This window comes from Eretmochelys imbricata, chromosome 10 (genome assembly GCF_965152235.1).
Source record: "Eretmochelys imbricata isolate rEreImb1 chromosome 10, rEreImb1.hap1, whole genome shotgun sequence".
NCBI lineage: Eukaryota > Metazoa > Chordata > Testudines > Cheloniidae > Eretmochelys > Eretmochelys imbricata.
The window spans coordinates 69,585,133-69,707,028 of record NC_135581.1 but is presented as its reverse complement, the minus strand read 5'-3'; the positions used below and the strand labels follow the sequence as shown (position 1 = coordinate 69,707,028).

Here is a 121,896-nt window from a genome sequence, read left to right as displayed (position 1 = left end):
ACAAACTCCCCTTTGTCTAAGGCCAGGAAGTATAGGGCACTAGCCAGCCTGACACAAGGCACTGCCCGGTTGGGGGGAGCTGGCGCCGAGTCAGGAGGAGGAGCTGGCATGGACTAGTCACAATATTGCACAACACGCAGCCCTTCCCCAGCTGCTGGAGGGAGCGGCTGGCCCCAAAGGCCCAGATGCTGCCTCCTCTGCCAGGACCATACACAGCACCACCCAGCCCTGTTTATAGGCCCGTGGAGAAGCTCTGCCCCAGCTTATGTCACGCTCTTTGGGCTGCAGCCACCCCCGGCCCCTGTCTGTGGCTGTGCCTTTGGGATCAGGTCTTTGGACCTGTGCCACCCAGGGTTGCAGGGACCAAGACAGTTGCAGTTTGATCCAGTTCAGTGGGGACGGCCCCAGTGGCACAATCTCACTCACCCGGAGGAAACGAGTATACCAGGCACTAGACAAGTGGGGAATGTTTATTATTGCAGTAAATAGAAGAGCCGGTTGCCCTGAGTGGGGGATGGGGAAACACACAGCTGGGAGGGGGATACAGCTCACCGTCCTGCAGGGAACCTACCCGGATACTGAGCTGCTCCTACAGGATAGGAAGAAAGGGGCTCCAAGAGCTCCCCCATGCCATAGACTGCATAACACATGCCTTGTTACTGACTCCACAAAGCCCTAACACCACATGGAGGGCCAAGGAGATGGCCTGGCTTCTGGGGAGCTCTCACCCATGGATCCTGCCATCCAGCAGGGATTTCTTCACTTGGGTCTCAAGTGACTTCTGCAGAGGAAGACTAGGCCAGAGGCAGGGTTGTCCTGCGTGGGATGAGGGTGGGAAGGAACGAGGATGGGAAGCCACGTTCCCCCCTCAGGCATTTATAAAACTGCTGTCTGATGGGAGGGGCTGGTCTGCAGCAGAACCCGGCTCCCCCAGCCTACAGTGCAAAGACAAGCCTCCGCCTCAGCTGCTGCCCACACAGGGTACATGTAAGATAAGCACTACTGAGCAAGGCCCAGCCCTAGGCAACATAGCCTCCCAGCTCCTGCCCTTTCCTGCAATCCTTTCCCTCTTCTCTGCTCCCTCTTCCCCCTCCTTCTCCTCTCCTCTGCTCCCTCACGGTAGAGCTGCTTCTTCCTTCATTTTCCTGCTTCCAGTCCTCACCTTCCCACTCAGGAAACTGCCTCTTACTGTGTCACTGCCATTCAACCCATCACACGCAAGAGGGGGCCAGCAATTGCCCCCCTACCCCCCGACCCACACTACAGCCGGCTTATTGCATCTACCTCACAAGGCAGTTTGGGGGAATAAAAGAAACCCAGAATGACACACATGGCAAGCCATGTAACTACAAGGACCAGTGAATCTGGTGGAGAAAGGCCATCTTTGCTAAGGATTCAGCACATTGTCCTTTCAACTGAGGGCTGAGAAGACTCCCAGGATAATGCAAAAGCCCCAGTGGCTCCACTGGTAAAACCAGCACAGACCAGCCCTGACATTCCTGATACAGCGCCTGCTGTAAAATACCAGCAGCATTTGGGATTGAGGACCCTCTGACCTCTCTCCAGAAAGAAGCCAACAGGGCACAACCCCATTTCTTTCTCTGTGGGGTCACCTTGGAGGGATGGGCAGTGACACAAACTGCAACCCTGCCCTCGTTTTCCCCCCATGGCCATTGTGATACTGCACAGCAGGCCTCCCCACTAAGCAGGGCCTCAAGTCAGTCTCAGTCTCCAGGCCAGCTCCCTTCTGGGCAGACACACAGAAACAGGCCTGAATGCACCCGGCCTGCTGGGAAAGGGAATGAGCTGGGACTGTCAAACTCATTTCACTCCTGGCCTCAAGCTGCAAGTGACCATGGTGCCAGAGGTGAAGGTAAGTCCCCGTCCCTGTCCCCTTATCTGTGCTGGGGCTGTACAGAGGTTTGAGATTAACTCCTGAGGGTCCTAATACTGAAACCAACAGCATGATGCTCGACAAGGGACTAAGCACAGCAGGTGCAGGCTGGCATGTGTGAAGCAGGGAGTGAACGAGCTCCAGCCCCCACCCCCGTTCAGTCCTTCTTGAAGGCCATGGTGTAGAGGTTGCTATAGTTGGCCCTGGTGTACACAGGCTCTGGGCTGTAGCGGTATGAATTTTTGCTCACCCTCCTGGTGCTGAGCCCCTCCCTATAGGGGGAGAAGGCAGATTTGCGGGTCATGGGGTGGTCGGGCTCGAAGGTTGGGCTCCGCTGTAGAGCCTGGCGCTGGAAGGAGCTCGGCTGCAGGAAGAAGGGATCCTCCAGCCCCAGGAAGGAGAGGGGATTGTGAGCTCGGTTGGCTCGCCAGTTTCCTCTCAGCTGGGATTTCTCCAGGGATGGGGAAGCCACAGGCCTGGAGCCCTCCTGACTTCGGTGTTGCTCAGGAGTGGGATCATTCTCATGCGCCGTCTCCTCTTTCTTTGCCAGCAGCCTGGGGAGCTGAACAGCAAGAGAACACGTGTTAACACCCTGCCTGCCTATGGGTGGCCTGAAGCACCGCCCTGCCCCTTGGCCAATGGCTGCCAGAGGGACATCTGAGTACGGAGGAAACTGCATTTAGCTCCTGTCTGCTCTGCACCATAACTAAAGGGGTCCTGACACTTACAAAAAGAGTTGCGGTTTGCCCCCGGGTCTGGCCAGAAACCACTGCCGCACTGTCCCCACCCCAGAGGTGGCTGCATTTTAATGGCTCGGCATGTGCAGAAAGATGCTATGGAAATAACCAGAGGAAGGGCATGTCTGGCCTTCCATCCTCTGCCCTAGGTCCCCATTGGCATTTGGCTGAACCCCCCTGTTCATTCCCAGAGAGGGGGAGGAAACCCACCCTGCTCCAGACCTGCCCTGTGAGGCCCAGCCTCCCCATGCCCTCAGTGGGTGCAGAGTGTGAGGGGGCTGCATGAGCCTCAGCCCAAAGAGGCCTCCATCTGGACCATTCTGCTCAGAGGGAATTAATCCCTTTAGCTAAATCCCCACGCGCTGGGCAGGGATGAGCAGGCTTCACTGCAGCTCTTACACACCGAGTTCAACCAAACCTGGCAGGAATAAAAGGGCTAGGAGGGGGCTGCAGAGCTAGCGCAGTGGCCTCGGGGGGTAAGGAATGCCAAGACTGCAAAGCATGGCCCCCACAGATGCCCTCCCTGGCCTTTAGCATCCTCCCTGCTTCCCCTGCAGGAGACGGGGCAGCAGGACCAGCCGCACCAAACTCATTCTCTGCTCAGTGGGGGACCCTGTGGGGTTAGCTTCCCCCCCACCATCCCACACATTTCTGCTTCAGACTGGAGCCAAGAAGCCTCCCTGCCCCCTCCCCACAAGTGACTGCTCCCAGATCTAGGAGGTCATGCTGTTCATCCTGGGACAGCATACCAAAGGGACAGTGGCGCACTGGCCAAAGGGCCCAGGCTGGCCCTCAGGACCAACTCAGGTCTGGAGATACTGCAGCGCTAGTAGGCCCAGACCTGCTGTCAGGCTCCAGGGGACCTTCAGCTGACCTACCCCTCCCCTTCAGGCTCCAGGGGACTCTTCTCTCCTTGGGCCGGAGGCTCCAGAGGACCAGACCTACTCCCCTACAGCCCTGCTCAATCACCAGGGGACAGGCTGCTGCAGAGGCTGGGAGATGCAGTGATCAGCTAGAGGAGCAGAGCTAGGTTCTCTAAACAGTTGATTCTGATTTGTCTCTCCAGCCATGTGGGCGCTGGACCCCGGGTTAGGGTCCCTTAGCTCGGGTTGTCTCTCACTGTCCAGATGAAGGATGTATTAGGTCAGGTTGTTCTGGTCTCGGCTGCTTCTGGGATTTTCACTGCAAGGCTTTTCCAAAGGCCTGCTGGCCTCAGGGGGCAGACCCCAGGGGGCTGAGGGTTCCCCACCTAGCTTGTGTGCTCAAAGACAGAGGGCCAACGCTGCCCAGGGATGGGGAGGTACACAAGTAAAGCCTCCCAAAGACAGGACCAGGTTGGCCCCTAGACCCAGCCCTACTCCATCCCCAGTCAGGATCCACCCTGCATGTAACATGCAAGGAGGGTGTCTGCTGCCTGGACTCCCAAGTGGAGTCTGGCCCAGGCACCAGACTGAGCCCCAGACACAGCAGGGTGATTGGTTCAATGCTGGGGCTGGTCCCCTTCGCCATCTTGGCTTCTTTGCTCCAAGCCAGGCTGCCGAGCTGCCCAGAAGGTGACCAGTCCCAGGACAGCGAGTGCTGCAGCCGTGGGAGCAGGGACCCAGAGCCAGGTGCCTCAGTGCGACAGGAAGAGTCAGGGTCAGATGCCCTGGGGAGCAGTGCTCAGGGGGGTGACATCAAGGCACTGAGGCTTTTCCTGACTGCTGAGCCAGCCCAAGGGGTCTGTCGACAGGGAGGCAGTTCTGGCTGGATTCCTAGGAGCTACTGGGACCGACGTAAGGAGGAGCCAGTGCTTTTGCTGGGCTGGTGTTTGAAAGAACCCACCTCCCCACCCCACCACTCTGCAAAGATGGCCCCTCCCTGCCAGGCACCTGCTCCCTTCACTCTGCAGAAAGAGCGCTAGGAGGAGACTGCAGAGCGTCCCCTGCCACCAGGCAAGGGCCTCTCCCCAATCCTCATCCCTCCCACCCTTTGAGGCAGTGGCATTTTGTGTCGTAAGTATAGTGCACACTGGAGAATGATGGGACCCCAGGCCCACACGGGAATGCCCCCCATTCCAGGGGACCCCTGCATGCAGGTGACTGCCTTGTCCATGGACTATTACTGACACAGTTATAAACACCGACCAGCTAAGTAGGTGCCAGACACCAGTCCTCCCAGTGGGGCTCTGCACCAGGAGCGGCTCGGGGGACCTCGAGTCTTTATTCACCACCACACTGATCTGACAATACTGCCTGCTCCTCAATGGGCCCCTCTCCCTGCCCCTCCCAATCTCTATCTTCTATCCCTCACAAAGCCCTGTATCCTCGAGGCTACTCAGACCTTACACCCACCACGGAGCTGGGGCTCCTGGCCATTCCTGCCGCACAAAGCGGAAAAGCCTGCAGCTGAAGCCAGCAGCTGAGAACTCAACTCCAGACAGATCCCCAGGGGTTGGGCAGTGGAGCCCAGTGGGCAGTCTGCATCTCCATGGATACATGATTAATGGGCTGAGAGCCCTGGCTCAGGCAGGGGGAGGGAGGGAGAGAGGGAGGCAGGAATCAGCTGGAGGGGAGGTGGGTCACTCCCTGAACTTTCACCTTGCCAGGAATTTCTGGTCACAGACCCAAACTCTCTCAGCTGGGATTTCCTAGGACAGTCCACGTGAGCAGCGCTCCAGGGGCCTGGCTGCATCAGTCTGGTGAATGGAAGGACAGACCCCACATGCAGTATGGGGCTTTTGGGACAGTCAATCTGAGAGGCCACGTTAGCTAAGGGGTGTGACTGAGCACTTGGCTGTGCATCTCACAGCTGACTGGCAGTAGCCCCTGCTTTGAGGCTCCAGACAACGGTCTCCAGGGACCCTCAATCATGACTTTGGCTTCACAGGAGGAAGGGGGCAAAGGACTGGACTGGCAGGGCGGCTGCAGGTCAGGACTGAAGGGCACTGGCACAGCTGGGTGTGAGGCGGCTAAGACTGGGGTACATCAACAGGGCACCCCTCTGCACCATGGCCCATGTAAGCAAAGCCAAGAGTCCATCGCTTCCCCAAGCCCAGGGAGTACCCCTTAGCCCCTTCCCCCGGACTGCCCCATTCTGAGCTGAAGGAGGCATCTCTAACATGGCCCAAAGGAACCCCAGACTGGCAGTGAGTCTGGTGCTGTAGGAGCCCTTGATAGGATTCCCAGCAGGGAGGGGCTCCAGCCAGAGGTGGAGGAAGATACAAGCCCCAGGCCAGAAGAGGCTGATCCTGGCCAAGCGTGTCTTGCCTTCACACTGCAGCGCAGGAAGGGAGCTCTCAGAGGAAGGGATAAACTCACCTGCACGTAGTGGGACAGGGTCTCCACCATGCTCCCGGTAACAGTGCGTAGGGCATCCCCCAGAGCACCCACCTTCTCTCTGGCTATGGAAGCTGCCTTGCGAGGGGTGAGTTGGAGCAGCTCCCCAGCTGTCCCCCAGGCAGCAGAGGGGACCCTCTTCACGTTGGAGACGGTGGAGAGATAGGCAGTTTGTAGGTTCTGGGCCATGCTGCCCAGGAGGCTTGGAGTCTTGGCAACCTCAGCCATCTGCAAAGAAAAATATGCCCAGCCCTTCTGGTAAGTGCCAGGCATGGCCCATGCTGGGGGGCAGCAGGCCCCATCTCTGTCCTGCAGCCCTGTCATTCCCTTTGAGTGCCCCAGCTCCCAGAAGCCCAAAGACTGAACAGATGATTCAGAGCCAGAGCCATTGGCCTTAGGCTGAGCAGCTTGCACTGGGGCTTTATCCTGTCCTCCCTCGCCCAACCCCCCAGGCCTCCAGAGACAAGACAAGCCTGCGCCGCCCCCCCCCCCCAGCTATTTGGTTCAAGGCTGTATTTCCGGCGGAAGTTTGTCCAACTCCCCTAGTTGTACTGAGAGTGGGGAGGGCAAAGGTGCAGGGCCCTCACTTCCCTTCTTCCTTGTCCCAGCAGACCTCCTACTAGAGGAAAGTTTCCACTCAGCCATTTCCAGCGCTTAATCTCTGGGCCAGGTTCTCGGTCCTGGTCCGGCAGCACAAAGCAGCTGTGAAGCCAGTGATTCTAGCCTCCCAAGGATTCCCCTGCAGAGTGACCTCATCCCTAGGTGTCAGAGCTTCACTAGTAGTGGCTCTATGCCACCCTCTGTGCCCAGTGCAAGGCCCTGGGCCCCCTTGGGCAAAGAGCGGCGTAGCAGGGCATCCCTACTCACCAGCTAGCCCTGGCTGCTGGAACTGCCCCCTAGGGCTGTGGGCCGAAAACTGGAAGTTTGTTGCAGTGAGGGGTGGGGAGCAGGGGAAGCTGCTCAAACACAGCTCAGCCAGGCCAGAGACTCCAGGCCTCTGCATCTGACAGGCCTGGAGGCTGCCAACTCCCTTTTCAAGGGTAGTGGCTGTAGGACAGGGGCCTCTTCAGAGTCTCGACCAATTGAGGGAGGCTAAAGACCATCACTTCCTGCCCCTCCGCCAGAGCTTCCAAACCCTCAGCTTGCAACAGCCATCTCCACACCTCCACCTGGGAAGGCACAAGCAGAGGGGACCCTCGAGAGCTGCCCAAGCCTGTTTCTTGGGAATAAAGACCAAGTGGCTGAGGGGCACAGGGAGCATGGCCCATTGGATCAGTGGCTTCTAAATAGAACTGTTTCCCTTCATGTGGCAGTGTTGTCTAGCAGTTATTGCAGGGGCCTGGAAGCCAGGACTCTGAGCTCTGCTACTGATTCCCTCTACAGCCTTGGGAGAATCACGCCTTTCCCTCCCTCACCTCCTCCTCTATACCTGATCCCTGACCGTAGTAAGGGCCACAACTGCTGCCTTGGCCACTGGACAGGACCTGCAGGGGGCTTTGTAAAGATTCCCTCGCTGACCCATCAGAGCAGGTGTGCTCGCTGCTCTGCCCCTCTCTGTACCTCACTTTCTTTGGTTTCTTCTTTCTCCAGCTCTTCCTTCTCTTGCTCCTGTTCTGGCTCCTTACTTTGCTCCTTGCTCAGCCAACCAACTGCTGCATTCTGCACATCACACAGGACCTGCTGGGCCTTGGCCGTGCTCTGCCTGGCCACGGCACCCTGCAGTGAGAGAGAGCAGAGAGCCCCTGCTCACAGGTCGGACCTCACCAGGGCCACCATGGAGCAGGGTGGCTGCTGCATTGTGGCTGCACTCGGGATTTCTTGACTGCATCCCTTGTGCTTGTCACTGGCTCCTGAATCCAGGTATTTCTGCAGCCCACCATGGCAATGCATGATGGCCAGCACAAGGCTGATAAGTCAGAGTTCACTGCCCCTTGCCAGGGCTCCAGATTCCCACAGCAAAGCGGAGTGTACACGGGGAGCCTGCGGGCCAGCATAAAGGGAGGGGGAGCTGCACTAACACACAGCACAGCACAGGACCTTTCCATGCGAGGGCCTAACTGTGCTTCATGCTGGGCAAGCCAGCCCCGATCCACACCTGTTCCAACCTGCGCATGGGGGACAGTGCTGCTGACCCAGCGCTGATGGAGCTGCGAGGCTAGGCCCGTTGATGCTTTGCAGGCTCAGGTACTACAGTGAGGAGATGAACGCTAAGGGGAAAGCCAAGCAATAAATCTGTTAAAATGCCAACATTTCCCCTGTCAGCCTCCCGCCCCCTAGAGCTGAGGGACACACAGGGAACCCTCACCCACCACTGACATGCTGCCTCATCTAGGTGCAAAGCAGCAGCTGTTTAACTGATCCATAACAAAGGTGCACACCAGTTTAGGACAGAAAGTAAAGAGAATTCCAGAGCCATTAAAAACCACAGGGGGGATTTGGCGAGCCGAGATGCAATTACCCTGGATAGAATTTGGCCAGAGCACAGGGGTCAAAACCCTAACTCTTTCCAAAAGTGACTTTAGATCTTTAATCACCACAAGTGGCCCAGACCTTGGAGTTAGGTACCCTCCGATTCTCTCCCCTCACATCACTCTGCGCAGCACAGCACCCCTCATGTCACACTGGAGCACTGTGGTCAAGAGAGTCCTCTAACGAGTCACTCACACCCCATCCCTTGCAGCAGCTCCATGGTCCTTGGTGGTCTCCCAGCCAACCAGGCCAGCTCTGTTTAGCTTGGGAGCTCTAATCGGAATGAGTGGTTCGCAGGATCCATTCTGCGTCAGTGCTGTAATTGTAATGGGATGTCCAAGGGTCAGAGAACAGAGACACACATGGGAAGAAATCCCAAAGGCAGCAGGGGACTGTGGGTTCTGGCGGGGCTGGGGGTGGTTTCCAACCCCAGGGGAGCAGAGTGGCGAGACGGTGGGTTGGAGGCGGGCTTTTTACTCCTGATTTTATCTGTGCCTCCACTGGGGCCTTTTGCTTTGGGAAGGATGTTATGTCAAGATCATTAATTAACCGTCTAAATTTAGAGCCAGTTAAAAATAATCCAGCCTGCTAGCTTGGTGGGGGCCTTGTGTGCGCTGATGCCACAGAAATTATAAGGGGCCAGGACCCTGCCTGCCTTGGAGGGAGAGTGAGCAGCTAGCAGCAAAGCATGAGCCAAAGAGCCACTTGGTTCTTCCCATGGAGCAAGTGAAGAGAAATATATTCACAACAGCAATACCCAATGTCCTGATCTCCACCAAGCGTGAGGCCCTGAAATGTACTGGCTTAGCTCCTAGACGGGGCAGTGGTGGATGGGCCTAAACAGTTAGAATAGGACGTTGGGTGGCAGGACGCCTGGGTTCTGTTCCTGACATGAACTTGCTGTGACCTTGGTGACTTGGGCCACTGTGTCTCAGTTTCTCCTCAGTGAAATGAGGATAAAACCCCGTTCTACCCTGCTGAGAGGCTTAACTGAGTAGGGTGTGTAAACCACTCGGAGAGCCTTAGAGACAGAAATAGACAGATGCCAAGATGAGAAGAGCATAGGATAATTTAGTATTACTACTTATGTTTACTTCCCTGTCTCTGTGCTAGCATCCTTCAGTACGGTTCAGGAGATGGGGATTGTGCAGTAACTGCTGCTACACCAGCAGGCGGCCCCAAAGCACTGATTCTGTCTAGGTCCTCCATTAAACATTGGCTGTCGTTCGTGTGGCTTGGGATCCAGACTTTCATAGGTCCAAGGGGCTATCAGCCCACGTTTTATGGCAGATCAGTCCTGGCACTAAGCTGCTGCCAGGGTCCCCAGGAGTTCCCCTTAGCTGTGCTGTGCAGGGGCACTCACCAAGCCTGGAAACCATGTGGTCAGCTCCTGCCCTCCGGCTTTAGTGCGCTGGATGGTTCTGGCTGACTGCTGGTAGGCGCGGTGGGAGATGGTGCTGGCCAAAGCACCGATCCTGGTGAAGATGCCAGGCTGTGGCTGGGAGGGCGTCACTTCAGATCCATGCACCCTTGTGGGCTCATGAGCTACAGGCAAAGAGGCAGAGCCAACTGGGAACGGGCATGAAACTAGTATGGGGAGAGGTGGGAACAGGACATGTGGCCTGGGATTCACCTGACTAGCTCTGCACCCTCTTTCCATGGGAGACTTGGCATGGAACTGCTCTCCTGGGATCTCTGGGGGTGGAATTCTAGTGGTGCACAGAAGCAGGTCTCTGCATTGGGACTGCCCTGCTACCCAGCTGTACAACAAAGCCCCATACAGCCCTGTTCAGCGCCTGGCACCCTAGGGCTTTCATTTCAGAAGCCTCTTTTTCAGCCCTCCATGCCTCCCCCTCAGCTCCAACGACCCAGCCAAGTGGTGCACCTTGCTGAGGAATAATCAGCCCCCTTCTCTCTTCTTTCGGGCTCCATCTGCAGGAGGCATCTGACCAGGGTGACAGCGCCACCTTGTGGAAAGCTCAGCAGCTGGCTCCCTGAGAACTGGTTGGTTGCAGGAGGCAGATCATACCTGTGTTTAAAGGGCCCATCATGTGGGGCCCCTCGCATAGGCAGAATTGCTGGGCCATTTACTGTGTCCGAGGACATAACAAGGAAGAAGGAACAATAACCTGAGAAGAAGGGTATTCACAGGGCCACCCCACCCTCCCTATTGCTACTCAGTACACGGCCAGGGGATCTCCCGAGCAGGCTAGGTGAGAGAGAGGAGGCTCTACCCAACCCCATAAATCCTCACACGTTCCCATGGAGGCATTCGCCAGGCGTGCGGGGAAGACAGCACAAAAGAGACATTCTCCCTTGGTCCTGGCCAGAACCAGCCGTAGTGTAGACAGAGGCTGGAAACGTTGCCAGTGCACCTCAGTCCTGAATGGCAGCAAACTCTGCTAACCTGGTGCTGGAGCCCTCACACTGACCTGCCCAAGCTCTGGACCTCAAACTCCCACCCCACCCCAGTCCTGCGCGTCTGAGCAGAGGCCTGACAAACTCACTGAACTGGGCAGTCTTCACTGTGCTGTGTCCCAGACAAAGGCCACCAGAGCCATTTTTGTGTGAATCAGATTTAAGACCAGGTCTCCCCAAAGGAAAGGCTTCTGGATTAGCACCAAGTGCCCCCCTCCCACTCGCGACGCCATTCATTGATGATTGAGGAGGCAGGATTACCTGGCTCATGCTCCTCTTCTGGCAGGAGAAACTCCACCAGCTTCTCTAGCTGTCCCAGGGCTCCATCTACCCTGGCAGCTGCCATCTGGCTAACCCGGCTGCTCCAGATATATTCTGCTGTGCTCTTGGTCAGCTCATAACCCTCAGCAGTCAGCCCCAAGACCCTGTCCAAGGTGCCAGCTATGGAGTTGCCAATGGTGCTCCTGGCAGTTTGAATGGGGGTGGAGATGGAGTCCTTCAGTTCGGATGCAATCTGCAGGAGAAGAGATGAAGAAGAGACATGCAACATGATTCAGTCACCCAGGTCTCACTGCATGAAGATACAGTGACCAATGGAACCCAAAGCATGGCTGTGTGTGGAGATGGCTCAGAGGCAACCCCACAGGAGAGGAGCATCAGCACCTAGATGGTCTCACTCTGGGTTGAAGGATGCTGAAGGGGATGGAGCACAGGGAGCAGACATGACCCCACTGGTCTGCATGTGTTTAGGAATGACCCTTGGGGGCCCCCCCAAACCCTCACCCCTAACAGTGGATGACTCTCTGGGGCCCCAGGGGAGACCAGTGGCTCCTAGCATGTTACCCTATTAGCCTCAGAAGAGCCCATCACCACCCAGTTATCACACACATGGAATCTGGGAATGAAGTCAATGCCCCCACTGTCCCATGAAAACAGAGCTCTCCCCTGGGAGATTCATGGGGTGGGCAACATCCAGGAATGGATGGGTCCCACGGGGGGGGGGGGGGTGGGAGAGAAGGGCAGGAATGGATGGGTCCCACATGGGTGTGGGTGGTGCCCAGGAATAGATGGGTCCCATAGGCTGATGGGGGAGAGGGGTTGGGTCCATTACTTACTTTCTCCACTGGGTACTGGAGGGCAGGGATCTTCTCCTCCAGGTGATCCAAGCCCCTACAGGCCAGGATGTTGGCAGCTGTGACTGAACCAGACAAAGCCTGGATATTAGCATGGTGGTAGAGGGCTCTGTGCTGCATGGAGGGGAGGTGGATGACTCAGTAGGGGGTTCCCTCTTCTTTGTCAGTGCAGATCCTGATACCCCACCACAAAGCTAGCAAGCACTGTGCTGCAGGGAGGGGTGTAGGTGGCACCGTAGAGGGCACCTTTGCTCTCTGAGTCAGTACTAAACACAACGCCCTAGAGCGGTGCTGAGGCTGGGGGGGGGGGGCGGGGGGTGGTGGGAAGGAGGAGGTACAACGCTTCAGAAGACGACTTAAGTGCAATGCCCTGGAGCCCTCCTCCCTGACACAGGCTGAATGAGTTCGTACTGTTTGTACAGCACTTGGAAGTGCTTGGATGGCGCAGGCAGGCAATATAGTAGAGCGAGTACTGATGGATTCTACCCTCCCTCTGCCGCGTCCCCTGGCGGCTGCATTAGCACCCTCCTGCTCCGCACCTAACCTGATGTGTCCTGGGGAAGTGCAGGAAACACGTGGGTCAGAGGGGACAATCAAAGGGGTGTGGCCAGGTCCCCAGACAGACAGACTACAGCTCCTGCCGGCCTGTGTCATGTTCCCCACTTAGTGCCGCGAGGGTGGGCATTGGGAAAGGTGCCTGGCTGTGTAGCTGAGCTCTGGCTGCAGATTGGATGCATCCAGGGATTTGCTGCACCCTGGCCCCGGCTTGGGCAGTTAGCATTGGGAAAGAGCTGGGAAGGAGCCAGCTGGATGGAGCACTCGGGCCTCGTGCTGAGCTGCTGACTTTGCACTTTCTTTTCCTCCCCTCCCCTGCAAGACTCTCCCCCTCCCCACCATGGGATGGAATCATGGTGATCTGGGAACTGCAGACAGACCTGGGCTTGACCCTTCACTGATTTTCCCACAATTCCTTTCTGGAGATGCTGCAGGGGCTTTTTCTTTGGGGGAGGGAGGCTGGGCTAGAGGGGTGGCCAGGCCCTACTAGCAGGTCTGCCAGGGGGAATCCACAGCTGCCAGGCCCAGACACACTGCTCTGAGGGCCAGGGTGGGTCCTGATGTTCCAGCTGTGTCCTAGGAAGGGACTCTGACTCTGTTGCTGTGTTATAGACACAGGTCTCCAACAGCTTAAACCAGCCCAGGCAAAGCTTGAAGCCCAACCACCTACCTAAGTCTACGTGGGAAATGTTTAGCACATGTACGGGCACTGTTCTCCCTTCATTAACTCAGCACAGGGAGGGCTGACAGAGTCACAAGTGCAAACTGAGGCAGGGTAGTTACGAAACTTGCCCCAGGCAATGGAGTGAGTTGGTGGCAGGGCCAGGCCTAGAACAAGGTGTTCTCAACTCCCAGGCCTGTGCTTTGGCTGCTAGTCAGAATCTCTCCGCTGCAGCCTTCTTTTCTGGCTGCTCCCATGTGCTGACAGTCCCTGGTTCCCACATTCTCCCCGTGCCCCACTCCCCCGCAGCTGGGAAGAATCCAGACTCACACTGAGGCTCCAGTCTGCGCACCACAGGCTCCATGCTCCACACAGCCAACGAGCTGGCCCCCTTGACTCCTCTCTCATAGGCCTCACACACCGATGTCACGAGTGGGTGTACCTCTTTGGTGCTGGTGTATGTCCTCTGAAGGCTTTCGCAGGTTGCGTTCACCACCGGCAGCTGCAAGACCCTCTGCAGCACATTCTCCTGTGCTCAGCAAGAAGGGGACAAATTGGGGGACTGTGTACAAGAGAGAGAGCCCTGTAGGAAACACTTGCTAATACAGGAGCAGGAATCTCAGTGACACCATTTACGTAACAACGGCCACACAGGTCTCCCCCGTCAACTACAACAGTCAGTGTCTCAGCTGCTGCTGCAGCTGTAAGAGGGAACCTGGGGGCTTGTCTTTTGTTTCTTTGCAGCAATCAGGGTTTGGGAGAGGGGAGGAAGATAGGAGAGACGTGTTTATTTAACCTTCCTCTCCTTGCACCCACTGACACTTAACCTTGGGCTCTAGCACATCCTGTCACCATAGTGGTGGGTGAGGTATAAGACCCCGAATAGAACAGAATGGAGGTGAGTGGGACAATCTGTAAAGACACAGTACAGCCCCCTTTAAGGGGCAGCGCTCTCTGCAGAAGAGCCCTTCGACATGCAGCTCACAGGCAGCATGTTGGAAGGCTGGGCACTGCATGCCTCCGTCCATGACCTTGTTTGCACGGGCTCTGCAGTGTGGGGGGTAATAATGCTAATTCCCAGCCAAGAGTCAGTAAGACATTACAGCTGGACAGAGCACTCTGAACTGAAAGCACTGTTAGAACATTGTGTTCATACAAAGCAAGCACTAAAAATCAAGACCTTCCTAGTTAAGTGAAAACACCTTGGCTCTGCCCCTTTATCCCTGGCCCCCATCACCCAGTGCAGTACATGAGTCTGATCAGGACATTAGGAAGTGGAGAGGTTCTCCAATACAACCTCAGTGTGGGAGGAGGAATGGGATAGAGATTGGGCTAATCAAGGCTTGGCAAATGGTGGCTATGAGGCAAGTGCTGCTTCTGGAATGTATGTTGCAGAGTAAGAGGAGATGTTGGAGTTTCCAGTGATCTCCAGGTGGGTGTGGGGGAGGCGAGGAGAGTTTCTGTATTTGGATTGGTGCCCACATATGTCCTGAGCTGACTATAGGTCTGTTCATATAAGAAATATGGTAGTTGATGGCATTTCCAGGGCTAGCAATCACATAACTCTTACACTAAGGCCATCTGAATGGCTCTGGTTCTTTACATTTGTACTGTATTCTCAGCATGGTAGCAGGTTTGTGGTCCATACTGCAAAAGTGGGTAAGGTCAGTCACTGTGCACAGAGATTATTGATATATAGGCAGTTAAACTGTCAAAATTAAGGTTGCTTCTGGACTCTGAACTACTGAGTTTCTAGACTTTAATTTTTTGGGCTTCTTTGGTTTTTTTTGGGGGGAGATGAGGAAGCTGGAGTTTTTAATAACTACAATTTTCTAACCATGTTTAATTTAAACTGATATTTACAATATTGATTGAATCAAAGATTTTGTCTGAGAATTTCTTAATTTTTTTTTTAAGAGAAAGCATTTAAAAACACAGATCTTGCTAAAGATTATCATTGTTTTCTTCCAGCAGACACTGTATATTGCTCTAGTTACAGATCTGTTGCACAGACAATGCAGCCTTGCTCAACGGAACACAATACAGCATAATATTTGAATTAAATACTCCGCTGGCAGCATTAGCAACCCCCTACTCCTCAAGCCAGTCTGATGTTGCTCATACACAGCAGTCTTTGCCTCTCTACCTCTTGCCCACACTCACCTTTGTGCTTCCATTCTGCATTTTCTGGCTCCTGTTTGCTGCCATCATGATACATCAGTCTGCAAAGCAAAGTTCAGAGCCTAGTCAAGGAGCTCCCTGGGCAAACAATGCTGGAAATGGTCTGAGCACTGGTCTGTAGTCAACCCAGTGGCTCTGATGGAGTCTCAAGCTATATGGTATATTATGACGTTTTGCATCCTAGACTGGCAAGGGCAGAGAGCTATGCTGAGGCAGCAAGTGCCTTGGGTGGGTGAGACCTGGTATTGCTTAACAGCAAGCCATCTATCCAATTAAGCAGCAGAATTGGGGATTCCAAGAAGAGTCCCAAATGACCTTCCTCAGCTAAAGAAAGCATCTGCAACACAGGGACTCAAAGATGAGGTTGAGACGCATCAGCAAAGCTGCGGAGTCCAAAATTGCAGTAACGGTCCTGTGAGCCAGGGCTCGTGCATTGAAGAGCTTGGGGGGGGGGGACGACTCAGGATATGAATAGCGGGGGTGCTGAGTCATGATTGAGGTGCAGCAGTACAGCTGTGCAGGGTTGAGGTAGAGGACTGGGTGGGGACTGCAGCAGCATTAGCAGAACTGCGCAAAGAGCCCAGGATAAGAGTAGCAAGAGGTGCAGCAGGTCAGGATTGAGGCACACTGGCAAAGCTGAGGATAATGGTCAGGGCTAGATTAGATGGTGCCATGGTGGGTCAGGATGAAGGAGCATTGGCAGAGCTCAAGAAGGAAAGAGCACAATGCATTCACGCTGTGCCAGCTCTGGAGAACACAGAAAGCAGACACACTCCACCTACTCAGGAGCACAGCCCAGTGCTAGTTCAGATACAGATTCCAAGACACCTCAATGCCACGTCTAATGCATTGCAACAGCACAATGCATGCTCCACCCACTGTGGCCAATGCATCCCAAAGCCATCTCAGGAAGGAGCCTATTTCAATCTCCAAAACCCTAATGCCACCTCAGGGGCATCCCTTCGGACACCCCTTATTGCCACTTCCAGCACAGATTCCTTCTTTCCCAGCCCAATTAAATGCAGAACCATTAAGCAGAACTGCTTCGCTAGCTGTCCCCTGCCCCTTCCCTCCCCAGCATTAGAGAGACTGTACACTAGGCATATGCCTGCTGTTGGGTACTCACAGAGCAGCAGTCAGATGCTGTCCTCAGCAGGGTGCCAGGAGCTGAGAGCGTCTGGTCATGCTATCCCCAGAGCAGATCCTCTGACTAAGATGCAGCTTACCCCAGACGGTACCACCTCAAAGCCCCACCTCCTAGCCGCACAGGCCAAGGAGTCTGCAAGTTGCCGTGGTAACATGACAAATGGCTCCCTCGGCCATACCAAATTCAAAACAGATGATTGCATGACCAGTCTGGAAAACGCCCCTGCCCAGTCTCATTGCAGATCCTAGGAACTGAGACACAGGACCTGTATCTAACCCGACTCTATCAAAATAATGTAACAAACAGGGAGAGAAAAATCCCTTGACATTAACACTCAATGGAACCATGAGCAATAGGCAGCCTCGGGGCAGTCAGGAAGAATAAGTCTTGTTTGCCAGCCCAGGTGGCTCTCACTGGCAGAGTGACGATGTTGGTGGATGGATGGAGTGCAATAGGGCTCGCATATTTAGGACTGAGACTGTAGCTCAAAAATCTTACTTGAAAACTTAGTTCATTGGACAAAGACACTGCTGTGTGGACTGAAAACAGGCTGTAAAGGAGAAAGGTAAAAGGGATGTATTAAGTTGGGAGAGGGGTATAGTGGGGAGTACAGAGATTGCAGTTACGATTGGATTTATTTAACTTCAGTTGGAAGTGTCACATCAGCACCATTCAGAGAGACCGAGATGGAAGGAGTGGTGAATGCCAGAGGACAGAGAAATAATGCAAAGGGCCCTCGTGAGGTGAGAAGCCCAGAGGTACTTAACGGGAGGGAGGAATCCAGGGGTCGGTAATGGCTGAAAGACACTGGTTGTTTGCAGACATGATACTAGGGTGTCTTGAAACAGCCAGCAGCAGATGGGCAGGGGAAGCACCTTGCCACCATAGTAGAAAGCCCTCTACTTGCTGAGTGGCTGCTTCATGCTTCCAGCTCCCCCAGCCCAGCAGATGGGGAATGACAGTGCAGGTCCTTGAATACCCAGAGCTTCACAGCCTCCCTCAAAATGGATAATGAGGGAGGTTTGAATCAGACACACACAGAAACCCTGCTGACCCACTCACCCTCCCACCTTGCTTTGGTGGTATGGGGAGCAAGTTCCTAGCAAAAATATTCCCAGGCAGACAGGGGCATGGGGGACTCAGAGGTTGAGCCTTGAGGAAGACATATTCCCCATACCAAAGAAGGTAGAGCGCACAGGGAGCAACCTGCCCCCCAGCCCCACACGCACACCTCAAGCTGCATGAGGCTGGCACTTCTACCTTCCTGGTTAAGCTCCTCATGCCATGGAGGTGAAAAGGGAAAGGCAGCATAACCCTGTATAAACTTTCCAGGCCATCCCTGTGATGAGTCACTGCTCTCCAGACAGCAGGGCAAAGGACAGCAGCTGCTCCAGAGCTGCAGAGCATGTATTTGGCAATGGGCTTCCTGCTGGATCTTGCTAGCCTTAAGTAAAAGAATAACTGACCTGAACAGGACGGGGAAGCGTGTGGCTGAGTCTCCCTCCCTGTTGGCCTTAGCTGGGAATTAAGACACAACACAACCTCTGCCCTGCTAAATGTCTTCATTTCATATCCCTCTCTGTCCTAGTGCAGGGAAAAGGCCACTCCAGCACTGTCCTGGCCCTCTGTCCATCCCAGCCCTGCTGCAGCACAAAGGCCTCATCAAAACTTCCCCACTACTATCTGTTCTCAGACCACTGCCCCTCTCCAGCTAGCCAGGCATGGCACAGGAAACATCTCTACTTCTGTAGACAATGGCTAAAGCTCACATAACTGACTAGGATCAGCAACCTGGAGCCTTTAGGAGCTTAGCGTCTCCAAGTCTGCTACACACCCACTAATAGTGCAGGGGGAAAGGGTTGAGCCAGATCTCAGGGGACACTGGGATTACGGATATTGTAAAATTTCTCAAGGATCACCTGGCTGCTGGTGATTCAGTAGTGGAGGAACCTCTCTTTCTAAATCAGCACTGAACTCAATTCCTTGCATTTTGTTCAAGGGCACCATGCTGCTGGAGGTGCCATTTTCAAGCTGTGTGTGACTCCTTGTGTTAGCAGCCAGGGCTCACTTAAGGCCCACTTATTACACTGTGCCCCATCTCCCATTGCAATTGGCAAAGTTATTCTTCATTCCTGGTCCTAAACGGTTGTGTGTTATTAAACAGCTGCTGCAGTTCCCCCTAGAACTCTGGGACCCTTCTGGGTGAAGGGCAGCATATACACAGAAGATACTAAGCACCTACTGATGACAGTAGAGCTGCCTGTGTTGGACAGAAGGCCTCCAGCCCTCAGGACCTGCTCAGTGGCAGTAGGTCAGATCTATTTCAATTTCACATAGACCATCTCACAGAATTTGCCTTGGTGCATTTCGTTATCCAAGATGTCAAGCACCTGGAGCATATTTGCTCCCCCAACTCCTTTCCAAATGAAATCATGCTCATTTCAATCCTGAGGAGTGTGGCTGACCTTCCCCCTTCCCAGTGCTCCGAAGAGGAAAGGTCTGTAATCCAGCTGCACGCATAGGCAGCACATCTCTGCTGATTCAACCTTCAGCCACCTCCTTTGCACATAACCCTGAAACAGACACAGATTCAAACTCGCTTCAGTTTATTAGTTGTGTTTCCCTAGACAATGTACAGCAGCAGCAGCCCTTATTCCAGAAGCCTGGAGGAGGCTGACCTAAAGAATTCTCTCCTTTTGGTTAATTCTCCAGCTTTCGTTATATTAAGCTAAATTAAATACATTAAACCCATAGATTCCTGCTTGCTGGGGGAACCACAAGTATTAGCTTCTAAAATCCACTGACCTGCTTAAGGAAAGGACTAAGACAGGCCTGTTGGAATCCCACAGCAGTGAGCCTGGAAGCCCGAGCATCCTTGTCAGAACCAGGTGGTGGTGTTACAGGTCAGCCCCTGGTGGGGAAAGGCTTTGAGGAGGCAAGCCAGCCTGAAAACCTTTCCTCACTTATCCCCCTTCTCTGTGCAGGAGAGCTTTTTCACTCTTAGGCTGTCTCACCTGGAGTCAGTGTGACTAGGCTGGCCCTTCGACAGTCCCTCTGTACCAGAAAACTGCTGGGAAAGGTCGTAAACTCGCCACCCTGCCCTCCCAGCTGCAGGGAGGAGTGAAGTCTCTGCATTGGTGGGAAGCAGAGATCACAGAACAGGCTCAGACACAGAGAAGGGATCATTTTAGCTCTTGCATCACAAGTAGATTCTACAGGAGCTGAGCCACAGATGCTAATGAAACGGGGATTTCTGTAAAGTCAGTCCCCCTCACCCAAAAGGATGTCAAACAACGTACATCATACACTTTAGAAAACTAGACAGTATTTTCTCCCGGAACCTGTGTAATAATTCAAAGCAACATTCCACCTAGATGACTGGGAGAATGAAAGGGACATTAGAGTGGTAGAACCCACACAAACAGAGAGGTGACATATGAGAAAAATCACTTGTCCTTATCCAAGCAGGTGGCCATGATGGGGTAGACTCTAGAGAGGGTCAGATAAAAGGATTCTCTTCTTGCAGGTGCTTATCAAAGGATTTTGGCATCAGCAAGCCCATCCCAGTCCAAGAGTGTAAGTTCCCTTTTCTGACAACATCCCCTGGCAGTGTCATTCCAGCTCACTCACCAGCAGCCCTGGGGCAGGTTTCTCTCAATAGCATAAGGATTTAAAATTGATATTTGAAAACTTTCAGCAAAACTAAAGCGATATCAGTTCAAAAGCTGCTTCAGAGAGTACAGAAATCACCACCTTCCTGGGATTACAAGGGTTTGGTGTGTGTATCTGGCGGAAGCCTAGTGCTGGTGAATGGTGCCAGATCAGCACCATGGATTTCATGGAGACTGAAATCCTTTGCTTATCCCTGCATGAGCAGCACTGAAGTAAGCTACCTACATACACTGGAAAAAGAGTGTACCTAACCATGACCTGGAAGAACCCTTCTAGAGAGGAATTCAGATTCCATGGCCCAAGCAATCCTTGGCCTTGTATTCTCAACAAGGAGGGCAGATGGAGTGGTGGTTTCTGGGATATAGACATCTATTCACTAGCAACTGGATCCAGTCCCACCAATACATATTCAATGGTGACCACTATATCACCAAACAGGAGCACTCTTCAGTTACTATAAGCCTGGGCTGGATTTGAACCACTGCCTAGAGATGAAAAGCTCCCTATATCCAATTAACAGTCCCCGGGCATCATCCAGTTCCCTCACAGAATTCATGTTTTAATCCAGGCCATTTGAACTACAGTTCCCAAAGCCTTTCTGGTACCAACATGCTTGAATGTATTCAAAAAAGACGAATGATTGTATGAACCCCCGTTGGTGAATTCTGCCTTTCCAGTGTCAGCACCACTCCTTATGGCTTTTTATATAATTTTAGTTGCCTATGCAGCTATTCCACATCTCTATTCAAATACAGGAGACAGCAACATGTCCTTAACTAGCAGCAATTTGTAAAAAGTCTTGATTTCCATGGTTCACAATATTCTTCAGGAATGTTTTGCTCAGTCCTTACACAGCCTCTTCACCATTCTCCTTCATCATGTAGGATGTCACAACACAGGGCAGCTCCTCACCTGAGAGGATATCAGGAAGTAGGAAGAAGTAAAGCTGACTCCTCCAGAAAAAAACACATATGAAGAGCGATTATCAAATGTGTTCATTTTTAAAATACCATCCTGGAATGAAAACGGTCAGAGAAGCAAATCTGCCAGCTCACCGTATGTGATGCTCTCAGATCAGTGCTTCAACTTCATATGTGGACTTGCCACTGTGAGGATCCCCACCAGGGATGAGAGGAGGCCACAGAGCCCAATAACTCCTGGGTTGGTTTTGTAGATTCCCAGCTGGTTCAAAGGACTAGAGAGATCGCAAAGGTTCTTCACTGTGTCTAGCAACAAGGGAGGGTGTTTCCTCAGTGTGCAGTACAGCAGGAGGAGAAAGGGCTGCAACCCATCTGCATGGAAACTGAACAGGTCCTGATCTTGTTTGTCACATTGAGAAGAGTTCTCCTTCCTTGCCTTCTTCCTTTGAGCCTCCTGTTCCATCTGCCAGGAGATCTCATACAAATCCCTGGTCAAATTCATCAGCAGTGAATAGTAATAGCATTTGGTAGCCCAATTCCGCCACTTCTGCTTGTCAATGTCAGGGACGAGTCCAACACTCTTCACCCACAGGACTGTGTCACAGATGAAATACAGGACACGGCTGAGGTTGGAGGCTGTCAGGCAGAGACGGGGCACCAGGTCTGGTAGCTGAGTAGTTCTCCTGGCTGCTACCATGGCATGCACCATGTTCCCCAGTCTGAACACTGCAAGAGAACCCAGAGAAGTTAGCGTGGCTCACTCCCTGTAGGCTGCCATCCAGTTCTGCTTTTCAACAACTAATTGGTCTTCTGGGCCTCGTATATTTAAATATTGTCTTTTCATTTGAGGGTAACTTTGTATTTGCAGAAGCAAGAGGCTGGCAATAGTAGAGCCATGTATAGTAGACAGATACAATACAAGCTTCCCCCATATAGTTTGGTTGATGCACCTCAATACTCACTGGCAGCATCCCCTGCCATTCTAGTCTGGGACATCCACACAGCTCTGCCAATGCCCGCCTGTCTGTCGTGACCTAGAACACCCTCCACTACTCCAGTCCCATTCTGAGGTCTCTTCTGAACGGGTACTACCGATCATGCTAAGTTCTACGGTGTAAGTGAAAGAGCGATACAGACAGACACTCTGCTGTAACCTGAAGAGGATGTAACCCAGCTTCTTGGAAGGAAGGTGCCAGTGTACCAATCCCATTGCACCCCTGAGCTACACCCTTTCTAAATTAGTCTTGAGGGCTAATGATTCACAGTCTGACCAACTTAGAACAACACCTTTCCTCAGGCGCACATTTTTAGGGGAATTATGCTACAGCTAGTTCCCAGCCCACAGGTATCATATATTTCAGTTCACAGCATGGATTACAACAAGCTGGCTTTCACTTACTCCACAGCATTGGCTCTGCCATGTATATTTTGAGCAGTGCTAACCATACAACACAGCAGGTAATAAAGTGAGTGCAAATGCGGTGGGGGAAGGGTGTATCTACTATTCCATGAGTATGCAAAATGAGGTCCTATGATCCGAGGCTGCATGGTAAGTTAACTACTTAAGAGCCGGCACAACTGGCATCTGCTTAGCTGGAGTAAGCAATACGAAGTGGGACCATCCGTCCGGATATGGGGTACTTACATTTGCGGCCAGAGCGCATGCTAGATTCCAACTCCTTGAGCTTCATTATCACCGTCTCTTTGTCAGCCTTATGCTTTAATAAATAGCTAAGCAACATGCATGTGTGTTGAATGGCTCTGGAATGGAAAAAATGAGGAAAATGGTTCACAGGACACAAGGACCAATCACGGGGCTGTGGGGGGGGGGGAGAAGAGAAAGGAACAATTTCTTCCCAAGTTAGGGACTCCCCATGGACCATACCCATGCGACAGCACCGCGAGGTATAAAAATCACATGATATTACTTGTTAGGGTCAGCACTCTACAGCATGCAATGTGAGAAGCAACGCAAATACAGTGTGAACATGACAACGGGAGACCATGCAGCTGAGCAGCAAGCAGCCAATAAAGGGTTTTGTTGGGCACATTCGGTGGCAAGGTAAACGAATACTGCCTGAAATATCCACAGGCAAATAGTGCAAAAATGCTAGCTTGCAGCAAGGCTCTGGGTCTATGAAGGGGCAAAGCCAGTGTCCCTGATGGAACAAGATGCAGATCAGTAGAATTTTTTTTTTCCAGAGTCTGTTATTTGTATTGTGGCCCCAGCAATCATTAAGCAGCAATAGATATCCACGGCAGTAGGTAGAATATGGAGAGATCCCATGGAAGGGGTAAGCTTCATAAATCACCTAACCCACTGCTGAAACCCAGCCAACTCTGGAGTGGAACACAGGAGTTGTATGAGCACACACTAACATTGCACAATTTGGAACTGGAAGTAAAAATCAATGCCTCCAACTGAATCTGGTAGCTTACAAAGGAGAAAGACACAACTGAGTAAAGGAACTGAATTGAAACTGGGGGAAGTTTACAGAAGAACAATCAAGTAACTGGAGATGGATGGTGGCAGGCCGTTGGGGCAAACACCCCTTCATTTGGGGAAAGTACCCAGAGATCAGTAATAGCCACAGGCAGCAAGGACCTGACTTTTACTTTTCATCCAAAGGCTGGTAGCTCCTTGCAGTACAGCACCCCAGCACCGCACTGGGGTTTTGGGTCAGCACTGACTAGGGGGAGCTTGGCTCCTACTGAGCCCCCACACAGCACCCCGGCACCGCGTGGGGTCAGCACTGAGTGGGGAGCAGGCCCCATACTGAGCCCCGCAGCACAGCACCCCCTGGCACTGCGCTGGGGTCAGCACTGAGTGGGGGGAGTGTGCCCCATACTGAATCCACACCCCACAGCACCCCCTGGCACCGCGCTGGGGTCAGCACTGAGTGGGGAGCGTGCCCAATACTGAGCCCCGCACCACACAGCACCCCCTGGCACCGCACTGGGGTCAGCACTGAGTGGGGGGAGCGTGCCTCATATGAGTCCGCACCCCACAGCACCCCCTGGCACCGCGCTGGGGTCAGCACTGAGTGGGGAGCAGGCCCCATACTGAGCCCCGCAGCACAGCACCCCCTGGCACTGCGCTGGGGTCAGCACTGAGTGTGGGGAGAGTGCCCCATAGTGAGCCCCGCACCCCACAGCACCCCCTGGCACCGCACTGGGGTCAGCACTGAGTGGGGGGAGTGTGCCTCATACTGAGTCCGCACCCCACAGCACCCCCTGGCACCGCGCTGGGGTCAGCACTGAGTGGGGGGAGTGTGCCTCATACTGAGTCCGCACCCCACAGCACCCCCTGGCACCGCGCTGGGGTCAGCACTGAGTGGGGGGAGCGTGCCTCATATGAGTCCGCACCCCACAGCACCCCCTGGCACCGCGCTGGGGTCAGCACTGAGTGGGGGGAGCGTGCCTCATATGAGTCCGCACCCCACAGCACCCCCTGGCACCGCGCTGCGGTCAGCACTGAGTGGGGGGAGCGTGCCCCATAGTGAGCCCCGCACCACACAGGACCCCCTGGCACCGCGCTGGGGTCAGCACTGAGTGGGGGGAGCGTGCCCCATAGTGAGCCCCGCACCCCCCAGCACCCCCTGGCACCGCACTGGGGTCAGCACTGAGTGTGGGGAGCGTGCCTCATACTGAGTCCGCACCCCCCAGCACCCCCTGGCACCGCGCTGGGGTCAGCATTGAGTGGGGAGCGTGCCCCATACTGAGCCCCGCACCCCACAGCACCCCCGGCACCGTGCTGGGGTCAGCACTGAGTATGGGGAGAGTGCCCCATAGTGAGCCCTGCACCCCCCAGCACCCCCTGGCACCGCACTGGGGTCAGCACTGAGTGTGGGGAGCGTGCCTCATACTGAGTCCGCACCCCCCAGCACCCCCTGGCACCGCGCTGGGGTCAGCATTGAGTGGGGAGCGTGCCCCATACTGAGCCCCGCACCCCACAGCACCCCCGGCACCGTGCTGGGGTCAGCACTGAGTATGGGGAGAGTGCCCCATAGTGAGCCCCGCACCCCCCAGCACCCCCTGGCACCGCGCTGGGGTCAGCACTGAGTGGGGGAGCGTGCCCCATAGCGAGCCCCGCACCCCCCAGCACCCCCTGGCACCGCGCTGGGGTCAGCATTGAGTGGGGAGCGTGCCTCATACTGAGCCCCGCACCCCACAGCACCCCCGGCACCGTGCTGGGGTCAGCACTGAGTATGGGGAGAGTGCCCCATAGTGAGCCCCGCACCCCCCAGCACCCCCTGGCACCGCGCTGGGGTCAGCACTGAGTATGGGGAGAGTGCCCCATAGTGAGCCCCGCACCCCCCAGCACCCCCTGGCACCGCGCTGGGGTCAGCACTGAGTGGGGGAGCGTGCCCCATAGCGAGCCCCGCACCCCACAGCACCCCCTGGCACCGCGCTGGGGTACTGAGGTCAGGCGCCGGGTCAGGGCTGGCTGCGCGGAGGCCCCGGCAGTGGCTCCCAGCACCGCAGAGCAATCCCCCCTCCCAGCGCTGTCAAGGGAGGCTCGGGTAAACCGCCCGCCCGGCTCGGGGCTGCAGGCGGGACCAGGCAGAGCTGCCGACACACCCCAGCCGCGGCAAGGGCCAAGTTCAGCCCGAGCCCCCGGCCCCGCTCACCGGAAGAGCCGGTCCCGGCCCTGGGTCTGGTTGGTGAAGTTCACAAACGCCTCCATGCTGCCGCGGGGCGGAAGAGAAGCGAAGCCCCCGCAGCCTCCGGCCGTACTCGGGCTACCGAGGCCGCTTCTTACCCCGCCCGCCGCCCGGGACACACAGACAGGCTCCGCCCCATGGAGCTGGGCCCGGAACCCTCCGCCGTGGGGCCTTGTCTCCACCCGGACCTAGCTCCGACTGGACCTAGCGCAGCAGTTACCACAGCAACCGATCAACGGTCGATTACAGGTGAGTGAGGAGGAGGGGACTAATCACGGGGACGTGTCCTCAGCAAGCCTCCCTCCCTTCCCAGGAATGGGGACCCCCCCTCAGCAGCACCTCCCAGGGAATGGTTATCCCTAACATGGGAATGGGGATCCCCTCAGCAACACCCTCCCCAGAAGTGGGGATCTCCTCAGCAATAGCCCATCCCCAGGAACAGGGCGAATTAATTCCAGGAGACCCCCTGAAAATCCAGTGGCTGGGTCTCCCAGCTTTGAAAATTAAACCTTGCAGTAAGACTCAGCACTTACCCCAGAATCACCTGGTCTTCAGGGTCACATCAAAGCCTGCCTCTCATTTATCTGTCTCCCCCACTCTCTATCCCTTGACATGCCCTTCATTGTAGAAGACATCATGGATCCTGATTTGTACCTAAGCAGTTCTAGTTGTTTTGTCTAGGGCCTACTATCTGCTCCCAGGCTTGTTTGTGGGGTGGTAAATGGCAACCCTGCAGTTGCCAGCTCACACACACTGGCCGCTCACCCCACTTTCTCTGTATGAGTGGTTGAGTCAAGAAGGCCTGCAGCCCTGAGCCAAATAAACCTACACAGCACTCGTTTATCTGTGGACATTTTAGAGCTCCTCTAGCATCATCACTGCCTGCGGCAGAGTGGAAAAAGCTTGCGTAACTTAGGGCGTGGTCTCTCAGCCTGTAGGTATTTGGCTAAGGTAGCAGCAAAGCACATGCAAGCTCAACGGGGTCTGTGCTCATTTATTAAAAACAAACAGCTCTTAGGCCTTGTCTTCACTGCTAAAAAGGTGCATTTTTTACCATAAAAATGGGGTACTAACATCCGTGAACTGTCCTGAGGTAAAAACACAGTGAAGATCAGGCACTTCAGTTTTGCTGTGAGGTAAACTCACTGAGGTCAGCACTACATCTCATCTAGTGTGCCTTGTGTTAAAACTAAAGTGCCTTGTCTTCACTGTGTTTTTACCTTGCAATAGATAGATCATGCACATTAATTACCCTGAAGGAAAAACATCTGCTTTAGCAGTGAAGACAAGGCCATAGAAGAAAACACGAGCATGCCCAAGGTGTTTGGGTTTGATTAAAGTCCATGTATTATGATCCCATAGTACTGTGCTAGCAGCCTTCAGTTTACAGGGGAGGAAACTCTTCCATTTGCAACATCTGTGTACAGCTCTCTGTAACTTTGCAGGACAATGACTCTTTTGTGCTGGATTTTTTTACGCTTTTTTTTCAGCCCAAAGGGGAAATTTTGGTACAGTTCCATTTGGCCCTTTCTGAGTTGTGTCAGTAGGAAATGTTTTGTTTTCCAAGTGTCATTTTAGACGATATTTCTGTGCTCTGATCATTGTGGTAAAGTCCCAAAGCCACCCATCAGGTCTGGAGCTTCATTGTACTAGGCACTGTACAAACATCTAGGAAGTCACAGGCCCTGTCAGTTAATTTAAGAGCTTCTAACTTGCCATAAGCTTAGTTCACATTGACACAGGCCTTTGACTAGTGCGAAGAAACATGGTTTAGAAATAAATAAAGTTTTAAGCAGTTTGAAAAGTTTTCCTTTGAAACAAATCATATCTTTGACTTTCTCTAGGCTGGGTCAGCAGGGAGACAGGCAAAAACCAGTCTACCTGTATCCTAACTGATCTGTAACACCACACCTAAAACTTGTATAACTAGCTGTGCATTTTAGATGTCTAATCACCTGTGTACTTAACCTGCATATATCCACGTGGATGGTATTCACATGGCACAGCACTGAGCTGTAGAGGAGACCATGGGAAGACAATGAGGAAAGCAGAAGTGAGTCCTACAAAATAGGTATAGTCATTTCTCCATATAAAGATAGGAAGCTTCCTTCTTTGTTATAGCTAGTTCCTAAGTTTTATCATCTGTTTCCTCCCATTATCTCAAGGATCTATTTACTGTAGGATTTCCTGGGTCTCTCCATCTACTGTGACTACTGTGTAGGGCACCTGTGTTGTCATCACACCAGGGAAGACAGAAAGATGCCAGTATATATCCGGAAACATCCCCTGGAGATCCCTCCACCTTCTGAAAAGGACTGGATTAAGAAGGATGAGGAAGAAAATTTCTTCCTGCAGGATCCCGATCAAATCTTTGATTCATTGCCTCAGCCTTTCCGGATGATCAATAAATTGGTGACCCTAGTATTCGAGCAGGCCTGGGAAATCATTGAGAAAAAGGAGGCACTTCGAGAGGCACAGACACTGAAGGTCCAGCCCAAGTTGTACCTGCCCACAGCTGAATTCCAGGTACGGAGACCCTTCATAGCACAGCTGCCACCTGTCATTGCAACAGTTTGTCGAGGCACTGTCAGTTCAGTTCCTTTTGCTTTCTTCTTCCATTGTCACCCCTCTGCCCATTTAAACTCCCGAGACGCCATTAGCATTTCCCTCGCTTTCAGTTTCATTCCACAAGGCTACAGCTCTAAGCTTGCTCATCTGAGAAGTACAGGACATGGCCCATTTCAAAGCCCATCTCACCCTCCTGAAAGAGGCGAGGTGGTATTAAATCATGTCAGGCTCACCCTCTGCTTTTCTACGCCAGACTGACCCTAGCCCCTGCTTATTCTGGAGAAGTTGATGAGTCTGTTGCTATCATATGGACAAACTCAACTGCATTTTAAAAATAATACTTTAGAAATGGTGCAGAGCAACACTGAATGCAGCTGCATGGTGCCCAGGGACTGTGTGGGCTTCCTGAGGAGAATGTCTGCACTTGTTCCGCTTTCCCTGTGGGAGTAGTGGGGTGTGGGAAAGCTCTAGTGTTACTGAACAGTGCCTGGAGATTGAAGGCTTCTGTTTATCCCTAGCACTGGCGGTGACAGGGCAAGCTTCCCTTGAAGAAGTTCCTCATCCTTGATATTGGTGGGATCTTTCTGAAATTGGAGCTAGACTTCATGCCCTAGTGAAGGTCATAGGATTTCGCCGGCAAATGGCTGGTGTAGCTGATCAGTCACCCTGTCAGGGGGTGGCGGGGCAGGGTCATGTTCTCTTCTGCTTTGTTTTTCATCTCTGCAGGTGATGGGAAGAGCCAACTGCCTTGCAGCCTCTGGACAGCATGTCTTTGTTGGGCTCTCCACAGGGCTTGTAGTTTTCAGCATGCCCAACTGTAAGCGGGTCTGTGCTTGGGAGTCAGCCAGGCTAGAGATTTGTGCCATCCGTACCTCCAACCTTGGCAATGAGACCCACCTTCTCGTTACTGTGGATGAGATGGGTAGGTGCCCCATGAGCTTCCTCAAGTCCCACCTGGGGAGAACTTTGAGAACAAGTTTGCACCATGATGGAATGGAGGTGGTGGGGGAAGTGGCATCTACTCAGTAGAAAAGAGCTAAAGCAGGATGGAAGTAAGCATGAGTAACACATTTCTGAGAGGGTCCTGCAAATAATGGGGACTAGTCAACAGACTTCAGAGAGGGGGTGGCCCCATAGCTAGTGCCCTCCCTGTTGCGCAACAGAGGTTGATTACATGGGGGAAGCAGCACACTCAGTGCCTCTCACATTCTGTAGCAATACCCTGAGCCAGTCAAGGAGTAATGTTGCTGGGCTTCAAGGCGGAGGCTTTCATCCAGCCCTTCCACTTCAGGGACAGTCAGTGTGCTGCAGTGTGGAGGTTAGGCTGAGGAGAAAAGATGTCAGCTCCATATTGAGTCCAGTGGCCTTACCATGATACTAGTGTATGCAGCAGTCCCAGAAGGGTCCATTGGCTTCTGGTTGAGTCCAACACTAATGAAGTTGGCTTTAGTTCTCTTTCCATTAGAGAGAAGAAAGTTGGATCTGAGCAAATCCCCTTGGAGCACAGGCCATCTCCATGCTGGACTTGTGGCTAATGTGGCCACCCTAGGGTGTGCGTGGGGGGGGAGGACGTGTGAAATCCCATGTCCTGGCTGCTGGTGTAACACCCCTAGCAAGACAGATGCATAGATGCTTTCCAAGTTCTGAGCATTGCTGCACTGACTCCAATAGCTGAAAAGTGCATGAAAATGCCTGGGGCTCCCACCCACCTCCCCCTTTCCCATTTGAAGCTCTGTTTTCTTGGGGAGGAGGGCTGGATGCAGGTCTCTCTGCTTATGTCTACACTGCAGCTAGCAGCAAGCCTCCCAGTAAGCAGACAGACCTCACGCTAGTGGGGCTCAAGCTAGCACTGTAAAAATAGCAGTGTGGATGAGGCAGCAAGAGTAGCAGCTCAGACTAGCCACCCGAGCTTAGAGCCAGGGGGTCAGGCAGGCTTGGACTTGGCCAAGTTGCCAATTGCCATCTATGCCACAACGTCCACACTGCTATTTTTAGCATGGTAGCCGAAGTGGAGCTAGCATAAGTCTGTCTGCCCAGGCTGCAGCACTCCCACTGCAGCGTCTGTATTCCCTCTGGCTGGGGCCATCAGCACTGCTCTGTGTGTCACTAGACAGCAAGCTGTGGCTGAGTCTTCTGAGAGCCACAGAAGGCACCTAGTCCTAGTGCCATTACTGCACCCTCCAAAGGAGCTGAGCTGCGCCCCTCACTCTCTTCCCACCCACTTCTTGCCTCTGTTTTTCTCTTCCAGGACTTGCCCGTCTCTTTTATTTTTACAAAGACAGCCTGCTGCTCATTAAAGTCCTAAATGAAGTGGTAAGTCCTCTGTGTGTGTCATGGGCACTGAGGCGAAAGTCTCTGTGTAATAAATAATCGTGGTTACTAACAGCACTCAGGAAACATGTGGCTAAGGGCAGCAGCTGGAATGGAGATCAGAGGTCCTGGTAACTGGGTCAGTGGTGCATAACTCACCTGTAATCCCCTTTGAACCCGCATTATCCCTGGTGCAGACCCCAGGTTATGCCCAGAATCTCCTCTGAGATGTCAAAATCCCAGAGGTGCATCAGCATTCAGCAACAAACTAACTCAACACTAAAGAAGCCTGTCTTCAAAAATGTGGAGTCTGACTCTGGCGGACTGGGCCAGAGCGACTCAGGCACGGGGGGGGGCGGGCTCTGGGCTGAAGGGGCTCAGGCAGAGGGGCTCTGGGCTGGGGGGGCTTGGGCCAAGGGGTGGGGAAGCTGGGGGGCTCGGGCAGAGGGGTGGGGAAGCTGGGGGGCCTCTGGGCTGGAGGGGGGGGTGCTGGGCTGGAGGGAGCTCTAGGCTGGGGCACAATTTGTACTTGTTTCCCCTCTTTAGCTTGTTGAAAAGCTTCTCGGCCCTCCCAAGCCACTCACAGGGGGCTGGGCCTCGGGCTATAGCTGCATGTCAAGACTTTGGGGACTCTGGCCACCTGGCAGGTTCCGGCCCCCCTCCCCTTCTGTGCATTGCACACCTCCTTTGTGACAAACCCCACAGGGCGGCAGGGTGTCCCATTGTTGCCATCCCTGGCTTCAGAGAATCCCTCAGGCTGGGCAACAGGCACACGGATCCTGCAGGCATGCTCTCTGCAAACACCCCCACTGCCCAAGGCCAGCCTTACATTGATCACAGACAACCTGGACGCCCCATGGCCAAAGGAATGAACCTTTGCTCAGGCTTTGGGAAGAGCCTCTCAGGGCTGAAGGCTCCCCACTGAGGGCCAAAACCATAGGTGGCTGTAGAGATTCCTGTCCCAGTCTTCAAGGCCCTGCCCCGTCTACCCCCTGCCAGTCTGTGCTCTTAGCTCTCTCTGCCTTTATCACCTTTACTTTGCCCATGCCACTGCTTCCTTCTTGCCTTTCTCCCACACTCCTCCCCCTGCGGAAGATACATTCTGCATCTGCTGGTGCTCGTGAGTGGCTTTCAAGGGTAGCCCAATGCAGAGCCCGCTGCACTAAGCCAGTGGAGGCCTGACTCTGATGAGGTGTGGAGCTGAAGAAAATGGACACAACAGTTTAGCCCAATGCGCACAGAAAAAGGCACCTCTGGCCTCCAGCCCTACCTGAGAATCCTGGAGCACTGTGAGGTGCAGGAGCAAACCCCCAAGAACAAGGGCATCTTCTCCTCCCCTCCTGCTCCTACACCAACCCTCTGCGCATGGAACGTTCTTCCCAGACCTGTTCCCGGGGCGCCTGCCTCTTTTCAGTCAAATTCCTGGGTCCATTAGCAATAAGGGCACACCACAGCAAGCATCACTGTCCCTTTTCAGCAGCCCCAGCCTTTTCTGATGCTGGCATGCCTTTCTTTGGCAGGAAGAGATCAGCAAGAGAAACACCTGTGTGGAGGCGGAGCTCTCCCAGAGGGGCGATTATGCAGGCATCCTGCTGCAAGGCAAGTCCTGTTGGGACCCAGGAAGTGTATCAGATGCTGGCTGTCCTGCATCAATGGGTGGGGCCTGCAGTTCATGGAGCTTTGTAAAACTTACTCACCAGTCTAGGGAGCATCCTCTGGGATTCCCCAGTGCCCTCCTCAGTCACCCCAACGTGTCCCTCCAGCCAAGGAGGGCTGACACTTCTCCCTTTCATCTGCCAAAGGCCCAGCAGGGACCCAGCCCGTGCGGCCAGCTAATCCTGGAAGGCAGCTCGCTCTGGGGCTGGTCAGTGGTGCCTCTGGGTCTGCCAGACAGGCCATTCAAAGCAAAGCAGACTCCCTCCTCCTGCTCTGATCACCAACCCCAGCTCCTCAACCCTGTCCCCAGGCCCCGCATTTACACTGGGAGCATATGGGCCTGTATACTGAGAGGCTCTCTGCTCTGACACAGGCTGGAGAACTGCACAGAGAGGCTCTTCCTGAACCTGCTGCAGTAAACAACCCTCGCCAAATCACAGGGGTTTCCTCGTCACAATTCTTGTCTCAGAGCAGTGAGAGCCAAGTGAATGCCCTCTTCTGCCCCAGCAGGGTCTTTGTGCCCACAAAGGGGCTCTGGTGGAACCTTGAGGGCTAGAAAAGCAGATGTGACACCCCACAGGCAGCCAATAGGAGACCACTTTGCAACATGACCCAGTGAGTATAGCTCCAGTCCCTAGATCAGCATCCCCGACACAGGGCTTTGTGGGGATATGAGCTCGAGGATCCTACATTTGAAAGGGAATCCTAATCCCATTCATGAGGGTACATAACAGCAGCGTCCTCTTGCCTGAGAGACCTTTTCTCCTCCTTTCCAATTGCTCAATGCAGTTTCCCAATGCAGGCAGCACAGAGGCTTGGCTGGAGATCTACCGATTGCCTAAGGATTCCTGGCTGAAGGAGACAGACCATGCCCAGGCAGCTGCAGTAGTGTCATCTTTCAGAGAGAGGAGGTTCAGCCAGGCGTCGACGGTGCAAAATGTTTTTCTTTCCTACCGAGATATCTTCTGTCTTGCCCTTTCACCTCCATCTCTTTCCATAGCCCTTGTTTTCACAGCTCCACCAGGCTGAGCGGGTTTGTCAGCACACTGATGGGGAAGAAAGTGAGGACATTGTCACCCAACCCACATTTCACAAACCCCTCGTATTGTTGGGCCACTATTGTCACCCACAGGTCAAGTTTTCCAAGGAGGTTCCTCGAGATCAGAGGCCAGAATCCAATGTGCTCCCCTCCCCATAAGTATTGCCCCCAACTGGGGAGGCATCCAGTGCAGGGTGGTTTCTCAGGCAGCCATTTCTACCCCCTGAAATGCCCTTCATACTGGCAGAATGGCCAAAAAGGGCCTTAGTGTAACTGAGAATTGGGTGAGGTATCTCCAAGTATGAGTCAGGGAAGCTGATCCTCCAGTCTGGGCTTCTTTGAATTGGCTTCATTTTTCAGTCCCATGCCAAAGAGAAGACCTGGCTGTGTGTCAGAGCCCCACTTGCTCAGGTGGAGAAGGGGATGCTCTGGATTACCATGGTCAGCTTGTATGAACTAACCACAGCCTCTTTCATTTTCCTTGGCAGAAAAGTCTGGAACTGCCAGGAGAGGGCTCTGCAGAAACGGTAACCAAGGCCTGAGTGAGAACTTACCAAGCTCTCCAGGAAGATTATGGATGTTGAGTTGGTGGCTGCATTTTGAACCCCCTGCATCCCACCTTTTGGGGAGGAGCACCAGGAATCTGGGTCACACTCTTTGTTCTAAGCATCCAGTAGATCCATTCCAGTGTTCACCTGGGCTAGTCCCCGCCAGACCCGAGATCAGCAGAGGCTGGCCTTGCCATTTAACAGGAGTTGCTCTTCAGCACTGACAGGCCAGCTCCCCGCCCCCAATGACTCAGACCCAAGGCAAATGAACACCTAACATTCCCTTCTCTACTGCTCCAAGTACTCATGTCAAGAACTCCCCTTCGCCCTTGCATTCACCTAGGTCCTCACTCTCACTAATCCCCATTCAGGTACCTAGCCACGTCTCTGTGCAAGGACTAGTGCTGAGGGCAGGAAGCTGATGCTGGCCTCCTGCTTGTGGCAAGTGTCCGATTCCCCATTCCCAACCAAGCAGAGGGGATTCTACCCCATCACAGGTCCCTTGAAGCCTACACTGGTTCTTGTACTCAGCAGCAATCTGAGTATCCCTCACCTCTGATCCACTCTCACTGGAGCCTGATCACATACTGTTCCCAGGACCATGCTGTATCTGGGGACCTTTGGGGAGGGATCTCTAATGGTAGTTAGAAAGGGTAGGGTATTTGGAGCACTGGGTGATGGGGCATCTGGGGAAGAGCTGAGGGTGGAGCGCTAATGCAAGCAGGATCCCATGGGGCTGTGCATGTTTCCCTTCAGATGGAAGCTCTGGCTCCCTCAGGCCCATGGGGCATGGCCTACATAGTGGACACAGGGACAGTGGGAGCAGCATGCTGGGAGGGGAACTCTGCAAACCCTTCCTGGGAGGAGGGTTTGATTCCCAGGGGAACAATTCTGCAGGTGTTCAGCTGTGACAACTTCGTTGTTGGTAGCATGAGGCAGCATAGGCCACAGAGCAGCTCCTGGAAGTGCCCGTGCTCAAGGTGACTGTCTCTTCCGTTGCAGGAATCACCTATGTCTGCAAACAGAGTTGAAACTAAGCTGAGTCCCCCAGTGCTGCTGCTGAAGGTTAGGTCGCCCAAACCTCTGACAGGTCAGGCCCCTTCTCTTGGGCCCTTTGTTTGTGGTGGGGAAGTGGGAATTTACTCAAGTCTGGTTAAATAATAATGGTTGTGTCTCTCTGCATATTTCTCTCTCTCTTTGGGTGCTTGTATGTGTCTGTCTTTTTGTGTTTCTCTCTGTGTGAGTGGCTGGATAGCAACATAAAGATCAAAACTTACAGTAAAATGCCCACTGGCTCCACCCTGCCCCTTGCCTGTGGCTCATCTCTGATCCTGGAGTGGGACTCGCTGCTTACTTAGCTGTTAGTATCCCAGCTGCATTAGTGATGCATCACCTCTATTAATGATTATTATGTATATTACAGTGGTGCCCAAAGGCCCCACCCGTGACCAAGGCTCTATGGTAGTGGGGTACGGCGCACACACATGCAGATACGATCCCTACCCCACGGAGCTTTGAATCTCGTCCTCTTGCTTACTGCCTGGTCTTCGTGGCCTTTCCTCTCCTCCACCCTTATTCTTACCAAAAGCAGTGCCAGGCCCAGCCTGGCTGTCTGAGCCCACATGATCCCTATCCAATACCAGCTATACAGGGGTAGAGCAGCTGATCAGAGAGTCGAGCACAGAGGGAGGCAGCCTGGGGTTTAGGCCCTTTCCCCAGGGAGAGGTGAGGCAGAAAGCAGCCACCATTGCTTTTGTAAAAGGAGCTGGCTCCTGGCCATGGACCTGGGCCTTATGCTAGGTCAAAGGCTTGTGAGAGGTGCTTCCACCCAAGGGAGGAGAATGGACTCAAGTCTCCCACCTCCATGATGGTATGACCCTACATGAAAGGGGAAGGGTTACCCCTCCCCCAAGAGCTTTCATAGATCTCAATGGATTCTGCTTCTTCTGGATCTCTTTCTCCCCCCTTGGTGTTCACGATCCAGGAAGCACTTTTAAAAGCCCTTTGGAGGCTTTGATGAAGATTGATGATGGCAGTGTGATCGGCTTGGGACAGAATCACGTGATCAAAGACTACCAATGGGAACAGCAGGACGCAATCTTTCGCAGCACCTTCCAAAAGCATCTGGAGAGAGAAAGTGAGCCTGACAGCAAGGAGGAGAAACCCAGGTGAGAGGGATGCAGGAGTGCACCTCCAACCCTTGCATGCTGGCATTTCAAACCAGGGATTCACAGGAGTTGCCATCACACACTGCCATCTCCAGGGCACTTCCCAACTGTTACTCTGAACCGGGGCCCAAGCCGTCAGGGTATGGCCACAGCCACTCCTGATCATGTTGAATTGCCCTGTTTATCAAGGTATTTCCATAGCATGTATTTATTATCCCTTCCTTTCTCAGCCATGCTGTGTTTCATTTTCTCCTGCCCGGCCGGATACTGCAGATCGGACCTGAAATCAAAGCACAGCCAGGTAATATAAAGCAGATAGACAGAATGCATCATTAACCTGTGGAACTTACTGCTGCAGGATATTGAGTTTCAAACTAGATCAGGCACTGTTATGACAAAGAATAGCATCTGCAAAGACACAAGCCCGGATGAAAATGATAAGGGCTATCAATCCTCATGCACTAGGCACATGTAAAATGCTAGCTGGGTTCATAAGAACTTGCCCCATGGTCTGTTACTGCACAAGAGAAGATTTATATCCTCCTCTGCAGCATCTGACATTGGTCACCCTGGGAGGGAGGATGCGGGACTAGAGGGATGATTGGCTACTTTCTTGTGGCCCTAACCAAAGCAGGGTGAAGTGGGCACTGCCATAGGCCAGGAAGTGCTGTGAGTGGGCCAAGGGCAACAAGTGTCATTGCTTACTGCCTTCCTCTGGTTCATGATTCAGCGGTGAAGCTCTCTGTCCGTGTCCAGCCGTCTCTTTGTTTATAATTTAGCAGCCACAGAAACTGCTGCAACAGATGTTCCCAATCGGTGATGCATGGAGAACTGGCTCTCTTTCTTCTTCCCAGATGAGAGAAACAGGGCGGGAGGGAGGAAGAGAAGAGCAGAAGGTGCCCATGAGGTTAATTGTCCCTTGTGAAGAAAAGTTCTTATTGCACTAAAGAAGCCCCAAATCCATAAATGCTTTCCCCCCGGTACTCTATCAGAGGGATGCTCTGGGTTTACGAATGACAGAGAGTCAGGGCCAGGCGATGGGGAATGGGAGGGGAGATCTCCTGAGACAATCTCCCTGTTAATATGTGGCTCCCACTGTGGACACATTTGAGCACGCCCCGTGCTCCTGACTGGCTGAGTCACTGTGGCAGCTTGGCTGCTGTGGATACAGTAAAAGAAACAGCCTTCCTCTTGCCGAACTAACTGGTGTCTCCAGCTTTTTAACCAGCAGTTCCCGTCCTCAGGCAGGCCAGCAAGTGGCACCAGCGCATTAGCCTGCCATCGTTGCGCCAACGTCTCATCACTCAAACCAGCTGTGTGGCCCAGACCCCAAGGAAGTTGTCATAGGTCAGGTGCCTGCTGCTCTCAATATATGCTGGCACTGGGGCTATTGAAGGTAGAGGGGCATAGTTCTCACACCATTGCACAGCAAATCTCTTTCTCCAAACACGTCTATGTCCCCAGGGAGTTTGGGTTGATTGGGCTTCCTGCTGCCTGGACCACCTCTTGTAATGGGGACTGCCAGGTGTGGGGGAGAAGCTGGTGGGGGAGGGGGTGACATAGGCAGTTAGAACAGACAGGCAGGGAAAGAAATATCACCAGGAATAAGAACTTTTGTTCTGTTTCAGGCTCTGAATGAGCAACTCCAAGGGATGCAGAGCCCAGACAACTTTCTCCAGTGTGCTGATGCAGCTGGCACAGGAGACTTCTCTGTGTAACTCAGATTCCCTCAACTCCTGGGACTGTTTTTAGGGGAAGCAACCCAGGCTTTCAAGCTGCCCACTCCCCTCTCCTCTCTCTGATCTCCCTCTTCCAGACGTGCCCACTGGAATCACTGTGCATTGGAATGGAAGCCACAATCTCTGCCTGTATTTACTCACCCGGCCATCAAAGGAGAAAATGGGTAAGAAGCGAAAGAATGGGGGGCAGGAGTGCAGGGTTCTTATTTTCAAACTTCTGCTGTAGATTTCAAAAGAAAGTGGTTTGTACAAAAAGGCTTTTCCCTTTAACCCTGCACTGGCAGGAGATCTTCTGACCTTTCCCAATAGGGCCCCCTTGTATCTTCCTGACCTGAAAAGGGCCCCCACGGTCAGGCTGACATTTCCCAGAGGGCACGGCCCCTGACTTTTTCCATACCTTTTGCCCTGGTAGGGCACCGTATGTTTGTCCCCATGGAGCTCAGTCTCCCACAGCCTCAGCATTTCTGATTCAGTCATTCATAGCAACCAGCAGTGAGCTCACAGCAGGGAGGGAAACTGGGTCTAACCTGAGAGTGCTTCCACCCTCCCCAGGTAGGAGGAAGAGGCTTAAGGGCTAAAAGTCTAATGACACTAGGAAGGGAATTGTTCTCCCAGACAAGCTGGGATGGGAACCCTGTAAAGGCAGCATCCTTAGCCCCATGGCTGGGGGGCAGGGAGTACTTCATTTCACTCTCGGTTGGCCAATGTTGAGAGAGGGTTGAGCCAGCTTTCATTAGCTAGAAGAAGTGAGACATAGGAGAGGAGAGGAACTGGCCCCATGGCTCACATTTCTCCATTAGGCCAGGGTGGCAGCTGGATGGTGAGGATTTCCAGATGGACAGTGTCCCAAGTGAGGCCACTGCAGCAGGCAGCTCCTGACCTGCACCCACTGTACTCAGCCCAAGAAGGCTGACACACACCAGGGGCTGATGTGGAGGGACGGGGACAGGGACTCCCCTTCTCCCTGAAGATGAGGCTCAGCTGTTCAGAGGCCATGCTTCTCCCTCCAGATGCTGAGCTAAAACCTGACACTGTCTGGCCATGTGCTGCTCCAATCACCTGCTCAGCTGTCACCTCCTGCTCCTCTTACATGGCTCTGGCATGTGAAGATGGGACGATAACGGTGTGGGACAGAAGTCTAGGTGAGCTCTCCCATTGCTGGAATTGTTGGGGACTTGGGGGTCTGGATGTGCAGGCTCTGGATCACAGAGGGGTTTTCAAGAACATTTTCCAAAAAAACCTGCAGGCTTGCTTGTTCCCTAGCCACAGGTGGCCAAACATCCCAGGTGGCCTTAGCTGAGTAGCAGAGTCTGTCATGTCACATGGCCCGAGTTTTCAGGGGCCAGGTCCAGTTCTGACAGAACTATCGCCTGTCCTGCAAGAGGACAGTGAAACCAAAATGCCTTTGGGGCTGGCCCACAGTTATGTTTGCAGCAGCTAAAGCTCCCAGTGCCCTGCTTGGATGGTTTCGGGACATTCCCCCATCTGGACGACGTAGCCTCATGCTATTTGTGGGGCTGAAGCAGTGTCACTACATCCTGACAGTCTGATTCCCGATGACAGGTTCACAGCATCACCAGGCTGTGATGCAATGACCCTCCCAGAGCAAAGTTCAAGAGCGTGCCCTATTCTGTACTTGGGCTGGTCCTTTGACTGCACCAGAGCAGGCCACAGTCCCACCCAAATCCATTGGTGATGCAGTGTGAGCAGGCTGTGATACTGCACCGCTACATGGCAACGTAAAGTTTGGGTTCCTTGGGCCAAAGCTGAGAAGGTGGCAACCCTGCCATGCTGCACCATAGCCAGGAGGACTGCAGGCAAAATGAGCCCAAAACAGAACCTGGCCCAGTTCCTAGCTAAGCCAATAAGACTGAGTCATGCTCAACTTCCCTCCCATACAAGTCACTACCTACCTATGGTACTAACAGAGGTGCCCATTAGTTCAGCATGGGTGGGGTGGAACCATGCTGCGCTTCCCTCACATGGAGGTCACCTCCTTGGAGCCAGGCTGTCTCTCTCTCAGGTGGAGGCCAGATTCAGTGCTGGCGCCTGTATCTCCAAACTGCTGTTTGTTCCTGACTGTTGGATGCTTGTGCCTTTCCCAGGGTTTCCACTAGCTGTGACTGCCCTTCCAGAGGGATGTCTCAGCCGCACCATCCACTTCCTGCAGACATCTACAGCCCCAACGGACCAGCTGCCTAGGCCCAAAGTGCAGCTTCTGGTGCTGTGTACGGATGGGTCTCTCCACCTGGTTATAATATCAGGGCCCAGAGAGTCCAGGACCGTGCTCCTGGCAGACAGGTGAGGTGGGTTCTGCTAGGCCCCAGGGAGGTTGGTCACAGGCTAGATAAATTGTCTCAGTGGCATGGTGGGGGTTCCCTTTGCTAGAAGAGAGTTGTAAACACTTTCCCTCCCCTTGGGAGACCTCACCACTGTCTTTGGCGAGGCAGGAAGCAACCCAGCAAACTCTCTCACCCCATTATCAGTACCAAACACTCAACCTTAGCAGCAACAGTCACTTTGTTTAGCAATACACAATCACAGTCCTTCAGGCATGGATCGGGGCATCTCCTTCCCTCTGAGCTCTGGCTGATGCTGATGCGCAGTGAGACACGAGCTCATGAGACCACAGGCTTGGGCTGCCCTTTGGCCTGTCCCTACAGCCCTGCCTGGAGCCATATCTCAGCAGGCATTGTCCCTGCAGTAGCCACCATGAGGTGTTGCTAGTGCCTGCTTGGCCTTCTTCCAGGAGAGCCTGGAACAGAAGTTGGGGTGGAATTCCCTGACTTGTGCCTGCCTAACTGCCGTTTGCTCATGCTCCTGCCAATCTGACCTTTGATGGTAGGGCCAGCTCCCAGTTTGCTGCTCTCAGAAGGGCAGCATTTGGCCTAAATCCCTTGTGAACCCCTGAGTCATGCACTGCAGCTCTCGCTCTCCTGGCTCCTCAAAGTGCTGCATCTGCACCCAAGCAGCATCCTAAGAGTGGGTTTACTTTACAGGTCCGAGGACCCAGATCAGACCATCAGTGCAGTAGCACCGATTCCAGCCTTACCTGGTGCAGTGAGTGTTGCAAGTCACCCCCTCTAGGGCCCGGTGTCCTCTGAAGTGCATGACTGTGCAGTAGGGCCTGGGGGCACAGCACTAGCAGCTGGCCTCAGTCACCAAGCACTGAGGTGAGGCCTGAGTGGCAGCACCCCCAGGAAATCCCAGAGGTGTGGAGAGGTCACAAGGCAAGTCCAGCCCAACCCAGTTATAAACTACAGGTGGAATGTGGAGCCCTGTGACCAGTAGAGATGGACAGCCATTTCCAAACAGGCACCAGGACCTTGTGGAAAATAAAGGGTTAAAAGCATCTGGCCGGAGCCAGCCCTAGTGCAGCAAGCGGTGCTCTGCTGTTGCACCTCAATCCTGACCCACAGCATTTTTGCTATTGCAGCCCTGGGTTCTCCACACAGCTCCGGCCCATGCTCCTCATTTCCGGTCTGCAGGGTTCCTGCATCCCGCTAAGGCTTTCAGGGCTCTCTCTCCTGCCCCAGCCCCAGCCCAGAGAAACGGGAATGGCCCTGCAAGTGCTCTCCATGCAGCTTCTGTGCCCTGCTGCTATTTCAGGTGCTGGTGTTCTCCTGGGATGGCACAGTGTGCCTCACAGACACTGCCGCGCCACGGCCTGTTTGCCACTTCATCACCCCACCCTCTCACACAGTAGCATCGCCCTGGCAACCGGTGTTTACCGTGGATACCACGAACCACGGCCTGCTCCTCCGAGGTAGGGAGTCTGGCACAGAAGGGAACGGGTGGAGGGAACTACCTGCTACCATGCACTCCTGTCACAGGTGGGAGGGGAAAGGGGGCCCTGAGTCTCCAGCTCCTGGAGTGGTTTCAAGCTAGCAAGTCCTAGGAGGCAGAAGGGTCAACTCACAATATGAAATGGGGGTGGGGTCTCCCCATGTGGCTGACAGATCTGCACAAGCTGCCCTGGACGCTAGGCCGACTAGCATTGTTGTGCAGCATCTGTGCACCGGTATCTGTCTGCACGCTGGCCCCCCTGAAAGCTGCTCACAAGTCGTACGCTGGCCTTTCAGTGCCTCCTACTGGTGAGAGGCAGCAGGACTTGCATGGAGCAGCAGGGTCTGAAAGCCTTGAACATCATTGCTGGGGCCATGGGGACTGCAGTGTGCGTCCCATGCTTCAATCGCTGTACAGGCTGAACTGGGCCAAGGTAACAGGCTGAGTAGACTGGCTGCCTCCCCTTTCCCTGAAGCTGGTCTCCTGGAAAAGAGGGTACTGGTGCTGCTAGGATGAAATTTTTGGTTGACTTTGAGTGCTTGTATCATTCCCCGTCAGCTGGTGCAGGAGTCCTCAGCCTTACTCATAGGGTGGGCAAGATGCTAGTTGAGGGAATGTTTTCTAGACATCTTCCGTCCTACTTGCCATCAGTTGGTTGCACCGCTCTTCCTGTTAGCCATCGCCTGGCCCCTCCTCCCTCCCATTTGTGATCTTAGCACATCCCTTCTGATAGTTTCTCAGGTAGCCCACTGCTGCAAGTAACACTGGGAAAGTATTGATGTATTAGTAGCTTCTCCAGGGTGATGTAGCAGCTGGGAACACTGGGGAGGAGGAGTGCATAGCCACGTACATAGCCATCTCTTTGCCAGCCCCATGTGCTGCACAGGCCATGATGCGAGAACATCCATGCTGGTGGATTTCTAGCAGAACCCACTCCAGACCTTGGCCTGTGTGGCCAGCTGGTGGCTCAGGACTATTTGGTCATTCGTGGTGATCGCTGCTCTAAATGAGGCCATTCGGGTCTTCCCCAGCTGAGTAGCTTGACATCAGAGCAGCCTTGAGAACAGTGTACGCAGATTGGTGCAGCCAGCTCCATGGTAGCCTTGGGTCACTCTTGGCCCCCTGTGATGGTTCTGCAGAATGTGCATCCTACATGTCCTCTCCTCTGGCACACAGGGGATGAGCAGCAGCAGCAGGCTGGTCCCCGGACACAGACCAAAGACAAGCAAAGCTCCATCTTCCTTTTTAATTTTGATTCCTACCTGTCCATGGAAGTTTTCCCAGCAGTACCGGAGCCTCCTCCTGAGTCCTTGCAGCACCTGCCATGGGTCGAGAGATGTGACATTTTCTTCCGTGACAGGTAAGCTTTTCCCACCAGGAAGTCTGCAGTGTTGGAAGCTGGGACTTGGCTCACACTCCTGGTAGGGCAGGTCCTGCCCTAGACCACAAAGGGCCCAGTGATGTTCCAGAATGGCCTGAGGCGGGATTGTGTGGATTGGTATGATTTGTTCTTACGTATCACTGGGGTGAGACTGGAGTAAACTGTGGGCTATACCGGGGGAGCTGGGTCTGTGCCAAAGAGCAGACAGACACTCCACCTCAAGCATCCAGCTCTGCCCCTGGGGACGCTGCTCTGGGCATAGCAAGGGAGAGACTGTGGATCTCTCCAGATGATTCTGTTTCCCCATGCACACAATTGCAGGGCAGACTCCTCCTTTACTGAACATACACAGTAGGTTTCTCTGCTTGAATAGGAGCTATTGCATCTTTGATTCAGGCTACATTAACTCCACCTGCTAGGCAGAGACTTTGCTATCTCATATTGTCACTAGATGGCAGTGTTACATCACTTACTGGATGACCTGTGTCTTGAGCTGTTACTTTTGGAAGACTGCCTGATCCAAGTCAATGGGAATCCTCCATTGACTTCAGCCTCTCAAACGTAAGGCCTGATCCAAAACCCACTGAAGCCTAGCAGTGGGGGTTGGGAGAAATGGCCTAGCAGGTTTCTGTTACCTAGCACCTTTCTCTCTTCTCCTTCTAGGCCTGAGCCAGGGGAGTGGCAGGCTAGCTCAGGGCACAGAGAACCTTTCATCCCTAGCACCAGCTCAGTAATGCCTCCCCTTTCCATAGATCTGTCCCAAGGAAAAGCCTTTCCAGCCTGCACCTTTCTACTATTTAAATTGGCGACCCCCTTAGCCCATTGCTCTGACAGAGCTCAAATCACCAACCACAGAAGAACAAGTTTGTAGCGGACCTTAGTTTAGTCCATGGCAGGTACACATGCAGCACCCTGATTTGTGCTCACACAGGCTATCGGATGAGACCACAAATGGGGGGGGCAGCTTGGCTGCTGACATTCTAGCAGCCCGTCTCAGTGTCCTGAATGGCACATGAAGAGGTGTCTGGCTGTTCTAGATCTCGATCTGCATTGGAGGTGGTGGTGGTCAATTCGCACGGATTTATTTGTAATTGGTTTGGTAGAGCCCAGAGAGCTCAGGAACAGGGAAAAAACAAAGTCTGAGCCCCTGCCTTCTCTTTCTTAGACTGCAGCGCCTGTCAGGACTCAGCCAGCAGGTACCCAAGTGCTGGAGCCAGCTGCGGAAGCATGCAGCCGCCCTGCAGAGGGAGAGCCGGAAGAAGTGATGGGGGCAGGAGGAGCTATAGTTAAGATCAACTTCACAGCCCTGGGTTGGCAGTAGGCCCACAAACCTGGCCTAGCATTAGCATTTTAACAGCAAACTATTTATTTTAACTGACTAATCTCCACCTCAAGGCAGCTCAGCCCACTGACTGACTTTCCCACCTCTTACCCAAGCCCACTGATCAGCCCATGCCAGCAGGGAGCAGAGCCTCCTCCCCTCATTCATCAAGGGTACTTGCACCATGTTGGGGGCATTCTGATAGCAGTGTCTGCTCATCACAGGGAGGAACCCAGCAGCCCAGACAGTTGAGCTAGAGAAGGTGCAGTGCAGCTTTGAGTCCCACATGGACGTGGAAAGTCCAAGCCTAAACAGCAGCTTCATGCATGCAGTTAGATCCGCATCCCTCCCTTTCAGTAAAGGCCTTCACACTGTCCGTCTGTCTGTCTGTCTGTGGTGCTTCAGAGGCTTGGCCCTGAAGTGGGATTGCTCTTCTATCCCATCAGCTTTGGGGCTCCCCACATGCTCATCCCCTTGCATTTTAACCAGCCTGGTGCCTGGGGATGGGAGAGAATAGGACAGTGAATGTAGATGGACAAAGGCACCATTGTCCCACATGGTATTGGTGGCCTTTAGCAGCAACAGGGAATCCAGATGTTCCCCTGAATCATAAGCTTTATTGACCAAGGATGGGCCAACACAGTGTTAGAGGCCTATGCTGGCACTGGCCATGCCTCTAGATGCTTCTTCCAGCCAGTATCACTTCTCTACCCAAACCCCATGTGAGGAAAGTGTTGCTCTCCATCTGGATCTTCAGTCAGCCCAATGAGATCTACCCATTTATCTAGGTCCTTGGCACTGTGGTATCTGGACCCCTGCCATGGGGAAGGGATGAGGAAGAACAGAAGAGAGCGGGAAGGCCTGAGAGAGATGGGAGGGAGAAGCAGAACAGTGCTGCGGGTTGGTTTGATTTCTAGTCTCGCCTACTTGCAGCCAAATTAATCCTGCCATCGAAGCTGGGAGCTACGCAGAGCAAAGTCATTATTCCCGGACAGGGAAAGGGGTGTCTGCAGCTCAGAGAGCTGCCTCTGTGACACTCCTGGGTCTGAGAGGGTGTAGGAGTAAGACACTAGACTTGAGTCCCATGTGATAATGGAGAAATACTGACCACCTCTGGTCAGGAAATTCAGACTCCGTTCCCAGCAGTCCATGGAGGTGCTAGTTATTGGTAGGACATATGGGGTTGGGCACTGCCCTCAAAAGCTACCTCCGCTGTTACTTTCTCAGGATTGTAACTTCTACACTAGGCCTTGCTGGATACCCAGAGCCAGGCAAACCTGGTGGTGCTCAGGATTTGTTCCTGTTTGATCACCAATTCTGCCTGGACCCAGCAGCTGTTCCTTGAGGAATCAATAAGAAGACTGAGTCATTCTGGACTGGAGAGGCTGCTAAAGGATTCCTGGGGGCTGCATGGGTCGGGGAGAGCTCGAACCACACTCACCCACCCTGCGGGTTGCTTAGAAGCAGATGTTAAGAGCAGCAGCATCAGGCTCAGTGTCTGTTAGATGACTCCACTGAGCAGCAGAGGGAGCTCAGAGAATGTGTTTTTGGTTTGAGCTGATCTATGGCCCAGGTCTGCATTCCTTGTGTACCTGCAACTCCAAATGACTTCAGCAGGCTTTGAATCAATCAGTCCTTAGTTCTGGGGGTGCGTTTGCCAAAAGGCTGAGGCCCAGCCTACGTAAGCTGGAGGCACAATGCCATCACTGGGGCACAAGGAACAAGCACAAACTGCAGCCGCCAAGGAGAGCTTGCCCCTCGGGAAAGTCAGCCCTTAATAATCTAGACAGTGCCACTGCTGCCTCCTTGTGGTCAACTGTTGTCACTAGAACAGTGGGCTGCAGACTGCTGAATGCTTTGACTTTCAGTAAGCAATCTTCCCCTTTGGAGGCAGGTGGCAGATCTGGGGAGAAGAGACCAACATCCTCCAGGGATATGCGACAGCAGGCAGGGCAGCAGTCACTGGCTTGCCTCCCACAGGCTTTCCTCAAGTATTTCGCCCTCTGACTTCAAAGTGGGGTGTTTTGCCCAAGTGAGGACCAAGCCATTTTGCCATGAACGTTTGTGGCCTTTGTGACCTATGGGAGTACCATGCAATGGCTAGTAGGGCCCATTTCATCTATGGGGAATTCCCCAGGAAGGTGGCAATAAAGCAGCACACTAATGGTTGACTTTTTAGGCCCAGCTTTGTCATAAATTACATCTGTGGCTGGTTCCCGGACTCTGCACAGAGATTGTGACTCAACAGCAGACATCCTTCTGCTCCTAGTGCTACTCAGCTTCCATATGCTTCTAGTTACAATGCATCTTAAGCATATGTGTCTCTTTACCAAAGACTTGAGCTCAGACCCTCAAGGGTATTTAGGCACCCACCTCCAACTGAAACCAAAAGTTTGTGCCTAAAAGCCTTTAAAATGTGGCCCTTGGGTCTGATCTTTTAAACACCACCAAAATGTGATTCTCATGACCACGGTAGTCCTGTTGGCTTCCAGGAGTCAGCAGCAAAGGGTGGTGCCTCAGATCATTATACAGAAGCGAGGAGAGAAGCCCAGCCTCGACAGAACTGGCCAAGACAGCAGAATGCTCTTGCAAATGCAGGAATATAAACCCTAGCCCCGTATAGAACTCTTCCCTGTGAATCTCCCCTATATTAGCAGCTTGTAACTGTTCGCATGGTAGGCTGCCTCTAGTGGCTAATTTAATGCCCCCAGATATTAGTTTTCCAAACCTCAAAGGCTCAGCATAGAATAAGCGATGGTCACATAAACACCACCTTATACTGGAAACCTACTGACTGCTATGCCTATCTACATGCCTCCAGCTTTCATCCAGACCACACCACACGATCCATTGTTGACAGCCAAGCTCTACGATACAACCGCATTTGCTCCAACCCCTCAGACAGAGACAAACACCTACAAGATCTCTATCAAGCATTCTTAAAACTACAATACCCACCTGCTGAAGTGAAGAAACAGATTGACAGAGCCAGAAGAGTACCCAGAAGTTACCTACTACAGGACAGGACCAACAAAGAAAATAACAGAACACCACTAGCCATCACCTTCAACCCCCAACTAAAACCTCTCCAACGCATCATCAAGGATCTACAACCTATCCTGAAGGATGACCCATCACTCTCACAGATCTTGGGAGACAGGCCAGTCCTTGCTTACAGACAGCCCCCCAACCTGAAGCAAATGCTCACCAGCAACCACACACCACACAACAGAACCACTAACCCAGGAACCTATCCTTGCAACAAAGCCCCTTGCCAACTCTGTCCACATATCTATTCAGGGGACACCATCATAGGGCCTAATCACATCAGCCACACTATCAGAGGCTCGTTCACCTGCACATCTACTCATGTGATATATGCCATCATGTGCCAGCAATGCCCCTCTGCCATGTACATTGGTCAAACTGGACAGTCTCTACGTAAAAGAATACATGGACACAAATCAGACGTCAAGAATTATAAAAACCAGTCGGAGAACGCTTCAATCTCTTTGGTCACTCGATTACAGACCTAAAAGTGGCAATTCTTCAACAAAAAAACTTCAAAAACAGACTTCAACGAGAGACTGCTGAATTGGAATTAATTTGCAAACTGGATACAATTAACTTAGGCTTGAATAAAGACTGGGAATGGATGGGTCATTACACAAAGTAAAACTATCTCCCCATGTTTATTTCCCCCCCCGGCCTGTTCCTCAGATGGTCTTGTCAACTGCTGGAAATGGCCCACCTTGATTATCACTACAAAAGGTTCTCTCCCTCTTCCTTCCACCCCCCCCCCGCTCCCCTACTGGTAACAGTTCACCTTACCTGATCACTCTCCTTACAGTGTGTATGGTAACACCCATTGTTTCATGTTCTCTTTGTACATAAATCTCCCCACTGTATTTTCCACTGAATGCATCCGATGAAGTGAGCTGTAGCTCACGAAAGCTTACGCTCAAATAAATTTGTTAGTCTCTAAGGTGCCACAAGTCCTCCTTTTCTTTTTTCATAGAATTTTTGTGGCTCCCCAGTAACACCAGCCCACTTTGGGAGATGCCCATTTTCACTGCAAGGCCCCTGTCTCTCCCGTGTTCAGGCACTTATCACTTGCCCAACAGGACTCTGTTTTGGCCTAAGTTTTCATGGGTGGTTTCAGCAGTTTTTTTTTTTTTGGGGGGGGGCGGGGAGTGTAAAGAAAACCCATTCAGCTAGCAAAGCATAAGGCACGAGTAGGAAAGAAAACGATCCTTTTCACACTTAAAGAGAGGTTCAGATGTTTGTTTTGCCTTTCAAAACTCATTTAGCTTTAATCATTCAAAGCTGCCACCCTCGCTGAGAGGTGTGTGTTACTAAGTGTTGGAAATAATATTATTTGAAATTAATATTGTTATGGGAAACCAAAAACTAATTTAACTATAAATTCCTTTATTAAATCCAAAGGCCAAATGGTATTTATACAATTGCTGTAAATGTACCTACAAAGCCTAAATAATCCGCAATTTACTATACTCAATACAGAAACAAAAAGTATTCATAAGCATGTGATCAGTATACTTACAAATAGGCCAGCCTTAGGGATGACAGTCGCACCCTGGCATACTCCAGCATGATAGTAGGGTCTGACAAAGAACCTTCAAATTCATAACTTTCATACCCTGCAACAAACAAACGTCAGAGCCAATTACCACATTCAAATCACTTGTAAACTAGACAACTCATCCTAATTTTGATCCAAATAAGATTTACAAGCTCCTTCTACCCCCCCGCCCCCACTCCCTCCTGCACCAGGTCTCTCCTCCTTAATCTCTTCCCCTCCTTCCTGCTGGCCAACTTTTCATTGCAGCTGGGTTCACACAGGCTGGAGTTAACACTGGTCTGTGGGGTGGGAAGTTCCACATTGGCTCTGTTTAAGAGAAATTCTTATTGAAAACCATCTGCAGTCACCCCTATCAGTCAGAGGCCTTCTTAGAAGCTTCCCCTTATTCAATTAGTTGTGCTTTGAACCAGACATCCTTCCTACTGCATTCCCTTTGGGCCTTATAACTCATTTTCAAGGCCATCCTTCTACCTCCTAGTCAGGGCCTCTCTTTACAACACCCAGATATTTCCTTAATCAAAACTTAAGCAAACTCTCATTATTTTTTTTTTTATCCTACACTAAGTTAGAGTAAGGGAGTGTGGGGGAAGGCAAGAAATAAAGAGCTTGACTCTGCAGCTGAGCGTTGTGTTTCCTTTGTGCAAGATTCGCCATCCCCACTTTGCTTCCTGGGCTGCAGAATGGCAGCAGAGAGGATATGTGGCCACTACAACAGCATGAAGGCTAGATCGACCCTCCTGCCATACACACACTGACAAGGATCCATGGCTGGGAAATCCACACGCCCGGATGCTGTCCCCCAAAGAGCAACTGTGCCTTCACGGCAATCATCCCTGGAAGAGGAGGCATGATATGGGGGCAGATGTATTCACCTTTTCAATAGGTGGTCAGTTTGGTTGAATGTATTTATCCCCAGACGTGCTTATTAACAAACAAAGAACTGTAATGGATAAAGCCCCACTAATGTATCTGACCAAGATAACTAGGGGTGGGGAGACACCATGCAGAACAGAAAGGAATAACCAATTGCAGGATGCTGATGAAGTGTCTTCATTTTTAGTCATGACTTTAATGCAGGCCAATTGTCTCCCCTTTCCCCGAAGGCCTACAGAATTGTTGGTATGATCAGCTATTTAAAATGTACATTGTGCTTTGGAGCGCAGTAAACAGCTCTATAAACATTCTGGAGAGGATCCTAGGCAGCTAATCTTCCACTATTGAGGGGCACTCCTTCCACTCCCACTGCCTCAAAGTACTTGAGCCAAGCAGCTAGGTTAACTGCAGAGCTGGGCACATGATCCTGCTGCCGCCACTGGGAGCTAATGAAAAGCCTTGTAAATATCACTATAAAGTAGAGAGAGAAATCCATCAGGGGTTTGATTGCTCTTTTTGGAGGGGCTGAAATCTGTCCTCAGTGAAGTCAAAGGAGCTTCATGGGTTTCACTGAGTGAGGAACTTAGCCGTCTATGATCTTTTAAAGAAAAAAAAAAAAACGTAGTGAACTCAAAGGATTATGCAAGCACAAGAACAATCCACATGGGGGAGCTCAAGCAGCACAATTTGGAGAGAGCGGATTGTTACAAGGAGTGATTCCATGGAGTGAATGCTTTTATGGGAGATAGTTTTCTGCTTTAATGTCACTAAATTGTCTGCTACACCTTTTGAGAAGCCAAACACACATCCTGCCCGTTTCCTCACTCAGCTTTGCTGCAGCGATGGGGAATCTGAGACTGATCCAGTTCGGATTATGTTCACTTCTGAACAAAGGGGCAGCCAAGGAAATATTTACCAGCCAAGGAAAAGGTGGGTTCCCCAATACCTCTGTGGTGAGTGTTGCAAACACAGGTGAGGAGGGAAAACTAATACGGACAGCTGGAAGGGGTGGCACTCCTCATATCGTGGGGGCCAGGAGGAGGCCAGGACCATTCAGCTGGAGGCTTCCACACCTCCGGCCCACAGTGGTGCTCCTGTTGTCCCTGGCAGCATTTCTCCACTGGAAATATTCATGGATTCCAAGGCCAGAAGGGACCACTGTGATCATCTAGTCTTACCTCCTGTCTAACCTCGGCAACAGAACTTTAGAACATAACATCCCTACTGGGTCAGACCAATGGTCCATCTAGCTCAGTATCCTGTCTTTGGACGGCGGCCAATACCAGGTGCTTCAAAGGTAATTAACAGACCAGAGTAATCAAAGTTATGCCCCTGTCATCCAGTCCCAGCATCTGGCAGTCAGAGCCTAGGGACACCAAGAGCATGGGGTTGCATCCCTGACCATCTTGCTACGAACCATTGATGGACCTAACTTCCATGAACTTATCTAATTCTTTTTTTAACCCAGTTATAGTTTTGACCTTCACAACAGCCCCTGGCAACGAGTTCCACAAGTTGACTGTGTTGTGTGAAGAAGTACTTCCTTTTGTTTCTTTTAAACCTGCTGCCTGTTAATTTCATTGGGTGACCCCTGGTTCTTGTGTTTTGGGAAGGGGTAAATAACACTTCCTTAGTCACTTTCTCCGTCCCAGTTATGATTTTGTAGACCTCTATCACATCCCCCCTTCGTCATCTCTTTTCCAAACTGAGCAGTCCCAGTCTTTTTAATCTCTCCTCATAGGGAAGCTCTTCCATTCCATTAATCATTTTTGGTGCCTTTCTCTGTATCTTTTCCAGTGCTAATATAGCTTCACATTAGCTATCCGCCAGTCATCTGGTACAGAAACTGATTTACGTGATAGGTACATACCATGGTTTCTAGTTCTGCAATTTCATATTTGAGTTCCTTCAGAACTCTTGGGTGAAAACCATCTGGTCCTGGTGACTTATTACTGTTTAATTTATCAGTTTGTTCTAAAACCTCCTCTACTGACACCTCAGTCTGGACAGCTCCTCCGATCTGTCACCTAAAAAGAATGGCTCAGGTGTGGGAATCTCCCTCACACCTTCTGCAGTGAAGACTGATGCAAAGAATTCATTTAGCGTCTCTGCAATGGCCTTATCTTCCTTGAGTGCTCCTTTAGAGCCTCGATCGTTCAGTGGCCCCACTGATTGTTTGGCAGGTTTCTTGCTTCTGATGTACTTACATCTTTTGCTGTTAGTTTGAGTCTTTTGCTAGTTGCTCTTCAAAATTCTTTGCTCCCCCCAAAAATTCCCTTTGAACTACCCCATATCCTTTAGAAAGAGCCATCTAATCTTGATTTAAAGATTTCCAGTGATGGAGAATCCACCACCATCCCTCTTCACTTGTTCCAATGCTTAATTGCCCTCACTGTGAATATGCTATCAGAGCATCCCCTGGCCACAATTGCCTCAGAAAACGCCCCCTTCAAAGGCGCTCCACAGCTGAGGAGGTACAGCAGAAAGGGTAATACAACCCCAGGCTTTGCTATCTTTCCCTTGAGGTACACAAGGGGGCTGACGAGGAAATCACTCTGTAGGCAGGAGGGGAAATGAGAGCCAACATGGAAAATTACATGAAGCTCTTTGGGGGCAGGGACGCTCTTGGTTCTGTGTTTGTATAGCGCCTGGCACAAAAGGGGCCTAGTTCATGTGGTAATATAGATAATAATTAAGCCAGATCATCTAAGACAAAGCCAGTCAATGGGGAAGCAGACTGGGGGATAGTGAAGGACAGATCGGTTTTGCTTTAGCGATGCAGTGCAATGCAGCAGCAAAAAAGCCCAGACCAGATTTGGGCCGCACATAGAGAGCATCCAGATCTCATCATGGAGCAGAGAGGTGAGAGCTCCTCCCTATGGGCCCAGTTCTACTCCCCTCACTCACCACAAGTAGCCCCACTGCTATGACAGAATCACAGGAGATGGAAGAGGCCTGAGTTCATGTAGCCCATCACATTCCCCGTGGCTTTGAACCAAAGGTCCATCCAGCCCAGCATCCTGTCTGCTGACAGTGGCCAATGCCAGGTGCCCCAGAGGGAGTGAACCGAACAGGTAATGATCAAGTGATCTCTCTCCTGCCATCCTTCTCCACCCTCTGACAACCAGAGGCTAGGGACACCATTCCTTACCCATCCTGGCTAATAGCCATTAATGGACTTAACCTCCATGAATTTATCCAGTTCTCTTTTAAACCCTGTTATAGTCCTAACCTTCACAACCTCCTCAAGCAAGGAGTTCCATAGGTTTACTGTGCACTGTGTGAAGAAGAACTTCCTTTTATTTGTTTTAAACCTGCTGCCCATATGTGCAAAAAAGCACCCTTGAAAATCATCAGTGAAAAGGGCAGTTTAAAATTTTAGATGTCTTTCCAAAACAGACCTACTCCTGACCTGAAGATAGATCAATTTCAGAGTCCTCCATACAGATTTTAAATGTACCATCCAGCCTAAACTATGGATTCAGGAAGCACTCCAGCTATTGTTTTCCTAAGGGTGAACGGTTCTTGAATAAAGTTTCCAAAGCATTACTCAGGCAGGTTCTCTTAACACCAGGCATTTGCCTTTCATATCATCCACCTGTTTTAAAATAATTGTTTCAGCAAGTCTACTTATTTATTAGCATACAAGAGTGTCTAGCAATATCTGGAGTTTCAAGTTAACATGAGCCTTTAGTTAATACATGTGGGTACAGCGGGTGGAAAATGGTTAAGTATTCTTCACTGAATGTTTTGAAAAGGTTTATTTTAAAAAAAAACAAAACAATTCCTTCTAAGTTTTCCCAGGTTTTCAAAGAACCCCTCCAAATTTTTCATTCCCCATTCTTTTTTGCCACTGAGATAAAGTTTGGGAAAAAGCATCTCTTTCCCCACTCCTCACCCCTACCCCCAGTTTTGGGGTTTTCCCATTAAAAAACCTGGAAAATTTCACCAAAACATGAAAATTTTCAGCAAGATTTTTATTTTAAAAATGCTTCCCCCCCTTGAAATAGATTTTTTAGACAAAAAAGTCAAACCAGCTCTAGGCATAGGGGTATTATTAAAGGCAAAGAACTAGGGTCATGATTTTCAGAAGTTACTAGTGATTTTTGGGCGCCCAACTTGAGACACATTCAAAGGGACTGAGTTTTCAGGAAGTGCTGAGTTTCCTTCCCAACTTCTTAAAACCAGGAACCCTTAAGGTGTTTTGGATTGGATATGTAAAATATTGGCCTTGATGCTTTGAGTACATAAAGCTTAGCTAGCGATGTGCCTGGTAACAACTAACACTCTAAAGGAGTGTGGCAAGGGCATGTTCCACTCCTGCCTCTTTCCAGACAAACTATTCAGAGACCTTCTTCAGCTAGAACACCCAGTGATTGATATACAAAGTTCATTCCCACCATCGTTACAGATCGTGTACCAGCCCTAACAGTATTCTGGGACTCGAAGGCTCCTGAGCCCAGCAGGGGAGACTCTACCAGCCTACAGCTCTCTCACTTTCTCTCTTCCCCCTTTTGCACTTCCTTCTTATGCCTTTGTACCTTCTGAGTTCATGAGATGGTTAGGCTGGAGAGAGAGTTACAAGCTATAATCAGTCTACCAATATGGCACAGTTCCCATTTTCAGGCGTGCACAGGTAACTAATTGAAGTTGCAGTGATCAGAATGCTAGATCAGCTGCCTAGTCTAGTTTACTCCCAGCATGCTCTACATTTGCACTGAGAGGATTCTTTAAGGGCTACTTTGGCTTAGGTTATTCCAAAGTCCTGTTTGGGAACAAAGAATAGGCTTTCCCATGGCATTACAAAAGGGAAAACACTGTCACAGGTTGCTGCATTGTTGCCAGTCATGAGATATAGGGCCATCTTTTCAAAACAGCCTCTAAAAATGTACACGCAGTCCAATTGATCATTTAGATATTCATATGCACATGCAGTTACATATTCTTATTCTACAAAATGTGTGGTTTTGCACATTCCAATGTGTGAGCTGACAAAGTTTGTGAATGCATTTTTCAGCACCTGCATTCAAAGTTTGGCTAAAGTCTTCAGTTGGAGGGAAGTTTGCATGGGTTACTACATATTATGGGCTAGATCCTCAGCCGGTGTAAATTGGCAGAGCTCCATTGAAATCAATGGAATATATATCTATTTCAGTGAAGAATGCCTTTTCCCACACTAGAGACCTTCTGAACACACAACGGGTCAGTGCATGGAGAGGCATTTCAGAATGTTCCACAGCAATCAGGAGTCATCTTTAAGACAGTTGTCTAAGACAATTACTTTTAAAACCCCCAAGATTTGGCAAGTTAAATATTTTGAAAATAGGGATATTGTAGGTACATTTGGAAGGTGTTTTGTTGACAAAGGTACAACACAGAGAGCATTATGGTGCACTTCAGGCAATTCTGCTCTGTTGTTCTCACAACCTCAATACAAATAATAGCTTTGAAAGCACCGGCTCTTAGATCCTACTGTGCTAGTGAATACATAAATGGGCCAAGGTAAAATGAGCAAAGATAAAGATACTAAGCGGAAACCATTCTTGATGTGACTGCACTGACTTCACGGCAGTGGCACCATGGATAATTATGTCTCATTCAACCCCCTGGACTGCCTTCACTTATCTCCAGCCATAGTGTGGGTTTGTAAGAGAAGGCAAAGTTTATTGAAAAAGCACTGTGCTCCTAGCTGTTATGGATGGTTGTCACTAATACAGCTGCTAAAAGATTCTTCAGCCATTGTGGTCCATCAGTGTAGTAAGCTGCTTAGCCATAACAGCAAATTTTGCTTCATATAATGCCACAGAGCTCATTAGTAACGGTGGGACCTAATGAATGGCCAGTAAAGTGGGTTTTTTAGTAGCGCAGTCAAGCTACGCCCCATATCAAAGCAGATCAGAGCAAGCAGTGTGACTGTGCTCCCAAACCTCCACAGGGGACACTCCAACAAAGTTAAAATTTGAGGGCCCAAATATTTGCTGCAGATACATTGAATGGAGTCTGGGGCCAGAGATCAGAAGATTTTGCCATAACTTTGGCTGACCACACAGGCAGCTCCTCCTGCAGTTGCTCCCCCTGCAAACTCATCTGAGAGGTGTGTGAGAGAGACAGACAGAAAGACAGGTCTATGTCACAACTGGCCCCTGTTAAACAGACTCGGCAGAAGCCAAGGATTGACTGGATCATGCAGACTGAACACACACTCACACTTAGTAGGGGCAAGCCAGCCAGACAAGGCAGTGACTGATCAGCTGGGGAGGATGGAAGGCCTGCTTAGGGCCCATGGCTAAAAGCTAAAGCTGCCCTCCCCTTATGGAGCCCTTAGGGGAGGGGTCTGGTGGGAAGGCTGCCTGCCCTCTCAGGAGCGAATGCCTTCGCCCAGGATTTCTTTCCCCATGGCCTTTTAGTGATCATTTGAATCCTCCTCTTGGTTGAAGATCCCACCCTGTCTAGGCTAGGCTGGGCTGATTATTTGCGTTAGCGTCCTAATCTCTGGTGAACAATATTGCTACTATATTTAATGGGAGATAGGGTTATTACAAGATGATCTGGAATGGGCACTGCACCATTATGGTTTGCTCTGTACCTCAGAGCTAACATTTAATTAAAACTGCCAATAACTTTCCAGGCCTTTGACATCCTGGGCTAAACAAAGGCATGGGGGCACCCAGGCGGTTTGGTTTTTATTTTAATAACTGTCCGTCAACAGCAGGGGGTGGGGAATCAGGTAACAGAGATGGACTCCCCAGCATCCCTACCCCATGGGGATTGCTAGATGACCCCCTGCACACGCAGGCATGCAGACAGGGCCGTGGCTTTGCTCTGCAGCCTGCAGCAGGAGGAGATGTTAAGCTATGCTATTGGTGAGGCTGCTTCCTTCCAGAGCCATCCGTTGGGAGTTTGGTTTGTACCAACCCCTTCTGCAAACTTGTGTCTTGCCCGTCATCTCCTGTGGGCAAACAGGCAGGCAGGTGCAGTGAGCCCATTGTACCATAAACAAGCAAACAAACAACAGCTGGCCCTTGAACACTGAATCACCATAGGCCAAGTTCTGATATTCATCTTGAATAACTAACACGTTGAGCAGTCCACTGACTTCAAGGGGACCCATTCAGTGGATCCAGTATTATTCAACTCGAGGAAGATTATCCAAAAGCTTTATCCCCTTGGGTCTTCTCTTCAGCTTCAATAGACCGGAGCTTCAGGTCTCCAACCCGTTATACTAGACTACAGTTGCATGTTTCCCTTTATTCATAGGATCTGCTCATGTCTCTGAAGAGCCACACAGGTGCAATAGTGAATGACTGAAATGAGCACGCACTTTAGAGACAGAAAAACGTTTCGAACAGGAAATGCTTTGAGACACCAATTCGCCCACCCACCCTGACTCCTCCTCTGCACCTGCCTATGCACTACGAAGCAGCACTACAAATATCAGGTTTTGAGAGTCATACAATAGATCGGGCTAATCTGTTTTTATCCAGTACCTGAAAGTTGGTGTAAGCTCCGTGATCTTCTTTACTTGTACCTGTGCCTATGACCTAAGCAATCAATACACGCACCTTGCAGAGGTGATCTCAGGAGTGCTACTGCCATTCAGTGTGGTTTTCAGTATAATATTGATCAAGTTCTTGGCTCTAGGTGACCCGCATTTACCATGCTGCTTCTGAAGCAACCTCCTTTGTGAGAAAGGTTATTCTAGAGATTATGAAAACAGAGCAGTGTGTGATCTATGGGAAGCTGATAAGAGAGGCTCACATGTAACATGACTCATAGGACCATTTGCCCAAGGAGAGTACCTTATTGAATGGTCCAAGCTGTCAGCTTTATTCTTCCCAAGATGAAAACCAAGTCACATAAGGAAACAAGAAATGCTGAATTAGTTTTTCTTCCCAGAGGCCACGCCAGGCACTGCACTGTGCTGCCAAACAAAAAAATAAATCATTCTTTGAGCCCTGATTTTGGTCCTTCACTCTTGTGAGCAGTGGGGCCTAGACACACTGGACAGGGAATGCCTTGTATCAGTCACACCACCCTGCTCCGGCTGACTCACTAGCAGTCTTGACTTGCTCAGGAGTGGGGGGTGGGGGTGGGATGTATCAAGCCCAGACTAAATTCCTACCTCTCCTGCCTCCTGGGAGTTTTGAGAGGGCAGTGACTGAGTCCCAAGTCACCGTGCATACAGATCTCTTCTCTCTGAGTAGACATGTCACAGGAATCTGATGACAGACTTGCACACAGAAAGGGCTCAGTCCATAGTGTCTGCGGCTCTCAGGTCCATACACACCCTACCAACCCCACAAAGCATATGCACACTGCAAGAAGCTCCTACTAGCTGCCACAGCAGTGACCATTGCTAACTCGTGTGAGCCTGGGGGACAATGCAATGCTCTCCTTCCTTCGGTGTGGGAGATTCTGCAAGACGGGCCAGTCCCATCAATGCCCGCAGCCGAGGCTCAAGTCAGCCAGAGCAAGCAAAGAATCACGTCCGAGACCTCCCCTGTGAATACAGTCTTCACAAACTGGCCTTCGAGCACGGCATTACTCAGCCAGTTGTATTTGTTCCCCCCTCCTCCCCAATCGGAGACATGTTAATCTAGGTTCCTGTGGCGCAGCATGGTAGCATTTCGTAAGATGAGATCCTGGAACTCATGCAGAACCTGTAATAAAATCATTCCATTTTGCTCATGAATGCAGGGGGGAAAAAAACAAACAGTTTTCAAGAAAACTAGCTGCTGGGCTCATTCTATCCCTATTCCCACAGCAGGTGGATGGAAATGCTCACCGTCAGCTCACACAGATGTCTTTTTCCTAGTGCATTAATACCTAAAGCTCGTACACAGACACAAGCCCTCTAACTGGATCAGAAATACCAGCGGAGTTACGTCACAGATTAAATTTGACGCACTGGGAAGGACTCTCCCTCCTCCTAAGCCATAGAGGGGCTATAAAAGCTTTTTAGTTAGCTGGGGAATCTCCCGTGGGGATGCATGGCATAGGACAGGCCATAGGATGCCTTGGGCAGGCCCCTTACAAGCCCCATTATAGTGGGGGGACAGGGATGTAGTGCAAAGTGCTAGAGAGATTCTGGGGAACCTCTGGCTTGGGCAGCCACCTGAAGGCAGCCCTGGGGAAGCTGCGGTAACTCAAAGCAGTGCCCAAGTTAGGCCCAGGAATCATTTTGGCCATTCACCAGCTCAGAAAGGGAGGTGGTAAAGGTGGATTAAAGTCATTTTTGCCCCTCACCCTATGTGCACTCACCTCTTGGAGACACGTTACACAGTGCCACTCATTACATGTAAGGATTTTAGACCATCAGATGATCTGCAGTGCTATTCCTCCCTCCCCTGCCCCCAGGAGGGATCAACGGGAGGACCGAATCCCTGCTTCCTAGAGATAATCGATATAAAATTATATCCTTCCCACACCCACACCTACCTAGAATCACAGAAGCATTGGAATGGAAGGGACTTGGAGAAACCATCTAGTCCAGCGCCCTGTGCTGAGGGAGGACCATGTGTTTGTCTAATGTGTTCGTAAAAACCCTCCAATGACAAGGATTCCATAACTTCTCTTGGAAGCTTAATTAAGCACAGGACTATCTTTACAGTTAGGAAAAGCTTTCTAATATCTAACCTAATTTCCCGCTACCTGATTAATGCTCTGACCATTACCGTCTCTGAACGGAACAATCAGTGCACATATGCATATGCACTAGCTTTGTATGTAGTTTCCGAGTGATCCCTTTCACGCACAGAATTCAGGAGAGTAACATCCAGTTTTAATGATCTGGAACTCTACCAACTCACTCCATTGCTGCAATGATGCGATTACAAGCCTTTGTAAATGCCCATGTGTACTTTGGCTTTATTGTGCCATCTACAACGATTTTAACTGGATAGACGTTAATCCTGCCTCAGCGCAGGGGGATGGAGTAGGTGACCTCTTGAGGTCCTTTTCAGCCCTACGTTTCCAAGTTAGCACAATAATAGAAGGAAACAGACAGCATATATTGTTTGCTACCTGCCCCCATCCCCCCTGAAAGTATTTGAGTGAAGACCATTTACAACTGTCACAGAACCATTTATATGCACTGCAAAACTTTACCCTTGATTTTGATTGCTGACCCATTTTGTTCTCTGTTTTCCCCCCTTAAAAATCATTTCCAAGCTCTTTCAAAAGCAGGTGATTTTGACTCCTGTTGGGAGGCTCCACTGGTTGATTTGTGTTGTTCGATTCGTTAAACCCCCCCTCTGACCCAAAGTCACTGCCAGCGCAGATTGAAATTAAAAAAAGGTGGCAGAATATGCCCCAGTCTCACCTCAATCAATACTAGGCTAAATCACTGCAAACCTGGACCCATGGTGCATGTAATACATCATTTGATAACCCCATAAATTGCTTTCAGCCACTCTTTATCTAAGATCAAGAGTACCACCATGCTCTGCCTGGGATTGTCGCGGACCCTGATATTGGGTGACCTCAGCTGAGCCTCTTTTCTTTCTCTAACTACTAGATCCTAGCAGTTTATAAATTGCTTTGAGTTGCCTCCCTTTTGCAAGTTACTATTACATCAAAAGGCCTAGCACTTTCTGGCCATGGATCTCAAAGTGGTGCATAAGAATTAATGCCTAGCAACATCCCTGGAAGTATGGATGTATTATTATTCGTCTTTTAAAGAGGAGGGAAGTGAAGCAGAGAGAAATGAAGTAACTTACACAAACATCACACAGTAAAGCAGTGTCAGAGCCCTCCCAGGTTACACAACTCCCAGTCCCCTGCTCTAACCCTTAGGGAACACGGCCCCCAGTTACCATTCATTCACATGGAGCTAGCTTAGCTTTGAAGCAGGTGCAACAGCCCAACCTCTTACCTGGATATTTGACTAACCTGTGCCATGATGGATGACTATTACCATGCGCTGGCCTAGCTAAAGCAAGCGGAGCACTTGTGTCTGTTCCCACTAGTGAGGCGTCTACATTGCAAAAGCCACTAACACTGCTGCCATTAACTAGCACCGTTGACAATCTCAGCTGAGAGTCCAAAATCTGAATGGGCACAAAAGCTGGAGTTCCTTCTAAACCCTCCTTAAACCTCACTCCTTCCATCAACTCTTCCCATAATAATCCACCCAGATAGGTTAAAATCAGGCATATTTTTAGACAGAAGCTATTCCAGCGTACTAGAGAACAGGCCATGATCTCCTCTCTGCAGTGAAACTACACTCCTGGGAACAGGAGCCCTTTACTGTGGTATCTTCTCTCCCACTCCCCACATTGGTTGGGAGAGCTCCCCTCCCCCCAGATCTCAGAGGTTACTGATGAGTCACAGAAGGAAATTAAATAGGAAGGGTGAAGGTGTCTAGGCATGATTAAACCCCATCTCTTCAGGGCTACTCCCAACAGATGGAGTGCAACTCTTGGAACAGGTTCACTTATTAAATGCAGACCCACAAGACGCAGTGGAATTGCCCTAAGGGCGAGAGGTTGATATGGCAAGGCAGTATTAGAACAAGTATAGCGTGGTCACTGGGAGACTCAGGCCCCCCGACTTGCTAAGGGGATCACAGTGAGTCACAGAAGGAAATTGCAGCCTAAATCCCTGCTGTGGAGGGAGAGGCACAAGAGTTCCTGCCCCAAGAGGAGTGAAGGCTGGAGCCCTGAGAGGGGATGCCATGAAGGGATCAGAAAGGCACTTATGCCAGAACTGAGACAATCATGTCTGTTCTCTTTGCAAATGGGTGACATTTGTAGACTGACTTGTTATAAGTTAGCTGCTCAACTTCATCTTTTACATACAGCCTAATAGTGGAAAGCACCGCATTGAAGCAGTGTGGTTTCTATCAGCTTCCCCAGAGAGGCCAGCTTCCCTTTAATGTGCTCCTCCTCATTCTGGAGCCACAGCTCCACCACGGCATGAACCATTTAACTACCAGCAGCTTGTATTTCTCTCCCCCAAGTTAAGAAGCCACTGAAAAGAAAGCTATAGAATAATGTACTCTCTGGATACAAGGCTCTAAGGTATGTATGGACAATGCTGCACCTTAGGCATCTACCTCTTCTCTCTTAGGAGAAGGCTTCTGACACACGCAGGTCAGATCTGGTGTAAACTGGCATAGCTCTAATGGAAGCATTGGAGCTACACTGATTTCCATCCACTAGCAATCCATCCCCTAATCCAGATGCACCCCAGAAGGATCACAGCAGTTAGCTGAATGTAAGTACTGTAGCTCTCTTGTTCGCTATTTCTAAGCACATGTCTGTCTCCCCCCTTCAGTGGCTTTTCCTACAATTAGAGATTCAGCCTCAACATGCGGCAGCTGTTCTGAACACAAACGAAGCAAGAGTGGTTACCCTAGTGACCTACATCTAAGCACCTCGAACAGCTGTTCTCCTTGCAGCCACCGAAAACAGAAGCATCTGATTGGAGCCAGAAATTCAGCTGTCCCTGTCACCCTCCATAGGGGAGCCCTGAACCCTATGGGGATCAGGAGCTAATGCCTCAGGTCCATGTTTCTCCCTGGAATACTCTGCCCCTGATGGGCTCCCAGCAGATGAGGCACAAGACCTTTTCTAACTTGGATTACAGCTAATTAGCTTCACCAGCCTGAGTCCACAGAATAGTCCTGTTTCTCCATGCAAGGGCTAAACCTCCACAGATGGGCACTTGGCGGAGAAGAGAAATGGACATTTGAGGATAAGTTTGAGTGTGGGCAGGTATAAGAAACAATTAAAACAAACCCAATGTTTTTATCAAACTGTCCTCAAAAGGCTTGAACCTGTAAGATGCCCCAGTCCCTCGAAGTCAAGGGCATTGTGGTTGCTCAACTGCACCTCACAAAATTAGTCAACACCTGGCAGGATCACACCCATAGGTGCCACAAGCACACAACCTTTCCATTTCAAAGCCCCATATACAAGAAAACTAAGGCAATCTCAGACATCACATTGCCATGACCACTGTCCTAGAAACACAGGGATTGCCATCTCACGTGAGGATACAGCTATCCAGGAGCCTGTCTTCCACGGTGGTTTTAAATGAAGGGACTAAATTCTTGCAGTGGCAAATGTCCTTATAGGAAGTTCTCCCTAACCCCTGTGAGATGGCAGCAACAGCAGCTAGCTCTTATGCAGTACTTTTCATCAGTACATCTCAAAGCACGTTACAAAAGGAAGCCTCTCTCATTATCCTCATTTAACAGATGGAGGAACTGGGAATGGCTTATGCCCTGAAATAGGAGGGTTTGGAGAAAATTTTTCCTTGGGATGTCCCCTCCCTAGTGAGCACTATCCACTAGGCTTTGAGTTACCCATAAGTCCCCAGTGCACGAGCGGGTATGGCTGCTCTCTGCCACCTCAAGCTCCCTCCCTGGCACACTCTCCACCTTGGGGCATCTGCACCTCCATTTATTCTGTGCCCAAAGTCCTTTTAAAGAGAAGAGACCCAATCCCTTCTCGTAGGTGCCATTTTGCAAACATTTCTGCACCTGCTTAACTTTACTACTGTCAGCAGTCCTACTTAAATCAATGGGGCATTGACCATTCATGGTGGCAAAGTTACACACACACACACAAGTTTAAGGCCTTGCCTATACTACAGGATAAGGTTGACAGAAGCTGCCTTACGTCAACCTAGCTGTGGAATTTGGTTCCCACCAATGAAGTGCCTATCTGCGCTGATCTAGTAATACTACCTTCCTGAGTGGCGTGGAGTCATGGTTGATGTAATTAGGTCAATGTAGCGTCAGTGAAAACACTGCATTGTTTAAGTAGACTATTACTGGCTTTCAGGAGCCATCCCACAATGCCCCACCCTGACAATACAATTGAAACAAGCACTCCTGGTGAGGCCGCACACCACCGACACAAGGTGCCCAAGGTGAACACACACAAGCAATTTAATAACTGTGGTGGTTGTATGCCGACAAGTTAGGTCAATATAATTTTGTAGTGTAGACATGGCTGAAGTGTTCGTAGGATTGGTGCCCTAAATGAACCCCAGGGCAGGCTGTGGATGTGACCAGATTGCACTCTGCTACAATTATTCTCTGCTTCCCAAAACCCATATGTGGCAGTGAGGCAGAAGGCTGCTCTACCTTTCAAAAAGGGTAGCCAGGTGGGCACCTGGATGCCCCAGTTCATGGGGAGTGCAGAAGGGGCATAAAGCCATCATCTTCTCTATCCCAAGCACATGAACAGAGGAACTGTGAATTGGGACACTTTTAAAAATTAAGTCAAAGTCATCATTCACTCTATAAGTCTCTGCTAAGAGTGCTCCAGGGGCTAAAAAGACAGCTTTGCCAAAGCTATGTATACAAATACGGTGCTTTAGTGATAGTACAGATTTGGAATGGAACTCAGATCTCTCTATATACACACTATAGCTATGACCTGAATTTTAAAGTCTAACAAAAAACCCACCTCAATTATTTTAACCACTTACCCATTGTGTTCCAGTATTGATTTTGAAGCATACCAATTATTTAAATCAATTGCCTATTAAAATTCATTTTCAGTTAAAGGTCAGACCTACAGATTGAAACCAGATGCAGTACATAATTCCTATCAGTACTGTGATTTGCACACAGGTTCATTGCTATGTTTCTGCAGAAGTAATTTCTCTTGCCAAATCTGGCTCCATTTGCTAGCCTAGCTATTACACTCTCGATCAATTAAGGGAGCTTTTTATTACCATTATCAGAAAGTTTAAAATACTACATACAATCTTAGTTAAAAAGGCACTGCAGCTTAACTAACTATAGTACCTAATTCTTGTCATTGGAAGAGGAAGCGGAAAGGAATGGCGTTTAGAGCTGTGTGGGCATTTCATTTAATAATGAGTGGACCTGAGAAGCTTTGAAGTTGTGAAAAACAGTCTATATCCTTCAATATGGAGACGTTTTTATGAACTTCTTTGTTCTACATCTCTCATAAGGTGAAGCTACTTTTCTGGGCAATTTCGAATTTTGAATACTCCCTGGTATTGACTAGGATGGACTGGCCACAAGGACAGCATCTTGTGTGATACCTTGGAACTTCTGCTGCCAGCTGGTGCAGGGTACCATGGAAGTATAGGAACGCTGAAAACTGAAGGAGACAAACCGACATTGCTGACTCCCACACAATGTTGGAGTTTCTGCAAATTATTTCTTCTCTGGTGCCACAGAGAAAGAATGGCAGCAAAAGCCCAGCCTAGTCAGCCAGTTAGAAAGGCCAGATTTGAAGATTAAGATGTGGGTTTGCTGAGACTGCTGCCTATCATCCTCTTATTGCTTGCTTGTGCTCCCCCATCTGCCTGCATCCACCTGTTGCCTGATCTTATACTTGGATTGTAAGCAACCTTGGGCAAGGACAGTCTGTTCTGTATTTGTACAGCACCTAGCACAATGGGATCCTGGGCCATGACTGGGGCTACTAGGTGCTACAGTAAGATAATATTACTACTACTAAGATGCCTAAGCAGCAGTGTGGGTATCTGATATTTCTAATGACAGAGGATACCTAGAATACTAACCCAAGAATGACTTTTGAGGATTATATCACTGGCATGTAGGTCTTTCTAGCCAGCTAAATGCATTAGGGGGACTGGTGTAGAGGGTTGGAGCAGAGATAAGAAAGATAATCTGCACTATTCCCCTTACAAGATAGATGTGCTTTTAGGCAGAGTCCAAAGTAAGGGGTAGTGAGTAGGCATGTTATGCTGAAGGGGAGCTGGACATTGTGCCTCAGACAAAGCCTCCCAGGGCTCTTCTCTTGCACTGGGATGGGCAGTAGTTTCCTACACCCTTTTAGGGCATGCACCATATCACTCTCCTCCACCCCATGCATCCCACCAGCTCTGCTCACCAGTTCCTAGAAGGGCACAGCCACAGCTCTGTCTACTTCCAAACCCTCCACACTCGTGTGCTCCCCAGGGAAGTATCTACACTCCTCTGAACGTTGGGCATCAGAGTGTGGGTCACCCAAGCCTGTGTCATATAAGGGGAGAGAACCCATCCTCCCACCCTCTCCTCCCCAAAGCAGGCACATTAGGGAGAGGGACAGTCTAGCCCATGGCAGATACATCACAGTGGTATGATTAGAATAAATGACATCCTTTATTGGAGCACCCTGCCTGGCTCCGCAATCCAGCGGGTCTTTCCCATCTCCTGCTGCAACAGCAGTCCCCACACTTTTCAGGGTCATGCTCTCCTTACTCCTGTCTACACACAGCCCTGGTGCTGGGGTTGGGCGCAAGGCTGTGGCTCCTAGGGCAGGGGGAGTGCAGACAGGGGCAAGGGGACTGAGGCTGGGGCCGGGAAGCGCAGATGCAGAGCTGTGGCTAGGCCCAGGGCTGGGCCAGGAGGTGGGAACAGAGCAGGGCTGGGTGGCGCTCCCTCCACACCCCCCGTGGGGGCTGACCTGGGCCCCACCATGCCCCCCTGAATGTTCCTCCATGCCCTCCTAGGCGGGGCACGCCCCACAGTTTGGGGATTTCTGTGCTACCACAATGCCAACTACATTAACTAAGGGGAGCACTTATAAAGGGGGCCCAACTCTGCCACCCTTTATGGTAACCTGTACCTTACTCCAGGCTAGACTTGTTTACCCCTATTTCCCTGCTTCTCCCTCCCTGCCCCTCAAGACGTGGAGTGAAATACTTCATCCCTCTGGTGGGGCCGTTGTGTGCCCAGCCAGATACTCTGGCCAGAAAGCGGGGAGGAGGAAGGAAGCCAGGACCCCTCACCCTGGTCACCCTTGCCTGGGCCTTCCCAACCACTTGTTTGCTGTTAGACATATTGGCTGACTAGCCCCTACTTTCCTACCCCTTACTCTCCCCTCCTCCAGCCAAAGGGACAAGGGAGCTTTACCCGACAATCTAGCCTTTGTGAGCAACTCAATTAGCTTCAATCCAACACCTGTGAGTAAGATGCTACCTAGCCTATGGATGGCAGCATTGAGGCCATTAGAAAGGTGCAATTTTTTCTTTAAAGTTTAAGGAGACCAAGGGCCAGATTGTGATACCTGCTACTCATGCTAGGCAGCACCTTACTCCACCAGTAATCACACTCACATCAGTGGAATTATTTATGGAGCCAGCGGCTATTCAGCTCAGAATCCAGTCCCAAAGAAAGGAGATTTGCTTGGAGGCCTGCATGTCTCCTTTGGCCCGAAGTGAAGGGTTGATTAACAGGGTCACAACCTGGACTATTTCCATTGTATACACTCATGTACTTCCATTTCTTAGTTTAATTGTGTGCCACTGATGTGCCAAATGTAAAGAGCTTTAAAACAATGACAGGTCCCTTAATAAAAATGTTTGTTCAAGTCCTTTCTTTGAACATCTGTGAACTCTTGAGTATAACTGGCTGCAGGTGGTGCGTATAGTTTATGAAGAGACCGGGGAGTTACTAATTGGCTGCCTTACCACTGCCCAGGTGTCTTCCCCCCCCCTTTACAGCTTTATTTTATGCTAAGGGTACAAGGGATTTAGCTCCGTGGATGAACAATCTGCAGCAGAAAGGACTTGAACAAACATTTTTATTAAGGGACCTGTCATTGTTTTAAAGCTCTTTACATTTGGCACATCAGTGGCACACAATTGAACTAGGAAATGGAAGTACATGAGTGTATACAATGGAAATAATCCAGGTTGTGACCCTGTTAATCAACCCTTCACTGCGGGCCAAAGGAGACATGCAGGCCTCCAAGCAAATCTCCTTTCTTTGGGACTGGATTCTGAGCTGAATAGCTGCTGGCTCCATAAATAATTCCACTGATGTGAGTGTGATTACTGGTGGAGTAAGGTGCTGCCTAGCATGAGTAGCGGGTATCACAATCTGGCCCTTGGTCTCCTTAAACTTTAAAGAAAAAATTGCACCTTTCTAATGGCCTCAATGCTGCCATCCATAGGCTAGGTAGCATCTTACTCACAGGTGTTGGATTGAAGCTAATTGAGTTGCTCACAAAGGCTAGATTGTCGGGTAAAGCTCCCTTGACCCTTTGGCTGGAGGAGGGGAGAGTAAGGGGTAGGAAAGTAGGGGCTAGTCAGCCAATATGTCTAACAGCAAACAAGTGGTTGGGAAGGCCCAGGCAAGGGTGAGCATGTACATTGGTCAAACTGGACAGTCTCTACATAAAAGAATAAATGGACACAAATCAGATGTCAAGAATTATAACATTCATAAACCAATCGGAGAACACTTCAATCTCTCTGGTCACGCGATTACAGACATGAAAGTTGTGATATTACAACAAAAAAACTTCAAATCCAGACTCCAGCGAGAGACTGTTGAATTGGAATTCATTTGCAAATTGGATACAATTAAATTAGGCTTGAATAGAGACTGGGAGTGGTTAAGTCATTATGCAAGGTAACCTATTTCCCCTTGTTTTTTCCTACCCACCTCCCCCTCAGACGTTCTTGTTAAACCCTGGATTTGTGCTGGAAATGGCCCAACTTGATTATCATACACATTGTAAGAAGAGTGATCACTTTAGATAAGCTATTACCAGCAGGAGAGTGGGGTGGGAGGAGGTATTTTTTTATGCTTTGTGTGTATATAAAAAGATCTTCTACACTTCCCACAGTATGCATCCGATGAAGTGAGCTGTAGCTCACGAAAGCTTAGGCTCAAATAAATTGGTTAGTCTCTAAGGTGCCACAAGTACTCCTTTTCTTTTTGCGAATACAGACTAACACAGCTGTTACTCTGAAATCTGCAGCAGTGACATTTCCTGGAATACAGGAGCAAATATGGGGTTTCCATGCAGATATCATATGGAAATATAATGTATGCATGGGGTTGGTTGTTCTTTGAACAATAATAGAGCTGGTTGAAATTTTTACTCCAAAAGTTTTCCCATCAGAATAATTCAGTTTCACCCTAACTGAAATTTTTCCATGAGGAAGTATCAATTTTGATGAAAAAGTTTTGGGTTTTCTCCACAGACGAATTTTGAACAGATTCAAAATGGAAATTTTCATTTTGAAACACTTGAAGTTGAAGCTAAGTGAACATTTTCCTTCCAAGAGGTCAGTTGCAAACAAAATGCTTTCGTTCTGAATTGGTTAGAGGTTTCCTGTGGGAAAACTAATATTTTTCCTGCCAAAGAGAGTTGAAAAAAGATTTTTTTCCCCCTCCAAAATTTCAGCTTTGACCAGCTCTGGGCAACACATTTGAGAATGTTTGAGCTGCTCATGCTTTAGAGCATAGACTTCTACAAGATGTTCAGCCAAAACAAACCAACCTTAAAAGGTGTCCCCCAAGGCATTAATGGGAAATTTCAGTCTAATAAGCGAACACCTGGCCCCATGTGTACCAGCCAAGAGAGGGAAGCACTCTCAAGACTGAGTGTTGCCCATCTGCTCACACCAAGGCTGAATTTTAGTTATAGCTTTGCCCCCATAATACATAGCAAATCTTGGAGGAACTAACAAACAAAACAGAAAACACTAAAGAAAACCAAGCCCACCATCAAGTGTAGTGCCCAAGCCATATTGTGCCTGTGCGTTAATATTTGTTCAGGGTTCATCAGGCACTCACAGACCTCACAATTTATCCAGGCTAATCCTTTCTCTTAAAAGCTCCTATTATTATGTCATAAAATGTTTTTTCTTCAGGGCTCTATAAAATATTTTAAAGCTCTTTAAAATTTATACACCAAAGAGAGCACCTTTCCAATTCATGGCAATTGTCTGCCTGGACCTTTAAAGAAAAGCAGATCCAAACAAAATATAATAGGTAATTTGTTTTGTGTGTGGGTAGCTATAATTTTAGAATGCTTTCCCACCTGAATGGCTTATTCTTTTTGCTAGTATCAATCTCTCCCTGCTGACCAGCACTTTTCATTTTCTAGTGGCATTTATAACAGCAATGAAGTGGCAAAGTTTACATACAGGCAAAACAAATTCCCCTTTTCTGGAGATGCAGTACAATACATCCCCAGCACTCACATGACTTACCAGAGCAAATATTTGGGAAGGTTTTCAGCTGCATTCATTTTCCAAAATGAGAATTTTTGTTAAAAACAATGTATGCTCCAGTTTGCATGCTATGGGCCAGATCCTGAACTGTGTGCATTTGGAGCAAGCTGGGGTGGTGGAAAAGGTGTCTCTTGGCCATCTTTATGGCCCCCCAGTCCTGGAACCAGCTGTACTCAAAGCTGGTGCTTGCATCAATTAGATATTTCATGCTGACTGCCCACAGCCCTCAAGGACTTTTCTGGTAGCCAGGAATTACTTGGATACAGGGAGGTTTTAGTTGCACTCCCTTTCCCTGACCATACCCTAGTGCTAGGACACAGAATGGTATAGGGCAAATGCAGCAGCTCCTAAGCAGTGGGACCTATATAGGTTGAATCTGGTTGGTTTATGGCTGCTATATAGCGGTGGTCCAGTGCAAAGCAAACAAGAACCCAGGTCTATAATTTCTACTGCAGCTTTAATGCAGGACCTGTTTTAGATGCAGATGCTGAGCTGTACCACACTGGCAAAGCGGTTGGAGGCTTTCTACCAGTGGAGGGAGGAGGCAGACAGAATGGAGCAATGTCACAATGGGATAAATGCAGTTCTGTGAAGTTACTCTAATCTAGACTGACACCAATGTAACTGAGAGAATCAAATCCAAGGTCTCCAGGGGTGCACGTGACGTATTTCCGTGTGGGTTGTCAGCAGTGGGGATGGAATACATGGCCTTCTGGATCAAAAAGCATAACCCCCTGCTACTGGGCTACCCACCTCTGTTAACGTAAAGCAGGTAGCCCATTCAGACAGCTATGTGGTCCAGGCACTAAGGGGGACAGAGAGCCCTGCTGTAAGTATGGGTTACACACATTTAGGGTAGATCTACACTGCACACTCCTTATAGAAAACACACTGCATGCCCCCCGTAGCATGGGTATAAATAGCCATGTAGATGGCGAGGCACTGCTTAAGTGAGTAAAGACACACCTGAACCTTAGGGCACATGCTCTCCAGCGCTTTCTACGCACCCAAGCAGTGCCTCCCACATGCCTATTTTTAGCAGTGTAGCATCCTGCTGCAGGGACAGGCTCCGGCAGCTTTGGCATCTCCCTGCAGTGGGGAAAGGCTCCAGTTGTGGAGCTTTTTCCTGCTGCCTTCCTACTGCCAGAGCCTTTCACTGCAGCATGTAGCTACACATCCCCTACGTGCTGCCACCGGCATAGGAATAGCAAGCCCTTAGAAAATCTCTCGCCTCCGTTTAAAAGGCTTTGGGCAAGGTCCTCAACCACCCACTGGTGTCTTGGTGCCACTGAAGTGGCACAAAGGAATGTTAAACCAGCACCTGAGGATTCCCCTGGCTTTACTCTCCCTTGTGGAAACCTGTTGGGGGCAGAAGGAAGCACTGCTGTGACATGGGAATGGTCCCCAGGCAGTTTAAGGCAGAGCAGCTGTGAGGCTGAATTCCCCTCCTCTCACCGCAGGGTTGAGAACCAGAAAGGTGTCTTGGTGCCACTTCTCTGCCTCCCCACTCAGCAGTGCTGAGCTGTTTTGGATCTCGTCTACACTGGTTTTACTCTCCTGACTGCAATGGGGTAATGCTCAATTGACACTAGTGCAAGTCTGTGAGGGGATCCACTCACGTCACGTGAGCGCCTCCTGTTGGGTGTGCATGCTCTCACAGCTTTTGCGGTGCTCTCTAGGGAGAGTTTCTCTTTTTCAGGTGCGTTTTCAGTGACTCAGCCCACCATTGAGTCACATACAGTCCACAGGCAAAACAAAATAGACCCCTTCTGGGGTATACAGTCTAACAGGGCCTATCCCAGTACCCTGGTTGGTCTTCTGCATCCCCTCTAGGGCTAGTTCTCAAATAGTCCTTGCTCTGGAAGGTAGCAGTGTCCCTGGGCTTGCTCCCTGGAGACTCTTCATTCAATAGCAAGCCTCAATCAATCCCAGCTGAGTCGCTGTTGCAGTTCAGTTCATCCCCTTTTTGGAGTATAAAGTTCAATACACACTAATTCCTTTGGGGTCTTCAGCCTTTTTCCTGAGCCAATGTAAACTCCCTTCTCGGGGCACTCAGCCACTCCCCACCAGCCACAGGTGGAGATCAGGGCTCACCCACTATACCAAGTCCCAGCCCAGGGACCCTACAAATAACAGCCACCTGCTGCATGCCTTTAACTAACTCATTGCTGCTACTGTTCCCTGGGCCACTTACCCACAGCCCCAGCATGTTCAGCTTCACCATTACCTCAGGCTGAAGCCTTGCTTGAGTCCCAGTAGCCAGCCAGGAGCACTTTCCTTGCTCCCCTGGTCCCAGCTAGTGATGGCTCTGTCCAGATACTGGAACTGCTGCAGCCAGTCAGGAGCATCTTACTTACTCCTCTGACTCCAGCCAGCAACTGAATCTGCTCAGGCTCAGCAGCTCCGTTTATGAGCCTGCTGGGCTCTGACTGGCTGCTTCCCACACAGCCTCTCTAAGCAGCTTGGAGGACTCACTTCTTCTGCTCTTTTCTTAGGGCAGGCTTTGGTAGGCTCACAAGCCCTCCAGCAGGTAATGGTCAGGCCTGCTACACCCAGTCACAAAGTTGAAGTAGAATCATGCCTTAGAAGGGCACATATCAGCCTTTGCCCGGGAGCCAAGGGTAGAGAGGCATGACCCTGGCCACATCTCCAGCCCATCCAAACATACCTCCTGAGATATGGACAGCACCACTGCCCAAGATAGCCCTCTGTCACCACCTGCACCTATACTCAGGGCACCCTATTCACTTCTGCCCTGCCGCCACTTTACCTGGCTAAAGCGGCACAAAGGGGCTAAAAGGCAGGTATAAGACCTCCCTAGGTGATAGCCCAGGTACTGGGAACCCCTACACCCAGTTCCACCATCTCTGAACTGCCTCTCCAGGAGCCCCACACAGAGGTGGCACACTTGGGCAGGATGGAGGAGGAGGGCACAGGAGGGACATGGCCAGGATGCACCTTCACTCTGCCAATTCTGAGCTCCATTATGACCTTGAAGCAGGAGGGCAAGTTAGGGCAGCTCTAAGGGCTGCCTTAACCTGCACCAGGACCCACCTTGGCCACCAGCAGTATCTGAATAAGGGGGAGTACAAGCTGCCTCCTTTCTGTCTGCACTCGCCACAATAGGTGCTATTACAGGGAAGATTTCCCCAGAGATGGCAAATGTTGTTCTGGATTACATCAGCATTCCAGCATGGACTCCCTACCTCCGACACTAAGCCAGACAGAGTTCAGTCCTATGCAAATCCCATGCTGGAAGCTATCATTTGAAATACAAATTGTTAAAATTGATTAAGATCCCTGGAATCAGATTCCATCTCAGTTAAACAAGTGTAAATCCAGTGCAACACCACTGGATTAGCAACAGCTAGCTGAGAAGAGAATCTAACTAAATAAATGCATGCATACATAAACTACTGACATGTTTCCCCCCTGTTTTCATATGCTCTTGGTCTTGGAGAGTTGGATTCCATGGATGGACTGTGCAACATCAAACCATTATTTTCTGTTTTGACAAACACTTTTGATTTTTGTGACTAATAAGGGAAAGAAATGACTTTAAAACAGGCCAGGCAGGAGCTGATGAAAAGTGGGGAAATGCACACCACAGTTAATTTTAAAAGTTGTAAATTCTACTGGACAAAAGCAAAATTGTTTAGCTATATTTGCTGTCAAAATGGGATGGCTGCCCACTCAAATATTTTGTGATGCTTCTGTAAATACATTTCACAGGTATGATTGATATATCAGTCTATCCTGATGCCAAACAGCTGGTCCACTCAGTGACTGTAATTTGATCCTGATGTAAAATAACTTCTCTAATATTGTTTGCCCAGGATCTTCCCCCTTTGCAAAGAAAAAGAATCAGAGTCATGCAATGTGTAGCAATGCTCCTGGTTAATATATTGCCTAACAGACTCTTCTTTTGGGGTCACAGTTACAGAGTATGAGAAAAATTAATGCAGCAGGAGGACCATGGATGGATCTGATGGCTTTGAAAGAGCCTAAGGGAAATAATGACAGGTTTCAGAGTAACAGCTGTGTTAGTCTGTATTCGCAAAAAGAAAAGGAGTACTTGTGGCACCTTAGAGACTAACCAATTTATTTGAGCATGAGCTTTCGTGAGCTATAGCTCACTTCATCAGATGCATACCGTAGAAACTGCAGAAGACATTATATACACAGAGACCATGAAACAATACCTCCTCCCACCCCACTCTCCTGCTGGTAATAGCTTATCTAAAGTGATCGTCAAGTTGGGCCATTTCCAGCACAAATCCAGGTTTTCTCACCCTCCGACCCCCCCACCCCACACACAAACTCACTCTCCTGCTGGTAATAGCCCATCCAAAGTGACCACTCTCTTTAAAATGTATATGATAATCAAGGTGGGCCATTTCCAGCACAAATCCAGGTTTTCTCACTCCCCCAACCCCCTCCAAAAACCACACACACAAACTCACTCTCCTGCTGGTAATAGCTTTTCCAAAGCGACCACTCTCCCTACAATGTGCATGATAATCAAGGTGGGCCATTTCCAGCACAAATACAGGTTTTATCACCCCCCCCACACAAACTCACTCTCCTGCTGGCAATAGCTCATCCAAACTGACCACTGTCCTTACAATGTGCATGATAATCAAGGTGGGCCATTTCCAGCATAAATCCAAGTTTAACCAGAACGTTGGAGGGGGGGGTAAGAAAAAAACAAGGGGAAATAGGCTACCTTGCATAATGACTTAGCCACTCCCAGTCTCTATTTAAGCCTAAATTAATAGTATCCAATTTGCAAATGAATTCCAATTCAGCAGTTTCTCGCTGGAGTCTGGATTTGAAGTTTTTTTGTTGTAAGATAGCGACCTTCATGTCTGTGATTACGTGACCAGAGAGATTGAAGTGTTCTCCGACTGGTTTATGAATGTTAGAATTCTTGAAGTTTAGCATTTCCTATGCCAGAACCCAGCCAATCCTCCACAGTGTATCCATCTCAGGCTGCCTGGATAGGTCTGCCTTCCATGCCTGAAATCTGATAGGATTTAAGACTTACTGTGGAAAATGTCTCGGCATTTTTGAACAGGCTAGCAATGAAATCTCTCCCCAGGGGTGGAACTGACAGCCCGGTGAAAACTAATCATTATAGACCCCGGGACTGGTCTTGCAACCTTTTCTCACACAAGCAGTCCTAATTCATGTAAGCAATCCCATTGATTTTAATGGGCCTACTCTTATTCATGCAACCAATTCTCACACTCAAAAGGGTTGCAGCTTTAGGCTCCCTCTCGCTTATCTTTACAATGGAAATACTTAGTTAAGTTACTGTATATGTGAGCTTAGGTTTGCATAGTGCTTTGTGGAGAATGCATTTAATTCTGTTATCTTTCTGAAAGTGCACCGGTGCCTTGACAAAATTCAGTTTTTATTAAAAATGATTAATGGCTACGAATTTAATCAATGCATATTCACACAGCAGCAGCTTTACCCTAAGTTTGATTTTAAACAGCTTGTGTCCTGACACATGAGGTATATTATATCATTTGACAGCAGTGACATTTATATTTGTAATTACTATACGGTGACAATCCATTGGTAAGCTTGCCCCACTTCAGGAAACACAACAGATATAAGGGTGCCGCACCAAACTGTGCTAAGTGTCACAATAAATCAATGGATTAAAAGATTAAAGAGCAACTACAGTGTGACAACAGTCTCCGGATAACAAAAGCCTATGCACAAGAATTAAAGCAATTTATTTTGGAGTCCATATGATTTTCTTTCCTCTACTAGTGGGATACAGTTGCTGTTTTAGTTCAGCAGCTTCAGAGCAGCGGAGGTGTTGCACAGAAGAAATCACTGTGCTCTGGGGAGTTGATTATAGAATACTGAAAAATTGGTCAGTTCAAGACGGAATATAGAAGCACAAAAATAGGATATAAATTTTGATAAACTGTGCAGGAAAAATAAGGTACAAAGCAGGTTTTTTAAAGACACAGTGCATCAAATTTAGCAAGCACCTTCTACATGTTATCAGCTTACAAAATGCTATGTTGAAAGCAGTTTTAGACCATTTAACATGTGGCAGATACAAACCCTTCCACCTGCAAGATCAGAAACAGCATTTCAAACAGTGTAAAAGCAATTAGTGTCGGGGGGGAAAGAGGGGATATCTTCAGGTCTGTTGGTAATTAATGGCACTTATTATCTGTTGTTGAAGGAAGCTGTCAGATGAGATTTGCTACCCAGATTGTCCAGATGTAGTAAGCACATGGAACTTTAAACACAATCCATAATTTAGCATCCTATTATATTGGTTTATGCTATTTCTTGAATGTATAGTGATACTGGGACCCATTCATCCCTAGCCTAGCTCTATTAGAATTTGGGGAGTTACACCAGAGAAGAGATTCCTCTGACCTTTCCCATTTGTGGGTCCTATTGAAGTTAGTAGGCGTGTGAGGGTGTGTTTAAGTAAGGGGGTAGAATTCAGCCTGGGGGAAAAGACTGCCTGTTTTGGGCTAATAAAAGAAAAGTGTAACTTGCTGGAAATCAGAGCGAATTTTTTCTGAGTTTGTTTTTGAGAGAAGGTTTTAAATCAACCTGAATACCCAGTTTCAAACTCTTGCTGCTATGTCGGTTCGTTTAATCCTTGTAGGATTGGGACCTGTCATAGGGTAAGGCTGAGACTCAGCTGCACTGACATGAGTAGCTAGTCTCCCCAGATGAAAGAAATGAGTGGAGTCATATGACTGGCAGATCATGTGACTAAAGCCAAGGGTTCTCACCTTCATTGCACTGTGACCCCCTTCTGACAACAAAAATTACTACATGATCCCAGGAGGAGAAGCCGAAGCCCGAGCTCAGCCACCCAGGGGGCGGAGGGGAGAAGAGGCCCTAAGAAGGGGAGACAGCGTGGCTGAGGCTACTGGATGCAGACACTCAGCTGTGGTAGGGTTCCCAGGGCTGGGAAACCAATGGAAGAGCATGAGTATGGGTTCCTCTTATACTGTCACCTGGCTACTGGAAGCAGTGACCACAGACCAGAATGTTCTCCTTCTTACATCACACAAGGACAAGGGGCTCTTTAAGGGCTTCGTTTTACAGCAGGGTAGAGCTCATGTGCTTAGAAAACTGGCAAAACCACCTGCTGTTTCCCAAAACATCCATAATCACCTGCTTGCATGTGCAAAAAAGGTCACGGCACACAAAACAGTCTGTGCATTCAGATATCGATTCTGTGGAAACAAGGCTGAACTTCACCCTTGTGCTTGGGGCCCCTGGCAGATGCCTTATGAATAGGCTGAAGTTGATGGGCAAGATGGTTCCAAAGGAGTGATCATGCAGTTTTGGGCTCTTTTTCACAAGAGAGGGAGCCTCTAGTCCAGTGGCTCTCAACCTTTCCAGACTACTGCACCCCTTTCAAGAGTTTGATTTATCTTGTGTACCCCCAAGTTTCTCCTCACTTAAAAACTTTCAAAATCAGACATAAAAATACAAAAGTGTCCCACACGCTATTACTGAAAAATTGCTTACGTTCTCATTTTTGCCATATAAATTATAAAATAAATCAATTGGAATATAAATATACAATATCTAGGCGAGTTGATGTACCCCCGGAAGACTTCTGAGTACCCTCAGGGGTACATGGTTGAGGTCCACTGGTTGAGAACCACTGCTCTAGTCTGTAGCAGCCCTGCATAGGTTGGTGGGGTGGGCAGAGTTGAGGGAAGGGCTGGATCTGGGTCACAGGACCGGCCATTGAGTGGCCCTAACTCCACGTGCAGAGTCATTACATGGGCAGGAGCACTAGTGGCAAGCGCCAGGCTCCACCTCTGGCCTTAGGTTGGAGAGTATGGATTCGCCTTGCACGTCACCTGAAAGACACCCAAGTCCTCCTCAGCTGCATATGGAAGTCTATACATGTTCCATGAGCACATGCACATTTGAGGAGTGCATCCTTTTTGCCTTACTTTGAACATTCATGCACTGCACAAAACATTGTAAAGAGGAATTGCAGGTACACAGTATCTCTGGGGAAGAAGGAAAAAAATGCTAATCTTCTGTAAGTTCCTGTATGAAAATATTGCCCCAAAGCACTCCATTTTCAAGCCAATCAACTTATTGCAGCCGGGCACTGATATCAGGAAAAAATATACACGATGCATTGTATTGTGAAACTTGCGGGTATTTGAGATCAGGAATTTTACTCCAAGTGCAGACTGAAGTCATCTTTTCCACTTGATAGCTAGTAAATGAGAGTCCCTTTAGCGACAGTGCTGTAGCCACATTTTTATTATATACGTTATAGAAATAGCAACCAGCCATCCGGGGTGCTGGAACAATCTTAGAGTGGGGATACTGATGATGGAAACCATGTATTTGGTGTTTGTTATTAGTACTTTAAGCCAGAGGGTGCCAGAACACCTCTAGTTCCAGCACCACCGCCAGACATCAGCGTTCCTATCAAGAAGGTGTTTTCTGTAAATCTTTCTACTGTTATTGCACAAACAGGTCTCACTGAGACGTCCCCAAAATGAACTGTAAATAAAAGAATCTCTGATTTTCACAAGACAGTTTTGCATCTGGGTTTGTAGGTGATTATAATAGATTCCCGTACACAAGGATAGAGGTGGTTTTATCTGTTACTAACACTGTAATTTATACTGATTGAAGCCCAGCAGTCATGCATCTTGTCTGCCTCAGGGTTTCTCATACTCCCCAGTCTTCTGAAGCAAATGTTTATTGACAACTATCTCAATGAATTACAAAATACACGCTGTACGTGGAGCACTAAAATTCTGCAGAACAGCTAATCTCACACATATTCAGTGACTGTGACTAACAGTTCTATCCCAAGCAAATGTTTTATTACATGAAGCCAACAACTGCAAAAGTAGCACAAGACTCATATGATAACACTTTTAGTCAAAATAAATGTTCTATCAAACTTATTTAAATGACTCATCTGACATTACATAGATTCTTCAGTAGGTGACAAAGTTGTTCATTAGTTAACGCCTAAGTTTTCCCCGGTGTTTTTCATTTTCCTATCAAAATTATGCCATGCAGGAATGATTTATAAACTCTGATGCTATTTGTATAAAAAGAGGTTCATAATTCAAAGAAACGAAATGAAATATTTAGGGAAGATTAATCGTGAGTGCACCGCTACTCTAGCTGTCTAATCATTCATTTTATGACACAGCAATATTTGTTCGGCTAGTAACTCTTCCTTTGGGGAAAAATATCTAGTGGCTCATATGTTGCTTAATATATTCAATGGGAAAAAGCAAAGCAAATCTCATTAAGGGAACTGGAAAATAGTAGGAGCCTTTAAACTGACAATGCTTTAAAAAGCTAGCAAAATTTACATATTTACTACACTTTTGCATGTGTAGATACAAATAACTATTAATAATAACAATGAGGTATTATGCTAATATCTAGACCAGTGGTTCCCAAACTTGTTCTGCTGCTTGTGAAGGGAAAGCCCCTGGTGGGCCGGGCCGGTTTGTTTACCTGCCACATCCTCAGGTTCGGCTGATTGTGGCTCCCAGTGGCTGCAGTTCACTGCTCCAGGCCAATGGGAGCTGCTGGAAGCGGCGCGGGCCGAGGGACGTACTGGCCGCCGCTTCCAGCAGCTCCCATTGGCCTGGAGCAGCAAACCGCAGCCACCAGCAGCCGCGATCGGCCAAACCTGCGGACGTGGCAGGTAAACAAACAGGCCCGGCCCACCAGAGGCTTTCCCTGCACAAGCGGCAGAACAAGTTTGGGAACCACTGGTCTAGAGGTCCCAACCAAGACTGGAGCTCCAATGCATTAGGTGCTGTAAAAACACTTAGTAATTGGGCTCTGTGCAGGGGTAATAGTTAGATGAAATTCTCTGGCCTGTGTTATACAGGAGTTTAGAGTAGATGATCTAATGGTCCCTCTTCTGGCCCTAAAAGTCTCTCAATATATTAAAGAAACAATCCTTGCCCCAAAGATCTTGCAATCTAAGGCCCCAATCCTGCAAACACATATACATCACATTTTGGCAAAAAGTTGAAATAGGGGTGGGAATCCAGAGAAATTACAATAAATTTTCATGATTTCCCCCCCCCAAAATCAGTTAAGGAGTTGGTCAATTTTTAATTTAAAAAAAGCAGGATTTTTTTGGAAGACATTTTCCCTTTTTTCAAAGCAACTCTGTCCCTACATTAATTGTAACCATAATATACTAAGAACATTGTAGAAAAATCTAGAAAGTACAACCCTCCAAACAAGTCTCTTTGACTCTATGCATGGGCCAGTGCCACAAATGGGCATTAGACATCCAGCTTCCAGTTCACTGTCAATGGCAGTTAGATGCCCAATTGCCATTTGGGCCTTTGAAAAATTTCCCCAGAATTAACTAGCATTTGAAAGCTAGTACAAGACCTTAGGTGAAATCCAGAACCTGAGGATAACTTTAAGGAAAATTACTAGGGCTGTCATGAGATTAAGTGCTCATGGCTCTGTTGTAGCCAGCATCGCAAGATATTTATATGCCAGATGCACTAAAGATTCATATCTCCCTTCATGCTTCAACCACCATTCCAGAGGACATGCATCCAAGCTGATGACGGGTTCTGCTTAATAACAATCCAAAGCAGTGCGGACCGACATAGGTTTGTTTTCATTATCTGAGTCAGATGCCACCAGCAGAAGCTTGATTTTCTTTTTGGATGGGTCAGGTTCTGTAGTTTCCGCATTGGAGTGTTGCTCTTATAAGACTTCTGAAAGCATGCTCCGCACCTCATCCCTCTCAGATTTTGGAAGGCACTTCAGATTCTTAAATCTTGGGTCGAGTGCTGTAGCTATCTTTAGAAATCTCATATTGGTACCCTCTTTGTGTTTTGTCAAATCTGCAGTGACAGTGTTCTTAAAACGAACAGGTGCTGGGTCATCATCAGAGACTGCTATAACATGAAATATATGGCAGAATGCTGGTAAAACAGAGCAGGGGACACATAATTCTCCTTCAAGGAGTTCAGTCACAAATTTAATTAACACATTTTTTTTTAATGAGCGTCATCAGCATGGAAGCATGTCTTCTGGAATGGTGGCCGAAGCATGAAGGGCCATATGAATGTTCAGCATATCTGGCACATAAATGCCTAGCAGTGCCGGCTACAAAAGTGCCATGTAAATACCTGTTCTCATTTTCTGGTGACATTGTAAATAAGAAGAGGGCGGCATTATCTCCTGTAAGTGTAAACAAACTTGTTTCTCTTAGCGATTGGCTGAACAAGAAGAAGGACTGAGTGGACATGTAGGCTCTGAAGTTTTACATTGTTTTATTATTGAGTGCAGTTGTGTAACAACAACAAAAAAATCTCCATTTGTAAGTTGCACTTTTACGACAAAGAGATTGCACTACGTACTTGTATGAGGTGAACTGAAAAATACTATTTCTTTTGTTTATCATTTTTATAGTGCAAATATTTGTAATAAAAAATAATATACACTTTGATTTCAATTGCAACACAGAATACAATATATATGAAAATGTAGAAAAAAATCCAAAATATTTAATAAATTTCAATTGGTATTCTATTGTTTAACGGTGTGATTAAAACTAAGATTAATGGCAATTAATTTTTATAATTGTGATTAATTTTTTTGAGTTAATCGTGTGAGTTAACTGCGATTAATCGACAGCCCTAAAAATTCCCTTTCCACACCTGTTTAGTTACTTACCAAATATGATCTTCTCTCTCTCTCTCTCTCATACACACACTCTCTCTCTCTCTCACACACTGTCACACATACACACACACACACACACACACACACACACCTCCATAGAATCATAGAAATGTATGGCTGGGAGGGAGAACTGTCAACCACTGTTATCATTTTAACAACTTTTTACTTATCTGAAGAGCATGGTGTCCTCCCCATTCAGTTTTCTCTTCCTGAGACTAAACATGCACAATTCTTTCAACCTTTCCTCATAGGTCAGATTTTCTAAACCCTTTATCACTGTAGCAGCTCTCCTCTGGATTCTCCAATTTGTCCACATCTTTCTTACCGCATGGTGCCCAAAACTGGACACAGTATTCCAGTTGGGGCCTCACCAGTGCCAAGTACAGCAGAACTATTACCTCTCACATCTTATATATGACACTCCTGTTAATACACCCCCAGAATGACATCTGCCTTTTTCACAACAGCATCACACAGTTGAATCACATTCAACCTGTGATCTGCTAAAATGCCCAGATCCTTTTCTACAGTACTGCTGCCTAGTCAATTATTTCCCATTTTGTATTTGACCATTCCTTCCTAAGGGTAGTACTTTGCACTGGCCTTTATCGAATTTCATCTTCTTGATAAATTGGAAAATTGGTCTGAAATAAATATAATTTTGAATTCTAATCCTGTCCTTCAAAGTGCTTGCAACCACGGCCAATAGGTGTCCTCTGCAAATGTTATAAGCATGCTCTCCACTCCATCATCCAAATAGTTAATGAAAATATGCAATAGCATCATACACAGGACACATCCCTGCAGGACCCCACTTGACATCCATCCACAATAGTAGCTTGAAAAATAGATTTACAAAATGTGTATGAAGGGATATTGTGGGAAAGCCAAGTCAAAAAAATGGGTTTTGCATTTATAACCAAATGCAGGTCCCGTAAAAATCAACAGGAGTCTTTCCATTGGCTTCAGTGGGAGCTGGAGCAGGTCCCTAATTCTGAAAACTGTGAGGTTCACGGTCAGACCTCTTGTGGGAGTAAATTCCAGAGTCTGGAGGTCTGTCCACACAAACCGCTACAGCAGCACTGCAAAATGTGGCACTGTAGGGTGCCAGTGAAGACACTACATATGCCAACGGGAGGGATTCTCCCATTGGTGTGGGTACTCCACCTCCCCAAGAGGCAGTAGCTAGGTCGATGGGAGAATTCTCCCGTTGACCTAATGCTGTCTACACTGGGGGTTAGGTCAATTTATCTGTGTCGCTCGGGGTGTGGATTTTTCACACCCCTGAGTGATGGAATTATACCAACCTAATTTCCTAGTGTAGACCAGGCCTGAGCCAGCCTTCTGTGAAAGTTTTGTCTCTCACACTCACAGGTCTCCCCTACTGGTCAGCAGTTGTATCGTTCTAGTGGTAACTCAGGACAGTCCTCTGGAGGGCTTTGCACCTCAATACAGAGTCCCTGAGGTTTCTCTCTGTATGTGCTGCCAAGCCAGCAGAGAGACAAGGTAATTGTCTGATAGGAATTGAAAGCCAACTCTTCAGACCTTTAGCATAACTGATCTATATAAGATGACAAACTTAGAGTACTCTTAATCTATTTATTGCACAGGGTGAAATTGCACGGTGGCTCAAACATCATGCTAACTGCTTTACTTAATACACTCTTATTTAACAGTCCTAATATAAGATGTTATTTGGCCTATTTACCTACAGTACTTTCAGATTTCAATAGCCTGATCCTTTTGTGGTAACCTTGAACTTAAGTTGTTTCTATCCTTGCCAATAGCTCCAGCTACAATTATGCAACTGAACTGCTTAGGAATGCATAGCTTGTATCAATAAAGGAAACTAAATTAAAGAATTCCTTAAAACAAAGGAATGCATTGGCTGCTCCACAGTTTGGAGTGTCAGCCATTCCTTTTCTTATAAGCCTTTCATAGTTACGTTTTTTTAAACCATGTGACTGGAATGGCATTGTGGCAATAAATGTTTGCAGTTATCGATAGATGTCAAAGTCTGAGATTTACCAATGGAAAATTTGCTATATTTCAAGAGTTACTACTGTTAGAGTCTAGTAATCACAGTTTGAAATAAATTTGAAGAAACCTGGAATAAATAGATGGGACATCATAAGTGTTCATTGAGATTTAGTTTTCACAAGAATTAGCTAGTACCTAGATAACGTTCAGAGGGAACAACATTACACAGTGTACAAAACTCACCATCCCAGAGTGCTCCTCATGGTATAACGTGCTGTTGCACCCCCTCCACCTCATTCTCTTTCTCCAGGCCCCTTGTGGCCTGGGGTGGTGACTTGGCCCTCTGGCCAGGTCTCATTTATATTCTCATCCCGTCTAGCACAACAGAGTCTTAATCCAAGTCCAAAAACAGCACCAAAAGACTCTTCAGCTGCGCCTTCAGTCCCCTTCCTTGCAGGTAGGCCCTAGAAGCAATGGCTCGTCTTATTGCCTAACTGCTAGCTCCAATCAACCTGACAATCCTGGTAGGTCTGTCCTCCTACCAAGGTCCTCTGCCAGGCTGTAACCTTCAGATAATTTTTATCCTGAGTCAGGTTTTTTGCCCCACATAGGAACAGCCTGTCTGCTCTCTTCCCCAGTCAGCCTCCACAAGTCTTCCTCTTAAGTACAACACTTCCTACAGGTGTCAGGTGGTGGGGCTAACTGAACAGGGCTGACTAGCCCCAGGCCTCCTGGCCCTTAAAGTAACAGGGCAGCCTGCCCCACAGAGTTTATACACATTTGGATTTCCTCATCTCAGGCCATCCTAATTTTCCAAGATATAGCATAAAAAGATAAAAAAAGGAATGCCTTATCAGTTCCATCAGGCAAGGCAGTAGATTATCCCTTTTGCTGCCAGGAATCAGATGCAATTCTAGGAAGTATCCAGAAATTTAAATATTGATAAAAATCAATCATTTGTATAGTTCAGACTTGAAAACAGGGAGAAGACCAATGACTAACTTGTGTTCTCATCAGTAATGTTTGATCATTTCAAGTTTGTTATAATTGAGAGAATAAGTATTTGCCAGCTATAGTTGTAATATGAATTCAAGAAAAATAAATGTGTTAAAATAGCATTAGGTGTCTGACAATTTACACAGAAGGAATATTTCATATTTCAGGCTAATGTGAAAGGACATTTTCAGTCTTGTCTTATGCCACTGTGCAATAAAGGAAATGAGGCAGACAGCCATGTGCATGAAGACTGCACAGTACTTATATCTTTAACTGAGCTGGTCGATTTTAATAGCCCCAAAAGGAATTTTATGGCTCATCAAGTTAATTCATGGGCTTCGCATTGACAGTAACGTATATATAGGTATGGGGGAGGGGCTGAGGCTTGACCCCCTTTGTGGGTATAATCTGTACCCTTAAAATTTAATGCACCATCTTTGGATCTGCCACAATGAACTGCAGGCACAAACTTAGATGCTTAGACTCCAACTACTGGACTTGTATGGCTCAGATACTCAGAGAGGCAAGCACTCAGATGCGTCTGCATGGAAGGCGTTTACTCACCGCAGGGACCGCCTAATTGTCAAGGAGGGGCATGGCAGGCACTCTTTTTTTCTTGGCCCCCCCTGTGAATGGCCTATAACCCTGTAGTGGTCTGTCCGTTCTTTGACTCAGCCCTCCGGCCAGGACACTCATGTGTATCCGGTATATAAAGAGTCCAGCAATGGGGTAGTCCTCTGGGTTATGCAAGTGACTTCAGGCTTCCCCCCTTGGATCGGGATCTCCTGGTCCAGACTCTTGTGTCTGCAGAGCCTTCTTCCCTCAAGCAGATTCCTCACACCCAGAGTAGACTTCTGGCTTCAACACTCCCTAGGTGTTGATAAGAGAACCTGGGCCCAGCCTCTCCACCAGGTTCCATTCCGGGGCCCAGTGGTAAGCAGCTAAGTCCTGCACCCCAAAGTGCTATTCTGCTGCCTCCCTGGATCACTTCCTACCAGTCCCCCTCTCTTCCCAACAGATAAAGTCAAGTAATTAAATAACTGAACTCAGACAAAGTCTCAAACCTTCAAGGAGTCGCAAGTCCTTCCTTTGTGGCCTTGACCAAGTAAGTCACTCTAATCAAACCTCAGGCTCAAAGAGGAAGTCCTTTCATCTCCACTACCTGTCTACCTCCTAGTGAGCTGCTCCCTTTTAAGCTCTTTCTCCAGCCCAGCATGCTTTGCTAGTCTGATAGGGTGGGGCTGCCTGGCTCCAAAGTAGCTCTTTAACTGCTTCCTTTCCAGTGTGGGGGCTGTGCACCTTGTCACATTGCACAATTCCTTGTCAGGAGCAAAGATGCATGCATAAGTTTTGTGGCATGCAAAAGGGAAAATATTCTGAAAATCTCCTGAAAACATTCCCCATCATCTCTATAATCTGGCTAGAACCAGTCATAGCATGGGTAGGCAAGGAACAAGCTTCCCTGCAAAGATCTGGTAGCATAGTACACAGCTCCTCCCTGTTCAGTGCTGGATCTTGATTAGTTCCAGAGTGAGTGTTGGTTCTGTGTTACTGACAAATGTTGTCTGTGAACTACTGCAAACTACCCTTTAAACACTAACTCCAGAGGGTGAAGTTAATGCAGTAATTTGCTTCACCACCTCCTTCAGAGCTAACTTTTCCTTACACAATGCTTGCTACTTGCCCAGGAAACAGACAGTTCTATTATAACTTTGAATTTAAATTCATTGCACTGTGATATGTAAATCATACCTTCATCATTGCAAATGGGCTAGGTTCATATAGCAATAACAACTACAGTCTCACATTTTGCTTGGTATAACATATAATCTTCTGTTAAATTCCATGGGCAACGGAGCCATGGCATATCAAGTGTAAAGCAGTGCATATGAAATGAAGGGCATCTGTTTCCTCAAAGTCTTTCAGTATTTTAGCCTTTGGGGATATTACTTTCAATGCAGTAGTTTTCATCTCAGCTGTCTTGGTATAAATTTTTTTTCCTCAGGTCCCTTCCGACGTATCATAATGTTTGCTTTGACAATTGCACTGTGCTTTCCGGAGTCACACCCAAAATATGCTACGATTCCCTGATCAGAAGGTAAATGGGAGGTGAAAGAGAGCCCCCAGTGTAGTGATTTTATTAGTGAGTGTTTTACTGTGCATGTAAAAAAACAGCCCACCGCTTATGGAGCTGTGAAAAACATAAGTATTGTCAAATAATAAAATACCAATAGGTAGCAGTGTGACATTGAGCTCGGATTCATTAGTGGGTAAGTGGCAGATAGACGGAGGAGGGTAAGTATAGCGATGAGGCCCTTAGACTTGTCTAGGAGGGGTTGGTTAATGGTGACCGTGGCAACAGCAGAACAGGAAACAGGTTGGAGAGGGATCTAAGAGGGAATTGGAAGAGAGGAATTTGAGGCAGCAGGGGTAGCCTGCACAGGAGGAGCCTGGAGACATAAGGAAGTAGAGAAACAAGACGATAATAGGAGAGGCAAGTGGGGCTGAAGGAAAGTTTCATCAGAAGGGGGATATCATGGAAGTCTTAATCACAGCAGGAAAGGTGCCAGAGGGAGTGGGGGGGAGGGGAAGGGAATGATTGGAAGGGATAGAGCAAGGCGTCCTGTCAAAAGATTTATATATAGAAAATAAGGGACATACCTGAGAGTGAGACACTAAAGGAAAGCAGGTTTTGGGAGAAGGGAGAGGAGGGGAAACTGCAGGGAGTTTGTGAAAACGATGAACTACATAAATATTCCCCTGGCTGTCACTCAGTGTGACTTTGGGCAGAGACGGAAGCTAATTAGAGAATTGTTCTCCTGATAAATTACCAGCGAGGGATTCTTCCTCCAGCCCAGCCCCATACACTGCTCAGGCTCTTTCCTGTCACCCTCGTACATCCTCCCAGCTTCCAGCCTGGCTTTGCCATTCTCAGAATGCCCTTATGCCCGGCGTTCTTCAGGCCTCTGTCTAGGGAGGATTCCCTTATGAGGGGAATTCATTGCTGCTGCCTTTAGGCAGCTTTAAGTCTCCTTTGTACCACTAGTTCAGTGAGAAAGGGACTTATAAGTGGCTGAAGCTCTGATGGACTGAGACTCTACCCTTTCCAAATTTGGTTGGAGGTCATTTTACACCCATCTGCACTGATGTGACAGCACAAGGTGCAAGCAGGAGAATCGGTGAATTCATATGCACTGTGGTTCCTTCTTATGATTTATATGATCAGAAAGAACACTCCGATGCAAATACTTCTTGGGATGCAACTGCAGCCAGGAGGATGGAGGATAGGTCCATCAGTGGCTATTAGCCAAGAGGGTCAGGGATGCACCCCATGGTCTCAGTGTCCCTGGCCTCTGTTTGCCAGAAGCTGGTGGATCATTCAATGATTGCCTGTTCTATTCATTCTCTCTGAAGCACCTGGTACTGACCACTGGCAGAAGGCAGGATTCTGGGCTAGATGGACCATTGATCTGACCCAGTATGGCCATTCTTATGTACCACATTACTGCACTGTACTATTCAGCAAGCTTGTCCTATATCCTATGTCAAAATCCTTGGATGATGCAGGACTCCAGCATAGCAGACTAAAGATAAATTAAATATCTGAAGGTTTTATTGGATTAAACGTGAATCATAATCAGACTAGCACTGCTTGTGTTATGTGATTTAACATTAAATTTAATTTATTTTACTCTGCCCCTAAATTTTTGATTTTCAACATGCTGGAGATTTGGGTCCCCCTCTGCAGCAAATGCAGAAGTGTCTTGTGGAAATGTTCAAGGAGAAGAAACTAGTGTTTTTTTTGAGGCTGAGTATAGGGCAATTGGGGCTTTTGGCATCCTGAGGCAAGTGGGTGGCAATTTGTGATTGTGGGATAAATACAGTAGCTGGATGTTTCTGCAGAGAGCCCCAGTTCAGGGAAGAACTAGAGCACATGCTTGAATCCATCTCTATTCAGGACATCACTAAAGAATGTGCTTCACTGCTAGAGTGTGCTTAAATACTGTCCTAATAAGGGATGCTTTCCTGAATCAGGACCAAATGCTCAGCACTGAAATAGTTAATGCTGACATTTAAATAGCCATCATTAGGCTCTAGAGCTAACACTCAGTTGAAATGATAGCTATTGTTTCAGTCTGCATGCAGACTCCTAGGGACATGACTGCACTAGTTACATTTGTTTGGAAGACAATCTTTGCAGCAGTGAGTACTAGGAATATAAGGCCAGATTCACTGGTACACACTGGCTGTTTTGTGCCTCTCCAGCCATCCAAAACAGCAGTGTTCAGATGGGTATATGGATGCATGCTTGGTCAGAGAGGTGCAGTGCAGCTGGAATGTACCTGTCAATTTTACCCTTTAATTAATGCTAAAAATTGGAAGCATGATTCCAGGGCAATGCTTAGTTTCACAGCAAATGCCACAGCTACAGAATCACTGAGCGCATTTCCACTGAAGCCCTGAAGGCAGAAAGTATCATTTGCTTAAATATCTCAAGGGGTCATTTACTTAAATTCGATTCAGCTTCTTCTGCACCTGGTACTAGAAAGCAGCTGGGGTGGTTAGGCTACAAATGTATATAGTAATTAAATACATTAGTTTGAGTGTGACATCTACCACAATTAATTAGTCACTATGCACTGGATGCAGACCGTACCCTTAAAATGGTCTTCCTTCAGGAAATATATGTTACAACGTGTTCACATCCCTTTTCTGAACGGCTTGATCAAAAGTCCATTGGAGTCAATGGAAACCTTTCTGCTGACTTCACTGGAATATGGATCAGGCCCAAGTTGAGTAGCTACATAATTCCCCCTCCTCCATATTGCCACACCATGGCTATTGTCACGCTTACAATGTCAAATGAAAAGCATTTCAACTGAATGTGTTGAATTGTCTTTTTTAAGTCTATTGCTAATTCCAGGTATCCTTCCAAACATTCTGGTCAGGTTAAAATTGCAACTCAAATGCCTAATTCTGGTTTGTGACAGCTATTCACTGTCAATTGCAAACATCACACACACACACACACACACACACACACACCCTCTAGGACAACATCATGCACAAGGCATTGTCTCATTAATCATCAGGTCTATTCTAGATAAAGAAAAATTGTGGGTGCGGCCGGGTCATCTTCAACTGATTTGATAGCAACTGCATATTAAGAGGTCACTTCAACCTTAATAAACCGCAAATTAAAAAAAAGCAACTGTGAATTTTTCAGATGGCTACATGGATTCTTAATTAAAGACAAATTCTGTGAAAATTTTGTCATTGAAGAGAACTTCCAATCAATCAAGTTGTGGTGAGTGTGTTTACAAAGTGCTGCAATAAAGAAGGAGGAGGAAGATTGTCAAGTCGATGTGTCAGCCATGTGTGGTAGGCAGTTTAAAAGTTGGCTATCAGATGAATTGTTAATACTTATTTAAGACTGAGCAATACAGATGTGTTGAAGTATTGAGTGTTACCAGTACAAGAGGGACCATGGAAGAAATCTCTAGTACTCAGCAGCAAGAAATGCTAATTGATTCAGCTAAGGCAGGCATTTTCTGTATCTACAAAGTACCAGTTTTCCTTTTCTGGGGTTTATTGAGGGTTGTTTAGAAATCCTTAACCATTGTTTATGACCACACATATCTTATAACTCCTAGTTACAAAACAGATATTGTATATGACAGATGGAAATACACTAGCTTGCATTCTATAACCTTTGAAACGTTCCAAGGCCCAGAGTGTGCAATGACTTATGTGTATTCAGCTATATGCACTGTGAATAGTCTCATTTACTTTATTTGGGCTACTTGCAGTGTGTAAACTTTAAAGTTAAGGATGTGTGTAAGTCTTTGCTAGAGGGCAGGTCTATACGACCGCTTAAGTAGATCTAACTTACATTGCTCGAGGGGTGTGAAAAAGACCCCCCCTTGAGTGACGCAAGTTACAGTGACCTAAGCGCTGTCCACCCCAGTGCTATGTCTCGCAGAGGTGGAGTAATTATGCCTATGAGAGAGCACTCTCCTGTTGGCATAGAGCAGGGTGGGCAAACTTTTTGGCCCAAGGGCCACATCAGGTTGCGAAACGGTATGGAGGGCCGGGTAGGGAAGACTGTGCCTCCCGAAACTGCCTGGGCCCCGCCCCCTGACTGCCCCCCTCAGAACCCCCAACTCATCCAACCCTCCCTGCTCCTTGTCCCCTGACCACCCCCTCCCAGGACCCCCTGTCCCTAAACACCCCCCCAGGACCCCACCCCCTATCCAACCCCCCCTGCTCCCTGTCCCCTGATTGCCCCAACCCCTATCCACAGCCCCGCCCCCTGACAGGCCCCCTGGGACCTCCGACCCATCCATCCATCCCTCCCTCCCCCACTCCTTGTTCCCTGACCACCCCCTTCCAGGACCCCCATCCCTAACTGCCCCCTCAGAACCCCACCCCCATCCAATCTCCCCTGCTCCTTGTCTCCTGATCGCCCGCCCCAAACCTCCACCCCATCCGTCTGCCCCCTGTCCGCTGATTGCCGTCCAGGACCTCCTGCCCTCCCCCCATCTCCTTATCAGGCCACTCAGAGTGGCAGGACAGGCTTATTTGAAAGCCTGGGAGGTGGGCGTAACTCCAGGGGAGAGGGGGCAGCGGGGGAGGGGCCGGGGGCTAGCCTCCCCGGCCGGGAGCTCAGGGGCCGGGCAGGATGGTCCCATGGGCCAGATATGGCCTGCAGGCCGTAGTTTGCCCACCCCTGGCATAGAGAGTCTTCACCAGATGTGCTACAGCTTTTAGTGTAGACCTGCCGTTAAGTGTGACTGGATGAACATTAGCTAGTAGAAGTGCTGATGGCCTAAGTTTATATCCAGTGCTTACTTTTCATCCAAAGGTAGATTTGTTGGACTTGCTTTGCTTTTTCTTATTATTTGTCAATATAGGGATAATAGCTTAATATCTCCGAGATTGCCTCTCTCCTCATGTCCTACTCCAAGGAGGCAGGGTATTCTTGGTGGAGTATCTTCAACTAGTATTTGCTTCCCTAGTCAGTTCAAAAGGGACGGAATTCGTTGCTGTTCAGAACACAGTACATGGCTTATTTATTTCTGCAGGCTCTTGTCTCTGAATGGGAGCCTTTCCCTTCACTTCAATGGACTTTAGCTCAGGCCTTAAAGGAACAATTTATCCTAGAAGGAACTTAAACTTGACTCTTTCCCACTGTTTTCTTTTATGGAAGAGAGAGGTGAGTAGGAGGTGTTTGCAGGACCTTTTTCTCAGACACTACATACTTTCCACAGGCTTGGAGGGGAGTGCGTGTGTGTGGTGAGGGCTGGGATTTAAGAGAAGGAGGTGGTATTTTAAAAACATCTATTCTTTTGACATGAGGCATCAATTTTCTGGTCGGCTAATGTCGGTTCTGGAGTTGAGGTGAGGTGGCTGGTTTTCAGGATATTTGTAAGCACAGTGCTTTCTATATTTATCAAAGCCATTTACAACACTGGCTAGGAGGAATTCTTATTATTTGACATGTCAATCAAAATAACAAAATGAATGATGTGATTTTCTTTGGGTGTACACAGTGAGAGGTTTCCAACAGAGTTATTCTCTGAAACAGAAAATAAATGAGAAAAGATTGCAGACTGAATGCAGTGTGGCTGATTGGTCACTGAGAATATTATATTTTAAATTTCTATTAAAAATAGAAATTAGGCTAAAGGTATCTTTCTATCTCCTTTTCCTGCCAGGGTCCAAACCAAAGCTACTGGAACCAGTGGTCCATTGACCTCAATGCACTTCAGATCAGTCCTTTAATCTACATGGAAATGATTTCTGTGCTGTGAAATATAATCAGGGTGTTTAAAACCTAATTTGAGTATTGCTGACTAGCAATCACTTGCACTCCACAGAAACTAACTACCAGTGAATATGGTTAGAGCAGAGGTGGGCAAACTACAGCCCGCAGGACTGTCCTGCCCAGCCCTTGAGCTCCCAGCCAGGGAGGCTAGCCCCTGGCCCCTCCCCTGCTGTCCTCCCTCCCCTGCAGCCTCAGCTCGCTGTGCCGCCAGCACTCTGGGTGGCGGGGCTGCAAGCTCCTGCCGGGCAGCAGGGCTGTGAGAGCTGCTGGCCTGCCCCGATGCTCTAGACAGCGCGGTGGCGTGGCTGGCTCTGGCCGGGCAGCGCAGCTGCCAGTCCTGGTGCTCTGAGAGACATGGTAAGGGGGCGGGGTCCTGGGGAGCAGTCAGGGGACAGGGAGCAGGGGAGGTTAGATGGGGGTGGGGTCCCGGGGGGCAGTTAGGGGCAGGGGGTCCCGGCTGGGGGCAGGCAGGGGACAAGAAGCAGGGGGAGTTGGATGGGTCGGAGGTTCTGAGGAGGGGCAGTCAGGGGGTGGGAAGTGGGAGGGGGCGGGGGCCAGGCTGTTTGGGGAGGCACACCCTTCCCTACCCGGCCCTCCATGCAGTTTCGGAACCCCGATGTGCCCTCAGGCCAAAAAGTGCCTACCCCTGGGTTAGAGGGATAATCACTCAAGGTAGCTAGCAGTCTCATCTTCACTGATGACTGCTGGAGTTCAATGCTCTGGTTAGGACTTTGGGGAAAGTTTCATGCTATATGGGTTCTTATACAGCAGTCATCACTGTTGTACCTGAGCGCCTTCCAGGAGTTAGTCATGTTTCTTAATGCACATCTGTCAAACCGGGGAAATTCAGCCTTCACTGGCTTGGGGGAAAACATTTTCAAAGATTTTTCCTCCTCCCACACTTCTGTTCCTGTAGCTGTTAGCTGAACGCAGTTTTCCAGGTGTGAGAACCGATTTCCATTAGAGGAAATGGAACTTGTCCATCATCGTGAATAGGGAAGCTGAAGTCACTGGTGCACAGCCACATTGACTCATTCACTCAGACATGGAAGTGGAAGAATTCAGACTTCTGCTGCATTCTTTGTAATATGGATTTTTTTTTAAACTGGAGGACAGTAGACCAAAACCCCAGATCTGAAGAACTCCAAACTTTTGATCTAGATGTGAATTTTATGGCTTAACTTTAAGCACAGAAATGAGGCTCTCTCAGAATGCAGTACACGAAATAGACAAGAAAAAGAGAAAAAGTTATCTTGGCTTGCATGTGACTTTACAGAGTCTGATACTCTTACTCACACTGAAGGCAGTGCCTTATCTCTCAGGAAATCAAAGAGTTGCCAACTCTTACAACTTTATTGCAGGTCCTACTATATTTACTGTATTTCTTAAAGCCCCAGCTCCTGGAGTTATGAGACTATTTGAGAATCTGAGTTTTAAAAAACTAATAGTACATTTCTAGCCCTCATGCTGGCAGAGAAAAGCCTGAAAACATGAACTGAGTGCATCCTAAAGGTCCCCAAACCAGACGGCAAATGAAAATAACTCCAAATATCCCAAGATTTTTTAAAATCTGACTGGTTTGGGCCTTACTCATGATTTTTGAGCATTTGGGATTGGCAATACTAGGACTCCTCATAGAGCCGGGAAAGGGATAGCAGAGATGGCCCATTAAAACATTTTGGTTTCCTTAGTTTCTCTCAGTAAGTGATAGGGTACATTCAGTGCTGACTGCAGGTGAGCCAAAGTTTCCTAGGCCGGTCAGCAAATGCTGCTAGCTGGGCTCTGGTTAGATGGCAAGCTCATGACTGAAATGCTCAGCAGCTCATTCCAAGTACGGTGGCAGGCTGTGATCTTAGAGTTCTACAAATGCTAAGGGAAACGGCTATCACACCGATGTATGTTTTCAAAGGAAGGTGGATATCAGACTGACATCGAGGTTCTTCAAGGTCACATCTGCACAGACTCTGGTTCTACATTGTAATGGAGACGTATGGTCCCTGTTACTGCTCAAGAAGGTTCGTATCAGAAACCTCACCCCAGTGCCCAGAAACCTTCATTCCATTTTTAAGAGGGCTGTATGAGTGATACATGAGAGTCAAATTTCTGGCACTGTGCAGTTAATGATGGGGACTGCTGCTGCACACCAATTCATTTTGTTATGGGAAAAACTTAAAACAATAGGTCCTAGCTGTCAGGAGAGGACTAGGTAAGGGAGAAGGTACTATCAATGGGGTAGGAAGCTGTTCCTTTCTAGCAATCAGTATATACTTACTCTTTTTCAAGAACCTCTGAATAATAAATAATAACCACAACTGTTTAGCAGGCAAGTCAGCTTCCCTGTAGTCCGATAAATAAGCTCTGCAAGCTCTGTTGCCTCACTTCCTCAACTGGAATGCTGCTAGCCATTTGCCAGCTGTTTTCTCTGACCTAGAGTAACTGATGTATTTCAGAGCAACAACTCGGGATCGAGCAACAACCATGTAGTCAAAAGCATCACTCAAAGATCTATTAGACAAACCAAGCAAGGCAATGACTGCGGCTGAAAACAGCCTTACATTTCTGATCTTAACAGCGAGAGAGATGTTGAAGTCTAAATCTTAAAATTACATGAGAAATAAGAATCATAAGCCATCATGCATAGACATAGAATTAAAAAGAGAGTCTGTTGTACTGGTGTTGACTGGAATTATATGAACATTTAGCAAAGAAAACAAACCACAACTGGCCTTTTAAGTGCATTACTAATAGGAATAGCTGGACTCTGTGCATCTCGCAAGCCAAAATTTAAATATTGCCTCATTCCAATTTGTTTGATTACGGTTCCCAGCAGCCACTGCACACAAGAGCATGCAGCATTTTAATTCAGACAAGCACTGGCTCGGCAGAGAGGTGCTGACAACTGCTTGGCCCTGCCGTTTTACTAGCAGTCATTGGGAAGCTGTGGGAGAGCCTTAAAGGGGAAATAAAATGATGGTTATGGGAAGGTTGAGGCTGGGTGAAATTTTTCACGTCAAACTTTTTTTTTTTGTGGCAAAACAAGGCAGATTCCGCGACTCCAGAAAATTTTGCAAATTTTCGTCAATTTCACTTAGTTGGTCACTTAGGGGAAAAAACTAAAAAAGTTGTGTTTTTTTTTTAAAGAAATAAAAACTTTGTTTCGATATTTTGAAAATGAAATCTTTTGAGTTTGTTGTTTGAGACAATTTCAGTTCAAAATTTCCATTTTTAAAGTTTTAAAGTAAAATGGTGTGCAGTACTGTGTAGTTGCCTTTTCCCTATGCTGTCTGGGCCACACCAGCCAGGATTCAGAACCGGGAGGCCAAGAGCTGAGGTCAGGATACCAAGGGGAGTCAGATACCGAGAATCAGGAAACCGGGAGGTCAGGAGACAGTAGCGCTGGATGAGCAGTCCAAAGCAGGGTGGAGCCCGGTTATACAATCAACTTCCTGTTTCTCCTTCTGGCTTAAGAAGGGGGAGCAAGGCAGTCAGGAACTCCCGTATTCACCAATTGGGGCCCCTGGGTGGAGCAATCTATGTGAGCTGGGTTTCAGCTAGCCCGATCCTAACACATGCCAATGAGGATCACGTGGAGGTTGGATCGAGATGATGCCCAGGAACCCTGCAGATCCGGGTTTGAGATCTAGGAGTCATGACATATCCACTGTCCCAACGCAGTGTACACATGATGATCATGTTTATTCCACACTGGCTATTAGAGCCTATGGAATAATTCGACACAAGCTGCCTAAATATCCTGTAGTTAACAGCAAAGGCTACAGAAAGAACCCCCCCAAGATTTTACCTTGTTGTTGAAACCGTTACAGTAACAATTGTATTCGCTTTGATCAGGTGCTTCACCAAACCACCAGCAATTTTTATTGTTGCCTCCAGTAGAAATGTTCTTCGAAGCAAAATTACATTCCCAAAATGAAAAATAATTTTAGACCAGTGTTCACTAAAGGGAGAGATATTTTTGGGCAGAGATTCAGGTTCTCTCATTTTTACAATGGCTGCTCACTCCCTTTGACCAGCTGCTAAATCCACCCATGTGTTGTCACCATACATTCTCTAGCTTGCCTGAATACCACTTACATTGGATATAGTGAATAAAAACTAATACCATGGGTGGAGTAGTCCATTGTGAGCATCATTTAACAGTCAGATACTGCACAGTTCTGAGTCCCCTCTGCATCCACTTGCTTGAGGCCACAGGGCCCAATTCAGTTGTTCCACATGTTGGTTAGAAGAAAAACAATCCAGTGGGTAGGGCAGGAGATAGAGCCTATTCCCCACCCTGCTACTAACCTCCTGGGTATTCTTGGGCAAGCCAATTTGTGTCTCTGAGCCTCCATTTCCTCTCCCTCCCACCTCTTGTCTGTCCTGTCTATTTAGATTATAAAGTGTTTGGGGCAAGGATTGTCTATCACTATGCATTTGAATAGTAGCTAGCACAATGGGGCCTGATATCAGATGGGCCGTCTGGAAATTACCATAATCCAAACAATATACCAATGCAAAGTGAGTGCCCAAGAGTACCAAAACAGTAGTGTTGCACCTGCTTTGCACTAGTGTAAATGATGGCACAAGGTACAGAACAATGGTGAATCAGGCCCGATGTGTTTCCAGAGTGTGCAGTGCCCCCACACTATTCTGCCCTTCATTACTACCACTCATTACTGCCCTTCATCACTACCATGTTTAAACTGGTACTTTAAATGGGGCTGCTAAAGAGCAGGTTTTGTGGCTGTCCATTGTCAAGATGGCAGTGACCCTTTTTGGGTGGACTGGGCTGGAAGCTTGAGAATTGCTTGCTGCTGAGTGTAAGACAACTTGCTTACCATATCCTGATTTGGGACTTAATCCTGCCAGGTACTGAGTGCCTCCTGCACTGTGTCCAGCATCCTCAGTTCCCATGGGACTCAAGGCTGCACAGCACCCTGCAGAAGGCACCCTTTATGCCTTGGGTATGGCAATGACTTCAGACGGGATTCCTGTTCATTTTCAACATCTCTAGTGATATTGGGAAAAAAAATCCTAGGGAAACTGATCCATCAAGAATACAGGGAGGGATGAAAGATTCAAAATGTTCTTTCCAAAAGAGTCAGGTGCATGGACAGATCAAGGAGAAGCAGCACTTCTAACCATTTTAAAACTGATAAAAATTTAAACTATGTTCCAAAATTAACAGCATGCACAAATTGAATTAGCAATCAGGAAAGAGTGAAGACAAATGAAGGATGTAATTGCTTGGGAAGAAACCTAAATTACAGCAAAAACTGTCTAAGAAGCCTGATGATCTGGATGATGTAGTCTAGTAAGCGTTGGCCTAAGAGAGCACTATGCTCATGGGGAACCCAACAGGATTCTCAGTAAAGAGAATGAATTGCTACAAATATTGACTTAGCGTCAGAAAGAAAGCTAGATAAATACTACAAAATAATTACACACAACTGGTACTCTCCAATTTCAACTGAATTCACTTCAGCCTTGCTCAGAGCCCTCTGCTTTCTATGAATATTGGAGAAATCAATTTTTCCTGGCATGAGTATTAACAAATTTTAAACATGCACACTCAAGTATTTGTGCTGGAACTGCTTGTACATACATCAGATCAGGGAATAGAAATGATACCATGTAATTTACCTGACCAATCCCAGCTAAGCAACACTGTTTGATTTTCAAAGATTTACTGAACATTCACAGAAAACGTTGCCATGAATCTAAAGATGGATAAAGATAAATCAGTCATTCACTTAACAGTACCCAAATTACTCCCCACCAGATGGAGAGGGTCCATAGCAAACAGTAAGCTGCAAATTTCTCTTTCACTGACAGCATCAGCCATGCTCACACCTGCACCAAAGTACGCTATTTTTATAGTAGCAAAATTCCCCACCCATGATCAGGGTCCCAATTGTGCGAGGCACTTTACAAATGCCTAGTAAGAGACAATTCCTGTCCCAAAGAGCTTAGAACCAAATCCAGATTTCCTGAGTCCCAGTCCTGTGCCTTAGCCACAAAAATGCCCTTTCTCTCACTCGGCGTTCAGCTCTGGCCCAAGCCACCACCGCTGCTTCCTGTCTGGCTGGCGGTGAGAGGGAGGTGGGGCTGACAATGTGCTACAGTTAAGAGCCCTGGCCTGTACAAAGATTGCATAGTAGCCCTGAGATGCTGCAGAGCCAAATGGATCTCTCTTCTGGTTGCTGCAAACTTGAGACAGGCAGTGGTTTATTACTGTACTTGCTGTCATTATGCTCTTTGGTAAACTTTCTGATATTCCTTTTTTTGCTTTTGCTGTCCTCCTCCGATTGATTTTCAGGGAAAACTGATTATCTTTCACATCTCTGTTTCCCAGTTGTGTGCGCTTCTTTGATGGAAAAGTGATTATCCCCCAACACAGGACAACGAGATGCATGAAATTAAAAACTGCAATGAACCTTAAGAGCTAATTTATTACTATCTATTTAGATCAAACATTTCTGAGGTCATTTGGTCTTCCTTTGCTAGGCCCTTAATGATCTCAAGTTCAGTTACCTCCCTGTTTAAAGGAATAAACAACTGGGTCAGATATAATTATGTAGTTTGTATCTCGAGCACAATCACCTTTGTTTTCTCTCATATGTCTCTTTACTCATTTGATCAGATGCCTTTAACACCACTGCACTTTGTTATGCTGCCCTGGACTTTTTCCAGGGACCAAGTTTAAGGGTTAGATCCTTTACTGGGATAAATTGGCATAGTCCTTTAGATCTCAGTGGAGATCCATCAGTTTACATCAGCTGAGATTGTGGTGCCAATTACAGGTCTCCTTCTACACCTGTTACTTTGTTGACCTCAGTGGAGTTACACCATGGGGGGGAAAAGAAGTAAGTGAGAATAGGCCCAGACACATTCACACAGGGTGGAATCCTTGAAGGGACGTAGGACATCGCAATGCTGAGCATCACTGCACCTAACTTTTAGGCACCTAGATAAGTCACAGGAACAACACTGGGATCCACAAAGCCTGAGTTCCCCCTAAGGTTTCCTGTACAATGAATGGGGAGAGACAGGCACCTGAGAATGTGATCCACAAAAAACACTGTGCTAGGGAGGGAGTTGCCTAAACTAGCCAATGGGACATGTGGTCAAGAGGGGGTGTACTAAGCCCCTTCACTCTCTCAGAGATAGGCGCCTAAGTCCAGGCAACCGGCAGGCACCTATCTACAAATGAGAACCAACTGCCTGGAGTCACACAGGTTAGATGCCTAAGGTGTTCTTTGTGGGAATGAATTAGGTCCCTGCCTCTATACACACAAAATAGCTGGAGGAGGAGGAACTTGCCTTATAACATTTAGCCCAGTGATTAGAGAACTCACCTCGGATATGGGAGACCCAGGTTTGATTCCCCGTGCTCTGCCAGAGGGGGAGAAGGGGCATGGGAGACCTGAGTTCAAATCCTAAGTGAGTGTTCTGAACACTGGGATACAAGTTATAAACTGAGGGAAGCACCACCTCATCCTCATATCTTGCCATGGTCCCATTCAGACATAGTGAAGATCATATTGTTTCATAGTCAGGCCTTCTCTCCTGTATCACTAACTCCTCCCTCTTCTCTCTTGCACTTGGGCTACTGAGTATCTCCTCTGCAGTCGCACTGACCTCTTGTGCTCGCACTCCAGTCTTACTCCAAGTCATCTTCACTTCTGCAGAAGCAGGCAAGGCATATTATTTTAATCTGCAATTGCTTGTGCACATAGCCCTCCAGAAAGAGGCCCTTGGGTAACTGGTGCCTTATATAGAATGGTACATTATCACTATTATGCTACATAGAAAGGGCTGAGTTCTTGCGTATGCCAGTAGGGTTGCTATGCCCAAAGTCAGATTTACACTGAGTGGTGGGAAGCTGCCAGCGTGTGTGCCATGTCCCTACTCGAGTGATTAGAGTGCAGCTGGGGTTCCACAAGAACCCTCCTGGCCATTGCTCAGGTGGCTTGGTCAGGCCCTTTCCCTGGGCAGAACTACGCCCTTTCTGCTCTGCCCCAGCAGGCTGTGGGCCTCCAGATGGAGCAGTGGTTGGTGATGCTATCTGCCACGGCCACCTGCACTCTGGGCACTTCTGCTCCTGGTAACCTGGCGTTTGGGTTACCCTGGCAGACCCTCAGCTTTAACTGTTGTCTGGCCAACAAAGGCAAACCTCTGCCCTCTGTGACATTGCAGTAACCCCACTGAAGTCAACAGAGTGACCCTCAGCTGACCCTCAGTTAGGGCTGGTTTAAGGTGCTTTTCCGTTGCTCCAGGAGAGCAAAGGGACACTAGTGGGCGGCCAGGGTGTTACATCTCCACTAGTCGTGACTGACACTCTGCTAGCCCAAGTCCTTCCCTCTGAAGCAAAGGGCAGCAGCACGGACTTTCTAGAGCACCTGCCACCCAAGGACCATAGAGCATTTCACCTTCACAAACAACCTTAACCGAGCCTGACATCACCCCTGAGAGGCAGGTAAATGTAGCAGCCTTCTAGTCTATTGTATCATTTTATGGGACAGAACCTCAGTAATACCACATAATGGGGGAGTCACTGCCCCCATCTAAATGCACGGACGGATGAACCCGAGCTCCTTTGAGAGAATGATTGCGGTTGTAGTGATGATTTTCCTTCTGCTGCTGTACTGATTTTCTCTTTTCTGTTCTGTTTGGTCCAGATTTGTAGCCCAAGGCAGTGAGTTAAGAAGAGAGCTTCTTTGAGATACCACCAGAGCCTGTGGAAAACACCACTAGTAGGATAAATGGAAATGGTAGGGTGGTGTTTGTACCTTGCAGTGTGCTGCAATAAAATCTACATCTACTGTGTCAGGTGCACTCTCAGCAGTACTGCTGTGCTTGGCTGCTGTCTTAATCAGGCATCATTGCCAGAGCCCTGAAATATACAATAGGACCTCTCTGATCTGCCGTTTTCAGTTTGCACTTAACGAAGGTTTAAAGCAGAATGCTGTAATGACATTGAAAAACAAGATGCTGTAGTAAAATGCAAACTGTATTACAGCACACTTAATAGTACCCGATAAGCATTATACTAACTAACAACTACTAAGGGTCAGATTCTTCAGATTGACCAACCTTGTGTATCTTTACATTGTCACTAGCTGAAAAAGTCTATTCAATATGAGTGAGTGGATCCTCACTGAAGAAATGAGCACAAATTTTGGTATGGCAATAGTTGTCACTCCCAACCTAAATAAGAAAGCTCAGGAAAGCCCATAATTCAATGGAAAGCTTTGCCGTGGCTGTAAATACTGGAACTTCAGAATAAATTTGTATCTTGGGGAATTCAGTGGAACCTTCCAGGAGGGATATTCCCACCATCTTTTGATCTTCCTTTCAAGCAGTTAGCATTCCACACCTCAATTCTTTATAATCCCTCCTGATAGTACAGGTTAGCTATCTTATAGAGGCTTCCTAAAACAACAGTGAAAAAACGTTGTCCTCTTTCATAGCGGGAGTGCTCACATATCCCATTGAATTCAATGGAAACTACAGTTTCTCAGCTCTTGCAAAAGGCCACTTTTATTTGCATGCTTACATAAAGGATTTAGGGTCTTAATTTTAAGCAGCAAGGTATGAAACTTTTGGCCAAGGATTATTTGAATGTAAAACACTCTTAGTGATTAATGTAACATCCTTTACGCCTCTGCATGATTTACACAGCTTTTGATCGTTCCAGAGGAGGTTGTTTAATTGATTGATTGATCTCAGATTAAGTCAAGCAGCTAGTATTCATTTAACAGGGGCCATCTATAATAGGGCAAGTGGCAGCTGAGGGTTCAGTATGAATTGGGGCCTTAATGAACGCATCATGATTGCCATAGTTTAATCAGGAGAGTAAATAATCAACTTAAAAAAGCAAGCAGAACCCTTGAATTCAAAGTGGGAATTTATTTTTCTTCTTTTATTAATCTTATTTTACTTGAAAGATCTTATTACTCTTCTTTGGGATACAAGTTTACTCAAGAGATGTGTTTTTGCTTTTTGTCTAAAGGACACACTAGGAATGCTATTTCTCACTACAACAAATTTTAATGATAAGAAATGCCCATAGTTACTTTCAAACTGTTAGAAGTGCTGTTGAGGTACAAAAAAGGAATGAACAGCAGAAAAATGTACTGATAAAGCTTTAATTATTTTAAGTCCACTAAATGTTCTATAGCTTATTTTCAAGAGAGACTGTTGAAAGAGGATCCAGACTCATTTAGCTACTTATCTGCTTGTTTCAACCCATTATTCACTGTAACCAGAGTTAAAAATTGGCCAGAACATCTTTCTACTCAAGGAAAAAAGCAAACAGAAAATAGTTAGCTGTCTTTTCAAAAGTTTCTCACAAACTGAAATCTTGGGAAGTTTCACAAGAGAGAGTCAGATATCACTGTGGAATATCTGCATCCTGATCCAAAGCACTCGAAAGTCAATGGCACTCTTTCCATTGACTTCAGTGAGCTTTGGCTCAGTCCCTTTCTGCAGCAAGTGTCCATGGAGGCAGAGGCAGTTGTAATAGTCCCCAGAAGATGCGTTACTGGAAAATTTTATCTCAGTAAAAATATTTCACACAATGTGGAGAATTTGCATGAGTTCCAAAGCATTAAACTCATCAGGGTAAAAGACCATGTCTACTGGAGTGTTTGTACAGTACTTAGCACAATGTGTTTCCAACCCTGACTGGTGCCTCTGTGCGGCAATACAAAAAATAATTATAGGGGATTGTGACATCTCACTTGTCTTGGGCCTGAATCTGTGAAATCCACTGGACTCGAGGGCAATCGGCATTACACAAGAGGTGCTTAGTGGCCCCAAAACTCCGAGAAGGAGATTTTCAAAAGCACATAGTGGATTAAGGAGCATGAGAGCTTTGGACAAAATCCCCCCTCCCCCCAGGCTCTGTTAGGATGTTTGGCTTTCCAAAACCATTTTTCATGCTGCCTTTAAAAAGGTGCTAATCATCAAAGAGACAAAACCCTTTTCACATTGTTAATTTTACTTTCAGCTGCTGTAGCAGTCTTCAAGATTTAGTAACTCATTCTTTGTTGAGCCTTCTCCATAGCTATCAACCATCTTTAATTAATACCGGCTGGACATTTAGTTTTAGTGATCAACAATTAATATTCTTGTTGCTCACACTTAGCTGTTTTAAAATCAGTCTTTCAGCATTAATTAATTCCCTAGCTGTAGAGAATACTCTATTCCCAAGAATTTCAAAGAGCCATTTTTTGGTTTAAGCCCTATTCTCATTTATTTTACATTTTTTCTGAAGAAAATATCCATCTTCTCTTGAGTCCAAACCCTGCACTATGAATGATTTGCTGATTCTGTCATAATACTGCAACTCATCTAAACTATGCCACATAGTTATGGACAACCAGCCATTACCACTGTCACAGATTTGCTTCATAATTGAGTGTGATTCTCCACGAAACTTACTATAGCAAAACCCCAAAATTATGGTGACAACTGACCTACTCCTGCTGAAGAATCTTCATCCACTAGTTTCAAAACAAAATGGAGTCTGTCATAAATGTTTTGCCTGCCATCACAAGGCCCTTCATCAGCACTATGTGCTGAGTAAGAAAAATGCATTTCACCATATATGAGGAAGAATAAGCAATTATCCTTTGTCAATTAGATCTTCAATCAGTGCATTATAAACAGCTGGTGATGCACAACCATCATCTTCATTTAAAATTAGAGAACCTTTTCTGAGAGCTTGTTAATTTCCATATATTTATGAATTTTTCTTCACATAAAAATATCTTGTCTTCTTTAAAAATCTGTAACTTAATCCCCTCTTGGTATCCAGGGCAAGTGATGTATTTTTAGGAGAGAATAATTAGTGAACATGTGGAGGGTGATTTTTTAAAAAAAAACAAAAAACGCTGCTCTGAAAAAGGGGCTGCCATTTGAAACATTAGGATGATAGTTATCGGTTGTAATACATCACCAGCTGTTTCAAACTCGGTGATTGACACTCCCCAGGGTCCCATGCTGCAAAGTGCTGAGTTCTCTCAGCTCCCTTTGATCTCAGTGGGAGTTGAGAGAGCACACCACCAACTGATTCAGGCCCCAAATGATGAGGGATATTTCCATCTCTACGTGTCAAGTGGAGAGGCCTATCCCTTTGTGAACATCACTAATAAAAAGCAATTATAGGGGGATGCATGAAATGCATGCTAGTTAATGTTGGTTTTAATTTTGTTTAATAGTTCATAACATTTAATTTCAATATTTAACCATCTGAAATGGAATGAACATCTTGTCCTAATTGGCCATATTTTGCTTTTCACCGCTGCTGTGAATTTGAGCCTTTTAAATCTCTTCCCTCACTTTAATGGACACTGTTCAGGTCTTGTGCACTAGTAGAACCAAACCAACATGTTTTCTGGTACAGAGGGCTGGTTGGAAAGTGATATTTATTTGCTGTGGAAAATCCAGAAATCAATTTAAAAAAATTGTTTTTTTCCTCCCCAAAAATGTTCACAGAATGTTCTGGTACTCCAGGGAAAATGGGATTGAGGGGTTACTTTTGTTTTTAATTCCAATAAAAAAAATAGAAAATTTCATAAAAAGGAAAGTATTCTGCAAAATTATTTTGTTGAGTGTCACAGGGTCCACTCATCTCCTGTGGTACCTCCTCCTGGCTGCTCTGGGGATTAGTGCTGGCCAGGCATTGCACCCTCCTCTAGCAGTCTCTCTCCCATCGTCCTCTCACCCTGTGGACCCCTCTCTCTCTCCAGAAACCACAGTCTCCTCTTCGTGACTTGGCCCTCTGGACAGGTCACCATACACGTTCCCCAGTTCCGGGGTATCAAAGTCCCACGTGACAAAGGGACTCAGGCAGTGTTCCTGCACACTGCCCCGCTGGTGTCACTTCATCAGCAGCTGCTAAGGGTCCCAGGCCTGCCTTCTACTCTGGGTCCCAGCTCAGTGGCCCTCTCATCAGCAACCAAGGTTTGACCTATCCCATGCTTCCCTGTTTTTCTCCTGAGCCGTGCCTACCTCTCTGGCTCTCCCCCTTCTCTGGGCTTGCCAAACCACACACCTGCCTCCTAGGAAGTGACTGACGACTCCTTCTCTCTAGCCCCTATTCTGTTGCCAGTTTCCTTTCTTATACAGCTGCCACTTCTTCCTGCCCAGCTGAGCCTGTTCTACTTAAATTCCTGCTCCCTGTCTCCTTCTCCAGGTGCAGCCTGGGCAGTTAATTGGCCCACTTAGCCATCTTAACCCCTCCAGGCCTTGTGTGGGGTGAACAGCCCATCACACTGAGAACAAAGGCTCTTTTTAATTGACTCTTGGGAGCTATCCCCTCATTTCCTTTTTCACCCCTGGCAGGATCTTGTAAACACTGTGGAGCGAATCCAGTTTTTTAGGGAACACACAATCGGGGAGAACAAGCATCACAGAGCATGGAGCTCTGGCCCTGATTTGAGGGGGACAAGAAGCTGGCTCTATAGATAGGGTGACCAGATGTCCCGATTTCATAGGGACAGTCCCAATATTTGGGGCTTTGTCTTATATAGAAGCCCATTACCCCCCACCCCCAGCCGTTGTCCCAATTTTTCACACTTGCTATCTGGTCACCATATCTACAGCTGACCTCAGTACCCGCTGCCTCCATTCCCACAGCTTCCTTCATGGATTCATAAATCCCAAAGCCAGAAGGGACCACTGTGATCATCTAGTCTGACCTTCTGTACAACACAGGCCTCAGAACTTTCCACAACTTATTCTTGGAGCAGATCTTGTAGAACAGGGATTGGCAACCTTTGGCATGCGGCCCGCCAGGGTAAGCCCCCTGGAAGGCAGGGCCGGTTTGTTTACCTGCCGTGTCCGCAGGTTCGGCCGATCACGGCTCCCATGGGCCGCGGTTCGCCTCTCCAGGCCAATGGGGGCTGCGGGAAGCAGCGCGGGCTGAGAGATGTGCTGGCTGCCGCTTCCCACAGCCCCCACTGAATGCATCCGATGAAGTGAGCTGTAGCTCATGAAAGCTTATGCTCAAATAAATTTGTTAGTCTCTAAGGTGCCACAAGTCCTCCTTTTCTTTTTGCGGATACAGAAGAACATGGCTGCTACTCTGAAACTTATAAGGCATGTTTTCTAATCCTTTAATCATCCTCATGGCTCTTCTCTGAACCCTCTCCAATTTATCAACATCCTTCTTGAATTGTGGGCACCAGATATGGACACATTATTCTAGCAGTGGTCGCACCAGCGCCAAATTCCAAGATAAAATAACCTCTCTGCTCCGAATCCAGCTTCCCCTATTTATGCATCCCAGGATCACATTAACTCTTTTGGCCCCAAGATCGCACTGGGAGCTCACGTTCAGCTGATTATCTGCCACAACCTGCAAATCTTTTTCAGAATCACTGCTTCCCAGGATAGAGTCCCCCCATCCTGTAAGTATGGCCGACATTCTTTGTTCCCAGATGTATACATTTACATTTAGCCAGATTAAAATGCATATTGCTTGCTTGTGCCCAGTTTACCAAGCGATCCAGATTGAATCAGTGACCTGTTCTCTTCATTATTTGCCATTCCCCCAATTTTCGTGTCATCCGCAAACTTTATCAATTAAGATTTTGTGTGTTTTCCTAGGTCATCGATAACAATGTTAAATGGCATAGGACCAAAAACCGATCCCTCACTGAAAACCCGCTTCATGATTATTCCCTATTACAAAATACATTTTGAGACATATCATTAATCAGTTTTTCATCCATGTAATGTGTACCATGCTAATTTTATATTGTTCTAGTTTTTTAATCAAAATGCCATGTGGTAACAACTCAGTGCCTTCGAGAGGAAAAGTTTATTACATCAACACTACTATCCTTAGCAACCAAACTTGTAATCTCATCAAAAATATATTAGGTTAGTCTGACAGGATCTATTTTCCATAAACCTATGTTGATTTGCATTAATTACATTGCCCTCTTTTAATTCTTTATTAATCCAGTCACACATCAGCTGCTCCTTTATCTTGCCCAGGATTGATGTCAGGCTGACAGGCCTCTAATTACGTGGGTCATCCCATTTACCCTTTTTAAAAATTGTCATAACATTAGCTTTCTTCCAGTACCAATGTCAGGATTCTTTTTGTTCCTAATATATTTAAAAAACTCCTCATTGTCATTAATTCTGCCCAGATTTCTCCTTGTTTCCCTTATCAATTTTCTACGATTCCTAATTTCTGATTTATATTCTTTGCTATCAACTTCCCTTTTCTTCCATTTGCTTGAGAGAGAGAGAAAGAGAGAGAGATTTCATTTTTATAGGTGCCTTCACTTCCCCTCTAAACCAGGTCACTCTTAACCAGCACAGCCTTCTTCCTCAATCCTGGGATTTTGGCTTTTGGGGCATCTAGTAAGGTATTCTTAAATGATTCCCAATTATCATTCACATTTTTGGGATAAAATTCTTACTCCCATCTGAATTGGTTCATAGTTATTTTCAGCTTTGGGAAGCTGGTCCTATTAAAGTGCCAAATATATATATTACTGGGCTGGACTTTATTCTGCTTGCATATTATAAATGTGATCAAGTCATGATCACTTGCATCTAAGCTACCATTAGTTTTTAGTTCTGGGATAGATAAGACAGAAAATAGCATAATGCCTCTATATAAATCCATGGCACGCCCACATCTTGAATACTGCGGGCAGATGTGGTTGCCCTGTTTCAAAAAAGATATATTAGACTTGGAAAAGGTACAGAGAAGGGCAACAAAAATGATTAGGGTATGGAACAGGTGAGATTTAAAAGACGGGAACTGTTCAGCTTGGAAAAGAGATGGCTAAGAGGGGATATGATAAAATTATATACTGTGGAGAAAGTGAATAAGGAAATGTTATTTGCTCCTTCACATAACACAAGAACTAGAGGTCACCCAATGAAATTAATAGGCAGCAGGGTTAAAACAAACAAAAGGAAGCATTTCTTCACACAATACACAGTCAGCCTGTGGAACTCGTTGCCAGAGAATGTTGTGAAGGCCAAAACTATAACAGTGTTCAAAAAAAGAACTAGATAAGTTCATAGAGGATAGGTCCATCAATGGCTATTAGCCAGGATGGGCAGGGATGCAACCTCATGCTCTAGGTGTCCCTGGCCTCTTTTTGCCAGAAGCTGCGAGTGGGTCACAGGGGATGGATCACTGAAGTACCTGACATTGGCCACTGCTGGAAGAGAGGGTACTGGGCTAGATAGACCATTGGTAGTCTGTAGCAGACATCAACTAATACCCCATCTTGTGTTGTTGGGACATTGCTCCATAAACATTCAAGATCATTTTCGGGTGAGTTATCAGTGACTCAGAAACAGGTAATGCTATTTCTGACAGAGTGCCACTCCCCCTTCCCTTTTGCCCACTCGATCCTTCCTAAATAGGTTACAGTCATTGATTTTAACATTTCAGTCACCCCATCAGCTTTCAGTAATACCAACTAGATAGACTTTATGCTCCTAACTGTACAGCAGCTAAACTGAATCAGCTAGTAGAAGTCTATGGGGAATATGCCCCCCAGAACTCTCTCCCAGCACCACAGTAAATTTTCTTAGCCTGACTGCCAGCTGAGATCATTATTTTTCTCTCTTGGAGCCTTTCCTAGTAAAAACCTTGTATTAATTGCCATCTGATTAGAAAATTAGCCAAAGAACTTTTATTCTGCCCATATCCACACTCACGTAACACCCATAAAATACATTAAGTACAGTAATTCACTGAGTCCCAGTATCCATCCTAATAGACTATAGCATATTAGAGGGTCTAATAGATACTGGCAGCTCTTCTACATAACTCATCAGTAGGCTCATGCAGGGTATATTACAATCACCTTTCTCCAGGGTGTCTATAAAAATATGGCTATGCAGTCTGTGCTCATCATTAGAATTGGAGGTAGCAGGTCTCATTGCTTCTCATGGGGATTGCAGGAGTACAGACTATGTAAACTCATTTGCACCAGAGATAGGTTATAGGATGTATCTAAAACTAATTCTATCACTAAGGTTAATATGTTGTGATAGATATTGATAGTAGAATGATTGACTGAGTGATTTTTCTCCTGATTGAAGAATGTAGATATTTTAAGCACTGGTAGATGTCAATGTTATGAATTACCTACATATATGTTCTATTTATATTCATTAGGAATGGCTAGTTCTTGATAATTTACTAGTGGGAGGAGAGCTTTGGGGCTAAGACAGGAACAAAACCACAACACCACTTTTTCCTTCCGTCATGCCAGGTCCTGGTCCTTGTCAGGTTGCACTCAGGATCATAGAATCATAGATTATCAGGGACCGCAGGAGGTCATCTAGTCCAGCCCCCTTGCTCAAAGCAGGACCAATCCCCAATTTCTGCCCCAGATCCCCTAAATGGCCCCCTCAAGGATTGAACTCACAACCCTGGTTTAGCAGGCCAATGCTCAAACCACTGAGCTATCCCTCCCCTGGAATGGAACCTGAAGCGGAGGGGGACATACATGTGGTTTTACTTTCTCTCCTTACTCCCCCAGTTTCTGTGGCTCCCCGGGGATGGTTTAGCCTCCAGCATAACTTCAGGCACTGTTAGAGCTGCTTTAAGTTATGGTGGTTTATATTAGCCCACTTTATGCTGGCCAAGGATCGCAGAGTACAATGTGCTCTAGCCATGCCAACTCCCTCCCCTAGCATGAATCCTCCCATGCTAGGGTCCAGGTTATGCTGGTTCTAGGCTAGCCCCATGCCAGGGAATCCTCAGCTGCCCTTTCAGGCATGATTTTGAAAACAGTTCCACTCTCACTTAGGTAAGATAGGCACCTGCTGAAGTGGCCAGATTTTCAAATGTGCTCAGCACTCACAGCTCCTATTGATCTCCATGGCAAGCTGCACTGTGCTGAGAACTTCTGCAAGTCTGTCCATGCGAGCAGTTTGACAGCCCCTTTGCATCACTGGAACAGTGCAAAGCGGCTGAATCTGGGGCCAGGGGCCAGTATAGGGGAAGGGGATGTCTACATCGGATTTAGGAATAGACTAGCTTTTAAATAGGTCTGTAAAGATTCATTATCACCTTAAAGTGAAGATAATCAGTCATCCTTTGAATCTTGACCTGCCCCTGAGCATATCAAGTGTTTAGTTTTTAGTGTATGAGTTTGTCTCCATAGTGTTAAACTAATATGATAAAGTGGGGGAATGCATCAAAAGAGAGAGAAAACAGATCATTCTTTTTGCTCTTCTCAAATTATGTAAAGTCCAGCCTAGCTCCAGTGCAAATTGATGTTAAGTCCTATATTGAGCAAGCAATGCATAGGTGAGGCAAGTTGTACAGGCTGGTGAGTGAGTGAATTTTCATTAAGTACGTTAATCCTAATTCTTGCATCATGTCATCACTGCTGTCTTTTACCAAACAGGCTCCTGCAAAATTAAAAACAAAACCACTTCTAAACGTTGAACACAATAAAAGGAATTAAAGTGTTACTTATCAATTAGGCCCTGGTTCTGCAAGGACTTCTGTATTCCACAACCCACTTAAGTATGTGCTTAATTCCCATTAACTTCAATGGGATGTAAGCACATGCTTAAAGTTAAGCTCACACACAAGTATTTTGCTGAATGGGAGCTCTATCTAGTACCTTATGTATTGGAAGCATTGTGCAGACATGAATCAATCTTCATAATATGCCCATGAAGTAGGTGGGTAAGAAGCATAATCCTCCCCACTTTACAGGTAGGAAACTGAGTCAGAAAGGTAAAGTGACTGTCATGAGGCCACATGGCAAGTGAGTAGCAGAACTGGGAACGGACCTCATTACTTCCTGATTCCTAACCTGTTCGTATTCCTCCAAACCACTCTGCCTACTCTATGTAAGTCTCTGGCTGCAAAGTATTGTCTTTAATAAACTTTTCTCCCCATCATTCTTCCATGGACCATAAGCAAACCCTACGGAAGCTGTACAAGAGTCTTTCATACTGGCAAATATATTATTAAACAGTTTAGCTGCAGTGATTTTAGTGTTTGGAGCTTCCCTGAAAACCAAATTGATACTGTGCTTAATTCTCACCCAGAGAATAGAAAGCATTTCAGATAAAAGAGAAGCTTGAAGCGTGCCATTTTAAGCCATTTGTTCTCTACAGGAAGCAGTGTTAACAGAAATTGAAGTTTATAAAACACCATTACAAAATTATTTAAATGTTGATTAGTGTTTTTCCATCTCTTCTTCTTTAAGGACTGACTGTTGATGTTCTGCTTGGCTTCCGATTTGACCAGACGACCACTACCATAAGTAATAATAATTAACAATCACTAAACTGAAATTTTTTTATGTTCCTCATTGAACTGTATTTATCTACCCAAGTAGGTGCAGAATAATAGCAAGATATAGATAATATGCATATTAAGCACTGAGTGAACCACAGCCGGAGGATACGTTTCTGGGCTAAGTTCTCTCATTTCCTACAAATGATAACTCAAAAGAAAATCTGTCAGTGATTTACAATGTTTTTTGTGTTTCCTTCAAAACTAAGGGATTTTAAAATGAATCTGACTCTATTTGAATTGCTTTAGAATGGGAGTTAGATGAAAATGGTTTACATTAGAATCTTGATACTCCATTTTTTCAATTCACACGAATACACAAAGCATTCAGGGGCAAGTCCTAGGAGTGTTTAATGATTCAGCAGACGTGAGATTTTGGACAATGGAAATATTTTCTACAAATGGGCCTTATTTGAGGGTTATTTTACACTAGAATGGTTATTAATGTTATCTGTGGGCTTGATGTTTTGAAACGTTTCACCAGATTTTGCACCTGGAAATAATTGTGGGGGGGAATTTTATGGATGCAAACAATTGTGGGCAGAACTTCCTGGAGCGGATCCCTCAGATATGCATGAGCTCTGTGTAGTGTACCTAGAGCAGGGGACAGCGCATTCCACTAGCGGGGAAAAAAGTGCTCTGGTAGAATTGCCACTGATTATTAGCTGCTTCAGTTTCATAGTGTTTGAAGGTGCGAGAGTTTCAAAAATTTGCTGACGTCCTGCTTGGCTTTCATTAGAATGAATGGCAAATGTAAAGAAAAGAATGGGTCAGGTTTCCCATTAGAACCAAGAATTTGACAACTCTCACCATTAGCACTAATTACTTTACTGTACTCATCTCCCTGCTTAGAAGGACTCGTTCAAATGTCTGGCTGGCAATGGCATTAGACAATGACTCGTTCCACTGCTGTGCGTGGGTAAGAAAACTGAACCATAAAACCAGCAGGAAGGGAAAGAACTCAGGCTTTTAAATATATGGTACAGTGTCAATGACTACTAGGGGATTGTATTGCCCTAGATCTGTGTCTGGAGCCTTTATAAGTGCCAGTGGAAGTGCTAAGTGTGGAAGCAAGGGTGGAACATTCCTCATGCAATTTAAGAGATCTACTGAAACAAAGACACATTGAGTGGAAGCTAAATCATTCTGGAAAGAAACATTTGAAGTTGGGAGAAAGTATTTTGGATATTCCACAAAGTGCTGGAGATCAGCATAAGAAGATGGTTAAGGGATTATCTCAGCGATACAGAAAAAACAACCAAAGCCAAGTATAAGGTTGGCTAGAAGATAGCAAATAGCTGAGCAACTGGGTAGACAATAAAAAGCCTAATTTTCAGAGGTACTGAGCTGCTGAAGCTCATTGACTTCAGGTGGAGTTACCGATGCTCAGACGCTGAGGGTACAGGGTTAGCCAATCAGATCATAGATACTAAAGTGGGTATTCTGATTGGCTGCAGACATATTGAGCAAAACTATTATTTATCTTTGAGCCAATCAGATGTCATTGAAACCTCTGCTTCCAGATTGCTTCATCAAAAGAAAATAGGTGTTTCTGACTGCCTAATTAAGTTCTACTTTAGAATGTTTGTTTCTGAGGAAACACTGTTGCAGTTTTAAAAAAGATTCATGGCTCCAATGGAAAGAATTCCAAGTATTTCTGATAAAGGAGACATTCATCATGTATGTGACAAATACATGTACTGACTTCTGGTTGTAATAAAATTAAGATTTATTGCCTTTTGACTAAAATGTTGATTATAATCAATATTTACCTCTCAGGACGATAAGTGTTGATATTCATCTCCACAAAAGTCAATATTGCATATTACGATCATGTTACACTATAAAATGTTTCTTTATATTGCCTAGTTCTCAGTTTCCCCCCCCATAAACAACTTGAAATCTTAATATTTGCCTGTTTGAACCATAATTTGTAAAATCAAATGGTTGCTTTTATGAATTTCTATTCCTTTCTGTTGTGTGTAGCTGAGGATAATTTCTTACACCTTTACCAGTGACATTCAAAGGACCATTTTTCTGAAATACGTCTTTGTTTTTAAAGATTTTCTCTAAATACTATTGCAGAGCCAACCTCAATTCTGTCATTGTGTCCAACTTCATACTGCAATCACTTAAAAACCTATCACTGCATCTACCTTATCCTAAGTACGAGTGATATTTGTAATGGTGGAACATAAACTGTTTACCTACTGTTTGAATGTCATACTAGATTAAAAAGTGTAGATTTATGAAGTTCCTTCCTTAACGGTGTCTGAATATGATCTGTTGTACTCATGATTATATGAAATGGCTTTACTTTTCCTGTCAGAAATGATCATCAGTGTAGGTACAGGATTGCATATATTTTTTATCCATAAATTTGATTACTACTTTATTCCTTTTACAGAAGTTAAATGTATGTTCTTTAAAGATAGAATGTCTCAGGATCCAATTTAGACTTGGTCTAGCCAAGGCTTTTAGCAACCTTCCACAGGAAATGGCAGTTTCATCATTATTGTCATAATATACCGTATAGCTCTCGTTCAGAGACGCTGCATCTCATTCTAGAATGATTCAAACTTTTGTTTCAGCTAAGGCAAGGCTGTGAGTCAGCTAATGCATATTTATGAGCCTGCTTAAAACAGAGTTAATTCATTACAAAGTATGCTTGGGTTGAACTTCCTTGTGCTACAATTGGAAAGTTGACTCATAACTTTTGTAATCTGTATCTTTCCATTCATGTGTGCTTTCTAATTCAGTGAGTCCCCTCTCTGCCCCTCCCCGCTGACACACACACACACACACACACTTCCCCGCCTTACTTTATGTCGAGAGCATATAGCTCTTACTCGTATGGAAATCCTACGGAATAATGAGATTGAAAGTCACCCCTAGGCAGATGGCTAACCCAAGGCCTATGCACTGCTTAAGCCCTAGTTTGAGTGCCCAAATAATGGACCTCTGCAAAGAGATAATGTCACATTTAGTGTGTAATAAGAGAACGCTGACTCAGAGTATAAAGATCCATGGCTGCTGTTTGCCTACTGAAAATTTCCACTCATTTCTGTAAGGATCATTTCAGATGAGTGTTAACATATTCATGGAAGAAATGTTATCTGGCACTTGAGAGGCCAAGGAAATGAGAGACCCACCAGAGATAATTACAACCAATAAAATGCCCTTCTAGTAGGGAAACCTGAGTCGCCTACTAACTGTGCCCAAACAGTGGCATTCTGGGATTGCATCAACTCATAGTTTTCTGTTCAGATTTAATATTAAACTAGATAGAATCATAGAATATCAGGGTTGGAAGGGACCTCAGGAGGTCATCCAGTCCAATCCCCTGCTCAAAGCAGGACCGATCCCCAATTAAATCATCCCAGCCAGGGCTTTGTCAAGCATGACCTTAAAAATATCTAAGGAAGGAGAATCCACCACCTCCCTAGGTAACGCATTCCAGTGTTTCACCACCCTCCTAGTGAAAAAGTTTTTCCTAATATCCAACCTAAACCTCCCCCACTGCAACTTGAGACCATTACTCCTTGTTCTGTCATCAGCTACCACTGAGAACAGTCTAGATCCATCCTCTTTGAAACCCCCTTTCAGGTAGTTGAAAGCAGCTATCAAATCCCCCCTCATTCTTCTCTTCTGCAGACTAAACAATCCCAGTTCCCTCAGCCTCTCCTCATAAGTCATGTGCTCCAGCCCCCTAATAATTTTTGTTGCCCTCCGCTGTACTCTTTCCAATTTTTTCACATCCTTCTTGTAGTGTGGGGCCCAAAACTGGACACAGTACTCCAGATGAGGCCTTACCAGTGTCGAATAGAGGGGAACAATCACGTCCCTCGATCTGCTGGCAATGCCCCTACATATACATCCCAAAATGCCATTGGCCTTCTTGGCAACAAGGGCACACTGTTGACTCATATCCAGCTTATCGTCCACTGTAACCCCTAGATCCTTTTCTGCCGCACTGCTGCCTAGCCATTCGGTCCCTAGTCTGTAGTGGTGCATGCGATTCTTCTGTCCTAAGTGCAGGACTCTTCCCTTGTCCTTGTTGAACCTCATCAGATTTCTTTTGGCCCAATCCTCTAATTTGTCTAGGGCCCTCTGTATCCTATCCCTACCCTCCAGCGTATCTACCTCTCCTCCCAGTTTCGTGTCATCTGAAAACTTGCTGAGGGTGCAATCCACACCATCCTCCAGATCATTTATGAAGATATTGAACAAAACCGGCCCGAGGACCGACCCTTGGGGCACTCCACTTGATACCGGCTGCCAACTAGACATGGAGCCATTGATCACTACCCGTTGAGCCCGACAATCTAGCCAACTTTCTAGCCACCTTATAGTCCATTCATCCAGCCCATACTTCTTTAACTTGCTGGCAAGAATACTGTGGGAGACCGTGTCAAAAGCTTTGCTAAAATCAAGGAACAACACGTCCACCACTTTCCCCTCATCCACAGAGCTAGTTATCTCGTCATAAATAGATAGGTTCTTCAAAAGTAAGAAAAATGCATAAATTAAATTTAAACTAGACCAAGAGTTGCTAGATTCTGGCTTAAACCCATACCTAACTTCCCCTCCTCCCCCCAGATTAAGGGAAGGGAAGGGGACAGAGAAAGGAGAGATGGAACCACAGTGCATGAGCCCTCCCAACCTCTGCCCCATAGAATGCTTGGCTTGCTCAGGGTTGTTGTAGGCTAAAGTATCCTTCGTGGAGCACCACAGCAGATGCACCTGCCCAGCACTTAAACAACGACTCAGATTGGCTTGAAGGATTGGCACTGAATGTTTTACCTTAAGCTTAGTTACTCCAGCGTGCTTATAGAAATCAATGCAATCTGAAGGGAGATCAATCGGAAGATTCCGTCTAAAACCACATTCTCCCACAGGGCTGGCTAGTTCACTGTCTCCAGTAAATAGTACTCATCAACATAACTATATGTCCAGATTTGCCTTCTCTTTACGGGCCTGATTCTCCATCCCCAGGCACTAATGTTGTCATTTGACACTCTCCTATCAAGAATCAGGGAAATAGAGAATCAGCCCCAACATCTTCAAGTGAGTGACATCTTGTAAGGCCTGGCTTGATTGTGTTGCTAATGTCTTGTTTGTTGTATTTCATCTCCTCTGTCAGTGACGGGTTTGGATATTAGAACATATAAGACATTATGTTTCTGGTGACAGATCTAGTTAGTGCCTCTTAGCACAAAACTCAACCATGTTGTGTTATAATCTGCTCGCCTCACTTTTGTCACGGGTTACAAACAACAATTGAATCCAAGATCAGGCTGATTTTGATCAGAATGTGCTGGGACTGGGGAGAGAATGTGCCTATTTCATTCTTCCAGAATAGGTAGCCTATTAGCACAGCCATTTTACAGCCTTGAGATGGGAAAATTATGCATTCTCTCTCTGGTATTTTCATATTGTTTTTCTCTACAGCGCTTGTGAATCACTTTCATTTAATAATGGTGCTATGGGGGGGAGGGGTGGATTTGTACCACACTCTGCAGCCCTATTTGAATTTTATAGTGGTTTAGTGTCACTTGGTGTGCAGCCTTGATTGATTTTACTTTTTAATAGCCACACAGTTGCTTTCAGGTTGCTGAAGTATTTGCTACTTTGCTATTAGGGGGACAAACTGTGCCTTTAAGGCACCAGTGTGGGCTTGTGGCATTGAACAGCCACATTGCCCAGGAGAAGCTCAGAGAGGGACTGTGCTCCTGAATGTGAAGGGTAGGATGGACCGCTGAGAATGGTGCAGCCTTCTCTTTCCATGGATGGCTCATCTTGTGAGCCATTGGGCATGGCAATTGTCCTGCCTCTTCTGGTCTCTAGGGGTGCATGGAAGTGACTATCTCATCCTTGCATGCTTCTGAATGCAGGGACTACAGTTGATTCTGATATGTGCTTGCGGCATGCAAATAGCCCCTTGTACTCTCCTTCCACAGCACCTCTGCACAAAAACTAAGGGCAGTCTGGCCCATAGTGTTTTGCCTGGGAAATTGGTCCACACTAGCATCTTAGATTGTTTGCTAAGTAACAGTTAGTCCTAGTGTGGGGGTAGTACGTATGTAGGGAAGGCACTGGAAGTCAAAACTCGTGGTTTCTATTTGTGGGTCTGCTGCTGATGCACTGTGTGACAACAGAAAGTCACATAACCTATCAGTTCCTCAGTGTTCCAATCTGCAAAACAGGTACTGCCAGCCCATACTGATGATACTCAAACTGTTTATACTGGATTTACGGGAGGTTGGATGACTAAGGAGATTGGAACCAACAAGCTATCATGGGAAAGCCCAGTAGCTCATTACCACTCAAGCCCATATCCATAGGGATTCAAAGCTTTTACTGTCTGATGGCTGATTAATAGTCTGAGCCCCGTTGACAGGTGTCAACATCACAAAAGCCTCCAGTCAGAGCACAAATTAATGGGTTCCCCTGTAGACTGAGTGGACATCGAGATGACTGTCAAAGGCTCTTTCCGGTTAGGACTGAGACATCGGTGGAGGGAATTGGATATTATGGCTACTCATTCAATGGTTGTTGGGTCAGATTTTTACTGCCCACCCTCTCTTTTGGTGCCTGTAAGGCACACATCTATGCAGGTACAGTGCTGTGCGCCCTCTTTGCCAGCCCGGGTCATATCACAGTGCCCACCTGACTGAACTCACACAACTGCGGAAGGCAGAGGGGAAGAGAAAAGGGAAGCTGGGCTGAGGTCATATTAAAAAGCCAAGTCATGAGGCCTGTCAGGCCATCGCCTTTCGTGAGGATTAAAATTCACACAAAATCATTAAAAAAAACTTCACATCAACTTCACTTTAATCAATGTTCACCTTAAAGGACAATAAATCTTAATATTCTGTAAAACAAGAAGCCAGGCTGTGTGAAAGGCTTTTGTTAAACACCCAGAAAGCTAGGGTAAAAATTCATCCATCAGCAAAAGCTGGTAGCACGCTTAATCCTTTCAAATTAATATTTAGACAGGAGCTTAAGTTAGAGGTCCAGAGAAAAAAATCTGGATGGCAATCAGCATCAGCCAGTTAGGATGCAGCAATTTGTGTACAAGTTCTGGTTGGTGAACAACGATTCTGACCTCAATATTGTCCTCTGAGGAGATAATCAAAATGTGCTGACTTGACACATTGCTGAAAATAACAGAGCATGAATCAGGATTTTCTTGTAACAATAATACCTACCTTATTAAGCATTGGTTGCAGTGTTGTATGTGTGTTGGACCCAGGATATTAGAGAGACAAAGTGGGTGAAGTAATATCTTCAGGACCTGAAGCAGAGCCCTGTGTAGCTCTAAAGCAGAGATCGGCAACCTTTCGCATGCGGGCCGCCAGCAAAAGTCGCTGGTGAGCCGGGCCGGTTCGTTTCCCTGCAGCGTCCGCAGGTTCGGCCAATTGCAACTCCCACTGACCGTGGTTTGCTGTCCCAGGCCACTGGAGGCTGCGGGAAGCAACACGGGCTGAGGGATGTGCTGGCTGCCCTTCCCACAGCCCCCATTGGCCTGGGACAGTGAACTGTGGCTAGTGGGAGCTGCAATCGGCCGAACCTGCGGACACTGCAGGTAAATGAACCGGCCCGGCCCGCCAGTGGCTTTCCCTGGTGGGCCGCGTGGCAAAGGTTGCCAATCCCTGCTCTAAAGCCTGTCTCTTTCACCAACAGATATTGGTCCAGTAAAAGATATTACCTCACCCACTTTTGTACCTCATTCAGGGGTTTTTAAACTGAACTAATGGATGCCTGCATTAGTCAAATCTTTTAAATTCCTCAGCTGACAGGTGTACTAGTTAGGTAATCAGGAATAGGAAGGTGGTAATGCCTTTGGATAAAGCACTGGTGAGGCTACTACCAGAACATTGTGTCCAGTTTTGCTGTCCATACTCCAAAAAGGATGTTGAAAATTGGTCAGTGTTCAGAAAATGCTAAAAGAATGATATGAGGACTGGAACACATGCCAACATGTGAGAGACTTAAGAAGATCAATCTATCTAGTTTATCAAAGAGGAGGTGAAAAGGCAATTTGACCATGGTCTGTAAGTATCTGCCTAGAGAGGAGATTGATACTAGAAAGCTCTTTAGCAGACAAAGGCATAACAAGATCCAGTAGCTGGATGCTGCAGCTTGACAAATTCAAACTAGAAATAAGATGCAAATTTTGAACAGTAGGGGTAACTAAGTACGTGGGATGCGGTGGCTGAAGTCTTTAAATCAAGGCTGGCTCTTTTTCTAAAAGAACCTTTGGCTAAGCTGGAGTGTATTGGGCTTGATGGAAGAATTGTTGAGTGAAGTTACATGGCCAGGGTACGTAGAATGTCAGACTAAATGATCAGCATCGATGGTCCCTTCTGGCCTTATCTTTTTTTTTTTGATCCAGGAAGTGGGCGGAAGCCCACCCACCGCTAAAGTATCCCCCACCAGCCTAAGGGGGGGATCCACAGGACCTGGAAACCAAGTGATTTCGGAGGACAACTAATAAAATAATAGGAACAGGAGTGCGGTCAAAGGATCAATCAAAGGGAACCTGACGGGGACACCGAGCAGAGAACCCCGGACAGCACCCACTGTTCCTTGAAGTTGTCAAGGGAGTCAGTGGACGCCGCCCAGGGGAATTCTGCCCGGAAGCGTGAATGGACGGAGGATCGGAAATAGGCCCCACAGTCACAGGAGTCTCCATTGGCCAACCTCCTCTCCCTGGTTTTATAGATAGCCATTTTAGCCAGGGCCAGGAGGAGGTTGACTAGGAGGTCCCATGGCTTTGTGGGGCCATGGATAGTGAGTGCATAGATAAGGAGGTGAGGGGAAAAGTGCAGCCAGAAACATAACAAAATATTTGTGAGGAGCCGGAATAGGGGCTGCAACCTGGCACAATCCAAGTAAATGTGCACCAGGGCCTCCCTCACGCCCTCAATGGGGCTAGGATTTCACCCTATGAATATATAAATACAACACAGTTTTCTAGTTACTATTTTGTCCACTAAAGTTCCAAGCTTTACTTTGAATTAAGGAGGGCACAGCAGCAGGAGTCCAGCCGCCCCAAGACTGCTGACACAGCACTTTTGCCATACATTCATTATCACTCCCATGAAATTTCTTGGGCTGCAGTGGCAGCATGTGTGTCCTATATACGTGTTGTGTATTTAACTAACTCTTGTGCGTCCCGCCACGGAGGTGACTTGCTGCAGTGACTCGGCCCTGCAGCAACTCGGCCCTGCAGCTAAGTCCTTAATAAAAGTCCACTCCTGCCAGGGAATCCCGTGTGTCCAAATAACACACAGTCTTTCGCCACACTCTCAAACAGGGCCCATCACCTCCTTCCTAAGGGGTCTGTCTTCTTTCCTCTGGATCAAGCACTCTTCTGCCCAGTCTCTGGGCACAGCTTTCACCCTTGTCAGGCTCCTGTAAGCCTCTTCCTTCAGCCCCTCCCGGGCTCTTTTGGGTTTGGCTCCCTGCTATTTCCTGAGTAGCCACACCTAAGTCTTTCTCCCTGGAGTCTCTCACAGGCCTCCAGCTGCCTTGTGCTCTCCTCCAGCTCCTCGCTCCAGCCAGCTCTTTGCTGCTGCTGGGCTTCTTGAGTCCCTTAGGCTCAGTCTTTAAAAAACTCCCCAAGTCTGGCCTCACCAGCCTCCTCCTGGCCCAGCTTTGGCTCCCCAGCCTCTCAATTCCTTAGGCTAGTTGGGCACAACCTGTCTATCCTCCTCCCCAACCACCATTCACCTAATGGGCTTTGTCCTTTTATGCCCGGCAGCCTAGTAGGGTGGGGCTAATTGAACAGGGCTGATTAAGGGCCCGGAGGCCTGAGCCAAAGGGGCAGTCCACCTTGTTACAGTAATTCGGAGTGGAATTATATGGATGTTTTTTGTGCACTGAGAAACAGGTTAGCAGGAGTCCTCCCCTGTGGCTAGCTGTGGCAAAAGTGCTAAACAGACCTGAAGCTGGCCATGACTAGTTTGGCTTGGTCACTGGTGGCCTGATCCTAAGCCTGTTGAACTCAGTGGAAATCTTTCCTTTGACTTCAATGGGTTTTGGATTGGGCCCTAGTACAAGGGCACATAGAATGAGCCAGGGAATAAAAGAAAAGGAGAAAATAGACCAGAACCCAGAGGGACAGCCAATTTTCCACTGAAAAAAGGTGTTTTCATTAAAAAATAATGCAAGATAGCAGCAGGTGTTTGTGTGTATGAGAGAGCGCGAGAATGCTGAGCCCTGAGTCAAGAGCAGGCGGGCTGCGAGAACAGCTTGCCTAAATGCTGTTTTCCCTTTTCTTCTTGTAGGCTGTACGTTCAGGATTTTTACCACTGCTTCTG

At 47.9% G+C, this 121,896-nt stretch overlaps 2 protein-coding genes across 7 annotated transcripts; one reads left to right on the top strand and one right to left on the bottom strand.

Moving 5' to 3' along the window:
* Nucleotides 1-465: 465 nt before the first annotated feature.
* On the bottom strand, nucleotides 466-25,842 carry LOC144271129 (peroxisomal membrane protein 11A-like). 6 transcript variants are annotated; one of them, XM_077828241.1, is made up of 9 exons: nucleotides 25,736-25,819; nucleotides 15,348-15,406; nucleotides 13,515-13,713; nucleotides 11,951-12,033; nucleotides 11,097-11,349; nucleotides 9,781-9,986; nucleotides 7,509-7,664; nucleotides 5,931-6,176; nucleotides 466-2,456 (listed from the first exon to the last, which is right to left on the bottom strand). In XM_077828241.1, the coding sequence occupies exons 2-9, from the start codon at nucleotides 15,393-15,395 to the stop codon at nucleotides 2,052-2,054; spliced, it is 1,596 nt and encodes a 531-aa protein (XP_077684367.1). In that variant the 5' UTR covers nucleotides 15,396-15,406; nucleotides 25,736-25,819; the 3' UTR covers nucleotides 466-2,051. The 6 variants fall into 6 exon arrangements, with proteins under 6 accessions (XP_077684367.1, XP_077684369.1, XP_077684368.1 ...); XM_077828243.1 differs by having other exon boundaries at nucleotides 9,781-9,962; XM_077828242.1 differs by lacking the exon at nucleotides 25,736-25,819 and having other exon boundaries at nucleotides 15,348-15,776.
* Nucleotides 25,843-25,959: 117 nt separating this feature from the next.
* On the top strand, nucleotides 25,960-44,640 carry WDR93 (WD repeat domain 93). Its single transcript, XM_077828331.1, has 17 exons — nucleotides 25,960-26,017; nucleotides 27,934-28,294; nucleotides 29,063-29,258; nucleotides 30,585-30,649; nucleotides 32,167-32,249; nucleotides 33,109-33,232; nucleotides 33,830-33,868; nucleotides 34,892-34,979; nucleotides 35,874-36,057; nucleotides 36,288-36,358; nucleotides 37,874-37,960; nucleotides 38,807-38,938; nucleotides 39,902-40,097; nucleotides 40,796-40,856; nucleotides 41,406-41,562; nucleotides 42,759-42,942; nucleotides 44,129-44,640. The coding sequence occupies exons 2-17, from the start codon at nucleotides 28,028-28,030 to the stop codon at nucleotides 44,226-44,228; spliced, it is 2,034 nt and encodes a 677-aa protein (XP_077684457.1). The 5' UTR covers nucleotides 25,960-26,017; nucleotides 27,934-28,027; the 3' UTR covers nucleotides 44,229-44,640.
* Nucleotides 44,641-121,896: the final 77,256 nt, after the last annotated feature.

Bases quoted from the DNA above. Each gene is read 5' to 3' on its own strand.
- LOC144271129 (XM_077828241.1), bottom strand. From the start codon at position 15,395: ATGATGGCAGCAAACAGGAGCCAGAAAATGCAGAATGGAAGCACAAAG. The intron at 13,714-15,347 runs GTGAGTGTGGGC...TGCTGAGCACAG, and splicing joins TGCAGAATGGAAGCACAAAG to GAGAATGTGCTGCAGAGGGT. The intron at 6,177-7,508 runs GTACAGAGAGGG...TTTTCTTTGCAG, and splicing joins AAGAAACCAAAGAAAGTGAG to ATGGCTGAGGTTGCCAAGAC.
- WDR93 (XM_077828331.1), top strand. From the start codon at position 28,028: ATGCCAGTATATATCCGGAAACATCCCCTGGAGATCCCTCCACCTTCT. The intron at 32,250-33,108 runs GTCCTGTTGGGA...CAATGCAGGCAG, and splicing joins GGCATCCTGCTGCAAGGCAA to CACAGAGGCTTGGCTGGAGA. The intron at 36,058-36,287 runs GTGAGAGGGATG...TTCCTTTCTCAG, and splicing joins AGCAAGGAGGAGAAACCCAG to CCATGCTGTGTTTCATTTTC.